This window comes from Nomascus leucogenys, chromosome 11, assembly GCF_006542625.1.
Source record: "Nomascus leucogenys isolate Asia chromosome 11, Asia_NLE_v1, whole genome shotgun sequence".
Lineage (NCBI taxonomy): Eukaryota > Metazoa > Chordata > Mammalia > Primates > Hylobatidae > Nomascus > Nomascus leucogenys.
In genome coordinates, this window is record NC_044391.1 from 57,718,278 (window position 1) to 57,856,791 (window position 138,514).

Consider the following 138,514-nt stretch of genomic DNA (forward strand, 5'->3'; position numbering starts at 1 on the left):
GAGGCGGAGGTTGCAGTGAGCTGAGATTGCACCACTGCACTCCAGCCTGGGCGACAAGAGTGAGACTCTGTCTCAAAAATAAATAAATAAATAAATAAATAAATAAATAAATAAATAAATAAAAGAATGTTCTGCTTCTTGGCCGGGCGTGGTGGCTCACGCCTATAATCCCAGCACTTTGGGAGGCCGAGGCAGTTACGGTTAAATCACCTGAGGTCAGGAGTTCGAGACTAGCCTGGCCAACATGGTGAAACCCCCGTCTCTACTAAAAATACAAAAATTAGCTGGGTGTGGTGGCAGGCACCTGTAATCCCAGCTACTCAGGAGGCTGAGGCCGAATCACTTGAACCCGGGAGGCAGAGCTTGCAGTGAGCTGAGATGGCACCATTGCACTCCAGCCTGGGCGACAAGAGCAAGACTCTGTCTCACAAAAAAGAAAAAGAAAAAAGTCCGGGCACGGTGGCTCATGCCTGTAATCCCAGCACTTTGGGAGGCCAAGCTGGGCGAATCACGAGGTCAGGAGTTCGAGACCAGCCTGGCCAACATGGTGAAACCCTGTCTCTACTAAAAATACAAAAAATTAACTGGGCGTAGTGGCGGGCACCTGTAATCCCAGCTGCTTGGGAGGCTGAGGCAGTAGAATCGCTTGAACCCAGGAGGCGGAGGTTGCAGTGAGCCGAGATCACACCACTGCACTCCAGCCCTGGCGACAGAGTAAGACTCTCTCTAAAAGGAAAAAAAAAAAAAGAGAGAGAAAAGGAAAAAAATGTTCTGCTTCTTATATAATTGATACAGCCACTTTGGAAATCTATTTGGTGCTGTCTGATAAAATTGAACCTGTATATACAGTTTGACTCTTAGTTCTATATCCTAGAAAAACTCCTGCATCTGTGTACTGGGAAACGTGTATAAGAATGTTCATGGCTACATTGTTTATAACAGTCCAAACTAAAAACAACTCAAACATTCACCAACAGGAGAATGAAAAAATTAACTTGTGTTCTATCCATGCAATGAATACTATGCAATAATAGGAAGAGAGCTATATGTAACAACTTGGATATATCTCACATGTTGAACAAAATAAGTAGGAAGCAAAAAGTAATAGAGTATCATTCCATTTATAGAAACTTCAAAAACAGGCAAAGTTGAGCAGTATTGTTTATGAAGGCATACACAGGTGCTAAAACTATAAAGAAAAACAAGTAATTTCTGTGTTTACGATTATTACAAACGTCAGGATGGTAGTTCCTTTTTAGGAGACTGAGGGAATTGTGAAAGGGATGCATGGGGAACTTCTGAAGTATAGGAAATACTCCGTTTTTTGACCTGGATGGCAATGAAGTAGGTATTGACTTTATTCCATTTATTCTGTATACTGTTCATAATATATTTATATACTCTGTACAGAAGGAGGAAATAAAAGTACCGCTTCTTTCTCAGCTCCATGCCACCTTGTTCAGATCATTATGCTGATGTTAGAGCACTTCCAAATGCTCGTCTTTCTCACCAGACCTCGAGGACAGTGATCTCTTTATTTCTGGTACCTGTCAGTACCTGGCACATAACAGATACTCAATGTTTGCTGAATTGGATTAAATTGAATTTCTCAAGTCTCTCATCCCATAGAGAGGTGGGCAGCTGCAAGAGAAGTGGAGGAACGCTGCTGTAGTGAAGAGAGCTCAGGACCACCAAGATCTGGGTTCCCATCTTAGCTCTGCCACTTCCTAGCTGTGTGATATTGAGCAAGTCACTTAACCTCTCCAGTTCTTACTCCCTGCTCTGTTAAGTGGGGATGAGATAATGTACACGTCTAGCACAATACGTGGCACATAGTAGATGCTCAATAAAAGATGGCTTCTCCACAGCCCCTCCCCCCAGCTCCACATCTTTTCTTCAAAGGAGTCCACCAGAAGGGGCAGCCAGACACCAAAGGGTGGGCTGGAGCAGAGATGTAGTTTGGTCAAAGGCTGGCAGACAGGGAGATCTAACTGAAGCTGAATAGAACCCAGGCAGTTGGTGGGAGTTGGCAGGGGAAGCAGGATGCCTGGGTTCTGGGAGTTTCCATCCAGGGGAAGTCCCAGGTGTGGGTGTGGGGGTGCCAGTCTGGCCTCACCCAACACTCTGGCCCCAGGGGATGTGGGCACAGGGAGGAAAGTGGGTCAGAGCAGGGCTGGGACTTAACTCCATTGGTTCCATGACCTCTTTCCTGGCTCTAGAGGAGGCACAGCCACAAAGAGACCTACTCCATCTTTCAAAGGGCCCCCAATTCCTTTTCAAAAGGAAGAAACTTGGAACTTTGGTATCTGGGTAGGAGGAACTGGAAGCTCTCCAGTGGACAGAGGAGCGAGAACCCCATATCCCCTCGATGGAGATTCTGTGCAAAACAGACAGCTACATCCACCCACACATTGGCTGGCAGACACCTGTAGCACTCACCTCATACACATTCCAGGCAACTGTGGAGGCAGACATGCTAGCTTCAGGGAGTGGGACAGGTCAGGGCTCGATCGGGAGTGGGGGCATGGTAGAGCAGGCTCAGAGGAGAAGGCTTTCTGTCTGGTGAGGCTCCAGCTGGGCAAATGCAGGAATCCCTCACCCTGGAGGATTTGCCAGCATGGGGCCTTGTTTTCCATAGTATAATCTCAAGTCTCAGCCTGTGAGTTGTCTTCCCTCCCTGTCTCTGTTTCCCTTTCTGGAGGAAATGAATGCATTCAGGTATCTCAGCGTCCTGCTATGACCACAAGGAGGTACTTACCATCCCTCCCTTTTGGCATATTGAAATCCAAGCATGTCACAGGAATGGAAGGCCCCTCTTTTTTTGGGGGCAGGGGGAGCAGACTGGCTGAGGGCCAGAACCTCAATTCCAGGGCCTTTGCACATACTCTTGAGCAGCACATATATTTCGCTGCCCTTCCTTCTCTCTAATCTCCTCTGGTTTTTTCTCCGAAGACTTACCTGATCTCCTTGGCAGGGGAAGAATACTCCTCTGCTCCATTCTCATGGTATCTCATGCCTCTCCACACTGATTATTCTAGTTGCAGTTTTGTGGATTATTTGGTTAACATCTGACTCCATCCAACTGTGAACCTGCCAGAGACCATACCTGGGTATTCCCAGAACCTAGCACAGTGCTTATCACATAGTGGATGCCTAATAAAGATTTGTTGAATTAATGCATGGTGCCTGTTCAGGGAAGAAATTCCCAGAGCTGTTTAGGCTAATCCTAAAATCCTGAGCTTCAAAATTAAGTCCTTATTCTATGTGGGGATCTGGGCAGCACTGGGGCTGGTAAGGACCTTCCACACAAAAACTCACTCACCAGGAGAGTCAACGAGCTGGCAAGCAGCAGCATAGGCCTGGTACAAGGGATGGAGTGGAGCAAGCACCAGAGGCAGGGCTGGCACCAGCACTGGCACAGAGCCTGCCTAGGGGGAGGAGGTGGGAGAGGAGGAAGGGAAAAAGAGGACACGTGTTGTACAAAACATGTTTTCATCACGCTCTCCCTGGGTGCCCTGGTCTCCAAGCCCTGAGAGCACTTCCATGCCTTAATGATGTCCTTGGGGGCTGCAACACAGCTCCCCCACCACCTCCCATAGTCATCTGCCAGATACCTCTGAGCATGGCATAGGACATCCCCCATACCACCAGATTTGGGCATGGGGAAATGACCTATTCAGTGTCCTGATGCCGGAGGGTTGGGAGGGGGTGAGGGTGAAAATTAGGGTGGGGCAATTTTCATCCTCACCACTGTGCGCCCCCCCCAGCATCAGGACACTGAATAAGTCATTTCCCCATGACTTTCAGGACAGGTGGGACAGATATCTGCATTCTTTTCCTCTCCTCATAATCTCTCCTTTTGGTCTTTGCTCTGGGATGAGGGGAGCAAACAAAGCCTGGTCCTAGGGCCCCCAAGATATCATTTCTCCAAGTTGCCAGGGTGACAAAGTGGAGCAGCCACAAACAGAGCAAAGCCTAGAAATAGGGATGACCCAAGGGAAAGAGGAATGAGGGGAGCCCCCTCCACCAGTTTCCAGAGTGGGAAGCCCTCTTCCCAAGCCTCCTCCTGGAATCTCTGGACAGAAAGCTGGCTCTGTTGCAAGCTGGGGAGTGGAGAGTGGGGAGAAGAATCTGAAGCCCTCACAATGCCCCTCTTCCCTGTCCCCCAATCTGCTGCTGCTGTTTGGTTTGACTTCCAAACTGCTGCAGTGAACAGACCCCAGTCACTGGGTCCTGGGGAGGGGCGGTAGAGGGGGCGGGGGTGGAAGCAGTGGCAATCCCAAGGGGAGGAGCCGGCATAGGGCGGGTCTTCCTGGGCATCGCTGCTTGGCTGCTGTCCTCGGCTGGGGACGAGGAGGCTGCCAGAAGGGAGGAGCTATAGTTACCAAGACGGATGGATAGACAAACGCCCACCAGAGACAAAGACCTGGGCAGACAGACAGACAAACCAAAACAAAGGGAGGGTAGAGACAGTTGGAATTCTGACTCCCTCTGTCTTCAGAGGCTACCCCAAGTGTTTTGTCCCCCGATTTAGGCTTCCCTGGCCCCATTTGCTACCTAGATGCACTGTCTCAGAGCTCCAGCTGTTGATCTTTGGGACCAACCCTAAGCCCCTCTACAGAAGGAGAAGGGAAGAGTTCAGAGAGACGATACTCAGCAGGGAGAGGAGAGTGTCATGGGTGGTGCCTGGTTCTGTGTCAGAATGCCCGGCCAGGGAGGGAGTGGTGCCCTTGCCTGGTTCATGAGGACAGGAGGCTCATTCACTGTAAACCAAGTACAGATGTGCTGGAAGGGGGAGGGGGAAATTAGGGCCACATTCCCAAACCACAACTGGGCCCGCCCTCCTCCCACCAGCCACCACTAGGGCAGGACAGGAGGGGTTAACTTTGCAGCCTCTTGGCAGGATCCCTGCCACACAGGCGGGGCGCCATCCCACCCCAGCCTGGACGCCTGGGTCCAACTCCCTGACACCCGCCCCTCCCACACTGCTGAGAGCTGCTCCCAGGGTAACCAAGCAAAGTCAACAGCAGCTAGGCCACCTGGGGACGGGACCCTGGAGTACCTATTCCTAGCTCTTCCTATCCCTGGAGTGAAAGGGAGGGCTTGTCTGCACCCCCATTGCAGTCTCCTGTTATCCTGAGATAACCACGGCATGCCTCTTCATTCCCCCCTCTCCTTCACCTGACTTTGGCTACCAAAAGCAGCCTTTCCCAGGAAGGAGGACACCTGGCCCCCAGGGGGGAGCAAGGACAAAGCCAAGTAATTCCAGTATGGAAAATGTGATGTGACCCAGGAGTCTGCGTCCCAGGTCCTGGCCACCCTGTGAGCATTGCTGGGGAAGGTACTTTGGGTATGTCTGTCCAGCCTACCAGCCTAGCTCAGACTCTCCCCTTCTCCTCTTTCTCCCTCCCAACTCCAGTCCCCATGGGAGTGTTTGGGATCCATGCACAGAGCTTGGACTGCAGACCCATTCTTTTCTCTCCCTCTGTCGTCAGTAGAATGGAGAGTGAAACCACTGGGTTCTCACTCTAGGGTTGAGAGTCTGTCCATGTAGAAGCAGAGAATGCCCCCATCAGACACAGACACTGACTCTCGGCACTGGCATGTGCATGCGCGTGCACAGACACACACACACACACCCATGCACGTGCACACACACACACACCCGGAGTCAACAGCATTCATGGCACATCTACCAGGCAGGCAGGCAGGCAGGCAGGCAGGCTGGTGCTGGCTAGGGCAGACACACACCAGCTCTGCCTGGGCTTTCTCTCTCACACCCAGCCCAAGGCTCCTCCCACTCCCAGCCACAGTTCCTCCTGCCCTCCTCTCCAGCCTCTCCCCTTCCAAATCCAGGCCTAAAGGTGGGGACAACTGGCAGCCAGGGACCCAGGCGCCCTAACTCCTGGAGCTTACTCCAGGCAAGATGTCAGGGAAGATGTCTGTGAGCTCTGGCCTCAGCACCCCCAGCAACAGCCACTAGTCAACCAGTTTGCTCCTGGGACCAAAGGACTGAGGTGGGCTAGGGGGAAAGGCTACTTGGATCTGCAGGTGAAGGCTGAGCAAAGAGTAAGGGCAGGAGCATCTATTCTAGATCTGGCATACTCCTGCCCGGCCCCTCCAGCACTGGGAGGGAGTGGGTACCGCCCCATTGCCTACCCTGGGGAGGCGCCAGAGACTGGCCTCGGAAAAGTCACAGCCTGGCCACAGACAACTCAACTAGTCCCCCCAAAAGGCAGAAAGGAGAAAAGTGCCAGAGAGGGTTGGCATCACGGGGCCAGGACACTGACCTCCTCTGCCAGCCGTGCCCGGCCTCCCAGAGGATGGAGTCACGGAAGCCTAGCAAATGGGAGGGGCAGAGACCCAGGCGTCCCGGGCCGCCCCGCCCAGTCGCCCTCCCGCCCACCCATCCCTCCGCCCCCCAGCCCCAGGGCACAGAGGAGGGAGCCGGGCAGGGGCAGGCAGGGGAGGGAGGAGCGAGGGCGGGAGGGGGAGGAGGGAGTTGGGCAGGGAGGGAGGTGGGGGGGGGGTGGGGAGGGAGAAAAAGAAAGAAAATATTTTCCGTGTCCCCGCCTGCAGAGTCAGTGTGCGGTTTGGGAGAAAATGTGTCGGATATTTTGGGGCGGTCACGTGGGCGGGCGGGCTCCGAGAGGCCCCGGGACAGTCCCAGCCTAGAGCCGTGCCCCCCCAGGAGCCCCCCAGTACGGCGAGCCCTGGACATTGCGACGCTCCATCCAAGAGACCGCCCGACGCCGGGACCTCGGGGCTCCGCCGCCTCCCTCCCCCCTCCCACTCCAGGTGAGTCAGGCGGGGAAGCAGGCTCGCCCGCCCCGTCGCCTGGGTCCTCCGGCGAGGCGGCTGGGGGAGGGGGCGCGGAGGAGCCGCACGGGCGAATGCCCTCCCGAGGCTGGCCAGGCTGGCCGCCGGGCTTGAGGGGGGCTTCTTGCCCCGACCTGGACCAGTCCTGCTGTGGGAAGGGAATGGGGAAGATTTTAACAGGCTGAGGATGGGCTGGGTCATCTGCCCTTCATTTTGGTGCATAGCAGAGGACAGCATTTGGGGAAGTCTTCAGCCAGGGGGCATTCCGCCTTATATTTTTGTGCTGGGAATGTGAGAGAAGACAGGGTTTCCTCTCGCGGGGAAAGACTACCACCCCCTTACCCCCGGGCTCTGAGGGGTAGATTTGATGTTCCATGCTGGTCCAAGTTCCTCCCTCCCCAGTGGAATGGCACAGCTTGGACATCAGAAGGCAAGGAAAACGTCCAGAGGCAAGTGAGCCTGGCCCTCCGCGTCCAGGAGTTCCGAAGGACTAGTGCATAGGATAGGGATCTGTGAACTTTCCTTAAAGTGCTGGATTCCCTCCCACACGTTCCCAGCCCAGGTGCGAGCCTTGGCTCCCTCCAGCCAAGGTGGGGGGCACCTCTGGAGTATTCTTGAGGGAAGCCCAAATGGAACAAAGAAAGAGCAGGAAGACCGGGACAGGGACCCAAGAGTGCTGGTCCCAGAGTTCCACTGACGCTGCCTCTCTGTCTTTAGCAGCTACGGCCCAGTTCCCTCAACCTGACCCAGTATGTAGGAGCCAGACTCTGCAGGCGGCCAGCCGGTAAGAAGATGCTTGGTTATTAGTGGTGGTGGGGGCAGGGGCGCCTGAGTAGGAGGTCTTCAGGGCAGAAGACTGAGATGACTGTCCCGCTTTAGGGCCCTGGTCCTGGGCAGTGGGAATCCCAGTCCTCAAGTCTGAGGCTTCTGCCCTTAGGGTCAGATGCTGAGTTGGGGTCAAGGACCACAGCCAGCGTCTCATATCCTTGAGGCAAGTAGAGAGAAGACAGGGGAGTGCGGGTAGTGTGTGCAGGGTGCCTGGAGCTTGGGTATCCCATATAGACAGACAGACAGACAGACAGACAGACACACACACACACACACACACACACACACACACACACACACATGCACTGTGGCCTACAGCCTAGTAGGCAGCATGGGGCACGCCCCCCCACACCCCAGCACACTCCCACCCTGGCTCAGAAAGCCACCTAACTGGCACCTCCAGTTCCCCCCTCTGCCCCACCCTGCCCATGCCCTCTGATGCCCACACACATTCCACTGGCATTGCCTGCCTGCCTCCTGGGCACTGCCCCTCCCTGGGGCTAGTAGGGTGGAGGGAGGGCACCTGGGGATGAGAGGTGGAGACTCAAGGGTCTGGACTCCCCCAGGGATGGCACAATGCCAAGGAAGCCTGGCCCACTGCTGCCTCCTGGGGAGCAGGCTGGGGGCCCAGGCTAGAGCAGAGGATGCCTGGGTTCTCTGCCCAGGCTGGAGATGGGGTCATGGAAAAAGGTGGTCGTGTTTATACAGAGGGGAGGGGGGCAGCGGGTGGAGAGTGGCCGACAAGAGCAGCTTTGTTCCAGGCTCTGGAGCGGGCAGGGCGGCAGGGAAACGCACCCCCCTCCATCCGGCAGCCCCCTTCATCCATGCCCTCCCCTCAACTCCACCTCAGCTCTAAGAGAAGCAGCTTTGTAAGAGCCCCTCTCCCCAGTCCGTCATCCCCCCCGCCCCACCATCTGAGATGGCATCTTAGTAGAGGAAGAATGTTCTCTACTTTCCACGAGTCCCCGAAAGAATCAAGGCATCTGGGGCCTCAGTTTAGGACTTCCTTTTACTCTGCACTGCCTTCAATTCCTTAGTCCATTCCTCTACCCTGGGTTTAAGACCCTCCCCTTCTCTTCCCAGCCAAGACAGAACCAAGGCTCAGAAATGGGAGGAATCTCTACCCCCTTACTCTCTTCACTTAACTCCCAAGTCCCTTCTCTGAGGCAAAATAAGAGGAAGGCCAAGGACAACTCTCCTTGGCTCACATGCAGCATCATTCCTTGGTGAGGATCAGGAGCTGAGCATCCCTCTGTGGGGACCCCCCACTGCCCTACCTGCCTGTGTTTCCCATTGGTAGGTGAGAAGCAAAGAAAGACAAGGAGGGCTAAGGCAGAGAGCCCTGTACCCAGTCTAAGCCAAGTCTGGGGAACATAGGGATGGGGGAATCCTCTAGTAGCTTCTCACCCTTGTCATTGGAGGGGTTAATCCACCTGGAATGTGGCCTGGCCAGTTGAGCTGTGGCCCAGGGGCCTCAGGGGCCCCCGAACTCCTGGCTCCATCTGGGCTTAACTAGGGATGGGAACTTCGGAGGGGAATAGGAGAAGGAAAAGGAGAGGGACCCTGGAGGCTTGGAGCTCAGACTTTTAGGGCCTGCGAAGACACTGGGCTAAAGAGTTTGAGGGTGCTGGGTGTATGGGTGGTGCCATGGTGAGGGGCAGGGGCTGCTTCATTCATAAGGGCTGAGTGAAATGTGATGGCTTTGGGGTCTGGGTTCTTGTAACCTCCATGACAGTTTACCCTCAAGGGCTTGAAGGCCAAGGTAGAGGAGAGAAAGAAAAACAAGTAAAAACAAAAATAAAAACCAGAGGTATAAAGACTGAGAGCTACACATCCTAGAAGCAAATACTGATGGAAAGAAAGGCAGATATACCCATCCTCTACCTCTGGGCCTGCCCACCCCGTGGTCTGTCTGCATTTTAGTTTCTTGGCCCTTCTCTGCCCTTCATAGCAGTCTGTTATGGCTCTGGCTGGTGGAGATACCCCCAGGCTGGGGTGACTCTTCCTCCCTAGCCCACTAACTGCCTAGAGAGGTGAGAAGTTCTGGGGCTCCTAGGAAAGCCAAACTTTTCCTTTGTCAGAGGATCAAGATAGGAACCACCTACTTAGCACTAGGATTCCCATCTCCTCTCTCTACCTTCGTCTCTTCCCCTTCCTCTTAGAGGGAAGCTTACTTTTAGGGGAGGAGAGGATGCAGGGAGAACTTCCTAGAAACAGGGAGCCCAGGGATAAGAAAGAAAAGGAGGCAGAATGCCCTGGCGTGTGGCTCACGCCTGTAATCCCAGCACTTTGAGAGGCCAAGGCAGGCAGATCACCTGAGGTTGGGAGTTCGAGACCAGCCTGACCAACCTGGAGAAACCCCATCTCTACTAAAAATATAAACATTAGCCGTCTCAACAAAACAAAACAAAAAGAGAGAGAGAAAAGGAAGCAGAGAAGTAAAGTCAGCTGACCACGAAGCAGCTCCTTGGCATCATACACTTGGCACAAGTGGGGGCTCCATCAACATCCTTAGATTTGAACCAGTGGGTACAAGAGGGCTTAGAGGGCGAGGAAAAATTGGAGACAGGAAGAATTGGGAGGGGAAACTGGAAGAGGGAGTGTTGAGGAAAACAGAGAGGGAAGTGCTTACTGAAGCAGAGTATGGAGGAAAATAAGGTACAAAAAAAACTAATATGAGACATTTACATCACATTTCCTATGTGCCCTACATTATGCCAGACACTTGACATTGGTTAATTTATTTAGTCCTCACAATAACCATATGAGGTAGGCCCTATTATTAGTCCCAAGTGATGCATGAAGAAACTGAGGCACAGAGAGATTAAGTAACATGCCCGAAGTCCCACAGCTAGCAAGTGGTGGGGTACAGTCCAGGTAGTCTGGCTCTAGAGTCTGTCCCCCTAACCTTTGCCTTGTACTCCTCTCCAGAGAGCTGTAGGGCTCCCAGGTTATAAAAGAGTTATGTTTGCCTTCTCCAGGATGGTAAAGAGTTTGAATCTGGGCTCCCCCACTTGCAGCCATGTGACCTTAAGCCAGTCACTTCACCTCAGTTTCCTCATATGTGAAATGAGAATCATAACTCCCAGTTCACAGGACTGATGTGAGGGTTAGGTCAAATGCTTAGCCCAGTTGTGGTGATTCATGATCACTTCCCAATCTAGGAGTTCTCTCCACCAGAAGTCCTCCGACCATCATTCACCTTGGGACCTCAGTTTACCCTTTCCTGGAGCTCCTCTGGAGAGTTTCTCAGAGGCTGCATAACCCCCTGCCCTGCCCTCTCTACCACACTGCAAGGGCCCCGAGCCAGGGCAGGATAAACTGTAGCAGCACAGAGGGAGAAGACTGTAACTGAGAGACAGTCGTAGGGCTTGGAACCTCAGAGTGGTCATTCTCTCATCTCTCCTTTCTCTTTCTCCCTAGGACTTTTGGAGGCCCAGTGGGCAGGCCAGGCAGGGTGGGCACGGAGCCTCCCAGGCTGGGGCAGTGGGCATGGGCGGGGGCTGTGGCTGAAGACCTCCCCCGCCCACTGCAGACCCCAGGGGACTCCCACACCGCAGCTGCCATGGCCACCAATAAGGAGCGACTCTTTGCGGCTGGTGCCCTGGGGCCTGGATCTGGCTACCCAGGGGCAGGCTTCCCCTTCGCCTTCCCAGGGGCACTCAGGGGGTCTCCGCCTTTCGAGATGCTGAGCCCTAGCTTCCGGGGCCTGGGCCAGCCTGACCTCCCCAAGGAGATGGCCTCTCTGTGTGAGTCTCAGGGATCTTGGGGAATGAGGGCAAATGTTAACAAGAGGGCATCTGGAGGGTGGATGGTAAAAGAGTTGGCACCCCAGTTAGGAAGGCAGGCAGGGGACAGGGGTTTGGCGTAATGGAGTATTAGTGAATAATGGAGGGTGGCAGTGGTGTTGAGGAAGGAGTTTGGATGTGGACTCAATGGAAGTGTTTGCAAATGAGAGTTCTCCTGCTCAAATAGGATAGGGAGGTAGCAGGCCTAAAACTTGGGGGGTGGGTATCTAAAACTGCCTCCTGGGTCAGTCAACTAGTAGAGGGGAATACCTTTGTGTGGGCAGCTGGGTGTGGGTCTGGTGCAGCATGAAGCTGCTGCCTGCGTGCAGTGGGGAGTTGGAGGGAGCCAGACTGGGAAGCAGAGGAGTCTGGGAGGCCAGTCACCTGGCTCTGTGATCAAGAGGTGAAACTGGACCGGGCGCAGTGGCTTATGTCCGTAATCCCAGCACTTTGGGAGGCCAAGGTGGGTGGGTCACTTGAGGCCAGGAGTTCGAGACCAGCCTGGCCAACATGGTGAAACCCCCCCTTCCGTAAAAATGCAAAAATTAGCTGGGCGTGGTGGCGCACACTTGTAGTCCCAGCTACTTGGGAGGCTGAGGCACAAGAATTGCTTGAACGCAGGAAGCAGAGATCTTGCCACTGCACCCCAGTCTGGGCGATAGAGTGAGAATCTGTCTAAAAAAAAAAAAAAAAGAAAGAAAAAGGCTCACGCCTGTAATCCCAGCACTTTGGGAGACCAAGGAGGGCAGATCACCTGAGGTCAGGAGTTCGAGACCAGCCTGACCAACATAGTGAAACCCTGTCTCTAAAAATACAAAAGTTAGCCAGGTGTGGTGGCGTGTGCCTGTAATCCCAGCTACTTGGGAGGCTGAGGCAGGAGAATCACTTGAACCTGGGAGGCAGAGGTTGCGGTGAGCTGAGATCATGCCACTGCACTCCAGCTTGGGTGACAGAGCGAGATTCCATCTCAAAAAAATAAAAAATAAAAAATAAAAACCCCATCATTACTAAAAATACAAAAATTAGTGGGCGTGGTGGCGCACGCATGTAATCTCAGCTACTCAGGAGGCTGAGGGAGGAGAATCGCTTGAAACCAGAGGCGAAGGTTGCAGTGAGCCAAGATCGCGCCACTGTACTCTAGCCTGGGCGACAGAGCAAGATTCTGTCTCAAAGAGAGAGAGAGAAAAAAAGGTGAAATTGCTTTGAATTACGTGGAGGCTGCAAAAAGGGGAAAGAAATCCTGTGCCAGGTCCCCAAAGATGTGTGGGGTCAGGAGACTGTGCTTCTTGGTTTTGGGAAGGATGGAAATGACTGCAAAGAAGGTAGCTTTTGTACCATGAGTAATCCAGAGAGGCAGAGGGGGTGTTCCAGAAGCATCCTCTCCTCCAGCGATGTGGGTCTGGGCTCCTCCCCTCCCTGCAGGTCTGGCATAGAGCCTGCATGCTGTGCAGATCCCTACTTGTTCCCCAGGCCTGCCCTCTTTGGGTTAAGCCTTTGAGTGCTGACAGCAGGCAAGGCTTGGGCCTCTCCTCTCCTCCTCCCTCTGGGACCCCTCTCCTCCTGGTAGTCATTCCTCCTGGCCAGGCCATTACAGGTGGGGGTTCCAAGCTGGTTAAGAGAAGGCTTCAACTGGGGACAACAGAAGGTGATTGAAGGGCGGGGGAAAGAGCAATTTCAGAGAAAGAGTTGGAGAGAAAAAGACAAAAAGATAAACGCACATCCTTCATGGCTCCACAAGTGCAGAGACAGAGGTAGAAGAAAAGGCGCCCTGCTTCCAGGAGGGGGCACGCAGAGGGTTGTGTGTCTGTATGTGAAAGGGGTGACTAGGCTGGGCTGGCAGCTCCACTGGAAAGAGTGTGTTCATCGGAGAAGGGGTGAGTGTGTGGTGCCTCAAGACTTGATGCTGTTGTGTGTGTGCAGCATCTCCCTGGGCCTCTGCTCATGTACAGAATTCCAGCGTGTGCAACAAAGAGTCAGTGTGAGGAGTGAGGAGGGATTTTGTAGTGCTGCTGATGCTGTGGCTGGCGTTTGCTGAAGCCTGCTGGTGGCATGTCTGTAGTCCAACAGGGGTTATTTGAGTGGCATGTAGGTGAACAAGAGAGCACAAAGTACCCTTTTTGGAAACTTCAGCTGGGCTTCCCCAGACTTCATTTTCACCCCATGAATCTGTCCTAGGGACCCGGGGAAGTGGGAAGGAACCACCCTCCTCACATGAATGTACTTCTGGCAGAGAACCCTACAACTCAGCCTCTTGGGACTTGATTTTCCCAGGTTCTGGGAGAGGCAAGTAAAGGAGATGGAGTGGAGAGGGACAGGAGAGAGAATGGTAGTGGGGACAATGCTAGAGCTAGTAGCCAGTGTCCAGTGATGTCCCCTTTGCACCCCTGTGCCGTGGACACACTGAGATCAAGGTCAGGGTTCAAAGTGAGGTCAAGGTAGGGAAGTGGTCAGGCTGGGCTCCATCTTCGAAGGCCACGCTGAAGGAGGGGGCTGAAAGGAGAAATCCAAGGGAGGAGCCAGAGCCGGGGCAGGTAGCTGGGGAGGGTGCGGCTAGCATGGAAGGACAGGCCTGGGCAGGGAGGTGGCAGGAGGAGGGAGGAGGGGAAGGCTTGGGGGTGGGTCGCTACGTGGCTTAAATGGGGGTGGGGCATGCAGCACCTAGTGATAGTGGAGAGGAAGACATAGGGGAGAGGAAGAGATCCAGGAGTCTGGGAAACCTTCCAGAGTGGGAGAGTAGCAGAAGGGTGAGAGAGTGTCCTCTCTCATTTCTCCCACCTGCTGTCCCTTTTTGGCTGGGAGCATCTAGTGGAGAGGGTTTAGAGGCCTAAATCTGATGCCAAAGGCACACTCATCTTGAGTTTGTGCATCTCATCACCCTCTCCCTTATTCTATGGATGACACACACACATTCTCTCTCACACATAGACTAAGAGAGGTGGCCCTTGAAGAGGTCTGGCACTTCTCCCTGGGGCTGGCTCTTGGATCTTATTGCTGGGTCCCTGGCACCTTGGGGACATCCTTGTTGAGAACTGAAGTCTTGCTCTACTTCCTGGGGCTGTCTCGGGGTCTGAAGGGGGTGAGACAGGCATCTCGGAACTGCGTGGTGGTGGAGGGGAGGCTCAGGGAGCACGTGCTGCTGAGGCAAGCACAGGCCTGTGCTCATGGAAAGCAGAGGGGTGTGTGTACGTGTGTGTGCATGCGTGTGTGTTCATGCATGTGCATGAAACCCCAGGTGTCTGTGTCCCTACGAATCTCTATCTTTGTGAATCCTAGTGTGTTCTAGATTTGCTTTCTATAGGGAACAGAGTGTGATGAAAGAGAAGGGAAGCCTTGCCCTCCTCCCACCCCTGGGCAGATAGCTGTGGTCCTGATGACCTAGCCCAGTTTGTCCTCTGAACCTAGTGATGCTGCCCTGGCCATGGGGCCACTGTCCCTGGGGCAAGGAGCCCAGACTTCATCACACTAAGTCACCACACATGGAGAAACCGAGGACAGGCTGGCACAGAGAGAGAGTCTTGCTTAAAAGAAACTGAAAAAGAGAGACTCACAGACAAGACAAGGGACAGCTACCCAGGCCCAAAGGTGCAGACACAGAGAAGCCAGGCACTGGGAGAAGCAAGGAGAACAAGCAGGCGGGTAAGGGCAGTGAGCAGGCAGCAGTGAGGCCTCCTCCAGGAAAAAACCCCAGTCGACTGCCTCCTTTCCCCTCCCCTCCCCGGTCTCTCCTCCTCCGGCACAGGCTCCAGCTCCAGGCCTCCAGGCCGACACAAACGGGGCTTTGATTGCAACAGGAAACCTCTTTGGCGGCGGGGGTGGGGTGGGGGGGTGGGGGGGGTGGGGGGGAGCTGGGCAAGCCGCCGCCGCCAGGGCCCAGGCCTGCACCCCCTTCTCCTGGCCCCCTACCCGGTCCCAGCCCCCATCCTGCCCAACGCGCCTCACATCCCTGCTTTGGGCCCCACTCTCATTCACACCTCCCTATTCTTCTGCTCTTCTGCTGCCCCCTCCTCCAGAGACCCCCTCCCATTGCCCTTCAGGTGGGACTCCTACCTCAGGACTTACCCTTCTGACAGGGTCTGCTTTACTTTGAAATGCCCCCTTTTCAACTTTTCGAGGGAGGGTTTTAGAAAAAAGGGAGAATTTAGCGTGAGGAATTCAAAGCCAGTTATCCTCAAGCCCCATCCAGAAGGTGGCAAGGAGGGAAAGGCAGGGTGCATAAGGAGTTAGCTGTCTCTGCCCTGTCTCGCCCTGGCCAAACTCATCCTTGCCAGGGTGGCAGGGACTCTAAGGGGTGACCCCGAAAGAATCTGAGTGCTAATGGCTTTATTAGTTGGGAAGGGGTACTCTCCTCTTTGCCTCTAGGGCTATGCCTTTGTGGGGGCTCTAGCTGGGAGTCGGGTATGCCCTGGGGGTGGGGATCATAGGGAAGGGGGTGAGTCAGGCAGCAGCCCCCTTCATACTCCCACCAGGATGGTGGAGAACATCTGGTTCCCATGAAATGCTAGAAGGCTAATGGGTCTAATTGCTGCAATAAGGGCTGGGGAAACTTTGGGGAAAAGAGGCGGCACTAGATCCCCCATCCTCTTACCTTCTCCCCAAGGCTGTACTAAGTTTGTCTAGAATGGGGGGGTCAGGGTGGATGGGGAGGGCGGGCCTGACACCCTAATGCCTGGTCCTAAGGACCCCCTCCATGCAGTGCCTGGGATGCACACACAGATGGGGTGATGAGGAGTGGGGTGCATCTGGTGAAGAGAAACGGGGGCTATTGAGGACTCATGGCTTCCTGGAGCCCTCCCCCAGCTCCTCCTGTGCCCTCCTCCCAACCCCCTCCCTGTGGCCTGGCCACTTCTGGTTCTAATTACCAACCAGGCAGGCCTGACTTAATTGGGACCTTTCAGATTTCTGAGGGGGAAGGGGGGTACTGACAGCTTGAAGTTGACTAATCAAGGCTCTTTCCCTCTTGTTTTCGGGGGTACTCCCTATTTTGCACTTAACTGATTGTTTTTGTTGTTGTTTGCCGCTGGTCAGATTCTGATTCAGAAAGTTTCTTTCTTTCTTTCTTTCTTCCTTTCTTTCTTTCTTTCTTTCTTTCTTTCTTTCTTTCTTCTTTCTTTCTTTCTTTCTTTCTTTCTTTCTTTCTTTCTTTCTTTCTTCTTTCTTTCCTTTCTCTTTCTTTCTCCTCCTTTCTTTCTCTTTCTTTCTTTTCCTTGCTGTCTTCCTTTCTTTCCCTCTTTCTCTCTTTCTTTCTTTTCTTCTTTTTGTGGGGTTGGGGTGACTGGATTCAGAAATGGGTATTTGGGGTTGGGGGAGGAGGAGGGAGTTTACACTGGGTTGGAAAGAGCAGTGCATTCCCTTCCCATCCCTGCTTCAAGCCCCCCAGTCAGCCTTGCCACCCCGAGGTTCCTCGCCATCCACAAGTCAGGCCTATTCCCAGCCCCGGCAGCCCCTCGCCCCTCCCCCGCGCCCGCCATCCCTCGCCTACTCTGGCACCCCTTCCTGCCCTTTATTCTTCCCACAGGCGCCCCACTCCTGCAGCACCCTAGTGCGCCCCCCACCCGGTACAACAGATTCTTAGAAAAGCGCGCCCCGCCCTGGCCCAGCCACAGCCGCCTGGCGGGGGAAGGGCCCGTCCGGGCGCCGCTCCCGCTCCGCGGCGCTGCCCGTGTGAGCGGTGCTGACAGAGCCGGCTGGGCAGGCAGGCCGGGCGGCCCGGCGGCTGAGGGCGGGGCGCGGGGGAGGGGCGGTTTCCGGGAGTCGCCGCCGCTGGCGCTGTCCGGGGCCAGGGTCCCCCATTCGGCCCTGCCGGGCCAGGGCAAACTTCTGACGTGGCCAACCCCCCGCCCACCTACCCCCTTCTCCGCCGGGCGAGGGCGCTCAGTGCCGGAAGGGGCAACCCAGGGAACAGTGTTGCGGCCTTGGAGAGCTGAGGGGCACTAACCGAAGGGAGGGCAGTTATGGCTAGGCTAGGGGGTATTTAAAGACCCTGAGAACAGTCAGTGACCAGAAGCGCCCCTATTGCCGAGGGAGCCCTTGGCAGTGAGAAACTGGAGGAGGGGAGTTGGCCATCAGGGGCAGATTCATCGAGGCGCAATTGGCACGGCAGGCACAGTTTAGGGGGTAGTTTTGTGCTCTAAAAGTGAAGTTATGTTCGAGGAAGGAGCATCGAGAGAGACGGTCGAGGCGCTTAGGGGGCGTCAGTTGCGGGATAAGGCTTCGGGGACTGGGAGGGTGGCGGCCCGGGCCGCGGCGGAGGGCGGACCGCTCGGGCTAGGAGGGGTAGACTCTGGCTGCGCTGGAGGGGGCGGGGGACTCCGCGGCAGCGCTGGAGACGGCCTGGGCGGGGTGGGGCGGGGCCGGGTCAGGAGGAGGTGAGCGCGCTCGGCCACCCGCCCCAAGGGGGGTTCCCGGAGAGTTCACGGCGGGAGCGCGCTCCGGCCCTAGTACCGGGGGTGGGGAGACGGGAAGGAAGGAGGAGGCAGCGCGCGCCGAGCCGCAGGAATGCACTTTTCGGCCCTGAAGCGGGCGCGCGGAGGGCGAGGGCGGAGCCAGGCCTGGGAATGAGTTGGGTGGAGGTAGTGCAGGTCCCGAGCCTCAGGAGAGCAGCTGCGCGCGGGGACCTCGACGTTCCCCTCTCCCCAGTCATCCTTAACACCCCTGTATTGACTAGTGTGAAAAAGGGAGAGTTTGGGGAGAGGGAAAACTCTGAAAGGAAATGCTTATGCTTGGTTCCTCCACTCCTTCCTCCAACCCCGACCTGGGCACGCGCCTCGTGCAAATGCGTGCAAAGCCTTTGAGCTGTGGAGTATGCTTGCAAGCATTCTCCCGAGCAAGGTGTGTTTGCACAAATGTGTGTGCACCTATTTTATATGCGTGCTCACATGTATGTGCTCTCTTGCATATTTGCAAATTCTTGGTGTCTGATAAGATAAATGCATGCACGGATGTGTGTCTAAGCAAGCGCGCGCGCCGCGGAGCGAGTGTACGTATGTGTATGTGTGCGCTCCACTCTCAGCTCTGCTCATCTCGGTGCCCGGCCCCCTTCGCTCTCCAAGCCCCACCCCTCACCCCTCCGGGCTTCGCTTTTAAAAAAGGTCTCCCCAGTGCTAGCTGCCGAAGCACCCAGATAGAGCTGGACGGAGGCTAAAGCGGCAGCCCCAGCTTCGCGCCCCGCCCAGTCCCTTTCTCCTGCTGGGGATCCCCCCTCTTCCCCGCCCACCCCTTACCCGCATGCAGCCCAGCGCCCTATGCTAGCCCTCCCCCTCCCCCCCTGCTGTAGCGGGGCGCCGCCGGGGGAGGAGGGGGAATCGGCTGCGGGTCTTGGTGTTTCTAGCACCCAGCTTCCCTTCAAGCCGGGTCGCGATGTACGACTGTATGGAAACGTTTGCCCCGGGTCCGCGACGGCTGTACGGGGCGGCCGGGCCCGGGGCCGGCTTGCTGCGCAGAGCCACCGGCAGCTCCTGTTTCGCCGGACTTGAATCTTTTGCCTGGCTGCAACCCGCCAGCCTGCAATGTAGGTACCCGAGACCGGGGCTGGGGTGTAGGGTGCAGGAGAGGCTGGGATTTACTCTTTCCGTGTGTAAAGAGTGGAACTGAGGTGCAAGGACGAGCTTCTGGCCCTTTCTATGTAAGGTACTGGCCCTTTAAACGTGGGGGCCTCAGCGTCTCCTTTGCGTGTGTGCAGTAGTGTTTGGAGTGTGTGTGGTTTTTATGGTGGGTGTTTAGCTCGAACTTGTGGTTGATGCCACTCCAGAGTTCCTGGGGATAGGGAGAGACAGAGGTGTGTGGGTAGTTTGCGCCTTTAGGTCCGTGGCCCTGGAAGGATATGACACTCAGGACCGTGGGTGGCGTTTGTAAAGCCCATGTGGGAAGCTGGCAGTGTTAAAAATATTGTTTGCAGAGCGTGTGAATCCCTGGAGTGTGCAGCACCTTGCCTAGGTGGTGTGGGTGTGGGAGCAAGGGTCTCTCCACCAGTGTCGCCAGCGACAGCTGCCAGGTCCACATGGCCTGTGAGGGGATGTTTGTGGCGTGAGGCCGGGAGGGCGTGTGCCCCTGCGTGGCTGCGGGGGCGGTTTTGGAAAGTGCTGTGTTCGAGAGTGCATCCTGTGTGTTCTCATGCCGGGTGGAAAAGGTTGTGCACACAAGAGGGAGAAGGCTGAGTTCTGTACGCCACCCCCATATAAAAAAAGAAATGTTTGGAAACGTGTATGCGGTTACATGCAGAGATGACTTTTTCCTATGGCTCCAACACACACAACTTCAGCAGGAAGCGAAAAGTTTAAAGCAAAGTCTGTGTGTGTGGTGGGGGGTGGCCTGAAGTTGACAGCGGCAGGGCGAGGACCATTACTGGGTCCCCAAATATCTATCTTCCCCCTCCGTGAAATGGGAGATGCCAGGCCTGGGGCCTTGGAACCCCTTTCCAGAGCAGTAATAAAAAGCTGGGGACTGAGAGGCAGTAAAAATGAAGTCCAGATGAGAGGCGGCTTTGAAGCTTGGGCCGCAGTGCCTGGCGGGGGTGGGGTGTGGGGAGGGGCCAGGAGCGGAGCCTGGAACACCCCCCAAATTTACCCTGGGCTGGGATGTGCTCGCTGCCTGGGTGCGGACGGCCCGGGGATGAGGGGCTTGGGGGCACGCTGGGAAGGGTGGGAAGGGGCGGGCAGCGGGCGGGGCGGCGGGCGCTAGGGGAGTGCGCACGCCAGGTCACCAAGCCCCCGCCAACGCGCCTCGCTCCTTGGCACCAGGCAGCGCTGTTTACAAGTTCAGATTTTTTTTTTTTTTTTTTGGTTCCAGAGCAGAGCTGCTCAAATTTAACAACTGGGAAGCTGGAAGAGGGAGATGGCAAACCTGGAGACCGGACTTGACTTTACTTTTGGGTGGGGTGGGGGAAGAATTAAAAGTGTGTCATTTAAAGAACCGAGAAAGCATGGAACTATTGCTTTGCACCAAATCCCTGTGAATTCTTAACTTTCCTCTCATTGCCCAATAGGATGGGGAGTTGGGGTATGTTGTATGTTGTGGGGGTGCTGAGATGGAAAGAATCTTTCAGGAAGGGCTTCTGGGGGCTGGGCAGAGACCCTGTCTTTTTTCAGGCCTATGGAAGAAGCCCTTTGGGCTTGACTGGCGGTAGGTTTTTGAGTTTTAATTTGGACTAATAATTTTGACCTCTGGGATCCTGGTGGACACACAAAGCCAGCTTCAGGCCTGCCCCCGCACACTTTCAGAAGGAAGGCTGCTTGGCGGGTGGAGGTGGGCTGGATGTGTGTGTGTGTGTGTGTGTGTGTCCGTTTGGAAGCTTTGGTGTCCTGGTGCTGCGTTGGCAGGCTGGGGTGTTTGTCTGGTGGTAGAGCTGTTCCCTTGTGTGGCCAAGTGCTGGGTGTTGTGTGTCAGCCTTGTGACTGGTACATCTACCTCCACGGTGTAGCTGGAGTGAGTGTGTCTCTATTCTGGCTGTGTGTCTGTGCCAGAATCTAGTGAGGGTTCTAGGATCCCATTGTAATATGCCTGCTTTGGTGCCCTGTGTGTTGTTAACCTGTGTGTGTGTGTCTCCAAGGAGGTGTGTGCTAGATTGTGAGTCCAGGCTGCTCAGCTCTGAGCCTTGCAGCTGGGAGCGTTTACAGCCGGTTATAAAGAGTTTGTTTGAAGCTCCGAGCAGCCTGGTCAGGAATTTCCTCAATTTCAGCAATTTGGGCTTTAAAAGGAGAAAACCCCAGAGCCCACCCTCATCCTTCCCAGCAGGGGCCCCTGCCTAACCCAGGAGCTGCATCCCAGTGGTGGGGTCTAAGCCCAAGGCTGGGGAGGGGATCTGATTGGAGTAGACCCAGTTAGCTTTCTGGGGCCTTGACCTCGCAGATTGACCTCGGAGCCACTAGGCTGCACTTTAGGGTTCAGGAGGTGGGGATGTGACACTATCACTTAGACGGGAAAAGTTGCCCCCGGGCCTGTCTCCCTAAGGCCCCCAGTCTTATAATTGGCTGGCACTGCCCCATGCCAGTCTGACCGCACCCAGGCCCTTGCGCAACAGAGGAAATGAGGCAGCGCTCTGCGGGCAGGGAGGGCGTCAGCGCCAGAGTGAGCACCACCCCACGCACAGGCCTTGGGCAGAACACGTGCCCTTGGAGGACACAGTGATGGGCCTGAGGAGTGAGGAGAGGTTGGGAAAGGCATTCCTGCCCTCCTCACATCTCTCAGCACCAGCCCCTCCTGGAGCCCCCGTCCCTAGTCTTGAATAGACTCCAGGCACCCTTCTTTCCCCCCTCTCCTCTCTCCTTTTTCTTTGGGGGAATCTCACCCTGGCAGGATTCTTATGCTAATTGATTGTATGTGTGTTGGGGGTGGGTAGGGCTTCCCGCCTGTGGGGTGGGTGGAGCTAGCTTGGAACCCTGGCATCCTGGGCATTCCTTCCGCCCTTCTGGCTGCATTGGAGCGGACTTCTGACCAGGGGGGCTGCAGAGGGTTAGAAGGGAGAAGGTGTTCATGAGGTGGGTGCGTGGGACACACCTTAGGGAGGGTCTTAGGAATTTTTTTGCATTAACTTGGGCCCTCCAGGTTTGGGCAACAGGTCCTGCAGGTTGAATAATTTACAAATTTTCTGAGCCTCTGAAGACCAACCACACACGCGCACACACACACACACACACACACACTTACCCAGCAGCCTTTTGAACAGAGCAGAGCATGTCCTCCCCATACTGTGGGGCTGAGACCCCTTTTGAGCTGCAATTGGGTATTTTCAGAGTGAAGACATAACCTCAGAGAGGGTCCAGAAACAGGACCCCTCCCCCATCAGTCCTGTTTACCTACTGTCACCTGACTTCTCCAGTTTGCTACACCTCCAATGGCTTCCAGACCTGAGAAACTGAGCAAACACCTCAGTCTCCGCTTCCCCAGCTTCTCTGACTCACGGCCACTTGGATCTGCTGGTGGTGTGGCACTGAGCTGGTCACTTCCCCTCTCGTGGCCTCAGTTTCTTCAGGCGTGAACCAAGGCTGTGGTGCATCCTCTCACTCCCCTTTGCCCCGTTTGCTCCACTGTCTCTGATGGTTATTCGGGGTGGTGTGAGAGAGAAGCCTGAGGAGTTATCCCCCCTGTACTACTGGAAAGGAAATGAGGTCCTGGTTTACCTGCTAAGCATCCCAGCAGGTCATTTGGCCAGTACCAGCTACAGGAAGCCTGTCATTGCCTACCCGCCCCCAGAGTTATTGCCCCACAGGGAGGACAGTGGGAGGTAGACTATCTGATAAAGATACACCAAAAAGACAGAGAGTGACTAGAGAGCTCAGAGCTGCAGGGCTTTAAGCCTTCTACCCACCTCCTGTATAGTTAGGGAAACAGGCCCAGAGAAGTCAATTTCCAGAATGGCCTTGGTCTGGAATTTGGAGGATTAAACATGTCATACAGGGTGAGGGCTGGCATTCTTGTGAACAAGTTGGTTAGACTGTGGAGGGTGGACTAGGGTCACAACAAGCTGTGGTAATAGTGGTCATTAAGAGGATTCTGACAGCGCTTACTGCTGGGACTAGTGCACTGTGGTAGTGATGGCTGTCACCGGTGGGCCAAGGAACAAATGCACATGGGGTGTGTGTGATGAGGAAGCCTGGAGGTCTGTGGGGTCCTTCTCCCCTGACCCTCACATCACTGCTTCCCTCCCAGCGGTGGAGACACAGAGCACCAGCTCAGAGGAGATGGTGCCCAGCTCACCCTCGCCCCCTCCGCCTCCTCGGGTCTACAAGCCATGCTTCGTGTGCAATGACAAGTCCTCTGGCTACCACTATGGGGTCAGCTCTTGTGAAGGCTGCAAGGTGTGTACGTGGTGGGGGTGGGCAGACGGGGGATCCAGTTACCCTAGTAAGATGAGAGACCAGGCACACAGATGCTATGTGTGAGCAGCACTGCTTTGCACATAGGTGGTTAATAGATTAGGTCAAGCCTGGGGCAACTTGCAAGGCCAGTGAGAGGCTGGTACTCCCAGCATTGTGCTTCAGTGGCCCTCTCTCTTTCCCTCAACTCCAGGGCTTCTTTCGCCGAAGCATCCAGAAGAACATGGTGTACACGTGTCACCGCGACAAAAACTGTATCATCAACAAGGTGACCAGGAATCGCTGCCAGTACTGCCGGCTACAGAAGTGCTTCGAAGTGGGCATGTCCAAGGAAGGTAGGCTGCCGTCCTTGGCTTGGGCAGGAGCACTTTGGTCCTACCCTATGGCTGTGGCCCTCTTTCCTCTGGCAACTCCCACTTCCCTGACCTCTGAGACTTGGCCTGCCCTAGGGTGCTGCCTTCTCCCAGGCCAGTCTTATTTGATGAGCTCCATTCACCCAGGAGGCCCCACCATTTCCCATTCTCCCTCTCAGGGAGCTTGACTCTTCCTCTGAATGGGTGAATAAGTAGGGTCTCACATTCCCCCTGTTTCATGGGGGAAATGAAGCCAGTGGGCTTGCCAGTCCCTTCCCCTCCCCTGGACTGAGCCAGAGATGGATATGGGGTGGCTCCTCCTCTCCACCCCCTCCCTCGCCCCCATTGTGCTGCCAAGGCTATAAGTGGATATCCTGCCGCCTGCATATCCTGCCCCCCCTCCCCCAGCTCCTGCAGGGTGACAGGAAGGGCAGGATGGAGCCGAATGGCCTGGGGAGGGAGTAGGGGCTGCAGGCCCTGGGTGGGGCTGGGGAGAACCAGCCTGGGAATAGGAGCTAATATAGGCGATAGGGAAACTGAGGCACTAATTACAGTGCCAGAGAATAGATATTAATGATAAGGACTGAGCACATTAAATAAGGGTGAGAGAGGACACCCAAGAGGAGGCTCTGAGGGTCCTGACCCTCTCCTTGCGCCTCCACCCACAAGCTGTGCGAAATGACCGGAACAAGAAGAAGAAAGAGGTGAAGGAAGAAGGGTCACCTGACAGCTATGAGCTGAGCCCTCAGTTAGAAGAGCTCATCACCAAGGTCAGCAAAGCCCATCAGGAGACTTTCCCCTCGCTCTGCCAGCTGGGCAAGTATACCACGGTGAGGAATGGGCAGAGCCCAGTGAGGGCAGGGCACTCTTCACTTTGGGGAATGGGGCTGGGTTGTGTTGGAGGCTATCATCGACTGTTGCTGAGGACAAGGAAGGCATCAGAATGCAGAGGAGAGAGCTTGGGAGAAGACAGCCCCCAGAGGTGGGCCTCAGCTTGCCTTCCAACCTCCTACTCCTTCCATCTGCAGAACTCCAGTGCAGACCACCGCGTGCAGCTAGATCTGGGGCTGTGGGACAAGTTCAGTGAGCTGGCTACCAAGTGCATCATCAAGATCGTGGAGTTTGCCAAGCGGTTGCCTGGCTTTACAGGTCTCAGCATTGCTGACCAGATCACTCTGCTCAAGGCTGCCTGCCTAGATATCCTGGTAAGTTAGGCCCTGTGGGTCCTGCCACAGCCCGACCCGCATATGGGACCCTCAACAATTCCTTGATCCATGCAAAGATTTCCTTACTCTGCACCCCCTGCCACACATGTGGGACTCCTCAGCTCTCTTTTTGTCTTAGCCTCTGCCCCTATGACCTGATCCTAGACTTTTGGATGCCCTGTCTCCTCCTGACTTCCCAGGACTACCCCTGCCAAGCCTCAGATCCTCCACCTCTGCCTTCTCCACGCCTGCTTCAGGTTGCTCTCACTGGGGACCTAACCTCCTCACTTTCCACTCATTTCCTCTTTTCCCCATCCCCCAGAAACAGCACTAACCCTCCTCCACCCCCCACCTCCAGATGCTGCGGATCTGCACAAGGTACACGCCAGAGCAGGACACCATGACCTTCTCCGACGGGCTGACCCTGAACCGGACCCAGATGCACAATGCCGGCTTCGGGCCCCTCACAGACCTTGTCTTTGCCTTTGCTGGGCAGCTCCTGCCCCTGGAGATGGATGACACCGAGACAGGGCTGCTCAGCGCCATCTGCCTCATCTGCGGAGGTGCGGGGGCGCCCCCTGGCGTCTGCTCAGTGCTCAGTCTCCTTTCCCACCACTCCATGCGGGATCTGTCTGGGAGGGGGCGTGGAGGACCCAGTGGTCTCTTCTGCTGGTAATTCTTGCACCCGGCCCCATCCACAGAGTTCTGAAACCCTGTACAGGCTTCCCAAAAGGCCGGTTGGGGATCAGCCATCTGTCACTGTGTCTTCCCCATCTTTTCCTTCCCCTCTCACTCCAGTATACTTGTCCCCATAGACCGCATGGACCTGGAGGAGCCCGAAAAAGTAGACAAGCTGCAGGAGCCACTGCTGGAAGCCCTGAGGCTGTACGCCCGGCGCCGGCGGCCCAGCCAGCCCTACATGTTCCCAAGGATGCTAATGAAAATCACCGACCTCCGGGGCATCAGCACTAAGGGTGAGTCATGAGTGGATGTCCCCTCTCTGTCTTCCCAGGGCTGTTGATCTCCCAGGTCGGACAGGAGGACATGCAGAGACAAGAACAGAGTAGTTGAGAACCAGGCAATCTACACTGGAATCCTAGCTCTGCCACATAGTAGTGGGAGACTTTGGGCAAATTGCTTCTAAACCAGTACTGTCCAATAGAACTTTCTGCAATGATGGGAATACAATAGTCATTAGCCACATGTGGCTATTAAGCATCTGAAATGTGACTACTGCAACTGCAGAATTGAATTTTTAATTCAGCACAATTCTAAGTATATATATATATATATATATTTAGAGACAAAGTCTTGGGCAAATTGCTTTACTTTTTTAATCTCGTTTGTAAATTGGACTATTATTCACGTACCTTGTAAGACTGTCTTGAGGACTAAATTAGTTAATATACAATGTAAAGCCAGGCACCATGGTGCACATCTGTAGTTCCAGCTACTCAGGAGGCTGAGGCAGAAAGATCAGTTGAGGCCAGAAGTTGGAAGCTGCAGTGAACTATGATTGCACCTGTGAATAGCCACTGCAGTCCAGCCTGGGTAAGACCCTGCCTCTAAAGCAACAACAACAGCAACACAACAAAAAAAACCCATAACATATACAGTGTACTTAGAATTGTGCTGAATTAAAAATTCCATTTTGCAGTTGCAGTAGTCACATTTCAGATTGCCACATGTGGCCAATGACTACTGTATTCCTATCATTGCAAAGTTCTGTTGGACAGTCCAGGCTTAGAAGGATGTCTGGAACATAGTGTTTGATAAATATTAGCTGTTGTAATAAATGTTGTTAAGAGGACAGGACTAGGAACAAGGGACAAGCTCTGGACATTCGAGAGTGGGGTACTTGGGGAGTGGGGTTGGAAGTTGTGTGCATTGCGCTCGCTGAAGAGGCAGCCTGAAAGAATGGGATGAATGGGCAGCAAGCCTGGTAGAGAAGGCCAGATAGAGGTTCCAGGCAGAGGAGTGGCACCCGGGAAGCCTAGTGAGAAGAGGATGAACTGGGGACAGAGAGGTGGTGGGCCTGTGCTGGGCGCCCCCTAGGGGAGTCAGGGGCAGTTGAGAAAGGTTAGGCAGATGGCCTTAAGGGCCATGTGCCTCTGTCCTCCTGAGCCTCTCTCTCTCTCCATTGTAGGAGCTGAAAGGGCCATTACTCTGAAGATGGAGATTCCAGGCCCGATGCCTCCCCTAATCCGAGAGATGCTGGAGAACCCTGAAATGTTTGAGGATGACTCCTCGCAGCCTGGTCCCCACCCCAATGCCTCTAGCGAGGATGAGGTTCCCGGGGGCCAGGGCAAAGGGGGCCTGAAGTCCCCAGCCTGACCAGGGCCCCTGACCTCCCCGCTGTGGGGGTTGGGGCTCCAGGCAGCAGACTGACCATCTCCCAGACCACCAGTGACTGGGGGAGGACCTGCTCTGCCCTCTCCCCGCCCCTTCCAATGAGCTCCTTGTTTTTGCCAAAGTTTCCAGGGGTGCCTCTGTGTTCATCCCCTTCCTGATTTAACCGGCTCCCTCGCCAGTCCCGGGGGCCTGTCCTGCTCCCAGAGAGAGAGCAGAGGGATGAGCCTGGGTTTGGACTCTAAAATCTCAGCACTGCCCCCCGGGTGCCAGGGTCCTAGACTTCCCAGGGCAAGAGGAAGACCCTGCCATTCCACAGCCCCTTCCTCTGCCAGGTGCTTGGCTCTCTGGGAGCAAACAGGAACACTAGAGACCAAAAAGGGGGCAAAGGAGAAGGGCTGAGCCCACCTTCTTGCCCCTACCCTTGGTGCCTAATGCTGTGTGATGCACCTGCAGGGTGTGTGCTAGCCTCTGTGCCCCGTCCTTGTGCCAGGTCAAGGTGGGGGCAGGCTGGGCCCTGCATTTCTGGGGCAGGAACAGAGGGTGAAAGGGACAGATAGATGCAGGTCCGTTCTGCACCTCTTGGCTTGGGTGCAGAGTTCACCCTGTGCCCTCCGTTACGAGTCCCTCCCCCAGCCCTGTCATGTGCCTTGGGCTCCTCCTGCCCTCCATCTCAGCCATCAGGGCAGAGACCCTCCTACACTACAGAGGGCCAGGGGATCCCTCTCTCCCTAGTGACTTCCACCCTTTACTCCCCAGAGCAGCTTGGCCCAGGGAGGGGGGATGCTGCTTAGCTGATCCTGCCCAGACCCAGAGGAAGCCTCTATTTATTTATTAGCTTTTGTTTACACCCTGGAATTGACCCCTTCCTCCAGGGGTCTTGGGTGGGGGAGCCCAGGGCCCCTGTGACCCCTCCTTTCTTCCTCCAATCCCCAGTTTGTATTTAGCTGCCAAATAAGATTCCCATTGGCTCCCTGTGTTCTCTTGGGGGGTCAGGGTGCTGTCCCCTCCCCTCTGTTTACATCTCCCCTCTACCCCGCTGTATCGCATATTGCTGAGTTTTCTATTTTTGCAAAATAAAGTGATGGAAACTCACGGGATGTGGCTCCCTTTAGGAGGTGGTAGGGAAATGACCAGCTGACCTGGTGAGGGAGCTGAGTGAGGAGGGAAAGCTTGTAATTGATTGGACTTTGCAGCTTTCTTGGTAGAAGAAAACAGGATGAAATGTGCCTGGCTTGTGGTGGGGACAGGATGGGGGAAAGGGAGCCCATGGGGACTCACCCTGAGTGACTGGGTTTCCCACAGCCACCAAGTGTGGGTTCAGAATCTCTGTCACCCATGCTGGAGTGCGTGGTTGGCTCACTGTAACCTCCACTTCCCAGGTTCAAGCAATTCTCTTGCCTCAGCCTCCCGAGTAGCTGGAATTACAGGGGTGCACCACCACGCCCAGCTAATTTTTTTTTATTTTTAGTAGAGATGGGGTTTCGCCATGTTGGCCAGGCTGGTCTCGAACTCCTGACCTCAGGTGATCCACCTGCCTTGGCCTCCCAAAGTGCTGGGATTATAGGCGTGAGCCACTGCGTCTGGCCTGGTGTGGGTTCTTATGTTGGATCCTGTGGATCTCTGGGAGGGCATGAATGGACTTCAGAGGTCTGTAAGCCTGTCCCCACCTCCAGTTATGCATATGTGCATATCTGCTCTTCTCTGGGGAAGAAGTCCATTGAAGTTTTATTTATCTTTTTTTTTTTTAATTTTTTTTCTTGAGACGGAATTTCACTCTTGTTGCCCAGTCTGGAGTGCAGTGGCATGATCTTGGCTCACTGCAACCTCTGCCTCCCGGGTTCAAGCGATTCTTCTGCCTCAGCCTCCCAAGTAGCTGGGATTACAGGGGCGCACCACCATGCTCAGCTAACTTTTGTATTTTTAGTAGAGATGGGGTTTCACCATGTTGGCTAGGCTGGTCTCAAACTCCTGACCTCAAGTGATCCACCTACCTCAGCCTCCCAAAGTGTTGGGATTACAGGCATGAGCCACCATGCCTGGCCTGAAGTTTCATTTAGTTCTCATGAAGGTTCCTGGCCCCAGAAGAGAAGAAGCCTGCATCTAAGCTACAGTGTTACTGTTTTACACCAGCCCCTCACCCAGGGAGCCCTCTGGCCTTCTGTCCCCACCCATCCTGCTATCACCTTATAGCTTACTCCCCCCACCCTCTCTGTTCCCACTCTTCACCCCATGACCTCCACTCACCGCCGCCTGCACTGTTACCTTCTCTCTGAATATCTGTCCTTGCTCCCACACGTCTTCTCTCTGCAACATGCCTTTGCAGTGCTTTTGGCCTCTACTGCTGCACCCTGTACTCTTCCCTTTGCCCTCTGTGACTCCCCTCAAGCCCCGCCTCCGTGTCCTACCTTCCCTGGGACTGTGCCTTGCCTATCTTGTTCCTGGCTGTCTTCACTGGTGACCTGTGGATATGACAAAAAAGTTGAGGATGTGGGAGTAGGGGAGAGAAGAGCGGAGGACGGAAAGCAGAAGAAGAAAGTGAAAGAAGCTCTAGAGGAAACCACAGGGCCTGTGGGGAAGGGGGGTTATTGCCGTGGTAACCCCTGGTTGTGGGGGAAGGGTATAGGTCCTGGCTATCCCATAGCCTGAGGCCAGCCAAGCCCACCCAGAGAAAGAGTCCCTCCTCTCCAATTGTCCCCTCCTAGCAGCTATACCTCTGCAATCCATCTGACATTTATTGAGCGCCTACTATAAGATGGACACTTGGCTAGGTGCAGTGGCTCCAGCAGGGAAGCCTGGTAGAGCCAGTTCCTGCCCACAAGGAGTGCTCCTTCTGGTAGGGGAGATCGACCTGCAAACACAGACCTCATGTCTAGTTCCCTCTCAAAGCTCTTAGTGATCTGTATGGGCCAGGAGCAAATCTCATTAATATTTTCCTGCTCTCCCTATGGGCTTCATCCTTGCCTTGGCTTCAGCTGTTGTTCCTACACTCTCTGCTTCTCCCAGTTCACCTCCTCCACCCCTTTCCCAGGCTCCACTACTGTGTTGGCTCCTGGCCCCCCGATCACATGCTCTGAGCCTGGCCCTATGCCTCTCTTCCAAGTTGCCAGTTGTCTGGACCTTGAATTTCTCAAAGCCTCTTCACTTCTCACCTCTGTTACTTCTCATCCCTACTAATTCTCTTATCAAGCCCTTACTTAGTATGTGCCAGGTAGTCTTGTAGGCAATTGATATGAATTACCTCTTTTAATTCTCACGACAATCCTGTGAGTCTTGCTGGACAGATGAGAAAACAGCTGCAGGCAGGGTTAAGTAATTCAGCTAAGCTCCTTACTACTAGTAAGTAGTAGAGCCAGGATTTGAACTCTAGCAACTTGGCTCCAGAGCCTATGTAGTCAAGCACACTAATACAATGTATCCTGGGTTTTCAAAATGAACAAGTCTCTAACTTCCAGCCTCTCTACAGTACTTACTGACTCTATTCCCTCCTGTCATGTTCTTTCCTATATAAGTAAATGGAGAGATCATGAATTTTGGAGGCAGGCAGACCCGGATTTAAATCCCAGACCAGCCGAGTGTTCCTGTAATCCCAGCTACTCAGGAGGCTAAAGTGGGAGGATTGCTTGAGTCCAGGAGTTACAGACCAGCCTGGGCAACACAGCAAGACCCTGTCTCAAAAATAAAAAAACAGGCTGGGCATGGTGGCCCACACCTGTAATCCCAGCACTTCGGGAGGCCGAGGTGGGCAGATCAATTGAGGTCAGGAGTTTGAGACCAGCCTGGCCAACATGGTGAAACCCCGTCTCTACTAAGAATATAAAACATTGCCGGGCATGGTGGTGCACCCCTGTAGTCTCAGCTACTCGGGAGGCTGAGGCAGGAGAATCACTTGAACCTGGGAGGCGGAGTTTGCAGTGAGCTGAGATTGTGCTGTGGGACTCCAGCCTGGGAAACAGAGCAAGACCCTGTCTCAAAAATTAAATTAAATTAAATTAAAATTAAAATAATAAAATAATAAAAATTTAAAATAAAAATCTTTTTTCTTTTTTTTCTTTTTTAAATCCTAGACTAGGTACTTACTAGCTGTGGGACCTTGGGCAAAATTCTTTATTTCCTGCTTCCAAGCCTCAATCTCTGCATCTATAAAATTGGGGCTTGGGGGAATATTAACCCCTACCTGATGAGATTGTTGTGAGGGTTAATTGTAATATGTTACGTTCAACACATGACAGGGGTTCAATAAATGAGCTTCTTTCTTCCAGATCTCTGTATTGTCCACTCCCTTGGCTGAGCCCCACCCCTATCTGCTCCACCTTCTAGATCAGTCACCCCCACCAACCCCAAATCTTCCCCACCCTGGGGAGTGTCACTTCCTCCTCTGCAGTCTCCCAGATCAGTACACAAAGGCTGCTGCTGCCGCCAGAGGAAGGGCTGCTCTGCACGCACCTGTGAGTACCAGGGCACCAGCCCTTCTGCCTCCTCTCCTTACAAGCCCAGGCCCACCTGGTCCCAACCTCTTGGGACGAGGGCTGTGAACTGGATACCGAGGGTCCTCTCCAGACTTGAGAAAGGCTCTGAACTCCTTTCTGCATTCCTAAGATCCCCTGACCTGGTTCCCTCCTCCAGTTTCACAGTACCCCCACCCCTACCTCTCCAAAAGTCCAATCTCTCTTGCATCAGTTTCCCATGAGTGGGTCTGGAGGCGGGGATGTATACGAGTGCTGTCATTTGAGTACCTGCCATGTGCCAGGGATTATACCGAAGTAGGGCAGGTATACCGATTATACTGAGGTAGGGTTCTTCCAACATTACCCCCAGTTGCTATCCCTAATGCTCTGCCTTCAGTTCAGACTTCTTCCTAATCGGCACCTTGGGCACAGACTCCACTCTCCTGGGACACTGAGGCCCAGCAGCTCAGTTCCGTCCCCTCCTTGTGACTCCCAGTGGGCAGCAGAGGGTTCTGCTTGATTTGGGAGGTAGGGATGGGTTGGGAAGAGGCTCTGTTTCTCAGCTGCTGAGGGGGGCCACAGGGTGTGTATTGGAGTCAGAATGGAGTTCAGAAAAATGGAAATAACCACGTGGTCCCAGGGAGAGAAGGGATGACTTCAGGATACCCCTAAGGAAAGAGAAATGGGATTAGGCAGAGCCCATCAGGGCTAGTGGGGAGAGAACACAGCTTTTGATGGAGATGGTGCCTGGGTTGGAGGGAGGAAAGGAGAAAGCACGGCAGAGGCCTGGCCCTGCCCTGTCCTGCCCTGCCCTGCCCCTAGTTCACTGGGTGACCGTGGCCTCATGGAATTTAGGTTTCCACTTGTAAAAAGAATGGGATGGAGTAGAAGATTCAGCCATTCTATAGTTAGGAACAGAAGGGAAAAGGAAGTAAAATAGCCCTATGAAGAAGTGGAGCGGAGAAAAGCAGCAGAGAGATGCAATAGAAGTTTTGAGATGAAAGGAGCCAGAGAGAGACAGAGAAGCAGACAGAGAAATAGGTGGCAGAACATGTATTCCCAAGGAGGGGAGAAGAGAGGATAATTGGAAAGAAAGGTAGGAAAGGGCTGTCCAGGGAGTCCCAGGGCCCCCTTTAAGGGGAGATGAGTGGGCTTGAGGTCTCTGAAAAATCTATGTGGCAGCCGGGGCTCTACTTGTGAGAGATGAGTCAAAACCTGGCTTTGGGTTGCAGCATCTCCAGCCTCCCTGACCACAGGCACTCAGAGCAAGTAGGGCTGAGGTTACACTGAGGCTGAGCTGGGGCTGGCCTCTCCCCAAGGGGTGGAGGCTCCGTTATATATGGCGCCTGAGGTCACAGGTGGTGGGAGCAGGACCAGGACATTCAAGGACGCAACACCCCACCCCTTTCCCACACTCTGTGCAGAGTATCTGGACCTGACTCTGGGCCCAGGCTGAAGAAGATGCAAATGGTTTATGACAAAGAGTTAGTTGGCCTTTCTCATACACTGCTGATGGGAATGTGGACCAGTACAAGCCCTGAGGAATTTATGTTGGCAATACCCACCAATATATATATATTTTTCTTAGCATGAGAATGTAGATGAAATACACACCAATATTACAAATGATACCTATCTAGTTATCCTGCACGTCCTCTGCTAGGGATTTATCCTACAGATTCAGTTGCACACGTGTGAAATGAGAAATACATGACATTTGGCTGTGGGAGATGGTTCACGCCTGTAATCATGGCAATTTGGGAGGCCGAGGCAGGTGGGTCGCTTGAGCTCAGCAGTTCTAGACCAGCCTGGGCAACATGGGGAAACCCCATCTCTGCAAAATAACGCAAAAATAATTAACCAGACATGGTAGCATGTGCCTGTAGTACCAGCTACTCGGGAGGCTGAGGTGGAAGGATCAGTTGAGCCAGCAAGGTCAAGGCAGCAGTGAGCCATGATTTCGCCAGTACACTAAAGCCTGGGAGACAGAGCAAGACCCTATCTCTCAAATGAATAAAATAAATAAATAAATAAATAAATAAATAAATAAAGTACTTTTCATTTCAGTATTATTTGTCATAGTGAACTAGAAACAATTTAAAGCCAGGCACAGTGGCTCATGCCTGTAATCCCAGCACTTTGGGAAGCTGAGGCAGGAGGATCACTTGAGCCTACGAGTTTGAGACCAGCTTGGGCAACATAGCAACACCCTGTCTCTACAAAAAAATAAAAAAATAGCTGTGCTTGACGATGTACACCTGTGGTCCCAGCTACGCCAGAGGCTGAGGTGGGGAGAACTGCTTGAGCCCAGGAGGTGGAGGCTGCAGTGAGCCATCATGGCACCACTGTACTCCAGCCTGGGCAACAGAGTGAGATCCTGTCTCAAAAGAAAAAAAAAAGAAGAAACAATTTAAATGCACATCCTTAAGGGACTGATTAACTGTGTGATATGAGGTATCCATGCAATGGAAAGCTTTATGACTGTAAAATTGAACAAGGATGTTCTTAATTTTCTCGTATAGAAAGATCTTCAAGAAAAGTAGTTAAAGAAAAAAAAGTGAAAAATTGTGTTTTCTACCATTTAAAGAATTATGCCATTTGAGTCTACCATTTAAAAAGCATATGCATGTTAATTCGTATATGCATAAAACAATCTCTAGAAAGATTATAAGAAACAAAGATAAGCTGGGTGAGGTGGCTCACGCCTGTAATCCCACCACTTTGGGAGGCCGAGGTGGGCGAATCACTTGAGGTCAGGGGTTTAAGATCAGCCTGGCTAACATGGCGAAACTCTGTCTCTACTAAAAACTCTGTCTCTACACAAAAATTAGCTGGGTGTGGTGGCTCACACCTGTAATCCCAGCTACTCAGGAGGCTGAGGCACACGACTCGCTTGAACCCAGGAGGCAGAGGTTGTAGATCATGCCACTGCATTCCAACCTGGTTGACAGAGTGCGACTCTGCCAAAAAAAAAAAAAAAAAGGTAAAGAAAAAAGAAACAAAGATAATAGTAAATGATATTTATTCAGGGTAGGTGTGGAAACTGAGTATGGCATATGGGGTAGGAGATTTCTCACCATCTTATTTAATTTTTTGATTTTTAAAATGGTAAGATACACAAACATTTATCATTTTTACCACTTTTAAGTATACAATTCAGTGGCATTAAGTACATTCACTAATTCCAGAACTTATTCATCACCCTAAAACGAAACTGCCCATTAAGCAGTCATTCCCCATTTCCCCTTCCCTCAAGCTCTGGTAACCACTAATCTACCTTCTGTCTCTGTGGATTTTTCTAGTTTGGATGTGTTTCCGTATGTGGAATCATACAATATGTGATCTTTCATGAACGGTTTTGTTCACTGAGGATGTTTTCAAGATTCATCCATGTTGTAGCATGTATGTATCAGTACTTCACTTTTTTTTTTTTTTTTTTTTTGAGACTGAGTTTTGCTCTTGTTGCCCAGGCTGGAATGAAATGGTGCAATCTCGGCTCACTGCATCCTCCTCCTTCTGGGTTCAAGCGATTCTCCTGCCTCAGCCTCCCAAGTAGCTAGGGTTACAGGAGACCACCACCATGCCTGGCTAATTTTTGTATTTTTAGTAAAGATGGGGTTTCACCATGTTGGTCAGGCTGGTTTCGATCTCCTGATCTCAAGTGATCCACCCGCCTTGGCCTCCCAAAGTGCTGGGATTACAGATGTGAGCCACCGTGCCCAGCCCCATTTCATTGCTTTTTATGGCCAAATAACTTTCTGCTGTATGGATATACCACCTTTTCTTTATCCATTCATCAGTTGATGGACATTTGGGTTCTTTCCACCTTTTAGCTATTGTGAGTAGTGCTGCTGTGAACATTTCTGTACCAGTTTTTGTTTGAACACCTGTTTTCAATTCTTCTGGGTATATATCTAAGAGTGAAATTGCCAGGTTATAGGATAATCCTATGCTCAATTTATTGAGGAACCAAACTGTTTTCCACAGAGATTGTACCATTTTATATTCCTTACACGGTAATATATAAGGATCCCAATTTCTCCATGTTCCCATCAACACTCATTGTTTTTCATTTTTTGATGGTAGTCATTCTAGTAGAAGTGAAGTGGTATCTCATTGTGGTTTTCTTTTTTTTCTTTTTCTGTTCTTTTCTTTCTTTCTTTTTTTTTTTTTTTTTTTGAGACAGGGTCTCGCTCTGTCACCTAGGCTGGAATTCAGTGGCCTGATCTTGGCTCACTGAAGCCTCTGCCTCCCGGGTTCAAGCGATTCTTGTGCCTCAGCTTCCCAAGTAGCTGGAGCTACAGGCATGCACCACCATTCCCGGTTAAATTTTGTATTTTTAGTAAAGATAGGGTTTTACCATGTTGCCCAGGCTGGTCTTGAACTCCTGACCTCAAGTGATCCGTCCACCTCAGCCTCCCAAAGTGCTGGGATTACAGGCGTGAGCCACCACACCCAGATCATTGTGGGTTTCATTTGCATTTTCCTAATGATTAATAATGTTGAGCATTTTTCATATGCTGGGTGGCTATTTGTCTACCTTCTTTGAAGAAATGTCTTTTTAAGTCTTTTGCTCATTTTAAAAGTTGGGTTGTCTTTTCGTTGTTGAATTGTAAAAGTTTGTTATATATTAAGGATACTCATCCAATATATAATCTGCAAATATTTTCTCCCATTCTGTGGGGTGTCTTCACTCTCTTGACATTGTCTTTGATGCACAAAAGTTTAAATTTTTGATGAAGTCCAATGTATCTGTTTTTCCTTTTGTTGTTTGTGCTTTTGGTATTACAGCTAAGAATCCATTACCAAGTCCAAGATTATGAAGATTTACCCATATACTTTCTTCTAAGAGTTTATAGCTTTAGTAGTTATATTTAGGCCTTTGATCCCTTTTCAGTTAACCTTTGTATATGGTGTGAGGTTGGGGGGGGGTCCAACTTCATTCTTTTGCATGTTGAAAGCACCTTTTTTTTTTTTTTTTTTTTTTGAGAAAAAGTGGTGGCGTGTGCCACTACACCCAGCTAATTTTTGTATTTTTAGTAGAGACGCGGTTTCACTATGTTAGCCAGGCTGGTCTTGAACTCCTGACCTTGTGATCTGCCCATCTCAGCCTCCCAAAGTGTTGGAATTACAGGCATGAGCCACCATATCTGGCCTTTTTTTTAAGATGGAGTTTCAGCTGGGCATGTAATCCCAGCTCATGCCTGTAATCCCAGCACTTTGGGAGCCTGAGGCGGGTGGATCACTTGAGGTCAGGAGTTTGAGACCAGCCCGGCCAATGTGGTAAAACCGTCTCTACTAAAAATACAAAAACTAGCCGGGTGTGGTGGCGCATGCCTGTAGTCCCAGATACTTGGGCGCCTGAGGCCAGAGAATCGCTCGAACCTGGGAGGCAGAGGTTGCAGTGAGCTGAGATGGCGTCACTGCACTCCAGCCTGAGCAAGACTCCACCTCAAAGAAACAAAACAAAACAAAAAAGACAGAGTTTCACTCTGTTGTCCAGGCTGCAGTGCAGTGGCACAATTGCAGCTCACTGCAACCTCTGCCTCCTGGGATCATGTGATTCTCCTGCCTCAGCCTCCTGAGTAGCTGGGATTACAGGCACACACCACCACACCTGGCTAGTTTTTGTATTTTTAGTAGAGACGGGGTTTCACCATGTTGTCCAGGCTGGTCTCGAACTCCTGACCTCAAGTGATCCACCTGCCTCGGCCTCCCAAAAGTGTTGGGATTACAAGCATGAGCCACTGTGCCCAGCCCCACTTTTTGAAGACAGTTTTTCTCATTGAATGGTTTGGCACCCTTGTTTGAAATCAATTGGTCACAGAAGCATAGTTTATTTCTGGACTCTTTCAATTCTATTCCATTGATGTATAATATATGTGTATCCTTATGCCAGTACCACACTGTCTTATTTTTTTCAAGAGACAGGGTTTCACTCTGTTGCTCAGGGCAAAGTACAGTGACACGATCATACCTCACTGCAGCCTCAAACTACTGGGTTCAAGCTGTCTTTCACCAGCATTGGGATTACACACATGAGCCACTGTGACCAGCCAACGCTGTCTTGATCACTGTAGCTTTGCAGTACCTTTTTTACAAGATTATTTTGGCTATTTGGGGTTCCGTGCAATTCCATATAAATTTTAGGATCAGCTTTTCCATTTCTGCAAAAAAAAAAGGGCCAATGGGATTTAACTTTTTGACTTATGAAGCGTGGTAAATGAATTACCTGCTCGTTTTAAAAAATTAATATGTTTTTTAAAATCAGGAGTTTGCTTGGCTTTCCTAAAGGTCACTCGAGGAATTACCCTGTCTCCAGGCTCTTTCTTCAATCTAGATTATCTCTGTGTAAAGTACAGAAAATAGAAAATTTTTTTGCCAACACTGGCCTTCTTTCTCCCCTTATCCCAGACCTGCAGAGAGTTCTTGTGGCCTAATCTTCATTCCTCTTGCTACCATGTCAACCAAGTAAAACTATTCTTCCTTGACTCTTTCACACACTCCCTCATCTGCTCCAGCTTTCTTTTCTTTAATTCCCACTCACTGACCCTCTTCTCTTATTTAGAATCCAAGATTGTAAAAGCCGCCAAGTATGTCAGATTATTTATCCAACTCCTCCACTTTGCAGATGTGGAAACTAAAGCCCAGAGAGAAAGTCTGACTTGCCCCACAGCCAGTGAGTGACTGCAGCAGCACCAGAATCTGGTCTGTTTCCTGTTTGGCTCTTCTACCACGACTGCTTGGGATCTCGGTAAATAGAACTGGGTGTAGACTTTAGTGCTTCCAGGCCCAGTCCCCAAATCCTATAGTAGGCCATTTTGCCCACCCTGGCCACATGAAGTCTGCACACAGGAAGGACAGATCTTCTCTGAGGCCCCTATTTTTTTTTTTTTTTTTTTAAGACAGATTCTTGCTCTGTCACCCAGGCTGGTGTGCAGTGGCGTGATCTCGGCTCACTGCAACCTCCCCCTCCCCGGTTCAAGCAATTCTCTTGCCTCAGCTTCCTGAGTAACTGGGATTACAGGTGCACGCCACCACGCCTGACTAATTTTGGTATTTTTAGTAGAGGTGGGGTTTCGCCATGTTGACCAGGGCTGGTCTCAAATTCCTGAGCTCAGGTGATCCACCCACCTCGGCCTCCTAAAGTGCTGAGATAACAGGCAAGAGCCACCACGTCCGGAGGCCCCTACCTTTGCCTGATACCTGCTCCTTCCCATCATTTTGAAGAAACTGCTGAATCCACAGGGGAAGTGAAACTATGAGGGGAGATAAAGTGTTGGGGTACAGTTTTGAGAGTGATAACCACAAGCTAAGTTTAGAGGACTGAGAGCTTGAGGGTCCTCCCTGAGGACCCACATGTCCCCCTTTATATACTATTACAGGGCATGGTGGCTTTGCCAGTGGTTCTTGTTTTGCTGCTGGTCCTGAGCAGAGGTGAGAGTGAATTGGATGCCAAGATCCCATCTACAGGGGATGCCACAGAATGGCGGAATCCTCACCTGTCCCCGCTGGGGTCCTGCCAGCCAGCCGCCTCCTGCCAGAAGTGCATCCTCTCACACCCCAGCTGTGCATGGTGCAAGCAACTGGTAAAGATGGGCCTATGGCCTTTGAACCATGTGTATGTGTATGTGTATGTGTAGCCTGGATATATGTGTGTGATTATGTGGGCACATGTATGATTTTCTAGGAACATTCCACAGTCTCATGTGTGACTGAGTTTGTGCACATAGGACTCCTGTGTGTGGATATACGTGTGTGCATACACATGCATGCAAGTTTCCTGTGCACTTAGGATTATGTCTGTATCCATTTGCTTGTGTATATATGGAGAGAATTTGTGACCATGAATTGGGAGAAAGTATGTGCTTGTGGGAATTCACGCTTGTGTATATGTAGAGGGAGCTGTTGTGTATGTAAACATGTGGAAAGGTACTACCCAGTGCGGGCTGCCATAACAAAATACCATAAGCTGGGTGGTTTAAGCAACGGGAATTCATTTCTCCTAATGTTGGAGGCTGGGAAGTCCAAGATCAAAGTGCTGGCTGATTTGGTTCCTCAGTTAGGGCCCACTTCCTGGCTTGCAGACTGGCTACCTTCTCGCTGTGTCCTCACATAGTGGGGAGGGGGTTGGGGGATGGGGGTGGGAACCGCGTCTCTTCTTGTAAGCGCACTAATTCCATCATGAGGGTTCCACCCTTAGGCCCTCATCTAAGCCTAGGTACCTCCCAAAGGCTCTATCTCCAAATGCCATCACATGGAGGGTTAGGGCTTCAACACAGGATGGGGTGGGGGTGGGGTGGGGTAGGGGTGCAGAGTTCAGTCCATAGCAGAAAGTGTGTGGTTAGATTTCTAAGTCTGTGTTTTGGGTGGAGGCATTCTGTTCCTGGGTGCGTAGTAGCCTATGATTGGACAAGTAGAAAGGGGAGGGGTGGAAGTATATGGGCTTGAGGGGGACTGGAAAGGCTTGAGCTACCTAAGTGGCCAAGAAGGATGCTAGGGAGCAGGTGTCTCCCTGGCTCTTCAAACAAAGCTGTTTGTTTATGCTTTAAAGAGACAGAGCTCATGGAGCAGCAGAGCAGGAGGGGTGCCCAAGCTGGGATGGGGGCAGGTCTGCCTCTCTCAGGGGAAGATGGAGGGTTAGATCAGTGTGGTGTGGGAGCCCAGATAAGAGATGGGGGCAAATTCACATGGAAGCAGAGCTACAGATGCTTAGAGGACCCAGGAGAAAGGCACACAGGGACCCAGGAGAAAGGCACACAGTGAATCTGACTAGACAAGAAGGGTAGATACTGAGTCTGCACAAGGCAGAGAGGCAGAGGTGCCAGGCTGGAGCTGGGGAGCTGGAGCTCTTGAGATGGTCAGGTCTGTGTCTGGCTTCTCCAGTCCCCTGACACCCAGGGCCAGCTGAGAAGCCGCTCTAACCATTTCCTTCCCCTGTGGCTTCCCAACCAGTCCCAGGGGTACCAGACATATTGGTGGGGAGGACGCCTCCTCTTCTGTTCTTACCCTTTCCCTTCCAAGGAGCTGTGGGTCTTAGTCTGACCACCTTCCCATTTTGGTGTGAGCTTGCTGGGGAGGTTGGCCTAGGAGGCAAGGCCCCTGTTTTTTTTTGTGGTAGTGAAGTCTCTAAGATCTCAACAGGAAGTCTGTGGCCTCTATTGGGGAGGAGAGGGGTAGGTGGCTGGGGCAAGGGGGAGTTGAGATAGGGGAGGGGTGGGGGACTGCTATAGGAAGTGGGGCTCTGACAAGGGAGAAAGGACCAGAGTTCCACCGGTGGCGGTTCATGCCTGTAATCCCAGCACTTTGGGAAGCTGGGGCAGGAGGATTTCTTGAGGCCAGGAGTTCGAAACCAGCCTGGGCAAAAAAGCAAGACCCTGTCTTTATAGTAGGAAAAAAAAAAAAAAAGGCGTGGTGGTTCACGCCTGTAATCCCAGCACTTTGGGAGGCTGAGGTGGGTGGATCACTTGAGGTCAAGAGTTTGAGACCAGCCTGGCGAATATGGGGAAACCCCGTCTCTACTAAAAATACAAAAAACGTGGGCATGGTGGCACACGCCTGTAGTCCCAGCTACTGGGAGGCCGAGGTACGAGAATCACTTGAACCCGGGAGGTGGAGGTTGCAGTGAGTGGAGATAGCACCGCTGCACTCCAGCCTGGATGACAGAGTGAGACTGTCTCAAAAACAAAACAACAAAAAAGACCGGAGTTCAAGGGTAGCTGTGGCGAGGGGGAGGGGAGGGAATCAGGGACTCAGGGAGTGGACTGGAGGTGGGGGCATTAGAGGTGGCCGGGTTTGCAGGGTGTTTTTGGGAGCGTGGCCCAGGGCCTATGCAGGACCGGGTCCCGACGCGCCTTTTGTTGCTGAGCAGAACTTCACCGCGTCGGGGGAGGCGGAGGCGCGGCGCTGCGCCCGACGAGAGGAGCTGCTGGCTCGAGGCTGCCCGCTGGAGGAGCTGGAGGAGCCCCGCGGCCAGCAGGAGGTGCTGCAGGACCAGCCGCTCAGCCAGGGCGCCCGCGGAGAGGGTGCCATCCAGCTGGCGCCGCAGCGGGTCCGGGTCACGCTGCGGCCTGGTGAGTTAGGGGCGGCGGGGCCAGGCCAGAGGTCTAGGCTGGCGTTCCAATGCGCTCTGCTGACCCGCCCGCCACCCACCCCCCAGGGGAGCCCCAGCAGCTCCAGGTCCGCTTCCTTCGTGCTGAGGGATACCCGGTGGACCTGTACTACCTTATGGACCTGAGCTACTCCATGAAGGATGACCTGGAACGTGTGCGCCAGCTCGGGCACGCTCTGCTGGTCCGGCTGCAGGAAGTCACCCATTCTGTGCGCATTGGTGAGCCGAGCGCTGCCTCCCGCCCTGTTAGCCCTTGCCTATTCAACCACTGCCCTAGCCTCTGCCAACATCCTGGACTCACAAGGGCCCCAACTTGCCCTCCCAGTTGTTGACAGGCCTAGCCAGGCCACAGGTTCGTTCCTGCATCTCTCCCTAAAGACACTCATCTTCTAGGTCAGAGCTGGAGAGGACTCAAGAGACTGTCCGTTTTACAGGTCTAGCTGAGACCCAGCGTCTGGAGACACTGTGCTCGGGCACTCTCTGGGCCTGGACAGCTGCCCTGGGCCTACCAACCTGGAACCTGCCCTGATGCAAGTCTCCCTGGACAAGGCCTAGATGCCACTGTCCCTGGCTCCACATTCTGTGCCAACTCTCCTCTATTCAAATTTTCTTCCTTTGCCTCATGCTGCAACCATATCCTATACCTGGGCCTTCTTCCGCCTTCTGGAAGTTCCCATTTGTCCTGGAAGTTCCCATTTGCCCAGGAAGTTGTGTCCTCCTCTTAATGTCCTCTACTTGCCACTTCCCTGAGCCAGTGGTCTCACTGCTTTGCTTGCCAGTTACCAGGTCCCTGCCCCCTAGGTGCACCCTCTCCCATCACCATCTTCCCCACCCCACTTCCCATAGAGCACTCTCATGGGTCCTCTGTTGCTGCCCTGCGACTTCTGGCACAACCTTCATTCCTCTCCTCTCCCAGGTTTTGGTTCCTTTGTGGACAAAACAGTGCTGCCCTTTGTGAGCACAGTACCCTCCAAGCTGCGCCACCCCTGCCCCACCCGGCTGGAGCGCTGCCAGTCACCCTTCAGCTTTCACCATGTGCTGTCCCTGACGGGGGACGCGCAAGCCTTCGAGCGGGAGGTGGGGCGCCAGAGTGTGTCCGGCAATCTGGATTCGCCTGAAGGTGGCTTCGATGCCATTCTGCAGGCTGCACTCTGCCAGGTGAGGAGGTGGGGTGGGGACCTGAGCCTGGAGGTCTGTTTGGCAACAGGACTGCCCCTTATGGTTGTGTAGTGCACAGTTCTAGGGGGTGCCATTCATAACATAGTTGCTGTAGTTTGTATACTTAACAATTACCTGGTGGGCTGGAGTAAAATATCTTGAGGAGGAGGCATGTTTTTCTAATTCACAAGTAAGCCTCCGCTAGCAGCAGCCTTTTTTTTTTTTTTTTTTTTTGAGATGGAGTCTTGCTCTGTGGGCCCAGGCTGGAGTGCAGTGGCACAATCTCGGCTCACTGCAAACTCTGCCTCCCGGGCTCACGCCATTCTCCTGCCTCAGCCTACCGAGTAGCTGGGACTACAGGCGCCTGCCACCACGCTCGGCTAATTTTTTTGGTATTTTTAGTAGAAATGGGGTTTCACCGAGTTATCCAGGATGGTCTCGATATCCTGACCTCGTGATCCGCCCGCCTCGGCCTCCCAAAGTGCTGGGACTACAGGCGTGAGCCACCGCGCCCGGCAACAGCAGCCTTCTTTAGGGGGCTGGGGAGAGCAGGGAGAAGCAAGGTACTGGAGGCAAGGGGATGGACAAGCTGACTCAGAGTGAGGCTGGCCACATTCTTGGATCACAGAGCTGGCTGGGGTGGCTCAAGGGCCATGCCCAGGTGCATAGCCTACCACCCCCACTGTACCTCAGGAGCAGATTGGCTGGAGAAATGTGTCCCGGCTGCTGGTGTTCACTTCAGATGACACATTCCATACAGCTGGGGACGGGAAGTTGGGCGGCATTTTTATGCCCAGTGATGGGCACTGCCACTTGGACAGCAATGGCCTCTACAGTCGCAGCACAGAGTTTGTGAGTCCCTATTGTCACCCCGCCTCTCCCCATTTGAGCCACACCTCTTTCCTTCCAGGACTCCCACTCCCAGCCTTACAGTCCTCACCAGTAACCACCCTGTAGACACCCTGCCATCTTCTCCAGTAGTTCCTCCTTTCAGCTGCCGAGACAGGACACCTTTGTCACCCCATTCCCTACCTCCTTCCTATTCCATAGCAAGCCTCCAGGGCTCCTCCAGCTGGTGAAACATTGGTTCCTGGATTCCCTGGGCTGAGGGTACCTTGCATGTTGTGGGGGAAACCTGTGGGGCTCACCTTGTCCCTGCTCCCTGCCCCAGGACTACCCTTCTGTGGGTCAGGTAGCCCAGGCCCTCTCTGCAGCAAACATCCAGCCCATCTTTGCTGTCACCAGTGCCGCACTGCCTGTCTACCAGGTAAGAGCTGTCTACATGTCAGATCCCCAGCCCCATCCCAACCTTTCTCAATTCCCTCAAAGATACATTCTCCGTCCCCCATATGCCCTCCTTCCAGACCTCCGGGAGCCCATTTTCCTAGAGCTGTGACCCACCATTTCCCTTAACTCCCCAAAACTCAGGAGCTGAGTAAGCTGATTCCTAAGTCTGCAGTTGGGGAGCTGAGTGAGGACTCCAGCAATGTGGTACAGCTCATCATGGATGCTTATAATGTGAGGGGCCAGGGGAAGAGGAGATGGTGAGGGTGGGCACTAGGGAAAGGGGCCCTTGGGTAGGGTGGCAGAACTAAGAGGAAATGGTCACTTTTTGGTCTAACATTCCACAGCTCCTACCTATAGTGTGCATGTGGCTGTCATTAATGTTCAATCTTACATTCATCAATCTTAAAATATCTGACATGCAGACAGCATGGAGCTCTGCTCTGGGCAAGAAAGGAAAGTTTCAATCACTGAGCTTTTATTTCATGCGCCCACCATCCTAGGTGGACATACTGTTTGCTACTTCATTTAACCCTGCCAAAAGCCTTGCTTTATAGTGTTATCATCCCTATTTTACAGATGAGGAAACCCACACAAGGAGACTAAGTGACTTGTCCAAGGTCACAAAGATAACAAACAGAAGGGCTGGCATTTGTCCCCAGTTAGTCTGTACATAAACAATGTGAGATCTGGAGCCTGCTTTCACTAAGTTTATAAATAATTCAGAATTATTCTTCACAAGAACCATAGAATTTTACAGGTAGAAGGAACCATAACAATTCTTAGTGGTTTAGGTCTTATCTCTGCAACTAGGCTGTAGGCTTCTTGATAACAGGGAGCATCTCCTAAACCTATGGCAAGAAAATCTGAGACAGTATCAAAATTCCGAAGATAAACTCTGTAATGAATCTGCCCTTCAGACCTGGCATGCACCCAGGTTATGTGTCCTGATGTGGGGCTTCACAAACATGGTCTCTGCACATTTACAGCACCTGGCCAGCCTGTGACCCTCAGTGGCCCTTACTGGCAGCTGCACTGAAATGCTAGATTAGAGGCCTCTGGATCCTGTATATTCTATGCAAGGTTCTCAAGGGTCCTCCCTCCAGAAATGCCTCTTGACTGGGCAGAATGGAAGGAGCCCCAGGTGGCAGAGGGCAGGGTGCTGGCAGAATTGGGAACACCTGGAGAGGATATAAGGTGGGGGTGGAGTCCTTTCCTGCCATCACGTGGTTATCCACTCGCTCTCTTCCCATAGAGCCTGTCTTCCACCGTGACCCTTGAACACTCTTCACTCCCTCCTGGGGTCCGCATTTCTTACGAATCCCAGTGTGAGGGTCCTGAGAAGAGGGAGGGTAAGGCTGAGGATCGAGGACGGTGCAACCACGTCCGAATCAACCAGACGGTGAGAGCCAGCAAGCACAGGCAGAAGGCAGGCAGGGGGAGGTGGGAGTGGGAAATTAAGCAGGCAGGAAAAGATGGGGGGCAGGAACGGGGAGTGACATGAGAGCCTGAGGTAGTCCTCCATCCATCCTTCCTGGAGCAGTCTGAGTGGCTTCCTCAAGCATGTTTCCAGGAGTTGGGTGTTACCATGACCCCATCCCTTCATTTACTAAGGGGTGAGGTTCTGGATGATCGGTGAGTTTGGCGGGGGTGTGCGTGTGTGTGTGTATAACCGTGGCCTGATTCCTGCCTGTTCTCAGGTGACTTTCTGGGTTTCTCTCCAAGCCACGCACTGCCTCCCAGAGCCCCATCTCCTGAGGCTCCGGGCCCTTGGCTTCTCAGAGGAGCTGATCGTGGAGTTGCACACGCTCTGTGACTGTAACTGCAGTGACACCCAGCCCCAGGCTCCCCACTGCAGTGATGGCCAGGGACACCTACAATGTGGGGTATGCAGGTGAGGGCTTCCTCTTCCCTTCACCCAGCTGGCTCCCAACAACCAACCAACCCTGGTCTGTATTCCTCCGCTGCTTTCCATCCCCCCCACAGGAGTCTCCTCGACATCCCTAGACTCCCCATTCAATTTCATCCCTTGAAGCTTCCCACATATGTCCAGGCCCTCCCTTTGACTGGGGCTCCCTCCACTCTCTCACCACTCAGTGTTTCACTATACTCAACATCCTTTCAGCTGTTTGTCTCTCTCCAACTCTTTTGAAAACTTGGGTTTAGAGGTTCCTGGGAGAGACAAGTCAGGGATGATCAAACCCTCTGACCTACTTCTCTCCTTTGCCTTTCCCTTCCAGCTGTGCCCCTGGCCGCCTAGGTCGGCTCTGTGAGTGCTCTGAGGCTGAGCTGTCCTCCCCAGATCTGGAATCTGGGTGCCGGGCTCCCAATGGCACAGGGCCCCTGTGCAGTGGAAAGGGTCACTGCCAATGTGGACGCTGCAGCTGCAGTGGACAGAGCTCTGGGCATCTGTGCGAGTGCGACGATGCCAGCTGTGAGCGACATGAGGGCATCCTCTGTGGAGGTACCTGGAGCCTTGGGGAGAGGGCGGGGTCTGAGAGGCCTTCCCAAGGCACTTAGGCTCTGGGAATCTCCTGGCATGGAAGGCAAATATCAAAAGATTCTGGTGTATGGGTTAGAGGGTGTGTCTGGCATACTTCAAAAAGATTGGATGCGCGGGCTTGTGGTGCCACGTGATGGCCAACTGTGTGTGTGGAGTATGGTTGTCACCCTCTGCATGGCTCTACCCCAGGCTTTGGTCGCTGCCAATGTGGAGTATGTCACTGTCATGCCAACCGCACGGGAAGAGCATGCGAATGCAGTGGGGACATGGACAGTTGCATCAGTCCCGAGGGAGGGCTCTGCAGCGGGCATGGACGCTGCAAGTGCAACCGCTGCCAGTGCTCGGATGGCTACTATGGTGCTCTATGCGACCAATGCCCAGGCTGCAAGACACCATGCGAGAGACACCGGTGAGGCCTCAGGTCTTGCATCTTGGGAGCAGGGGCACAGTGGGGCTTGTTGAACTACTCCCATCTGCCTACTCCCCTTCCTGCTTGTAGTTAGGCAAGGGGCATTGGGTGACAACTGCCCAGCTGGTAACCTACTGGCATCTACTACACAGGGACTGTGCAGAGTGTGGGGCCTTTGGGACTGGCCCACTGGCCACCAACTGCAGTACAGCTTGTGCCCATACCAATGTGACCCTGGCCTTGGGCCCTATCTTGGATGATGGCTGGTGCAAAGAGAGGACCCTAGACAACCAGCTGTTCTTCTTCTTGGTGGAGGATGACACCAGAGGCAGGGTCGTGCTCAGAGTGAGACCCCAAGAAAGTAAGTGGGCAGGGATGCCACAAACCCTGGAAGCTTGATGGGCAGGGTCTCAACTCCGGGGATGCAGAGTGAAGATAGTGGGAAACAGTCTGGGGGCTGAAGCAGAACTTGTGAATCCAGAACGAAGGCAGAGGCAATTGAGCAAGCGGACGAGGCTAAGGCCCTGGGCAGTGAGGATAACCTTAGACCTTGCTGGGTTCCCTTTGCTTTCAGTGACAAGACAGGGTTGGACAGGCTGGACACACTGTGGACAACTGTTGATCTGTCCCTATGCTCCAGCTCCCACAAGTGTGTCTGGTTTCTTGTTCACAGAGGGAGCAGACCACACCCAGGCCATTGTGCTGGGCTGCGTAGGGGGCATCGTGGCAGTGGGGCTGGGGCTGGTCCTGGCTTACCGGCTCTCGGTGGAAATCTATGACCGCCGGGAATACAGTCGCTTTGAGAAGGAGCAGCAACAACTCAACTGGAAGCAGGTGAGGAGACTTCCTGGTTAGGCCCCCTTTTAGCTGTTTCCCCACCACAAGCCCAGCCCTGATTCCTCCCACTGGGTTCCCCCAGCCCCTGGAACATGTAACCAATCCCTCTGCTAACTTCCATCAGCTCCTAGGATTTGGCTCAAGGCTGGCCTCTTAGGTCTAGAAAGGGGATGAGGAATCGTGGGATTTTTGCTTATAATCTGCAACATCTTTCTCCAGGACAGTAATCCTCTCTACAAAAGTGCCATCACGACCACCATCAATCCTCGCTTTCAAGAGGCAGACAGTCCCACTCTCTGAAGGAGGGAGGGACACTCACCCAAGGCTCCTCTCCTTGGAGGACAGTGGGAACTGGAGGGTGAGAGGAAGGGTGGGTCTGTAAGACCTTGGTAGGGGACTAATTCACTGGTGAGGTGTGGTCACCACCCTACTTCATTTTCAGAGTCACACCCAAGAGGGCTGCTTCCCATGCCTGCAACCTTGCATCCACCTGGGCTACCCCACCCAAGTATACAATAAAGTCTTACCTCAGACCACAGCTGTCACTTTGCTTTACCTCATCAAGGCCAAAGCAGGCTGTTTATAGCCTGGGCCTCGGGAAAGCTCTTGTCCATCCTCCTCTTGCCACCTGAGGGCAGGGAGAGGTGCCCAAGCGTGAATGTGCAGGAGACTCCCGGGGTGCACCCTGGGACCCACGAAGCCAGGTCTGGAAAGGGCCTGTGAATTCTCAAGTGCTGTGGATGCAGGGGGGTCCCAGGTCAGAGACAGTGCATCTGTTGGTGTCTAGCCTCCTTCCGTCCTGCTGCGTGTGCTTTTTCCTCTTGCTCAGAACTGATGCCCTGTTTTTGCTCCTACTTGTTTGTTCCTCTGTGGAGAAGGGGTTTTAAAATGGCTTACAGGGTGCTGGAAGTTGTGGGGTGATTATGTAGGGAGAAAAAAGGAAAACAACTAAAACCAGTATGAAAAAGCTTCCCCAAAGAGGAGATAGTATGTAGAAAAGCCCCATTTTCCTTTTATTTAAATATCCTAAATATATCACGAAGGAACATACACTGCACTTTAATGGTAAAAAGATACAAGTTTATAACATCTTATAAAAACTACCATTTAAAAGTGATCTTGTCCATTTGATATTCCCCTCCCCCATAGCAAAATAAGTATATTATTAAAAAAAAAAAAAAAAAAAGAGGGTGGAGAGGATAGGAAGGGGACAGTTGATAAAACCCCAGGGCCACAGCAGAGGCAAAGGGCATCTGGGGAGAGGGTTCGAAGCTGTGGCGGACTCCACTAATGTAACCCTCCAATGTCAAGCCATGGGCGCAATCAGTAGCTAAGTGATGACGAGGCTGTTGGGGGTGGACGGAAAAGACTTGGGGCAAAGCAGACTGTTTATAGCCTGAGCTGGTAGGGTCTGGTGCAGCAGGCTACCCGGAACTGGCACTACTCTTTCCCAGGTTCCCCGACTCTCTGTCCTGGTCTCTGAGAGCGTACCCTATTTCCGTTTCCCTGACTCCAAACACACCTGAGGCATCTTCCAGTGCTAGGCCCCATGCTGGCCAGCAGGGGTGGGGCATTGGGCCCAGGAGCCTCTGCAGCGGTGTGAGTCAGTGGCTTCCCTGGGGTATCTGTGGGGCTCCCGGGCCCTCTGGATGCTGAATCACTCCTTTCACTGCTTTGCTCCTCTCTTCTCACACATCCATTGCCCCAGACATCGGCGCGGGAACTGAACCAACCATCTGCTCCTGAGTTTCCCTCACTGGGTCCTTGGCAGGGGTGGCTCTGCTATGGCTGTTTGCACATACTCTCTGAAGTTCCCTCCCTCCCACCCACCCAGGCAGGAAACCAAGGTCTGTGGGAACCCAGGGCACCTTCTAACCCAGTACACACATTAGTACACATAGGGGCATAGGTCACTCATGTGAGACTTACGTGCATCTCTCCACATACACCCCTATCCCAAACAGATTAGCTGTAAGTGACGGGGGAGAGGCCTCTCATTTTCAAAAGCATTTTTGGGAGGATAGTTTTCTAAACATTTTAAAATGCTTTACAGGGTGCTGGAAGATGTGAGGTGAATCATCCTAGAAATGAAGGACAGGAAAACCCCAGCTCCAGCAGAACCCTTGAACAGGAAGGGGGCTGGCTCACATGCAGAAAGATGCCCCTGCTTGCAGGGACCACAGGGCTGATCCAAGGACTGAGGTCTAAGTTCTGGACCACATCAAATGGGAGTGTCAGCATAAAGCTATAAGAGTACATGGCAGCAAACACTCCTCAGCGTCTCCCCAAAAGGATCTCAGATGCTGTCAGGGAAAATTGAATGGGTGCCATGCCTGCTTTCTTTTTCCCTGAAACTCATACCACAGCGTTATGGACAACCCCCTCCCCAACCCCACCCCTCCAGAATAGGTAACAGCCAGGAATCATTGCTGCTATCCATTCTTTGCATTTTCTGGGAAATGAAATCATACTTCCAGGAGTTTCCCATCTCATACCCTACTGACAGCTTGGCACTCAGGTTCACCCAGTCTCCATGATTACTAAGACAGTTCCCTTACCCGCCACAGGTCAGGTCAGGTTACAGTGGGGGGTCAACCAAACCCCAAAACTTCCCATAAGGATTCTTTCTTTAGCAGAAAGAAAAGGTTTATTTCACCTTAGAAAATTCATGTTCACAAGCCCTGGCTTGGGTTAGAAACACCCTAACCGCCAGGCTGTTGAATTCATCTAAAAAAAAAAAAAACCCCTCCAAAACAAAAGCCCTTCTGTTCCCTAAATTGTGTTCTTCAGCTCCTGCTGAGACCTCAAGCACCCTTCATGTTTGGGCAAGAGGAGGCTATTTTCCACTCATCCTCCCCAAAGGTGAGGGCCAGAGAAGGGTTTGGCTCAATAATATGCCATCTCCTGCAAGCATACAAATACATGCACTCATATCTCACACACACTCTCACACACACACACACCCCCCTGATTACTTTTTTGGGAGTGGACAAGGTGGTGGTATTGGAGCAGAGAGGAGCAAAGAATACGGTTAAGAATGGAATCTACATTAGGTTTCTTCTTTAGTCTTTTCTCTGCAGCACCCCCACCCCAATCCCCCACACTCTGTTGGGTAGGGATGGCCATCAGGAAGGAAGCCGAGATCTTGTTTTTTGGGACCAAAGGACAGACCCCTCCCTACCTCTACCTGAATACAGTGATAGGACTTGGGGAGGGAGAACAGCTCCTACTGCTCAACAGGCATGTCAGAAGACCCCAGATTCCTTTGCTTCTTGAGCAGCTGTTAGCCAACTTGGGACCAGTCTTGGGTTGTTCCTAAGAGGGCACAAGGAGAGAGAACCCACTTTGACTGCCATGACTCCTTGCTCCACACATCTGTCTCACTTTAGGAATCAATGGCAGCGAGGTAGCCACAAAACATCTCCAAGACCGACTCCCCAAAAAAAGAAGAAAAGGGCTTCACGGGCCACTCTCACCCAAGTTTCCTCCTAAAGGCACTTGAGCTGATGCCATCAGGTGCCAATGTGACATGGGCCATGACAACACCCACAGGCACAACTCTTCCTTTTCCCTTGAGGAAGGAAGAGGTGCCATCCACTTTTTGGATCCAGCCCTTGTCTGCTCCACCCCGTTTTTCCTTTTGTCCCTACAGTGTATAAGGAAGCCAAAGTAAGCTCAGCTGCCATTCCTGTTCTTATTCTTCCTCAAAAAGGAGGTGAAGTGCAGGACTGTGAAACACTGAGGAGCTACTGCAAATAAAAACCCAATTTTTGGGGAGAGCTGGACCAGCTATAGTCCCTACTTTGGACCAGGACTCTTACGCCTCTGGATTACCTGTACCCACACTTTACCTGCTGAAGTTGCTTTTGGATAAACAAAAACAAGAACAGAACAAACAAATCCCCTTCCCCAATCTTTTCCATTTCAGCTGCCAGCTGGAGTCCAAGGTTGTGGGAGCCACACTTCAATCTTGGTCCTGTACCTTGAGTCCCCACCTATGACCTCAGCCAAGGGTCCAGGGACTAGCTTCCCTACCCAGGAATGCTGTAAGAACTTCCCCGAGATACTCATAGTCTCAGATTATTTACAGAGCTGAGGTTCTGGGGCCACTGTCCCCTGATGCACTCTTCTGGTCTCCTGGGTCCACTCCTCCAGGAGTGGGACAGGTTCACATGGGGTGGTGGTGGGACCATCAGACCAGAGGGGGTGTGCTCTTCGGCAGGTTCTTCTGATCACTCCCACCACCCGGGGCCCTTGCGCCTATAGAGAAAACTGCCCGTCGGAAGTCTTGGACTGGCACCCTTGGCACATCCGTTTGTGTCTGAGTAATCGATCTGTCCGAGAAAAACACTGAGAAGAAAGGGAGGGTTAAGTGCCTGAGCGGAGAAACTCAGCTACCTGTTGGCTAACTCACTCCTCTCACAGGAGGCAGATACCACATTCTCCATCCCCTCAGCGCGTGCACAGACAGCAGGAGCACACGGTGGTGGAGAATGCAAGCTCTCGGGCCAGAGCACCTGGGGCTGAATCTTGGCATTCTATCACTCAGCAGCTGTGTGACCTTGGGCAAGTTACCTAACAGCCCAGAATCTGCACACTCATCTGCAAAACTGTAAAGCGAGGCTAAAAGTACCTACTCACAGCACAGCTGCTTTATTCATCAAAGATTTATTGAGTATCTATCTCAAGGCAGATACAGAGTAGAGAACCAGAGGAACGATGTCTCTGCCCTCATGGAGCTGTTATTCTAGCATCTGAAGATTCAGTGTAAGAGTGCGGAGCAAAGCTTGGGACCTAGCAATGCATCCAGGAAGCGTTAGCTATTATCATTTCTCATCTCTTGTTCTTGTCTTGTTTTGGCCCCAGCTCTTACATTCTCATCAGATCAGATACTGACCCCCAGGGCAAAGATTGTATCTCTTCCTCTAAAGTGCACTAGCTCTGAAGTTGGACTGAATCCCAGCTCTGTTCGTGATCTGCTGTGTCCTTGGGAAACTTAACTTCTCTGAATCTCAATTTTCCCATATGTGAAATAAGGACAATACAGCTACCTTAGGGAGTCAATGTGAGGATTAAATAAAATCATCTATGTAAAGTATGCTCTCACAGTGCCCGGCATAGAGTAAGTGATCATGAAATGCTATTATTATTATTATTACAATGTTCTAATTGCTCCTCCCCATGATCAGCTGCATAAGGCCAGACAGATGCACTTCACCCCGATGTGTTAACTATTATAGCGAGGAATGCTGGTGGCTCTTGTCAGGCAGGAGTGGAGAATGGCCCTGATTCTTGGGGAAGGAAAAGTGTGTGTGGGGGATTGTAGCAGGGATGAGCCTTACCTGATGACACCGTTCACACTGGTAAGGCTTTTCACCACTGTGCACACGCTTGTGGCGTTCCAGGTGGTACTTCTGGATGAAACGCATATCACATATATCACACTCAAATGGCTTCTCACCTGGCCCAGGTGGACAGAGAAGTGAATGTGGGGAGGTATGTACGGTAGGGACTTCATTCCAGTTTTCTCAGAAACTTTAACTCTTAGTAATGTGTAGACACCTAAGTGATCATAAATGGGGAGAGGTCCCCAAAGGTGCTGGTCTCAGTGACACCAGATACAAAGCCATGCAATCTCTCTGCTTCATTGATTTATCTTCTTCCTTCATTTCTAATACTTACCCAAAAATAAACCCAACTAGAGCCACAAACAGACATGGAATACAAGCTATAGACTATTCTCCCCCTTTTGAATATAAGCAAGAGACTTACCAGTGTGAATAAGGATGTGCCTCTTTAGGTGGTAACTGCTCCGAAAGGCTCCAAAGCAGTGTTCACAAACAAAATTTTTGGGAATCTTTACTTGAAAAGAACCATTTTGTTCCACTACCACCACCTGGGGGCAATAATCAGGCATGTCATGAGGCCACCACTGCCCTCTTCCTGGAGAGACTGTTCTACTCTGGGTCCACTTCCAGCTGTTGGAGAAAGGAACCTCTCTGATGCTGTCTAAAGGTGCTGCCATCTCCTGTACTCCATGGAGGTAAGAGACCCTTTGGGAAAGGAGGTGGAGTGGGAAAGCTGTCTATCCTGTCAAACCCAGCAGTCTGAGTATGACTTGAGCTGGAGCCCGCCTGCCCCCATGCCTCGGGATCTGGGATCTCATGCTCCCCAACCTGTACCATTACTGTTCCAGCAAGGGAGGAGATCAACTACCAAGGTAGTCTCTGGATGAAATGTGGGGGGACTCACTCACTGGCTATCAGAGATCAAAGCATCTAGGGAAAGCTCCAGGTTACATGGTAGAGGGAAGAAGGAGGAATATTACCCCATTACCAAACTGTATGAGTTTGGGGGATCACCCCATTACCTGCCTTTTTAACAGTCTTTTTTGAATGAGAGGCCTCAGACAGGCTGTCATCATCTTTGCGGCTCCGGGACTTATCACTGTCTTTTCGGTGACCCTTTGAAGACAAATCAAATCTAAACTCACAGCCCATCTCAGAACATGAGATGAAACCCAATGCAGCTCTCAGACAAAATTCATAAATGAGAGTAAACCACCTGCCCCAAAAGCTTAGAGGAATTATACAACTATTTCCTCTCCAAGCACCTGGTCTTAAAGAGTTGAAGGTACATAAAAGACCTTCCTTAGCTTTCTGAAATACCAATGTTCATCCATTCCCCAGCTGGATCCCCTTGCCCCACTTCCCTATGCGGAAGCATCAAGGAATCAGAGCTTGGTATCTCCTGGCAGAGAGCTTGGGCCGCCCGATCCCCAGGTGCCACAATGGACTCAAGCGCTGTACCTGACTCGAGCACCTCAGCACATCAGGGCTACCTGCCCGCTCGCCATTCTCGGCCTGCTTGCTGGCAATCTGGCTCAGCATCATCTTCTTGCTGGCTGCAGTGGGAACCAAACTCACACCTGCTAGGCCTTCACAAGCCAGGAGACTTGCCTAAGTTGAAAGGAGATGAGGTGTCAGGTCACCTGGCAGGGCAGGGAAAAAACAGACTGCCATCCTCTATAGAACTACCTTTTACACCCTGCTACAACTGCTTCTCTCCAGGGAGTGTCCCTCCTCACTGCCAAAGCCTTGCTTCCTTCAAGAGTCCTCCCTAACTCATCTCACCAGGAACGACTTGTCATCCTTCAGCATTTAAATATAGATCAAGTAAATAATCAAGTATTACCGACACCTTTGTCATCAGCACTAGGCAGTGTGTGGCTACATATTTCTTTGAAGGTATTTCTAGGCCTTAACTGTGGGTGGGTATGAGGTTCCATCTTGCTAACCCACTGACATGGGAGATTCCTTCAGGACCTTCCTCCTTCCTCTTTCAACAGCCCTCAGCTGGGCCGGATGCAGTGGCTCACACCTATAATCCCAGCACTTTGGGAGAACGAGGCGGGCGGATCACGAAGTCAGGAGTTCGAGACAAGCCTGGACAATAGGTGAAACCCCATCTCCACTAAAAATACAAGGATTAGCCAGGTGTGGTGGCACGCACCTGCAGTCCCAGCTACTCGGGAGGGGGAGGCAGGAGAATCACTTGAACCTGGGAGGTGGAGGCTGCAGTGAGCCGAAATCGTGCCACTGCACTCCAGCCTGGGCAACAGAGCGAGACTCCCTCCGTCTCACACACACACACAGCCCTTAGCTTCAGAGCCCACTTTTGATTGGCAGATCTTGCTGGTGTCAACTGTATTTTCTATTGGTTTGTTTCATTTTTTGCTTGTTGGTTGAGACAGGGTGTCACTCTGTTGCCCAGGCTGGAGTGCAGTGGCACGATCTCGGCTCACTGCAGTCTTGACCTCCCTGGCTTAAGTGATCCTTCTACCTCTACCTCCTGAGTAACTGGGACTTCAGGAGAATGCCACCACACCTGGCTATTTTTTTTTTTTTTGTATTTATAGAGACAGGGTTTCACCATGTTGCCTAGGCTGGTGTGGAACTCCTGAGCTTAAGCAATCCCCCAGCCTCAGCCTCCTAAAGTCCTGGGACTACAGGCTATTTCTCCCTTTAGATTTTAAACTCCCTAAGTATTTACCAATTGCAACTGATACGATTTTTGGAGTTGAGTATTTCTCTTGACCTCTTAGGCCATTTATATGTGTGCATGTATGATCACATTTTTTCACATTCCTTGCTCCACATATAATTTAAACAATTACTTAAGTAAAGTATGTTTAAGTAAATTTCCAGAAAACTGCTACATTCTTCAAACTGACTTCGGTTAGCCAGCATTAAAGAAAATACTTTTCTTACTAAAAAAAAAATTTTTAAGAAATCGTTGGTCAGCAAACTCACAAATTTATGAAGAAATTCCTTTTAGATGATCAGTACATTCTGGGACCCCTCCTTCCACCTTCTGGGACTTTGGAGTGAAAGATCCAGAGTTAAAATCTTAGCTCAGCTGTTTGCACTGTATAATCTTGGGCAAGTTATTCCACCTTTGCAAGCCTTAGTTTACTTACATGAAAAATGCCTGCCATAATGCTTATCCTTACAGGGCTGATGAAAAGTAAACTAAGATGTAAAACGCTTAACAGTGTCCAGCACAAAGTTGAGTCCTTAGTGGAAGGCAGCCTTCTCAGAAGACTGAATACAATGCTGAGAAGTGGGTTGCAAAAGACAAAGGAAGAAGAAACTGACGGGCTCCTATTCTATATGGAAAGGAGGAAGCTGTGCATTCAGAAGCAGCTGGAGGAAAGCCAATTATACTACAATCAGACTGCCATCCTGGTGAGACTGATAGGGGAGGTTCCCTAGAAGCAAGCTGGGAGAAGCTCTGGAGATGTGTGCACATAGCTATTCTACTCAGATGACTACAACAGCCTATTTGCTCATTCTGTCTCTCCAGTCCATCCTCTACCTCCACAATAATGACCTTCTACATACACTGATCTGATGCTACTCTGCTGCTTAACTTAGCAAGGCATAAAAGGCCTTTGGGTTACACTCTGCTTACTGCAGGGAACAACTTCCTCACCTATCACTGTGAATACCACCTCCATAACTATCCCCATTTAAATACCTTACTCCGTAACTACCAAACAACCTGCAGTACTCGGAACCTCATCACATTTTCCCATGACTCTAAGCTCCTGCCCATGCCGTTCCTTTTGTCCAAACACCCTTCTCTGCTTGTTTAGCAAAATCCTATGCATCTTTCAACCTTCATCTTCTTTTTCTATCCAAGCAGAAGTACTGTTCTCTCCTATGTACATACCCCTGTTACTGCACATTCCTCAATCAACAGATTCAGAGTCTCTACTACTAGCCGGCCACTATACAAGGCATTGTGAATATAAAAATAAATGGCTTTCCATCCCTCTCCCGACCCCAACTAGCCTGGAAGCTTACTGGGGACAAGGACAATCGTATTCATTTTTGTATTCCCAACACAATGCATTGCATGCAACAGGAACTCAATAAATTCCTGTTGAAAAAAAACAACTGAAGCATTCACCATACTATTCACTCCCTTACACCTCTCAGCACTTAATGTACCAAATGTAAACCGAGTACACGTTGCTTTGCAAATGTCCCATCAGTGCCTGTGATGCAGTATAGCCTACCTCCTTCATTTGACTGGAAGCTCCCTGAAGGCAGGGGCTGTGGCCTGTCTCCTTTCCTTCCTCTAGATCTCCCCCTGGTGCTTAATACAGAGCTTGGATCACTGGGGTTGGTCAATATGTTGACTAAGGCAGCATTCAAGAGTGAAACTGCAAACAGGCTCCCAGTGATCTTGGAGGAGGACTCTAGAGCTTTTTACCTGAGCCATGCTGATTTCTCACTTAAGGCAACCCAAAAGTTCAGGAGTTCCTAGATCCACCTTTCCTTGAGACACTGTCGTTTTTGAAGAACTGTCACCAAATCATGGTAACGACTCCTTCGTGTCCCATCAGTCCTGTTGCCATACTGAACTTTGTCTTCAAATAGAACTTAGTGTCCTCCAAAGAAAAAATAGGTGTTCCAAGAATCCCTGGACTCTGCCTGGCTCCTGCCTATTGTCTGAAGAAAAAGAGAGTCTACCAGTCTTGGTTTTCCAGTTGAATTCTCTTGATGAAGCTCACGATCTGTTTCAGAAACCTGAAACCAGAAAGGAAGAGGGGGGCTGCTAAATACAACATCTTCAGGCCATTACAACGTGCGATGTGAACTTTTTTTTGCTGGGCGCTCTCTGTGAAGCTCAGAACGAGGACATGAGTCAAGAAGAGTTTTCTTTCTAGGTCAATAGGAGGAACTGGTCTCCTGGGCAAGGAGGGGAAGCCAACAGGAGCAAAAGTAATTGGGGCCTCCTATGGAGGAACTCTGCCAAAAGGGCAGTTGCTTGGATTTGCCATCTCAGGAATGGAAGAAGGGGGCGGAGACCCTTTGGGGCTTTTGTGCCCAGTGGGCCGGCCCGAAAAGCTCGCACTTTACAGAGGCGGCCAGACTAGGGTGGAGGAAAGCTCAAGGGCCATCGCTGGGTGCTTCAGTGGCGGGCAGAAACGGGACTGGCAGTGCCCACACGTGCGCGTTCTCCGCGTCCGCCCGAAGGTAGGGAAACTCGCTGCGGAGATGGAGGGCAGGCAGGCGAAGCCCGGCGCGGCGTGTCGCCCGCCTCGCTCCGGCCAGCCAGCCTCTGCACCCGCTGCACCAACCGGGAGCAGAGCCGGAAAGTGCAGAGAAGCGCGCGAGGTGCGTGCTCGCGCCCGCGTCCCCTCCGAAAGCCCTCTCCCGGGCCGGGGACGCGACGGGACGCGCGGGCAGGGGGCGGTGTGCGTGCACGGCCTTTCCCCTCCCTCCCCCGGAGATCCCCCTCCCTTCGCACGCGCCCCTCCTCCCCTCCCCTCCCCCTTCTCGCGCGGCACCCCACGGCTTGCGAGCTACTGAAGCGCTGCCGTCTGTACGGACGACGCTGCGCTCTCTGGGGCGTGCTCCTACCTGCCAGGCGCGGCCTCCCGCTGGCTCCCCGGCCGCGCGGCGCCTCCTCCAGGCCCCAGCACACCCTGCCAACCCCACGGCCGCGGCTGCCCCCACCGGGACCGAGGCAAGTTTACAAACACCAACCCCGGCCCGTTTCCCCGGAAGCACTTCCCCCTCCCCCTCGTCCTCTCCGCCGAGCGGCCGCATCCACTTCCGGGCTCGGCAGCTAGACGAGCCGGGGCAGCCTCAGAGCGGGTGAGGTTGGGGACGCACGGAGAGGTGCAGCTGGGTGAGTGGGCGGCGCCGTGCGCTGAAGGCCTGGAGGAGGGAGCGCCGAGGCCCGCGCGTGCGCCGTGGCCGGGGCGCGCCCCGGCCGCCATCGAGACTGAGGGCAGGAGCCTCGGCCCTGCGATTATTGTACCCTAGGTGCTCGATGGGAGGAGGGTTTGCTGGGTGAGCTGGTTCAGACTCCTTGAAAAGTCGTCACTCTTTCTTCCTCGCGGACGTCCTGCCCATCGCTCTGAGCCGGCGCCCCAAGTAGAGCCAGAGTAGTTCGTACCCAGCCTTTCCACGTAACTTGGCCGAGGTGGTTCTTCTCCGAACTTTTTGCATCAGGCCCAGATTAGCAGATTTTGGGGTCAGCTGGCAGAGGCGTTAACTTTTCTTTGCACACTCTTGCCTTGTGCGCTCAACCGCAGTCTGAAAAGGAGTGTTCTCGCAGAGGCGTTCCTTGAGTAGCCCGAGGCCACACTGCTCACCTCCCTGCAGAAGTCAAAGCCCCAGCGAATCCCGAGGCCAGTCTGGTTACCTTTTCCCCTTCCCCCTTTATTCCAGGCCGTCCAGCATCAAACGCTAGCCTCCACACGTGGAAAAGACCCTGACTCCCACAGTAGACTAGTCTTATGGGAGACCTGGCTCTTGGGCCAGGCTGCATTAGGAAAATGGAAACCAGACTATCTTCAAATTCTTCTGCCTAGCCTTAGCCATTAGAGAGAGGTTCTGCTAAAGATGGACTGCAAATGCGCTTGATGGAAGATGTCAACTCCACTTAAGTCCTCATTTCTGCTGTAGGTGATATTACGTCGTGACCTTAGGAGAAGTAATGGTGATACCAAAAGAAAAAAAAAACTCTTTATGATGAAGAAAAAACAAGGATTCTCAACTTTTTTTTTTTTTTTGTAGACAGATTTCATTTCCCTGAGCCACTCCATGATTTGGGCCATTGAAAGTACGTTTTTTGTGTTTTAGGATCATTCTAAAATAGAGACAAAATGGAGAAAGAGAGAGAGATAAAGAAACATCACCAGGAATAAGTCTTTTAAATCTTTTTTGAAAATTAGCTCCTACTTATTTTACAAATCGACACAACGCAAAAGTATAAAAGACACAAAATGGTTATTCTCCCCCTCTATTTATCCTATGCTCCTGAAGGGAATCATTCTTACCAGTTTGGTATATATGCTTTTAGGCTTTTTTCTGTGTTCATACAAAAATCTTTTCATCCAGTATTTATTGAGCACCTGTAATGCACCATACAGTGTATTTTAGACATCTAAGTCAGCTAACATTTAAAAAATTGTTGCACAGTATTCCAGTTTATGTGTGTGTCTTGTCCCATCTTGATGAACATTGAGGTTTCAGATTTTTTCAGATTTTTTTGCTTTATAAACAATACAGTAATGAGTATCCTTAGTTATCTTTTTGCTCCTGGCAGGGTGGCTCACACTTGTAATCCCAGCGCTTTGGGAGGCCGAGGCGGGCGGATCATCTGAGGTCGGGAGTTCGAGACCAGCCTGACCAACATGGAGAAACCGCATCTCTTCTAAAAATACAAAATTAGCCGGGCGTGGTGGCACATGCCTGTAATCCCAGCTACTCGAGAGGCTGAGTCAGGAGAATCGCTTGAACCCAGGAGGCGAGAGTTGTGGTGAGGCGAGGGTCGTGCCTTTGCACTCTAGCTTGGGCAACAAGAGTGAAACTCTGTCTCAAAAAAGAAAAAAAAAGTTATCTTTTGCATTTATAAGGATTTATAGATAGGATATGTGCTTTTATTTACATTTATTTTTATTTTTATTTATTTTTTTTTGAGATGGAGTCTCACTCTGTCGCCCAGGCTAGAGTGCAATGGCACACAATCTTGGCTCACTGCAACCTCCGCCTCCCAGGTTCAAGCGATTCTCCTGACTTAGCCTCCCGAGTAGCTGGGATTACAGGTGCCCGCCGCCAGCCCGGCTAATTTTTTTTATTTTTTAGTAGAGATGGAGTTTCACCATGTTGGTCAGGCTGGTCTTGAACTCCTGACCTCAGGTGATCTACCCACTTTGGCCTCCCAAAGTGCTGAGATTACAGGTGTGAGCCACCACACCCGGCCCTATTTTCATTCTGTTTAAAGATAGGGTCTTGGTCTGTCGCCCAGGCTGGAGTGCAGTGGTGTAATCAGGGCACACTGCAGCCTCAACCTCCTGGACTCAAGGAATCCTCCCATCTTAGCCCCCCAAGTAGTTGGGACTACAGACGTGGGTAACTATGCCTGGCTAATTTTGTAGTTTTTTTTTTTTTTTTTTTTGTAGAGACAGGGTTTTGCCATGTTGCTCAGGCTGGTCTCGAATTCCTAGGCTCAAGCTATCCATTGGCCTCGGCCTCCTAGAGTGCTAGGATTACAGGATTGAGCCACCATGCCTGGCCGGATATGTAAATTTTAATAGATTCTGTGAAAATGAATTGTAAAAGTTTGTAACCTCCCATGCTTACTCAGAACCATGTGTTAATGTTCCCTATTCCTACAATTTTGGCAATGTTTAGTGTATGCTATGAATTTTTTATACAGTTACTAGTTTAATAGGTGAAAAATAGTATTTAATTGTTTTAATTTTCATTTCATTAATAGTGAAGTTAATATTCTCTTATGCCTTTTTTTTTTTTTTTTTTTTTTTTTTTAAAGAGATGGGTCTCTGGACAGGCACGGTGGCTCACGCCTGTAATCCCAGCACTTTGGGAGGCCGAGGTGGGCGGATCACCTGAGGCCAGGAGTTTGAGACCAGCCTGGCCAACATGGAGAAACCCCATCTCTACTAAAAATACAAAATAATTAGCCGGGCATGGTGGCGCATGCCTGTAATCCCAGCTACCAGGAGGCTGAGGCAGGAGAATCACTTGAACCCGGGAGGCGGAGGTTGTGGTGAGCCGATATTGTGCCGTTGCAGTCCAGCCTGGGCAACAAGAGCGAAACTCTGTCTCAAAAAATAAATAAATAAATAAATAAATAGATGGGTCTCCATGCTTTGTTGCCTTAGGCTGGTTTCAAACTCGTGAGCTCAAGTGATCCTCCCACTTCAGCCTTCCAAATAGGTGGGACTATTTTATTGCTCTTTGACCATTTTAATTGTTTTCGTAAACTGTCTGTTCATATCCTTTGCCCATTAAAAAAAGGTAGATCATTTGTATAGTTCTTATTGATGGTAGAAATCCTGTCTGTGTTATGGATAATAACTATTCTTTGTCATCTGCATTTAAAATATTTTCTCTTTGTTTTTCACTTTTCTTTCAGCTTTTGAGACAAAAGTCATGCTTTATGGGAAAATATTTGAAACATTTCTGTCTTTGATAGGGACAAGCCAGGGATGTTTACTATTAAAACTAATATTTTAGGAGAGCTCTTGGCCACCCTAAAGCCTCCTTGATTTCTTTTCTTTTTTTTTTTTTTTTTGAGACGGAGTCTTTCTCTGTCCCCCAGGCTGGAGTGCGGTGGCGCGATCTCGGCTCACCGCAACCTCCACCTCCTGGGTTCACGCCATTCTCCTGCCTCAGCCTCCCGAGTAGCTGGGACCACAGGCGCCCACCAACACGCCCGGCTAATTTTTTTGTATTTTTTAGTAGAGACGGGGTTTCACCGTGTTAGCCAGGATGGTCTCGATCTCCCGACCTCGTGATCCACCCGCCTCGGCCTCCCAAAGTGCTGGGATTACAGGCTTGAGCCACCGCACCCGGCCTAAGCCTCCTTGATTTCATATATATTCATCTCACACAGAGAAACGATTGACAATGTATCAAAACTATGGAATTCAGCAACATGACCAGATGTCAGATTAACAAAAATTATATAAATAAAATATAAGAATATAACCAACACTAAAATACCATAGAATAAATAATCCAATTTACAATAAAAACATTATATTTTGGCCAGGCGAGGTGGCTCACACCTGTAATCCCAGTGCTTTGGGAGGCTGAGGTGGGAGGATTGCTTGAAGCCAGGAGTTGAAGACCAGCCTGGGCAACATAGTGAGACCCTGTTTACAAAAATTTAAAAAATTAACCCAGCGTGCTGGCATGTGCCTGTAGTTCTAGCTACTCAGGAGGCTGAGGTGGGAGGATTGTTTGAGCCCAAGAGTTCGAAGCTGCAGTAAGACATGATTGTGCTACTGCACTTCAGCCTGGGTGATATAGCAAAACCTATTCTTTAAAAGAATAAATAATTTTTTTTTTTTTTTTTTTTTTGAGTTGGAGTCCCGCTCTGTCGCCCAGGCTGGAGTGCAGTGGCGTGATCTCGGCTCACTGCAAGCTCTGCCTCCCGGGTTCTCGCCGTTGTCCTGCCTCAGCCTCCCAAGTAGCTGGGACTACAGGTGCCCACCACCATGCCCGGCTAATTTTTAGTATTTTTAGTAGAGATGGGGTTTCACCATGTTAGCCAGGATGGTCTCGATCTCCTGACCTTGTGATCTGCCCGCCTTGGCCTCCCAAAGTGCTGGGATTACAGGCATGAGCCACCGCGCCTGGCCATTAATAAATAATTTTTTTTTAATTTAAAGGGGTTGATTAAATGGAGAGTTTTACCATGCACATGAATAGGAAGACTTAATATTGTAGAGACATCAGGTTTTGCTACAGATTAAGTTAAAGCAACTGTAATTAAAACAAGATTTTAAATGGAACATGGGCTGGGCGCGGTGGCTCACGCCTGTAATCCCAGCACTTTGGGAGGCTGAGGCGGGCGGATCACGAGGTCAGGAGATCGAGACCGTCCTGGCTAACACGGTGAAACCCTGTCTCTACTAAAAAAAAAAAAAAAAAATTAGCCGGGCACGGTGGCAGGCGCCTGTAGTCCCAGCTACTCGGGAGGCTGAGGCAGGAGAATGGCGTGAACCCGGGAGGCGGAGCTTGCAGTGAGCCGAGATCGCGCCACTGCACTCTGGCCTGGGAGAAAGAGCAAGACTCCGTCTCAAAAATAAATAAATAAATAAATAAATAAATAAATAAATAAATGGAACTTGAGCTGATTTAAAAATTTACATGGAAAAGAATAATTGCAAGGACAGCAAAAAACATTCTGAAAAACATTGATTGGATAAAATAATGAGTGGGAAATATAAAGCCAGGCATTATCGTTAACCACTTTAATGGTGTCATTATGCAGAATTTAAAAAGTTTTACATTGTCAAATCTACCTGTGGCTCTTGGGTTTTTGTGACATGATACCTCAAGATTATTAACTATTTCCGTGTACTTCCTTCTGGTATTATTTTCTTTTTCTTTTCTTTTCTTTTTTTTTTTTTTTTTTCCTGAGACAGAGTCTCGCTCTATCACCAGGCTGGAGTGCAGTAGCATGATCTCAGCTCACTGCAGCCTCCGACTCCTTGGTTCAAGTGATTTTCCTGACTTAGCCTCCAGAGTAGCTGGGATTATAGGCACCCACCACCACGCCCAGCTAATTTTTGTATTTTTAGTAGAGATGGAGTTTCACCATGTTGGCCAGGATGGTCTTATCTCCTGACCTGGTGATCTGCCCGCCTTGGCCTCCCAAAGTGCTGGGATTACAGGCGTGAGCCACTGCTCCCAGCCCCTTCTGGTATTCTTTTTTATGAGATGGAATTTCACTCTTGCTGCCCAGGCTGGAATGCAATGGTGCCATCTTGGCTCACTGCAACCTCTGCCTCCCGGGTTCAAGCAATTCTCCTACCTTAGCCTCCCAAGTAGCTGGGATTGCAGGCATGCGCCACTACACCTGGCTAATTTTTGTATTTTTAGTAGAGACGGGGTTTCACCATGTTGGTCAGGCTGGTCTCGAACTCCTGACCTCAGGTGACCTCAGGTGATTCACCCACCTCGGCCTCCCAAGTGCTGGGATTACAGGCGTGAGCCACTGTGCCCGCCCCCCCTTCTGGTATACTTACGGTTGTATATTTTCAGTTTTTGTGTTTATCTTAGCTGCAGTTAATTTTTGTCAATGGTGAGAAATAGTGAGAAATGCCACACGGACCAGTGATGCAGCGGAAGAGGTGGCCTAAAGTCAGAAAGTCAGCGATCTAGGCTTGTTCCCATGTCACCTTTGAAATTTTGGACAATTAGTTCACCTTCTTTCAGCTAAGAATCCTCATCTTGAAAACAAGAATGAATAAATACCTATTTAGGCTAATTTCTAGTACTATTGTGAAGGTCAAATGAGATAATAAATGAGAAGGAAAAACACCCTTTGCAAATCTATTATTATTACTACAGATTCTTGGTTGATGCAAATCAAATGTAAATAGAATGCAGCATTTTTTCCAGTACCTGTAAATCATTGATTGATTCAACAAATGTTTATGTAATGCCTCTGTGCAAGTCCCTGGGGGAGGGGAGAGGAAAATCAAGAAGATGGAAACTAACATTTGAGGGGTCCCTGTTTTCTATTAGTTTACTTAATGAAGGAAAAGACTTAGTTCTCTCCACCCAGGAAAGTACAGTCTAGAAGCAGAGAAAAGATTGTATACATAGGAGAGTTTGTACCTTTATTAATGTGGGTGTGGAGCCAGTGGGGTTTGTTGATTGGGAGATAGCACAGAGTACTTTAGCTTGCTAACCATAAACCTGGCTGAGAGTGCTTCAGGAGACAATTGCCTAGATCCCTTTGTCCCCAGGCAGGCCTCCTCCTGTGTGACCTTCCCTAACTCCCTCGTCCCTCAGGCCCACTCCATCCCTTATTCAAATAGCATTGCAATGACTCCTGCTGAGTCTTTTCCTGCACCAGCTCTCTATTGCCTTAAGGACAGCCTTAGTGTTTTGTCCTTGAAGCCTGTCCTGGGCCAGTTGAACTTTCCTGCCTTTCCATGGTGACCTCTCAACTCCCTCTTGTGGCAATTTCCCTTTATTTTACATGCTGGTCTGTCTTGCCAGCCTGTTAGTTGGAGTCCACAGGGCAGAGGCAGCACCTAGGGTAATGCCAGCCAGGCGCTCAGAAGTAGACAACACTCAGTCAATGTTTGCTGAACAAACTGAACCCATTCCCTTCCCTGAGAGCCAGCAGGGGTTAAGGGGTTGTGTAATAGAGATGAGCAGTGTGTGGCTCCCTTTGCCTTCCTTTAGACCTTTGATAACAGTGGATTGAGGAGTTGGGAAACCACATGATGTGCAAGGGACATTCCTTGAGCCTGATGATTTGTATATTTTAGAATTCTTGTACCCCCTTAATTCCTCCATATATATATATATATATATATATTTTTTTTTTTTTTTTTTTTTGAAATGGAGTCCCACTCTGTCGCCCAGGCTGGAGTGCAGTGGTACCATCTTGGCTCACTGCAACCTCTGCCTCACAGGTTCAGGTGGATCCTGCCTCAGCCTCCTGAGTAGCTGAGATTACAGGCACCCGCCACCACGCCTGGCTAATTTTGTATTTTTAGTAGAAATGGGGTTTTGCCATGTTGGCCAGGCTGGTCTCAAACCCCTGACCTCAGGTTATCCATCCACCTCAGCCTCCCAAAGTGCTGGGATTACAGGCGTGAGCCACCGCACGTGGACAATTTTTATATTGTTTAAAAATAACCTTTATTTTAATTCCATAAGCAATGTGAAATGATTGTATAAAGTTATAAAAATATAGATGTGTATAAATAAGAAACTTAAAAATCATCCATAATAACAACACCCAGAAATAGCCACAAATGAATATTTTGAAGTCTTTTTCCTTCTTTTTCAGTATTTTCTTTTTTTTTTTTTTCTTTTCTTTCTTTTTTTTTTTTTTTTTTTGAGACGGAGTCTCACTGTGTCGCCTAGGCTGGGGTGCAGTGGTGCGATCTCTGCTCACTGCAAGCCCTGCCTCCCAGGTTCACGCCATTCTCCTGCCTCAGTCTCCCGAGTAGCTGGGACTACAGGCGCCCGCCACCACGCCTGGCTAATTTTTTGTATTTTTAGTAGAGATGGGGTTTCACTGTGTTAGCCAGGGTGGTTTCGATCTCCTGACCTCATGATCCGCCCGCCTCGGCCTCCCAAAGTGCTGGGATTACAGGCGTGAGCCACCGCGCCCGGCCTGTATGACCCCTTTTACATGAAATGGCCAGACTAGACAAATCTATAGAAACAAAGTAGATTAATAGTTGCCAGGGGTCGGGGAAGGGGAGAATGGGAAATGACTGCTACTGAGATTTTTTTTTGGGTGATGAAAATGTTCTGGCGTTAGATAGTGATGATGGTTGCAACAACTTTGTGAATTTATGAAAAAACCACTTAATTGTACACTTTATTTTTTAATATTTATTTATTTTTTGAGACAGAGTCTCACTGTCACCCAGGCTGGAGTGCAGTGGTGTGATCTCCGCTCACTGCAACCTTGTTGACTGAAACGTCATTACATGGTGCATGACTGTGGTGTGAGGTCTAGTGACTGTTGGCAGTGGATTATATTAGACCATCCCATTTTGAGGATGGTTGCTCCCTTTCCAGATTTTCTTGATCTTCTTGCGCTGTCATTTGGGGGGTCCCCCAGGCCTTGGTGTTTGCTCCCTCTTCCCATCCATCTCTCCGAATGCTCTCTCCTTTAGGGAATGGAGCCCATCACAAGGCTTCAGCTATACCCTGACTCTCAAACCTGCTTTCCATTCTAGCATCTCATCAGAGCTGTGGGCCTTACCCCCTCCCATAGGAGTATCTGTAGTCCCAGAAGACCTCCACTCAGATGAGTATTTCCAAGCAATAACCACTTTATTTCTATCCAGTTTCCCCTTTCTGCATCCGTGTTTCTTTGAGGGGTGCCATTATTTTTCTAGTCTCCCAGGCTGGAAATCTCAGGGTCATCTTTGAGTCTTTCTTCTCCTGCAATGTAGCTCCCCTAAGTGTTGAATTCAGCACAGTCCAGGGAATGACCATGCCTGCAGATTGTTCTCTCTGTCTTTTCCTACCAACATCACTCTTATTCAAGTGTGGATCGCCTCTTGCCTTATTTACTGCAAGAGCCTGTTAATTCTTCTGCATCCTACTGCTATAAATTGGTCTTCTGAGAGCATCCATTGCACTACATTATTCTTTGCTACACAATCTTTCAGTGACTTTCCATTTTCTGCAGGATAAAATGTCGATTCCTTGGCCTGGCTGGCACTCATGACTCCTCATGTGCTCACAAAGCTCTGCCCACCCTGCCTTCACTCCCATGCTCCCGCCAGCCCGGTGTTGCCACTGACCTCAGGACAGGCCCTGTTCATTCCTGCTGTAAGCTCACGGCTTTCCTCTTCTTACCGCTGAATGCCTCTCTTCCTCCCAGTCACCCATCCCATTTCTCCTGCCCTCTTTTAGGATTCAGCTGCAGTCCCACTGCAGGTCTTTCTCAGCCTTCAGCCTCCATCCATCTCCTTCTTTCCTGAATTCTGAGGAGACCTAGGATTGGCATCCAGCCATGCCCTGGTCTATAACTGTTGCACATGTGTCTGTGTCCTCCCAGTGGCGTGAGGGGGCGTTCTCAGTCCTCAGCTCCATGTGGCGAACACAGTTGGTGCTTCCTACAAACAAGACTCCCAGCCCGGAAGGCACAGGATCACACTTGTTTAGCAAATGCTTCCTCAATATAACCCCTTTCCTTCCTGCTCTAGGAGAGGGCTTTAGAAAGCAGGTCAGTTCTGAAAAGACTGGGGGTTGGGATGCAAAAGAGGTTGGCCTCTGAGGCTTGCCTAAAGGATTTTATGTCAGCCGGCGTGGTGGCTCACACCTGTAATCCCAGCACTTTGGGAGGCTGAGGCGGGTGGATCACCTGAGGTCAGGAGTTCGAGACCAGCCTGACCAACATGGCTAAACCCTGTCTCTACTAAAAATACAAAAATTAGTCGGGTGTGGTGGCGCACGCCTGTAGTCCCAGCTACTCGGGAGGCTGAGGCAGGAGAATCACTTGAACCTAGGAGGCAGAAGTTGCAGTGAGCCGAGATTGTGCCACTGTACTCCAGCCTGGGTAACAGAGCGAGACTCCATCTAAAAGTGAGACTCCCTCCCCCTTGGTCTCCAGGGTCACCTGTGTCAGTTTCTCAGGCCCTTGTCTGCCCTCCAGACACCCCCATGCTGGGCCCTGGGATGCACAGTGCGGGTCCTCTCTTCTGCGCTGGCCCTCTGGTTCTCACCACCCTGGAGTTAATGCAGCACGAGTTTTGCCTTTCATCTCATTTCCCATCTTCTGTCAGCTAATGATTATTCAGGGAGCTTCGCCTCACCCTGCTGTCCCTATCTCAAATCTGTCAAAGTTCTCTTTAGGGCAAAGGTCATGAGAATTATGTCATGGCCATGTGACTGCTGTTTTTACCCCACTTCCTCTGCCATCTTGGTCCTACTGTTCTGAGGAGCTACCTGTGCACCCTGCCTCCGGCTCTCCTGAGCAGAGAGGTAAGCTTGTCTCTGCCTTAGGTGGAAATGGCCACTAGAGTCCACCTGCTCAGCACTGACTGCCTTTTCTCTCCCACCTGTTCCCACTGGCTTTCTCCCTGGGCACTCTCACTTGCCCTTGTCTGTGCACTGGAGGCCGAGACTGAGCTGCAGGACTTGGGCCTCAGGCCCGTTTGGGAGAGGAGTCTTCTGCTGGGTAGGTCCGGGAAGGGTTGACAGGCTGAGTAGGGAATGACTCTGCTCTGCCACAGATCCTGATGGCTGACTCAGAAGCACTCCCTTCCCTTGCTGGGGACCCAGTGGCTGTGGAAGCCTTGCTCCGGGCTGTGTTTGGAGTTGTTGTGGATGAGGCCATTCAGAAAGGAACCAGTGTCTCCCAGAAGGTGAGTCCTTTCCCCCTCCTCCTTCCCATCAAGCTTGCTTTCTTTTCTTTTCTTTTTTCTTTTTCTTTTCTCTTTTCTTTTTTCCTTTTTCTTTTCTTTTCTTTTTTCCTTTTTCTTTTCTTTTCTTTTCTTTTCTTTTCTTTTCTTTTCTTTTCTTTCTTCCCTCCCTCCCTCCTTCCTTCCTTCCTTTCTTCCTTTCTTTTTTGACAGTCTCGCTCTGTCAGCCAGGCTGGAGTGCAGTGGCACAATCTTGGTACACTGCAACCTCCGTCTCGCGGGCTCAAACAGTTCTCCTGCCTCAGCCTCCCGAGTAGCTGGGATTACAGGCATGTGCCACCATGCCCGGCTACTTTTTGTATTTTTAGTAGAGACGGGGTTTCACCATGTTAGCCAGGCTGGTCTTGAACTCCTGACCTCAGGTAATCTGCCTGCCTCGGCCTCCCAAAGTGCTGAGGTCACAGGCATGAGCCACCACGCCTGGCCCAAGCCTTCTCTTTCTCTTTCCAAATCTGGCTCAGAACTTTCCTCCTTTGATAAGGTTTCTCCCCAGAATTCATCCCTGTCCCCCTGGGTACCTCAGGGATTTACATTTTGGGTCTTCCTGTGTTCACTACTCTTGTTCATTTTCAGAGTTTTGCTTTGGAAATATCCCGAAGTTGTTTTTAGTGCAGGTTGGCCGTGTCTCGTGTTTGTGGAGGTGTGGTTTGACAGCCAGTCCACAGGCATCCCAGGCCCCCAGCATCCCTGGCTGTCTTCCTAGGTCTGTGAGTGGAAGGAGCCTGAGGAGCTGAAGCAGCTGCTGGATTTGGAGCTGCGGAGCCAGGGCGAGTCGCAGGAACAGATCCTGGAGCGGTGTCGGGCTGTGATTCGCTACAGTGTCAAGACTGGTGGGCCCTGGCTTCTGTGAGGAGGAGACTTGGGAGTTTGCCCTGAGCTCTACTCTGAGCTCCCTGGCTTACTCTCCTTCTCCAGGTCACCCTCGGTTCTTCAACCAGCTGTTCTCAGGGTTGGATCCCCATGCTCTGGCCGGGCGCATTATCACTGAGAGCCTCAACACCAGTCAGTGAGCATCCCAAGGCCCCTCTACCATCCCACAAAGGATTTAGGTTTGCTAGAGAGGTGCCTGAGGGGTAGGGGAGGAGAATGGTTCTGCCCTTTCTCTACTGCTTCTGGGAATCCCTGTCGGCAGAGAGTTTTTCCTCATATCCTTTGGACCCACTTTCTCCAAACTTTCTCAGGCCTCCTGACCCCTGTTTTCTCTTTCTTGCTTCCCTGGTTCTGTCACCAACCCGTTCTTCTCCTTGGACTGTTGCTTCGCTCACTCTTCATCGCCTCCTTTTTCTTACTCCTGTGCAGTTTAAGGGCCTGTCTGGGCAGTCCCTCCCCATCTCTCCTTTCTTGTCGTTCTCTCTCCTGGCAGGTACACATATGAAATCGCCCCCGTGTTTGTGCTCATGGAAGAGGAGGTGCTGAGGAAACTGCGGGCCCTGGTGGGCTGGAGCTCTGGGGACGGAATCTTCTGCCCTGGTTTGTGAGAAGGAGGGGGACCTTTCTTTTTATGAGTTCCTCCTCCCCCACCGTTCTCTTGCTCTAAGTATCTGGCAGGGAGGGATGATTCCTCTTTGATTCCTCTCCAGCTGGACCCAGGCCAGGCCAGGGAGGCGGCTGCCTGGTCCCTTCATGCTCATGTTTGTCACCATTCCCTGGAGTCAGTGGTCTAGTTCCTGCTGTCTCCGGACGGGGGCTGTCTCTTGGGGGCAGCCCCAGGTATGGAGGGGTGTGGTCAAGAGGATCTGCTGATCCTGGATCCATTCTGGGATGGCATGATCCTGAGAATTGTGGCCTGGGAGCCAGTCATACCTGCTTCTTTGATGAGCTCTTCTGGTAGAAAGGGAAGGGAGGCAAGCTCCAGTCTTGACCCACTGCTCCTTCCTCTTGCCACCGCCCCCTCCCTGTGACAGGTGGCTCCATCTCCAACATGTATGCTGTAAATCTGGCCCGCTATCAGCGCTACCCGGATTGCAAGCAGAGGGGCCTCCGCACACTGCCGCCCCTGGCCCTATTCACATCGAAGGAGGTGGGGAAGAGGCACAGGCCCAACCCTGGGCTCCTGATTCTAATCTCCAGCCAGCTAAGTAGAGACCTTCCAGGTCTTCTCCCTGCCCTCCCCACATCCTCCAAGGCCAGCCTGCCCCCAGGCGGATGTGCTTGCTTCCAATCAAGGAGGCCAAGTAACTGCTCCTGTTCACATTGCCTTCTGTTTGGGGGCAGAGGAGGGGCCGTGAGTGCAGTGGACACAGTCCATACTCTTCCTACTCAAGAGTGTGGTCTGTGGACCAGCAGCATTGGTATGACCTGGGGCTTGTTAGAAATGCAGAATCTGGCCTTGCGCGGTGACTCATGCCTGTAATCCCAGCACTTTGAGAGGCTGAGGTGGGTGGATTGCCTGAGCTCAGGAGTTTGATACCACCCTGGGAAACATGGTGAAACCCCTTCTTTACTAAAATACAAAAAATTAGCCAGGCATGGTGGTGGGCACCTGTAGTCCCAGCTGGTTAGGAGGCTGAGGCACAAGAATTGCTTAAGCCTGGGAGGCGGAAGTTGCAGTGAGCCGAGATGACACCACTGCACTCCAGCCTGGGTGACAGAGGGAGACTGTCTCCAAAAAAAAAAAAAAGAAAAAAAAAGAAATGCAGAATTTCGGGCCCCACCCCAGACCCCAGACCTAGTGGACCTGAACCTGCATTTTAACCAGACACCCAGGCGATTCGTATGCATGCTAACATTTGAGAAGCCCTGGTCTACAAGATCCCATTTGTTGGAGCTTGCACTTGACTTTTACCTTCTCTCCCCTCCCCCATCAAGTTGCGCTAACTTGCCCTCTGCCTTCCCCCGCAGTGTCACTACTCCATCCAGAAGGGAGCTGCGTTTCTGGGACTTGGCACTGACAGCGTCCGAGTGGTCAAGGCTGATGAGAGGTGAAGGTCCTTCTGCCCACATGGTTGTGACCCAGCTTTGCACAGCATACCTTCCTGCCACCAGAAAGCTCTGGCGTCAGGCCCTTACCGCTGGTGGACCTCTCTCCCCTCACTATTCAGTAGAATTGCTGTTCCTGTCTACCAGAGCCTGCCAGCGTCTCCCACCTCTGCCCTGAGATCTGTTTCACCCCCTGAGGGAAAAACTAGCACTGTCGTCTCTGCATTGCTAACCCCACCTTACCCTGCGTTCAACAGAGAACCTGTCCCTGCTCTACCCTCTGCATTTTCTTTTTCAGAGGGAAAATGGTCCCTGAGGATCTGGAGAGGCAGATTGGTATGGCCGAGGCTGAGGTGAGTGAGTGAGGCTCGCTGGGGTGATGGAGCCTCCAACCGTCTTGGAGGGTTATTTGAGCTCTCCTTGCTCAAGGCACCCTTCATCCCTCTCATCTCCATGCCCATCTCCCCTGTGGGCTGAAGTGACCGTGGAGAGCCTGGGGGTGAGGACACTATGTTGCTTTCTGGGGCTCTGCCCAGACACCTACGCCGGGTTGGATTCTGAGAGGCAGGACTGAGTGAGGGAGCGAGTCCCAGGCAGCACCACAGGGAGGGTGCTGGGGGCCTGCGCTGTAGTGTGGAAGGTTCCTGTGGGCTGTGAGGGTCTGTGCAGGGAGAGGCTGAGGAGGGGAGAGGCACTGGTGAAGGCTGTGAGTAGTGGGGATGAGGGGACATTAGTACTCTCCTCCACTTCGAGGGGTATGTAACTGCTACAGCCACCTTGGAGGGCATTTTGGCACCATCTACACAATTTTATTTATTTATTTATTTATTTTTATTTTTATTTTTTTTTTGAGACGGAGTCTCGCTCTGTTGCCCAGGCTGGAGTGCAGTGGCGCAACCTCGGCTCACTGCAAGCTCCGCCTCCCGGGTTCACGCCATTCTCCTGCCTCAGCCTCTCCGAGTAGCTGGGACTACAGGCGCCCGCCACCACGCCCGGCTAATTTTTTGTATTTTTAGTAGAGACGGGGTTTCACCGTGGTCTCGATCTCCTGACCTCGTGATCCGCCCACCTTGGCCTCCCAAAGTGCTGGGATTACAAGCGTGAGCCACTGCGCCCGGCCCCTATTTATTTTTATTTTTAAATAGTTTTTGAGACAGAGTCTCATTCAGTCACCCAGGCTAGAGTGCAGTGGTGTGATCTCAAAAGTAATAATAAATAAATAAATAAAATATGTACTTTTTTTTTTTTTTGAGACGGAGTTTCACTCCTGTTGCCCAGGCAGGAGTGCAATGGCGAGATCTCGACTCACCACAACCTCCGCCTCCCAGGTTCAAGTGATTCCTCTGCCTCAGCCTCCCAAGTAGCTGGGATTATAGGCGTGTGCCACCAGGCCCTGGCTAATTTTGTATTTTTAGTATAGACGGGGTTTCTGCATGTTGGTCAGGCTGGTCTCAAACTCCTGATCTCAGGCGATCCGCCTGCGTCAGCCTCGCAAAGTGCTGGGATTACAGGCGTGAGCCACTGCACCTGGCCATTTTTTTTTCTTTTTTGAGACAGAGTCTTGTTGTGTCGCCCAGGCTGGAGTGCAATGGCATGATCTCGGCTCACTGCAACTTCCACCTCCTGGGTTCGAGCGATTCTCATGCCTCAGCCTCCTGAGTAGCTGGGATTACAGGCATGCGTCAACGTGCCCGGCTAATTTTTGTATTTTTAGTAGAGATGGGGTTTCACCATGTCGGCCAGGCTGGTTTTGAACTCCTGACCTCAAACAATCCACCTGCCTTAGCCTCCCAAAGTGCTGGGATTACAGGCGTGAGCCACCATGCCTGGCCATAAATGTTTAAAAAAAATTTAAATGTCCATTAGTAGACAAAATAAATTATGGTATATCTATGTGTCTTAGCTCCTTCCTCTGTAAAATGGACAGAATATAGAATTTGCCACATAGGGTTATTGTAAGGATTGAATGAATTAGTATATATAAAGCACTTAGAATAGTTCCTGGCACATAGATGCACTGTATAAATACAAGCTACTGGTATTGTTGTTATTATTATTTATTACTATTATTAGAGTACTGGGCAGCCACTTAAGAGATAGGTGAGAATATATATACTAACATGAAAGTATCTCCACTGTATATATTAAATATTTATTGCAAATTGCAGTATAGAATGGACATTATAAGCCCATTTTTGTTATTTAGAACAGTATATATTATTGATATATGGATGTTACCTCTGAGTAGCAGTAAGGGCAGCAATTAGAATAGTGATGTTTCTCTTTTTATTATAGAAACTTTTTTGGTGATAGTTTTATTGATATATAATTCACATAACATATAATTCACCTAACATGTAATTCGCCCACTTAAAGGGTACTATTTAGTGGTTTAGCATATTTGCAGAGTTGTGCAGACATCATCACAATCCGTATTAGAACATTTTTATCACCCCCTGAAGAAACCCCATACCCTTTAGCCATCCCTCTGTAATTCTCCCAAGGCTCCCAGTTCTAGGCAACCAGTAATCTACTTAGTGTCTGTATAGATTTGCCTGTTCTGAATTCTGGAATCATATTATGCATGCTTTCTGTGATGAGCTTCTTTTACATAGCATAATGTCTTCAAGGTTCATCCAACCTGTAGCGTGTATCAGCACTTCACTTCTTTTATGGCCAAATAATATTCCATTAAATGGATATACCACATTTATTTATCCATTCATCAGCTGATGGACATTTGGGTTGTTTCCACTTTGGGGCTCTTATGAATAATGCTGCTATGAACATTTGTGTACAGATTTTTATGTGAAAATACGTTTTCATTTATCTTGGTTATATACCTAGGAGTGGAATTGCTGGGTCATATGGTAACTCTGTATCTAACCTTTTGAGAAACTGCCAGACTGTTTTCCAAAGTGGCTGCACCAGTTTACAATCCCACCAGCAGTGTATGAGGGTTCCAATTGCTCTACATACTCACAAGCACTTGTCATATCTTTTTTTGATTATACCACTTAGTGGGTGTGAAGTGGGATCTCATTGTGTTTTGATTTGATTTTCCCTGATGACTAATGATATTGAGCATCTTGTCATGTACTTATTGGCTATTTGTATATCTTCTTTGGAAAAATGTCTATTCAGATCCTTCACCCATTTTGTTTTTCATAGAACTTTTATTCCAGTAAGGAAGACTGACATTCATAAATATATGTAAAAATACTGCATATGTGCTATGGAGGTGAGGTACATTGTGCTCTTTGAGCATAGAATACAGAATAATTGACCTAATCAGGAGGTGAAGGAGTCAGGGAAGGCTTCCCTCAGAAGGGATGGTTCAGCTGAGACTGGAAGAGAGAAAAGAAATGAACTAGGTGGTGCCCCTTTGGGTAGACAAGAAGATTCTGTGTGTGTGCAGAGGCCATGGGATATTTCTGGAATTGAAGATATGGAGCTGGAGCAGCTTCCCCCCTTTGCCTTGATTGTTTCCACCCCACCTGTAGCTTTCCTCATCCATGGGTACTTGCTTGGGGCTGGTGCTGCCATCCATCCCCACTCTCCTAGTCATCAAGTGGGCATTTGAAGTGTGTGGAACTGTTTTATTTTGCTTTGTTTTGTGACACTAGCCAGAGGGCATTACTGTTTATTGAGAGGGAAACAGGGATCTTAAACATTTTTGTAATGAGCAGGGATAGCTCTATATGAATAAGAACTGACTCACCCAACATGCCAGTAGGGTCTCTGTTGAGAATCTGCTGCCAGCTCTACTTGTATTTTTGTGTGTGTAACATAAAATTTACCATTTTTACATGTACAGTTCAGTAGTGTTAAATACATTCACATTGTTTTGCAACCAGTCTCTAGAACTCTTTTCATCTTGTTTTTTTTTTTTGTTTTGTTTTTTTGAGACAGAGTATCACTCTGTCCCCTAGGCTAGAGGGCAGTGGCACAGTCTCAGCTCACTGCAGCCTCTGCCTCCTGGGTTCAAGCGATTCTCGTGCCTCAGCCTCCTGAGTAGCTGGGATTATAGGCCCCCCACCACCAAAACTGGCTAGTTTTTGTATTTTTAGTAGAGACGGGGTTTTGCCATGTTGGCCAGGCTGGTCTCGAACTCCTGGCCTCAAGTGATCCACCCACCTTGGTCTCTCAGAGTGCTGGGATTACAGTCGTGAACCACTGCACTCAGTAGAACTCTTTTCATTTTGTAAAACTGAAACTCCATACTCATCAAACAACAACTCATTACCCCCTCTTCCAGCCCCTGGCAGCCACCATTCTACTTTCTGTCTCCATGACTTTGACTACTCTAAGTACCTATATAAGTGGAATCACACGGTATTTGTCTTTGTCATTTCTTTTCTTTTTTTTTTTCTCGAGATGGAGTTTCGCTCTTGTAGCCCAGGCTGGAGTGCAATGGCGCTATCTCGGCTCACTGCAACCTCCACCTCCTGGGTTCAAGCAATTCTCCTGCCTCAGCCTCCCGAGTAGCTGGGGTTACAGGTGCGCACCACCATGCCCAGCTAATTTTTTGTATTTTTAGCAGAGACGGGGTTTCACCATGTTGGCCAGGCTGGTATCAAACTCCTGACCTTGTGATCTGCCTGCTTCAGCCTCCCAAAGTGCTAGGATTACAGGCATGAGCCACTGCACCCGGTGGTATTTGTCTTTTTCGATTGGCTTATTTCACTTAGCAGAATGTCTTCAAAGTTCATCCACGTTGTAGCATGTGAGAATGTTCTTCCTTTTTAAGGCTGAATAATATTTCGTTGTACATATATGCCATATTTTGCTTATCCATTTATCTGTTTGGGTTGCTGTTTGGAATCTCTTTGAGACCCTGCTTTCAGTATTTTGGGTGTATACTCAGAAGTGGAATTGCTGGAGCATATGGTAATTCTATTGAATTTTTTTGAGGAACTGCCATACTGTTTTCTATAGTGGCTGTGCCAGTTTACATTCCCGCAGTGCACAAGGGTTCTCATTTATTCACATCCTTGTCAACGCTTGTTATTTTCTTCTTCTTCTTTTTTTTTTTGAGATGGAGTCTTGCTCTGCACTCCAGGCTGGAGTGCAGTGGCATGATCTCGGCTCACTGCAAGCTCTGCCTCCCAGGTTCACGCCATTCTTCTCCTGCCTCAGCCTCCCGAGTAGCTGGGACTACAGGCTCCCGCTGCCACGCCCGGCTAATTTTTTTTGTATTTTTAGTAGAGACGGGGTTTCACCGTGTTAGCCAGGATTGTCTCGATCTCTCGACCTCATGATCCGCCTGCCTTGGCCTCCCAAAGTGCTGGAATTACAGGCATGAACCACCGCGCCCGGCCAACGCTTGTTATTTTCTGTTTTGTTTTGTTTTTTTTGAGACAGGGTCTTTCTCTGTCACCCAGGCTGGACTGCAGTGGTGTGATCATGGTTCACTGCAGCCTCGACCTCCTGGGCTCAAATGATTCTCCCACCTCAGCCTCCCAAGGAGCTAGGACCACAGGTGCACGCTGCCACATTTGGCCAATTTTAAAAATTATTTTTGGTAGAGACACATCTCTACCAAAATTCCATTTTGCTGTGTTGCCCAGGCTGGTCTCAAACTTCTAGGCTCAAGCCATCCTCCCACCTCAGCCTCTTAACAGTACTGGGATTACAGGCATGAGTCACCACATCCCCTCATTTTCTGTTACTTTGATAGTAGTTATCCTAATGGGTGTAAGGTGGTAACTCATTGTAGTTTTGATTTGCATTTCCCTAATGATTAGTGATGGTTGAGCATCTTTTCATTTGCTTATTAGCAATTTATATATCTTTATTGAAAAAATGTCTAGTCAGATCCTTTGCCCATTAAAAAAATTACATTGTCTTTTTATTTGAGTTGTAAGAGTTCTTCATATATTCTAGATGCAAGTCCGTTATCAGATATATGATTTTCAGATATGTTCTTCCCATTCTCTAGGTTGACTTTTCACTTCTTTGAAACTTCTATTTTAGATTCAGTAAGTACATGTGCAGGTTTGTTATAAGGGTATATTTTGTGATTCTGAGGTTTGGGGCACGATTGAACCCATCACCCAGGTAGTGAGCATAGTACCCAATAGGTATGTTTTCAACCTTTTCTCCCCTCCCTCCCGCTTCTTATAGTCTCCACGGTCTTTTGTTCCCATCTCTCTGTCTGTGTGGACTCAGTATTTAGCTCCCACTTACGAGAACATGTGGTATTTGGTTTTCTGTTTCTGTGTTAACTCACTTAGGATACTGGCCTCCAGCTGCATCCATGTTGCTGCAAAGGAGATGATTTCAGTCTTTTTTATGGCTGCATAATACTTCACGGTTTGTATATGCCACACTTAAAGAAATCGAATCCACTGTTGGTGGGTACCTAGGTTGATTCCATGTCTTTGCTATTGGACTTTTCACTTTTTTGATAGTGTCCTTTGAAGTACAAAGGTTTTAAATTTTGAAGTCCGATTATGTATTTTTTCTTTGGTTGCTTCTGCTTTTGGTGTTGTATTTAACCTGACCCAAGCTCACAAAGATTTACTCCTATATTTTCTTCTAAGAGTTTTATAGTTTTAGCCCTGGGATTTAGGCCTGTGAGCCAATATGAATTAATTTGAGGGTGTGATGTGAGAAAGGCATTCAAACTGCATTGTTTGCATGTGGATATCCAGTTGTTCCAGCACCATTTGTTGAAAAGACAATTCTTTCTTCAATAAATTGTCTTGGCATCCGTGTTGTAAATCAGTTGACCGTAAATGTGAGGGTTATTTCTGGGTTCTCAGTTCTGTTCCACTGATCTACATGTCTATCCTGTAGACTACATTGTCTTGATTCAACTGTAGCTTTGTAGTATGTTTTGAAATCAGGAAGTGTGAGTCCTCCAACTTTGTTCTTTTCTTCACGATTGTTTTTGGCTAGTCTGGGTTTCTTGAATTTCCATATGAATTTAAGATCAGCTTGTCCATTTCTGCAAAGAGGGCAACTGAGATTTTGATAGGAATTGTGTTCATTCATCAACATGAAACATCTTTCCATTTATTTAGGTCTTTAATTTCCACAGTGTTTTGTAGTTTTCAGAGTATATGCTTTATACTTCTTTTGTTAAATAGATTCTTAAGTATTTTATTCTTTTTGGTGTTTTTGTAAATGAAATTGTTTTCTTAATTTCATTTTTAGATTGTTCATTGCTAATGTGTATAGAGATACAATTGATTTTTGTATGTTCTGTCTTTTGGAAGAGTTTGTGATCTGTTACCAATTTTTCATTAAATGTTTGATGGAATTCATCAGCAAAGCCATCTCCGCCTGGGCTTTTCTTTTCTTTTTAACTTAAAAAAAATTGAGACAGGGTCTTGCTCTGTTGCTGAGGCTGGAGTGCAGTGGCACGATCAGGGTTCACTGCAGCCTTGACCACCTGGGCTCAAGTGATCCTCCTGCTTCAGACTCCCACTGTGGTAGATTTTTTTTTTTCTTTTTGTTTTTGGAGACAGGGCCTCACTCTGTTGATCAGGCTGTAGAGCAGTGGTGCAATCATGGTTCACTGCAGCCTTGATCTCCCAGGCTCAAGTGATCCTCCCACCTCAGCCTCCCAGGTAGCTGGGACTATAGGAGTGCACCACTATACTCCTGTCTATTTTTTTTTCTTTTTTTTTTTTTTTTTTTTTTTTTTTGAGATGGAGTTTTGCTCTTGTTGCCCAGGCTGAAGTGCAATGGCATGATCTCGGCTCACAGCAACCTCCGCCTCCCGGGTTCAAGCCATTCTCCTGCCTCAGCCTCCAGAGTAGCTGGGATTACAGGCATGTGCCACCACGCCTGGCTAATTTTGTATTTTTAGTAGAGATGGGGTTTCTCCATGTCAGTCAGGCTGGTCTTGAACTCCGGACCTCAGGTGATCCACCCGCCTCGGCCTCCCAAAGTGCTGAGATTCCAGGCGTAAGCCACCACACCCAGCCTTTTTTTTTTTTTTTTCTTTTGTAGAGGCGAGGTCTCACTAGGTTGCCCAGGCTGGTCTTGAACTCCTAGGCTCAAGCAATTCTCCTGCCTTGGCCTCCCAAAGTGCTGGGATTACAGGCATGAGCTACCACATCCAGCTGTAGTAGTTTTAAAAATTACTAATTCAATTTCTGCATAAACTTTTGTACTATTCTAATTAATTAATTAATTTATTTATTTAGAGACAGAGTCTCACTTTGTCACCCAGGCTGGAGTGCAGTGGCACAGTCTCGGCTCACTGCACCCTTTGCTGCCCAGGTTCAAGTGATTCTCCTGCCTCAGCCTCCTGAGTAGCTGGGATTACAGGCGCCTGCCACTGTGCCCGGCTAATTTTTGTAGTTTTAATAGAGATGGGTTTTCACCATCTTGGCCAGGCTGGTCTTGGAACTCCTGATCTCGTGATCCACCCGCCTTGGCCTCTCAAAGTGCTGGGATTACAGGTGTGAGCCACCGTGCCCAGCCTATTTATTTATTTTTGAGACAGAATCTTGCTCTTTTGCCCAGGCTGGAGTACAATGGTGTGATCTTGGCTCAGTGCAACCTCTGCCTCCCGAGTTCAAGCGATTCTTATGCCTCTGCCTCGGCTTCCGCCTCCCAAGTAGCTGGGATTACAGGCATGCACCACCATACCCAGCTAATTTTTGTATTTTTTAGTAGAGACGGGGTTTTGCCATGTTGGCAAGGCTGGTCTTGAACTCCTGGCCTCAAGTGATCCACCTGCCTTGGCTTCCCAACGTGCTGGGATTACAGGCATGAGCCACCATGCCTGGCCTATTTGTTTATATTTTTTGAGGCAGGCTTTCATTCTGTTGCCCAGGCTGGAGTGCAGTGGCAAAATCATAGCTCATTGTAACCTCAAACTCCTGGGCTCAAGTGATCCTCCCATCTCAGCCTCCTGAGTAGCTGGGACTATAGGCATGCCCACTACACTTGGCTAATTAAAAAAAAAATTTTTTTAGAGATGGGGTCTTGCTATTTTGCCCAGGCTGGTCTTGAACTCCTGGCCTCAGGCAATCCTGCCTTGGCCTCCTGAAGTGCCGAGATTATAGGTGTGAGCCACTATGCCTGACTCAAATTTGTTTCAGTAGCATTGGATCTTCCAGTAAAACATTCAAGTTTTTTGAGAATATGAGCTTGGAAATAAAAGCCTAGGTTCAAAGTCCATCTCTGCAGCTTCTGCTTGGATCTTTGAATCTCAGTGTCCCTGGCTGCACATTAAAAAGGACAGTAACACATTGTTGTGAGGTTGAAATGGGCCATTTTAGGCATGCAAAGAGCTTAGAGCTGGGCCCAGCACCAGGCTCTGAGTAGCCTTTGAGATGACTTTACATCTTTCTCCCTCTACATTTTGGCAACAGGGTGCTGTGCCATTCCTGGTCAGTGCCACCTCTGGCACCACTGTGCTAGGGGCCTTTGACCCCCTGGAGGCAATTGCTGATGTGTGCCAGCGTCATGGGCTATGGCTGCATGTGGATGTGAGTGGGACTTCGGCTTGGGGGTGCAGTGGGGTGGGCTGAGCCAAGGCAAAGGCCCATGTTGTTCCTCCTGCTCCACAGGCTGCCTGGGGTGGGAGCGTCCTGCTGTCACAGACACACAGGCATCTCCTGGATGGAATCCAGAGGTGCATACAGTCCCCTTCTTCCCAAATCCCGCCCTTCAAACCATTAGTCCAGAGAATCATCATGGACTAGGGAGTTTAACATGGCTGGGGTAGGAGGCTGAGGGGAGGGGGACTGGAGAGAGGATTGATTGGAGCTGGGAGGTCAGACATGGCAATTCTTCCTGATGCTGGGGTGAGGGTGAGACCACAGCCTCTTTACTGGGGACCTGGAAAAGGAGGAAGGGCTGTGGTTGGGCAGCTGGAGGAGGAGCCGCTGACCTGCCTTTGCTCCACCCCATCCAGGGCTGACTCTGTGGCCTGGAATCCTCACAAGCTCCTCGCAGCAGGCCTGCAATGCTCTGCACTTCTTCTCCAGGATACCTCGGTGGGTCTGCCCCTGCCCCTGCACCGGCCCCACCTCTCTCTGGAGCTCTGCCTTCTCTATCCCACCTTAGATAAAGTTCAGGCCTTTCTCTATTCTCCTTACCATCCCTTCTGAAGCTGCATCTCTGCTACCACCCTAACCTGTATTAGGCTCCTTCACTCCCCCGGGGTCCTCTCTTAAAAGGAAAAAGTTTCCAGCTTGAAGTTGGAGTCAAAGTATCCTGGAGTTTCTAGCTTGAGGTTGCCATCAGAGTTTGGGAAGAACCTGGGTATTGGGAGGAAACCCAAAGAAAGGGGTTGGAGCCAGCAGGCAGCCGTCCCAGCAGTGCCGCCTGGCTCCAGGGAAAGAAAAGGGTATCCTGAGCTAAGACCCCCACAGTGCAGCCCTGGAGGAAAGCCTCAGTGGAGAGGGTAGGGTCTGACAATCTCCTCACCCCCACACAGAACCTGCTCAAACGCTGCCATGGGTCCCAGGCCAGCTACCTTTTCCAGCAGGACAAGTTCTACGATGTGGCTCTGGACACGGGAGACAAGGTGGTGCAGTGTGGCCGCCGTGTGGACTGTCTGAAGCTGTGGCTAATGTGGAAGGCACAGGGCGATCAAGGGCTGGAGCGGCGCATCGACCAGGCCTTTGTCCTTGCCCGGTAGGCGGGTGGAGGTGGGGGGTCGTCCCTGTTCCCCTCTCCTGGGTCCATGCTCCTCCCTCTTTCCTGCTCCCGGGATTACTTTTCTCTCGGTTTCTCTGTGGCTCATTCTACGTGGGCCTCTTCTGTCTGGATCTCAGCTTTTCCTCCCCGCCTATGGTTTCTCACTCTCTGTTCACAGGTACCTGGTGGAGGAAATGAAGAAGCGGGAAGGGTTTGAGCTAGTCATGGAGGTTGGACCCCCTTCTCTTTTGTGGCCCCTGCCCCAGCCTAGCTCTTTTGCAGCCCCCAAGCCCCAGCTAAAGCCCTAGTGGAGGGAAAAGGTCAGGGAGAGGGAAAACGGTCCCCCTTCCTCAGCTCACACCTTCCTCTTTCTCATTCCTCTCAGCCTGAGTTTGTCAATGTGTGTTTCTGGTTCGTACCCCTCACCCTGCGAGGGAAGCAGGAGAGTCCAGATTACCACGAAAGGCTGTCGAAGGTAGGCGTGCTGCGCTGCTCTCCTTACCCGTTAGGGAGCTGATGCAGCTGATGCGCTTCTGCCCCCTGTTGGCTGGGAGTGGCATGGCAGGTCCCCTTGCTGGTCTCTCGCTCTGAGGCGTGGACGCTCTCTTTTCGGTAGGGGTGGGAATGGAGAGGAAGGTATGTTTCTGGGAAGTAAGAAGCAGCGAGGGGTGTTACAGGAGAAGTCAGAGAAGTTACGAGTATGCAGTACACAGAGCCTTGTGCTGGCAATTGGGCTGGGAACTCAGGCCCAGGACAGATTTGAGGCAGAAAGATCATGGAGGAGCCTTATTACCCGTGCTGGGGACAGAGCAACCCGAGAAGGCCAGTCTAGAAGTGCCATCTGGAGGCGAGGAGCTGTGTTATATCCTGGTCCCTAAAGATAGAGTGGTACTAGGTGCTGCAGATGATCTGAAAGGACAAATGTTCTTGCCCTTATGGAGTTGTTATTGTAAGACAACAGTTACCTACTTGGAAGCAATGTGTTCAAGGCAGTGTTGTAAATTACTTGCTAGATCACAGGGCACAGATTAATATTATCAAAAATATTACAGGAATTAAGAGAGGGGAGAAGAAGGTGTTGACTAAGGCTTAGATGACCAAGGCTTGAAGTTAGACTAAAGCAGTGTTAGGAATCAAGAGAAAGTCAAGATTTGGCAGAAAATGTCCCACAGGACAGATTTCTTGGAGATAGGAGAAATGGGGAGAAAAGCAGAAGATAGAGAAGGCCAAGCAGGTTAGATATGACAGAAAAGGTAAACTGAGGCCAAGGTCAGTGTCTGAGCCCCCAGAAGGTGGCTGGGTGGGAAGGAAAAGCACCTCTGCAAGCCTGGCAAGACAAGAAGCCAGCCTACCTGTCAGCCTACCCAGGCTGCAGCTGGAATCTCTCTCCACCCTCCCACAGGTGGCCCCCGTGCTCAAGGAGCGCATGGTGAAGGAGGGCTCCATGATGATTGGCTACCAGCCCCACGGGACCCGGGGCAACTTCTTCCGTGTGGTTGTGGCCAACTCTGCACTGACCCGTGCTGATATGGACTTCCTCCTCGATGAGCTGGAGCGGCTAGGCCAGGACCTGTGAGCCTTCTCTGTCTTGCTGCCGGCTTTGATGCCACCCCTCACCCGCAGAGTCACTGCATTCCCTCCCAGCCTTTGAGGTGGGGTGCAGTGGCTCACACCTGTAATCCCAGCACTCTGGGAGGCCGAGGCGGGTGGATCACTTGAGGTCAGGAGTTCGAGACCAGCCTGGCCAATAAGGTGAAACCCTGTCTCTACTAAAAATACAAAAATTAGCCGAGCATGGTGGCCCACGCCTGTAATCCCAGCTACTCGGGAGGTTGGGGCAGAATTGCTTGAACCCAGGGGGCAGAGGTTCCAGTGAGCCGAGATTGCACCCCTGCACTCCAGGCTGGCTGACAGCACGAGACTCTGTTCCAAAAAAAAAAAAAAAAAAAAAAAAAAGAACAGCCTTTCTAGGCCACAGTGACCTGCACAATGTTTATATGCTTTGACCTACTAACTCTTTCTCCTAACTAAATATTTGATTTTAGGAGAGTGTTTAAATAAATTACAGTATGTCTATATGATGGAATGTTATTTTGCCATTAAAATTATGTTTACAAAGATAATTTTTATTGACATAAAAATAACTTTAATGTAATTTATGTTGAAAAAGCTGAATACAAGTCTTTATATACAGTAATATTTGAGCTATGTTAAAAAATACATAGGAAAAGACTGATAAAATGAAATATGGCAAAATGTTAATAGTTTTCCCTGGAATAGGATAAGAGGCAATTTTAAAGCAGACTCCTTTAAAAAAACAAAAAAAGAAAAAAACATAGACTCCTTTATATCTGTTGAGCTCCCTCCCTTTTATTATGTAATGAATATGCATTGCTTTTGTAATAGGAAAATAATAAAGTTAAAATTTCAACTGCATTCTTTTGGTATGTTTTTAAAATTTATTAACATTCAACCGGCTGAGCACGGTGGCTCACGCCTGTAATCCCAGCAACTTTGGGAGGCCGAGGCAGGTGGATCAACTGAGGTCAGGAGTTCGAGATCAGCCTGGCCAACATGGTGAAACTCCATCTCTACTAAAAACACAAAAATTAGCCAGGCATGATGGCGGGCGCCTGTAATCCCAGCTACTCGGAAGGCTAAGGTGGGAGAATCACTTGAACCCAGGAAGCGGAGCTTGCAGTGAGCTGAGATCACGCCATTGCACCTTAGCCTGGGTGACAGAGCGAGACTCTGTCTCAAAAAATGAAGCAAAACAAAACATTTAATCAAATAATGAGGAACTTTATTTATTTTTTTAAACAAGATGTGGCTAGGTGTGGTGGCTCATGCCTATAATCCTAGCACTTTGTGAGGCTGAGGTGGGAGAATCGTTTGAGCCCGGGAGTTCAAGACCAGCCTGGGCAACATAGCAAGACCCCATCTCTAAAAAAAGAAAAAAATTTTAAAATTAGCCAGACATGATGGTGCACACCTGTGGTCTCAGCTGTCTCAGAGGAGGTGGTAAGATTGCTTGGGCCCAGGAGGTTGAGGCTGCAGTGAGCTGTGATTGCGTCAGCACTCCAGCCTGAGTAACAGCGTGAGAATTTGTCTCAAAAAGGTAAAATAAAAAAACGTGTAAGAGAGGAACAATGTTTTTTTTTTTTTCCCAAAAACCTTTAACAGGAGGAAAAAAAAGCAGAGTTGATATACCTAATGTAAATGACAAGTTAATGGGTGCAGCACACCAACATGGCACATGTATACATATGCAACAAACCTGCACGTTGTACACATGTACCCTAGAACTTAAAGTATAATAAAATATATATATATATATATACACATATATATAAAAAGAAAAAAGCAGAGTCACCCTATAATCAATTTTACTTTGGTGACATTGAAACAAAATGGGCACTGATTGGATCTTGAGACCAGAGCCTTATGTAATTATCAATCTTGAAAAATGTTAACATGCACACAAAGATTTTTCTTCTGAAATTTAAACAATAGAAAAGTTAACGATAAAGACAATAACCAGCAACCAAACCACTGTATGTCCTGTGGTTTTCTTACTGTCCTACATAAAAACATTATTTAACTTTTTTTTTTTTTTGAGATGGCGTTTCGCTCTTGTTGCCCAAGCTGGAGTGCAATGGCGTGATCTCTGCTCACTGCAACCTCTGCCTCCTGGGTTCAAGTGATTCTCCTGCCTCAGCCTCCCGAGTAGCTGGGATTACAGGTGTGTGCTACCACACCCGACTAATTTTTTGTATGTTTAGTAGAAATGGGGTTTCACCATGTTGGCCAGGCTGGTCTCGAACTCCTGACCTCAAGTGATCCACCCGCCTCGGCCTCCCAAAGTACTCGTATTACTGGCGTGAGCCACTGCGCCCAGCCCATCCATTTATCATTTAAAATCCTAGCTGGTATTGCTTCTCAGTCACTTTTTGGGAAAGAGACATTTAGCTACACAAGTTATTAAGGACAAGTGGCAAGTCTACCAGAACTTTTTGTTATTTCCAGTTCCTAAAAATATCATTTATGGAAACAGTAATGTAGCCATGTAAAAGTCATCCAAAGTTATTTGAAGAGGCAAATACAGACTGTACGAACCATAGCAAAAGAACATCCAAATCTCCGACGCAATTCTTTTGACCATTTGGAGAAAAAAAAGCCTTTCATAAATACTAGTAATTCCCCTATAAAATTGTGATTCTCATTATGAATGGTATTTTAATTTCCTCTAATAATAGAATTTTTGAGACCTTCATGTAAACTCCAAACTCTACTCTTAAAGGATTCTGTGTATTTGCAAAATGTCTCAAATATAGAAAAAAAAAAGTCTTCTTTTCAACTCAAAGCAAAGCCAGAAAGCAAAAACAAAAATAAAATCTTCAAATTCCTTGAATCATCTGCATTTGAGAAATATTTTAAAGAGAAGGCCAGAAGAACAGAACATAAAATCAGTTAATCACCTGTTTTTTTTTTCCTTTCAACTTTATAAAACTGATGTTTCTTTTCCTCCTTTCCCAAAATTCAGCCTCAGAATCTCTGGATTCAGTAATAGTATACTCTATATTTTAATTATTTATTTTTAAAGTTTGTGTCTCATCTAACTGGAATGTAAGTTCTGAGAGCAGAAAGCTTACATTTTGCTACCTCCCAAAATAGTGTCTGGTGCTTACGAGGTGGTTACTTTGTTGAGTGAATGGTTCATGAGCTCTGGGAACTAGTTGCCTTCTCTCAGTTATACAACATTTTTTTTTTTTTGAGTCAGAGTCTCACTGTGTTGCCCAGGCTGGAGTGCAGTGGCGTGATCTCGGCTCACTGCAAGCTCCGCCTCCTGGGTTCACACCATTCTCCTGCCTCAGCCTCCCGAGTAGCTGGGACTACAGATGCCTGCCACCACGCCCGGCTAATTTTTTTGTATTTTTAGTAGAGACAGGGTTTCACCATGTTAGCCAGGATGGTCTCCATCTCCTGACCTCATGATCCGCCCGCCTCGGCCTCCTACATAAAATAGAGACAGGGTCTGGCTATGTTGCCCAGGCTGGTCTCAAACGCCTGGGCTCAAAGCAACCCTCCAGCCTCAACCTTCCAAAGGGCCGGGATTCTAGGCAGAGCCGCCACATCCAGCCAGTCACACAACTTCTAAGTGGTGGAGTCAGAAACTAAACTCAGACCATCTTACTCTGGTTCCTAATCATGGATCTGACCGGCTTCTGTTGACAGGTGTATCTAATTCATAGGTGTGTCTGTTAGGACTGTACACCTTAATAGCCTTAGTAGCCTAACCTTAATAGCATAAATTATTAACCATGTGCTGTGGATCTACTACTTGCAGGAAGGTTGAGGCCATTCCCAGGTTTAGTCAGCCATCTTGCCCTTGGCCTGGGGAAATGATATTTCCCTCAAATAGGAAAATAAAGGCATTGGAAACGCCTGAGTGGGTTGCAGTGTTAGAGTGGTTTTTTTTTTTTTTTTTGCCTCAAAAAGTGACATTTATTCAAAGAAAAAAATGACAAGATGTCCATCCCTTGGCTCCCTTTTCTCCCCCCTCCTGCTGCTCCTCAGCCCCCCGAGATAGAGCCCTGGCTGGGGCTGGGTGGCAGGACAGCCCCTCAGATGAGGTCAGCAACATTGAGGGGCATTTCCTCAATGGAGGTGTTGTAGAAGGTCTCGATGTCTCGAAGAGTCCTCTTTTCTTCTGTTACCACGTTAATAGCCACACCTTTACGGCCAAACCATCCACCTCGACCGATTCTGTGGATATAGTTTTCCCTGTTGGTGGAAAGGTCATAGTTGATGACTAAAGAAACCTGCTGCACATCAATGCCTCTGGCCAGCAGGTCAGTGATAATCAAAACTCTGCTGGAGCCAGAGCGAAACTCCCTCATGATCACGTCTCGTTCCTTTTGGTCCATATCTCCATGCATGGTGGAGACAGTGAAATCTCGAGCATGCATCTTCTCGGTGAGCCAGTCCACCTTCCTCCGGGTGTTGATGAAGATGACTGCCTGGGGTGATGGTCAGGGTTTCATACAAGTCACAATGTGTGTCCAGCTTCCACTCCTCTCATTCCACGTTGATGTAGAATTGGCAGATACCCTCCAGGGTCAACTCTTCCTTCGTGACAAGAATCCGAATGAGGTCCCTCATGAACTTCTTGGTCACCTCAAGCACATCAGAAGGCATTGTAATGGACAGCAAAACTAGCTGGGTGTTGCTGTTGAGCTTTTGGAATATGTCATAGATCTGGTCCTTGAATCCACGGCTTAACATTTTGTCAGCTTCGTCCAGTACAAACATCTTGATGTATTTGGGAGACAGGTATCTCCGGTTAAGCATATCAAACACACGGCCAGGGGTACCCACAATGATGTGAGGAGCTTCGTCTGCAGTTTCTACACCTCAGCACAGACGTTGGTGCCCCTGATACACGAATGACAGGAGGCACCCATGTAGTCTCCTAGTGCCATGACCACCTTCTGTATCTGCTGAGCCAATTCTCGAGTGGTGCTAGGACCAAGGCCTGGGTGGCTTTTAGATCTAATTCAATCTGCTGCAGAATCGATATGGCAAATGGGGCCATTTTCCCAGCCCCAGATTGGGCTTGAGCAATCACATCATAACCCTTGATACAAGATAGAATGGCTCGCTGCTGGATGGCAGACGGCTTCTCAAAACCATAGGCCACGGAGAAGGGACTCCGAGAGGTTCATGTCATCAAAGCTGTCAACAATCTCATTCCAGTTACTCTTGATGACGCCTTCGGCCTCCATCCCATCGGGGCCATTGTCTCTGGATCAGGAATCCTGGCTTGCAGACATGAGCCTTAGAAACTCTAGGATAGTTTTTTGTTGTCATTTGGTTTTGGTTTTGGTTAAGAGCAAAGGGATCAAAGTATCCTAGTCTCTAGGACCTAGGGACCAGCCTCCCCTTGACTGGGGAAGGAAGATGTTGCCCTTCACAGGGAGGAAGGCCAGGACCTGGGAGGGTCAGAAGCTGGATGGGGTACCTATGATGTCATAGCAGCTCTCTGAGGTTGAGAGTAAGAGCCCTTTTAAGAAAGTAGATAAATCCCAGCTACTCGGGAGGCTGAGGTAGGAGAATCGCTTGAACCTGGGAGGTGGAGGTGGTGGTGAGCCGAGATCGCGCCATTGCACCTCAGTCTGGGCAACAAGTGCGAAACTCTGTCTAAAAAAAAAAAAAAAAAAAAAAAGGAGATAAAAGAGAACAAGCTAAAGTCAGAATTCGACTGGACACTTGGAACTGTCCTTATACACCCTAGTCCTCATTTGACTGTTTCTCTTCTGTTTATGTGCCTTTTAAAAACCTTTTGTATAGCATCCTTCAATAGCTCAGCTGGTACAGCAGAGGACTATAGTCAAAACCTTTTTATTCTGAAATAATTTCAAACTTATAGAAAAGTTGCATTCTTGTCATTATTCTTAGTGACAGAGACCTCCCATATACTCTTTACCAAGATTTATCCATTTCTCACATTTTGACAAATTTGCTTTGTCATTCTCTCTCTAAATGCATTATACTCATTTTTTTTTCTGAATCATGTGAGAGTCAGTGCATATATTATGACCCTTTATCTCTTAATACTATAATGCATATTTCTCAACAACAAGAATATTCTCTTAAATAATCATGGTACAGGTTTAGCCGGGTGTGGTGGTGCATGCCTGTAATCCCAGCTACTTGGGAGGCTGAGGCAGGAGAATCACTTGAACCCTGGAGGTGGAGGTTGCAGTGAGCCGAGATCATGCCACTGCGCTCCAGCCTGAGTGACAGAGTGAGACTCCGTCTCAAAAAAAAAAAAAAAAAAAATCATGGTACAGGCTAGGTAAAGTGGCTCACACTTGCAACCCCAAAGCTTTGAGAGGCTGACGTGGGTCAAGGTATCCCTTGACTCCAGGAGTTCAAAATCAGCCTGGACAACACAGCAAGATCCTGTTTCTATAAAAAAAAAAAAATAAGTTAGCCCAGCATGGTGGCATGCTCCTATAGTCCCAGCTGCTCGGGAGGCGGAGGTGGGAGGATTGCTTGAGCCTAGGAGTTTGAAGCTGCAGTGAGCTATGATTGAGCCACTGCACTCCATCCTGGGCAATAGAGCAAGACCCTGTCTCTATAATTAACAAAATGTATATTATGGTACAATGATCAAATACAGGAAATTTAACATTGACACTATAAAATTCATATTCCACCATTGTCAACTGTCCCAATAACACCTTGATAGCACTTCCTCCCTCCAGTACAAGGCCCAGTTCAGGAGCATGGATTGCATTTTGTTGTCATGCTCTTTGTCTCCTTTGATCTGAAATAGTTCCTCAGCCTTTCTTTGTCATTAATGACACAGACATTAAAAAAAAAAATACAGGCCAGCTATTTTATAGAATGTTCATCAATTTGTGTTTTCCTGGTGTTTCCTCATGACCGGGTTTAAGGTATGCATCTGACCCGAAATACGACATAAATTGTGTTGTGTTCTTTTAAGGGGAAGCCCGACCCAAGCCCTACAGTGTCTACCTGCTCCTTACTGGTGATGTTAATTTAATCAATATCAAACTTGCTCATGATGTTGTCTGATTTCTCCATGATATATAGTTACTATTTTGTAACTTGCGAACTTGTAATGATTTGTACATAATCTGTGGGGAGACATTTTGAGATCATGCAAATAACCCTGCCCAGCTTCATACTTTCCCCACCTAGATTTAGTATTGAGGTAGGAAGCAGGACTTGATTCCAGAGGCAGGGCTTGGACACTGGACCAAATTGAAGACTAGCTAAAACAGGAATGGGGCGGAAGCAGCTTTCCATAAGACACACACCCACAAGTGTGCCATGTCAGTTTACCATCGCCATGGCAACACCTAGGGGTTACCACCCTTTTCCATGGTGATGACCCAAAAGTTACTACCAATTCCCTAGAAATTTCTGCATAAACCACCCTTAATCTACTTGTAATTAAAAGGAGGTGTAAATATGACTGCCAAACTGCCCCAAGCTGCTACTGTCAGCACACTGCCGATGGGGTAGCCCTGCTCTGCAGAGCAGTCACAGAGCTGTAACACTGCCACTTCAATAAGGCTGTTTTCTTCTACCCTACCACCAGCTTGCCCTCTTTCCCGGGTGAAGACACAGACCCTCATGGGCTAAGCCCTACTATGGGGCTTGCCTGCCCAGCATCAGTATCCATTCATGATTTTACCCTAGCCAATTGTTTGTTTGTTTGTTTACTGAGACAGAGTCTTGCTCTGTCACCAAGGCTGGAGTGCAGTGGTGCAGTCTCGGCTCACTGTAACCTCTGCCTCCTGGGCTCAAGTGATTCTCCTGCTTCAGCCTCCCGAGTAGCTGGGACTACAGGCATATGACACCACACCTGGCTAATTTTTTTTTTTTTAAATTTTTAGTAGACATGGGGTTTCACCATATTGGCCAGGCTGGTCTCGAACTCTTGATCTCAAGTCATCCACCCACCTTAGCCTCCCAAAGTGCTGGGATTACAGGTGTGAGCCACTGCACCTGGCCCCTAGCCAATTTTTATCATATTGGTTGCACAATGGCGATTTTCTAACTCCAGCATTCCCTCCATTTTTGTCATTTGGCATTAGACTATTAAAAAGAGCCCTCCCTACTCCTTTTTCATTCATGTGTATTATCAATATGGACTTTGGTTTTATTCAATAGATTATAATTAATTTTGGTTCTTACTTATTTTAATGCTCAAATTATTCCAGTTTTGACCAGAGGGAGCCTCTTTAATCTGGCTTCTATGTCCTTTAAAATATTTGTGTGTGTGTGTGTGTGTGTGTGTGTGTGTGAAGACAGGATCTCACTATGTTGCCCAGGCCAGTCTCCCACTCCTGGCCTTAAGTGATCCTCCCACCTTGGCCTCCTGAAGTGCTGCGACTACAGGCATGAGTCACCCGGCACTTCCATGTCTTTTGACATTACTTTTTTTCTTTTTTCTTTTTCTTTTTTTTTTTTTTTTTGAGACAGAGTCTCGCTCTGTAGCCCAGGCTGGAGTGCAGTGGCACGATCTCAGCTCACTGCAACCTCCACCATCCAGGTTCATGCCATTCTCCTGCCTCAGCCTCCCGAGTAGCTGGGACTACAGGCGCCCACCACCACACCCAGCTAATTTATTGCATTTTTAGTAGAGACGGGGTTTCACCGTGTTAGCCCAGTCTAACCAATTGGGACCAACTGATGGTCCCAATCTCCTGACCTCATGATCCACCCGCCTCGGCCTCCCAAAGTGCTGGGATTACAGGCACGAGCCACTGTGCCCAGCCGACCCACCCTCCTTTCTAGAGTTTTTAAATGTTAAGTGGAGGAACTTGGAGGTTGGGTTTTTGTTTGTTTGTTAGTTTGTTTGTTTTTTGAGACCGAGTTTCGCTCTTGTTGCCCAGGCTGGAGTGCAGTGGCCTAGGCTCACAGCAACCTCCACCTCCTGGGTTCAAGTGATTCTCCTGCCTCAGCCTTCTGGAGAAGCTGGGATTACAGGCATGTGCCACCATGCCTGGCTAATTTTGTATTTTTAGTAGAGACAGGGTTTCTCCATGTTGGTCAGGGTGGTCTCGAACTCCCGACCTCAGATGATCCACCCACCTCGGCCTCCCAAAGTGCTGAGATTTCAGGTGTGAGCCACCGCACCTGGCTGGAGGTTGGGTTTTGTATAAAGATGGCAGTGTTTTCACAACCGTTTATTTAGCATTAGCATTACAAGTTTCATAGAATTATGGCCCGTGGAGGCTGAGGCAGGAGAATTGCTTGAACCCAGGAGACGGAGGTTGCGGTGAGGTGAGATAGTGCCATTGCACTCCAGCCTGGGCAACAAGAGCGAAACTCCGTGTCAAAAAGGTTTTTTTTTTTTTTTTTGAGAGAAAGGATCTTGCTTTGTTACCCTGGCTGGAGTGCAGTGACACAATCATAGCCCACTGCTGCCTCCAACTCCTGGGCTCAAGCTATCCTCCCACCTCAGCCTCCCAAGTAGCTAGGACTATAGCTCAATGCTACCAGGTCCAGCTAACATTTCTTTTTTTTTTTTTTTTTTGAGACGGAGTCTTGCTCTTTTGCCCAGGCTGGAGAGTGCAGTGGCGCTATCTCGGCTCACTGCAAGCTCCGCCTCCTGGGTTCACGCCATTCTCCTGCCTCAGCCTCCTGAGTAGCTGGGACTACAGGCGCCCGCCACCGCACCCGGCTAATTTTTTGTAATTTTAGTAGAGACAGGGTTTCACCGTGTTAGCCAGGATTGTCTTGATCTCCTGACCTCGTGATCCGCCCACCTCGGCCTCCCAAAGTGCCGGGATTACAGGCGTGAGCCACCACGCCTGGCCTGCTAACATTTCTTTATTTAATCCCAACAAATACAATCATTCTGTACTTTCTTTTCTAGGCAATTTTGTCAGCTCCTTAGATCCAGTTTCCACATGTTACAGGGTCCAGTCTGATGACCCACTTTTGAAAATATTCCTGGAGTTCATTTTTAGCAAATTCTCTGGTGCCAACATAATTAGCTCGCACACTTTCTTAATTTGTAGCATGTTATTTTTAGCTTTTCTTATAACAACAGACATTTTAAAGTTAGCTCAGGAGTTGAAGTGTTTTTTTAGTGTCAAATGGAGGTGGTTTGGGTGCTGTCCCCATCTACCAGTGTGAATAGACTTGAGGATTATGTACAGCAGGTATTGACACTGAGATTTTCTCTGGGGGAAGATTTAAACTACAAATTCAATTTCTTTAATAGATAATGTCTATTCAGGGCCGGGCGTGGTGGCTCACACCTGTAATCCAGTACTTTGGGAAGCCGAGGTGGGCAGATCACGAGGTCAGGAGATCGAGACCATCCTGGCTAACATGGTGAAACCCCGTCTCTACTAAAAAATACAAAAAATTAGCCGGGCGTGGTGGCGGGCGCCTGTAGTCCCAGTTACCAGGGAGGCTGAGGCAGGAGAATGGCATGAACCCGGGAGGCAGAGCTTGCAGTGAGCTGAGATCGCGCCATTGCACTCCAGCCTGGGCGAAAGGCAAGACTCCATCTCAAAGAAAAATAAAAAATAAAAAAATAAAGATAATGGCTATTCAGGACTATTTCTTCTTAAGTAAACTTTGGTAGTTTTTGTCTGTTAAGAAATTTGTTTTGGCAGCCGGGCATGGTGGCTCATGCCTGTAATCCCAGAACTTTGGGAAGCTGAGGTGGGTGGATTGCTTTGAGCTCAGAAGTTTGAGACCAGCCTGGGCAACATGGTAAAACGTCATCTTTACCAAAAAAAAAAAAAATATATATATATATATATACACACACACACACACACATACATATATATACATGTATATATATACACATATATACGTATATATATACATATACACATGTATATATATACATATGTACACACACATATATATATACACACGTATATATGTGTATAATTAGCCAGGCTTTGGTGGCTTATGCCTGTAATCCCAGCAATGTGGGAGGCTGAGGCTGGAGAATCACTTGAGCCCAGGAAACAGAGGTTGCAGTGAGCCGAGATCATGCCACTGCACTCCAGCCTAGGTGACAGATGAGATCCTGTTTCAAAAAAAAAAAGAAAGAAAGAAATTTATCTTGGGGACACTGCCTATGAGGTAGCCCTGTTCTACAAGAAGCAGTTAAAAAAAAAAGTCTGTTTCTTTTCTTTCCTTTCTTTTTGAGATGGGGTCTCACTCAGTCTCCCAGGCTGGTCTCAAACTCCTGGGATCAGGCGATTCTTCCATCTCAGCTTCCTGAGTACCTGAGACTACAGGAGCATGCTTCAAGCCTGGCTATTTTTTTTTTTTTTTTTTTTGTAGAAATGGGGTCTTACTTTGTTTCCCAGGCTGGTCTCGAACTTCTGGCCTTAAGCGATCCTCCCGCTTCACTCTCCCAAGAGCTGAGATTACAGGCATGAGCCACCAAACCTGTCCAGAAATTTGTCTACTTCATCTAAGTTTCAGGATTTATTGACATAAACTTGTTTCCTTATTATCCTTTCAGTTCTATAGAACCTATATTGTCACTTTTCTCATTTCTGATATTAATTATTTGTGTTTTCTCCCTTTTTTTTCCTGTTCATTTTAGTGAGAGGTTTATTGCTGTGATGGTTGATTTTCTTTTTTGTAGGGATGATGTGTTTTTTGTTGTTGTTGTTGTTTTTTGAGATGGAGTCTTGCTCTGTTGCCCAGGCTGGAGTGCAGTGGCGTGATCTCGGCTCACTGCAACCTCCGCCTCCTGGGTTCAAGCAATTCCCCAGCCTCTGCCTCCAAAGTAGCTGGGACTACAGGTGCATGCCACCATGCCTGGCTAATTTTTGTATTTTGTTTTAGTAGAGACGGGGTTTCACTGTGTTTGCCAGGTTGGTCTAGAACTTCTGATCTCAAGTGATCTGCCCACCTCAGTCTCCCAAAGTGCTGGGATTATGGGCATGAGCCACTGCGCCTGGCCTGGGATGGTGTTTTGCTATGTTGGCCAGGCTGGGCTCAAATGAACCTCCTGCCTCAGCTTCCCAAAGTGCTGGGATTAGGGACATGAGCCCTCATGTCTGGCCTGTGATGGTTGTTGTTGTATGTCAACTGGCCTAGGTTAGAGAGCTGGTAGACATTATTTCTGGGTGTGTCTGTGAGGCTGTCTCTAGAAGACCTTGCATTTGAATTGGTGTACTGAGGAAAGAAGATCTATCCTTATCAATGTGCAGGCATCATCCAATCACTGAGGGCTCAATAGAACAAAAAGGTGAAGAAAGGGCACATTCTCTCTCTTCTTGAGCAGGGACATCAATCTTATGCCCTTGACACTCACCTGAGGACCCTGGAGGTCCTGGTTCTCAGGCCTTTGGACTCTGGGATGACACCATTTCCTGCCCTGGTTCTCAGGCCTTTGGCCTCAGACTGGGAGCTTTGCCACTGGCTGCCCTAGTTCTCATGCCCTTGGACTCTGATTGAATAACACCCCTAGCTTTCCTGATTCTCCAGCTTGCAGATGGCATATCATGGGAATTCTTGACCTCCATAATTGTGCAAGCCAATTCCCATGATAAATCTCTTACATATTTACATATATCCTAATGGTTCTGTTTCTCTGGAGAATCCTGACTAATATAATTGCAACTGATCTTCTCAAAGAACCAGCCTTGGTTTCACTGGGTGTCTTTATTGTTATCTACTTAATTGATTTCTGCTTTAATCTATTATTTCCTTTATTCTGCTTATTTTGAGTATAATCTCCTTTTCTAGTTTGTTAAGGTGGAAGCTGAGGACATTGGTTTTAGATTTTTCTTCTTTTCTACTATAGGCATTCAGTGCTATAAATTTCTAAGTACTGCTTCAGGTTTTTTTCTTCTTCTTTAAAAATAGTTTTGTTTTTTTTTACATTTTTAGTAGAAACGGGGTTTTACCATGTTGGCCAGGCTGGTCTCGAACCCCTGGGTTCAAGTGATCCACCTGCCTAGGCCTCCCAAAGTGGTGGGATTACAGGTGTGAGCCACCACTCCTGGCCCAACTTCAGTTTTATCCCATAAATTTTATCTCATAAATTTTGATATGTTGTCTTTATTTTCATTTGGTTCAAAATGCTTTTTATTTTCCCTTCCAATTTCTTTGATTTATGGGGTTATTTAGAAGTGTGTTCTTCAGATTCCAAATATTTGGAAACTGTCCAGATATATTTCTGTTATTGTTTGTTTGTTTGTTTTGAGACAGGGTCTCACTCTGTCACTGAGGCTGGAGTGCAGCGGTGTGATTTTGGCTCACTGCAATCTCAACCTCCAGGGCTCAAGCGATTCTCCCACCTCAGCCTCCAGAGTAATTGAGACTACAGGTGTGCACTACCATTCCCAGCTAATTTTAAAAACTCAGCCCTACCTCTACAAAAAATACAAAAATTAGCCAACCATGGTGGTGCATACCTATAGTCAAATTCCTGGGCTCAAGCAATCTGCCTGCCTTGGCCTCCCTAAGTGCCGGGATTACAGGTGTGAGCCACCATGCCCAGCTTCTGTTGTTGAATTCTAATTTAAGCCATTTTGGTCAGAAAACATACTTTGTATAATTTGCATCCTTTTACATTTATTGAGACATGTCTTATTGCCCAGAATGTGCTACAAAATAGGAATATGATATGAAAATCAGATAATGACATTACAAGAAAACTACAAACCAATATCCACCATGATACGGATATAAAAATCCTTAAAACAGTTGTAGCAAATTGGATCTAACAGTATAGAAAAGCATACATCACGACTAAGTGGAGTTTACCCTAGGAATTCAATGTTGGTTTATTTTTTGTTGTTGTTGTTGTTGAGACAGAGTCTCGCTGTCGCCCAGGCTGGAATGCAGTGGCGAGATCTTGGCTCACTGCAAGCTCCGCCTCCCAGGTTCTTGCCATTCTCCTGCCTCAGCCTCCCAAGTAGCTGGGACTACAGGCAGCCGCCACCACGCCCGGCTAATTTTTTGTATTTTTAGTAGAGACAGTTTCACCGTGTTAGCCAGGATGGTCTTGATCTCCTGACCTCGTGATCTGCCCACCTCAGCCTCCCAAAGTGCTGGGATTACAGGCATGAGCCACCGTGCCCAGCCAAATGTTGGTTTAATTTTTAAAAATTAATCAATGTAATTCAATATATTGTAACTCAAAGAAAATGACCAAGGTGAGTCTCAATCATTTTAAGAGGTTTATTTGTCAAGGTTAAGGACACACACAAATACAGAAACACAGGAAAAATCTGTGGTCTGTGCGCTTTTCTGAAGACAGTCTGGGGATCTCAATATTTGAGGGGGAAAGTGTGGATATTGGGGGAAAGAGGAAGAAAGAAAAAAGGGAGGGTAGATAAAAGAGGCAAGCGGTTGTTTTGAGTCTTTGATGAGCGTTTACTGAATACACATTTTACATGCGGGAGGGGTGGAGGGATAGTCAGTTGGATGTTTGTCTCATGCTCAGTGGATCCGCATTTTTACATGAGATAAACATAGGGCAGAGGAAGCAGTCAGGTATGCATTTGTCTCAGATGAGCAGAGGGATGACTTTTTAATTCTGTCCTTTGTCTCATACCTGTGAAGATAAGATAAGCTATCAATGTACATTGTTAGGGTACATTTCAACAGAGCTGTTTTAGGGTAAAGATCTTGGGACCTACAAAGAATTTCCTTGTAGGTAATTGTGAGCAAGGTACGTAGCTTTTTTTTTTTTGAGATGGAGTCTCACTGTTGCCCAGGCTGGAGTGCAGTGGCGCAATCTCGGCTCACTGCAAACTCCGTCTCCCGGGTTCACGCCATTCTCCTGCCTCAGCCTCCCGAGTAGCTGGGACTACAGGTGCCCGCCACCACGCCCGGCTAAATTTTTTTTTTTTTTTTTTTTTGAGATGGAGTCTTGCTCTGTCGCCCAGGCTGGAGTGCAGTGGCGTGATCTCGGCTCACTGCAAGCTCCGCCTCCCGGGTTCATGCCATTCTCCTGCCTCAGCCTCCCGAGTAGCTGGGACTACAGGCGCCCGCTGCTACGCCCGGCTAATTTTTTGTATTTCTAGTAGAGACGGGGTTTCACCATGTTAGCCAGGATGGTCTCGATCTCCTGACCTCGTGATCCGCCCGCCTCGGCCTCCCAGAGTGCTGGGATTACAGGCGTGAGCCACCGCGCCCGGCAATTTTTTGTATTTTTTTTAGTAGAGACGGGATTTCACTGTGTTAGCCAGAATGGTCTCGATCTCCTGACCTCATGATCCGCCCGCCTCAGCCTCCCAAAGTGTTGAGATTACAGGCATGAGCCACTGCGCCCAGCCTTGGCATATTCTTAAAAATTAATTAATTAATTTTGTTTTTGGAGACAAGGTCTCACTCTGTCACCCAGGCTGGAGTGCAGTGGTGCTATCATAGCTCACTGCAGCCTCAGAATCCTGGTCTCAAGCAGTTCTCCTGCCTCAGCCTTCTAAGTGGCTGGGACTACAGATGTGGCCACCACACCTGGCTAATTTTTTTATTTTTGGTAGAGATGAGCTCTTGCTATGTTGGCCAGGCTTATGTATTTTTAAAGAAGTCATGGCTGGGCGCGGTGGCTCATGCCTGTAATCCCAGCACTTTGGGAGGCCAAGGTGGGCGGATCATGAGGTCAGGAGATCGAGACCATCCTGGCTAACATGGTGAAACCCCGTCTCCACTAAAAATACAAAAAATTTGCCGGGCGTGGTGGCGGGTGCCTGTAGTCCCAGCTACTCGGGAGGCTGAGGCGGGAGAATGGCGTGAACCCGGAAGGTGGAGCTTGCGGTGAGCCGAGATCACGCCACTGCACTCCAGCCTGGACGACAGAGTGAGACTCCATCTCAAAAACAAAAACAAAAAAACAAAACAAAACAAAAAACCAACAACAAAAAGAGAAGTCATGAACAGCATTATTACATTGGTATATCATACTGGTCTTGTTGCTGTCACTTACATTTAAGTGGCTTTCCACCTTTCCTCCCTTCTCCCACAGTCTGGCTACACAGTGCATCCTTGAACCGTTAGCCCACCGGAGCAACATGCTTATTCCATCCACATCCCTAATACCATGCATTCCCAAGGTCAAAGTTCTGGTCCACAACCCTTCCCTATTGCAAGTCCCCTGCTTGCAAAAGACCACACAGTAAACCAAGCCTCCCAGGATGGCTAGCTCCAGTGGGATGATGGAAAGCAGAAGCTTGTTGGTTGTCACTTTTCTGGACTTAGAAGGGAGAATCTTTCGACTTTTGCACAAGTTTTCACTTGTGTTTCCCAGTGTACTCTTGGTACGTTCTCATTGGTCCCGTTGGTTCCCCAGCTCTTCTGAGATTCCTGAGCCAATCTGGTCAGTCTCTTGGGTGGCCCGGCCCAGGCTTTTGGTGCCTTGGAGAAGCATTGCCCTTTGAGACTGTAGCCTATTCATATGCTCATTCTCTACAGCATATGTGCCATATTTCATGTGTCCTCGGTCCCCAGGCGTGGCTGCAAAGGTGTACTTCTTGCCTCCAGATGGAGTTGGGCAAGGTCCTTCTGATAGTCTCGAAGCTTAGACATCATGGGGTTATGGAAAGATAGGGGTGCATAATGTAGTTCCTCCTCCATCTGTGCTAGCATTTTGTTTGCTTCCTGTTGCTTTTCATCAGAATCTCTGATCAACTTCTCCTGGGTCCCTGCCACACCCAGCAGCCACTAGTGCACCCCTTGGAGGCACATCTCGTGCAGCTGCTCAAAATGCTCCAAGGAGGTGGCAGAGAGAGGCATGGTGTAGGCGGTGCTTCAGCAGCGCCCACCAAGATTCTGGGCGCTGGGCCCTCTCCTAGCTTGACAGTCAGCAGCCACAGCCTGTAGCCATCCCCACCACTGATGCCTAATTTCGTTTGTGTGAAATATCCAGAATAGGCCACGCATGGTGGCTCATGCCTGTAATCCCAGCACTTTGGGAGGCTGAGGTGGGCAGATCACTTGAGCCCAGGAGTTTGAGACCAGCTTGGCAACATGGCAAAACCCCATCTCTACAAAAATAAATTTTAAGCACAAAATCTAGCTGGGTGTGGTGGTGTGCACCTGTGGTCTCAGCTACTCAGGAGACTGAGGTAGGAGGATCTCTTGTGCGAGGAGTTCAATGTTGCAGTGAGCTATGATGGCACCACTGCACCCAGAAACCACTGTCTGGGTGACAGAATGAGACCCTGTCTGAAAAAAACAGAAAAAAGAAAAAGAAAAGAAATATCCAGAAAGTAAATCAGTGGTTGCCCAAGGCTGGGAGGTTTTCGGGACATGGAAAGTGACTACTAGTAGGTATGAGATTTTGGGGGCCAGTGATGAAAATGTGCTAACTGTGGTGATGGTTGCACAAATCTGAATATACTAACATTATTGATTTGCATACTTTAAGTGGGCAAATTGTATGATATGTTGAATTATATTTGAATAAAGCTGACTAAACCCTTTATATAAATTTGAAAGGTACAATAAAGCACTATATTTTCAAGAATCCATACAGATTTGTCATGTGTTAGAGTGGGTCCATCTGATGAGAGGGGAAATAACAGGAAGGCTTGGGTACTGGAGTAAATAACCCATATTAAAATATGAGAGGCCCCTTTGCAGACCTATGATCAACATTTGAGTGAATGTGAGGTGAAGAACCTCAACAGTGGGGACAGGCAACTCTTTGGAGAAGTGTGGCTGTGACAGGGAGCTGAGAAGTGGGACAGCAGCCTGATGCAGCTGTGAGTGAGGAGAGGCACAGTTAGACACGGGGAGAGCAGACTAGGAGCATAGCTGGCTGCTGTTGGGAGCAATCTAGTAGAAGGGAGAATGGAGGGATGGTGCCGGAGCTGCTGATATCATTGAGTGAGATGGTAGGAGGAGAGGGAAGAGGGCCAATTCCTTCAGTTAACAGGAAGGAATTGGGGCAGAGGAGAGCTGCTGGGGAGTTCTGTGGGCTTGGAGAGGGACGATGGGAGAAGAGAGAATGAATGAAGTAGTTCCTTTGAAGAATGGAAAGGAAATCCTGGCCAGGCATGGTGGCTCATGCCTATAATTCCAACACTTTGGGAGGCTGAGGTGGGTGGATCACCTGAGGTCAGGAGTTCAAGACCAGCCTGGCCAATGTGGTGAAAACCTGTCTCTACTAAAAATACAAAAATTAGCCGGACGTGGTGACATGCAACTGTAGTCCCAGCTATTCGGCAGGCTGAGGCATGAGAATCGCTTGAATCCAGAAGGCGGAGGTTGCAGTGAGCCAAGATTGCACCACTGCACTCTAGCCTGGGAGACAGAGCAAGACTCTGTCAAAAAAAAAAAAAAAAAGAAAGAAAGAAAGAAAGAAAGAAAGAAAGAAACAAAGAAAAAAAAGGAAATCCTGCATGCAGATTAAGATTAGGGTCGTTGGACTTTGCTGAAATGCCCATTTGAAGCCTGTGTTGTAGAACGGTGGAGTGTGTGTTATGGAAGAGGGGCTCCGCATGGTAGAGTATGAGAGGAGCATGGATAGTGAGGTGTGGGGTGTTACAGAGGTCACAGACACCAGACAGCACAGATTCGGGAGGGGACCATAGGACAGCAGAGCGAGTGCTACAAGGGTCCCAGGACAGGCAAGGTGATTTAAAGAAGAGAAAACACTGGGCAAAATCAAAGGGATGAAGGGAAGGTGGCTGGAACAAGCAGTTGGGTGCAGTCTGGTGACACACAGGGGACAACACTCGCAGACTGTAGACAGGAAGAAAGGTGGCTCCCAGCAGGGGAGGAAAGTCCTGCTTGGCAGCAGCCTCGCCACCTACCGCCACCCTAGGTACTTCCTGAACCACAGCCCTCTGACGCCTGAGGATCCTGAAGGGAGGGCTGTGTGGGCACAAAGCTAATAATAAAAGGGTGTCCAAAGACGAAGGAGTCCTGAGGCCACGCACAGATGGCAATTTCTGGTCTGACCCACCTTTACTAATCTTCAGGTGAGCCCAGTGGTACTGTCCTGCCTGGAGTGCCTTCGGGTCCCCGCCGGTGCCTCCTCCTTAGACACGGCCGGGTTCATTAGGGATGCACCCATGGGCGTTTCGGTGGAGGAGGTGCCTGGATGGAGCTCAGTCGTGTACAAGTCTCAGTACCGTGAACTAGTAGGAAGACTAAACATAAAACTAGGAGATAATTCCCTGACATTGGGTTAATTTCCTTACCATAAAAAGAATGTATAATTTTGGGCTGGGCGCGGTGACTCATGCATGTAATCCCAGAATTTTGAGAGGCTGAGGCAGGCAGATCACTTGAGTCCAGGAGTTCAAGACCAGCCTGGCCAACACAGTGAAATCCCATTTCTATTAAAAATAGAAAAAATTAGCCAGGTGCAGTGGGGCACACCTGTAACGCCAGCTACTCGGGAGGCAGAGGCATGAGAATCTCTTGAGTGGGAGGTTGCAGTGAGCTGAGATCGCACTCCTATACTCCAGCCTGGATGACAGAGCAAGATTTTGTCTCAAAAAAAAAAAAAGAAAAAAAAAATAAGAAAGAAAAGAAAGTATAATTTTGAAGAAGAAAAAGGAAAAAAAGGAGGAGGAGAAAGAGAGCTTGGTTTGGCGTATGCTAAAGCAGTGATCCCTAGATCAGCAGCAAGGGCTTGCCCTGCAAACTTGTTAGAAATGCACATTCTCAGGCTTGACCCCAGACTTAATGAATCAGAAACTCTGTATTAACAAACCCCGAAGGTAGTTCTAATGCATGATGGAGTTTGAGAACTACAGTTCTAAGGCAATTTCCACTCTTTTCCACCCTCATCTCCAAACACTTAGCCATGTTGCTGCTGGAGCCAGGCTGCAGGGTGCCAAGTAAAGGCTTAACTTAGGGTTAGAGGGGGAAAGTCCTGGTATGGAGACCTGGTGAGGAGCTTCCTCACTCTCACTGCATATAGACCAGCTTTGAAGCACCCAGAGCAGAGAGATCAGGACCATAGGAACACTGGAAGAATGTGACTCAGACAGCCTTGGCCCCGCAGGGATGCAGGTATGATAGCTGGTTTCCCTGCCCACCAGAAAGCACAGTAGCCAGTGAAAGAGACACATGATAACTTAAACTATTAGGAGCACTTATGGAGATTCAAGTAGTATGGAAAAAAAAAAGAGGAAGAAGAAAAGAAAGAAAAAAAGGAAAAAGAAAGAAACAACTTTCTGGAACTAAAAAAAACAACATTTTCAACAACAAAAAAATTAGTATATGTATTGAAAGACAGAATAGTCACTGCTGAGACTCAAATTAGTGGCTTGGAAGAACAAGTGGAAATAATATTTCAAAGCATGAAGCAAATACTATGAAGAGATGGAAATAATGAGGAAAATATGATTCTTGGAGAATAGATCCAGTAGTCCTAAAATTCAACTATATTAGTTCCAAAAGGGGGAAAAGGAATAGACGGAGGAGAGGCAGTAAAGAATAGAAGAAAATTTTGCTGATGTGAAGAAATATCTGAGCTTGAAGACTGAAAGGAAACAGGAAGATACAACAAGAAAAGACATACACACAGGCATGAAACTCCCAAACTTCAAGGTTAAAGAAAAACATTTTCAAGTTTTTAGACAGAAAGAGCAAGTTATCTACAAAAGGAAACAAATCACATTGGTATGGGACTTTTCATCTGCAACACTGGAAGCTCAAAGTGGGAAAACTGAGAGAAATAAATGCCTACACCGGAATCTATCTATCTATCTTTCTTTCTTTCTTTCTTTCTTTCTTTCTTTCTTTCTTTCTTTCTTTCTTTCTTCTTTCTTTCTTTCTTCTTTTTTTTCTTCTTCTTTTTTTTTTTGAGATGGAGTCTCAATCTGTTGCCCAGGTTGGAGTGTGGTGGCGCAATCTTGGCTCACTGCAACCTTCGCCTCCTGGGTTCAAGTGATTCTCCTGCCTCAGCTTTCTGAGTAGCCGAGATTACAGGCACGCGCCACCACTCCCGGCTAATTTTTGTATTTTTAGTAGAGACGGGGTTTCACCATGTTGGTCAGGCTGGTCTCAAACTCCTGACCTTGTGATCCACCTGCCTCAACCTCCCAAAGTGCTGGGATTACAGGCGTGAGCCACTGCGCCCGGCCAGGAGTCTTTTATTTATTTTTATTTTTATTTTTTTGAGACTGAGTCTTCTTCTGTCACCCAGGCTGGAGTGCAGTGGCGCAATCTCAACTCACTGCAACCTCCACCTCCCAGGTTTAAGCGATTCTCCTGCCTCAGCCTCACGAGTAGCTGGGACTACAGGCACCTGCCATGACGCCTGGCTAATTTTTGTATTTTTAGTAGAGATGGGGTTTCACCATGTTGGCCAGGTTGGTCTCGAACTCCTGACCTCAAGTGATCCACCCACCTTGGCCTCCCAAAGTGCTGGGATTACAGGTGTGAGTCACTGCACCCAGCCTTACGCAGGAATCTCATACCCAGCTGAGAAAACTTTCACCTGTCAAGGCAAAAGTTATATATTTGGAGATCCAAAGGATTCAGAGAGTATATCAATCTCATACCTCACCTGAAAGAATGGTTTGGTAACAGAACAGAGAAATCAAGATAGAAGAAGGTGGAGAGAATAAAGAACAAGTAGTGAGCAGCAAACTTCTTAGAAAGAAAAATATTATACAGCTAAATGTTCATGGAGCTTGATAGCCATCTAATCGTATCTACAACCAAAAGTACCATCCTATCTCAGAAAAACCTAGGAGTTGGAAGCAGAGTGAGAGAGGTAAGAAAAAGTATTCTAAATGTCTCTTATTGGTAGAAGTGCAGGACATGAAACATCTTAATGGAATACATAATTGGCATATTTTCAAATAATCATAATGTGTGTTTTATTATTATTGCTGGAAGGGAAGGTAACTAACAAGAGAATGGAAAAATATAGTAGAACATCCAAAATAACAATGGGATAGGGGAAATGAAATGAATAGCAACATGAGCTAAAAAGCTAAATCATGGGATGAGTAAAGAACATACAATAAGATAACAGAAATGAAATAAAAATGTACCATTCATTCCACTTGTGGAATCATAATTTATTCAAAAGAAGGCATAAAAAGAGGGAGAAAAGAGTCTGGGCGCGATGGCTCACGCCTATAATCCCAGCACTTTGGGAGGCCGAGGCAGGTGGATCATGAGGTCAGGAGTTCGAGACCAGCCTGACCAACATGGTGAAACCCCGTCTCTACTAAAAATACAAAAATTAGCTGGGCGTGGTAGTGGGCACCTGTAGTCCCAGCTACTCTGGAGTCTGAGGGAGGAGAATTGCTTGAACCCAGGAGGTGGAGGTTGCAGTGAGCCGAGATCACACCACTGCATTCCAGCCTGGGTGACAGAGTGAGACTCCGTCTCAAAAAAATAAATAAATAAAAACAAATAAATAAAAGTGACAAAATAGACCTATATTTATTGACATAAAAAGATGTCTTATGCCGGGCACAGTGGCTCACACCTGTAATCCCAGCACTTTGGGAGGCTGAGATGGGCGGATCACGAGGTCAGGAGATTGAGACCATCCTGGCTAACACAGTGAAACCCCGTCTTACTGAAAATACAAAAAAAAAAAATTAGCCCGGTGTGGTGGCGGGCGCCTGTGGTCCCAGCTACTCGGGAGGCTGAGGCAGAAGAATGGTGTGAACCTGGGAGGCGGAGCTTGTAGTGAGTCGAGATCGCACCACTGCACTCCAGCCTGGGTGACAGAGCGAGACTCCATCTCAAAAAAAAAAAAAAAAAAAAAAAAAAAAAAAAAAGATGTCTTATACATACTGTTGAAATGTTAAAAAAAAAAAAAAAAGAAATACCCCATCTCTCTCTCTTAGGGACCCTGGATTTTTTGGTCCTCAGCACCCCTGAGACTAATGTTCCCCACTTTTCTTACACAGATGTCTCCCCAGAACCATATCAGGCAGGGAATCAGTGTTGGGAGGGCAGACCACACAGTCTGGTTTCTGAAACAGTTTTGAACAGAAGTATTTTGACCTTCTGTCTCCTTCAGTCAGGACACTCCTAATTTTAATGGCCTTTTTATAGTTGTAGAAACTGGGGTTCACGAAATTAAAAGCTTCGCTTCAGGTCTATACAAGGCATTCGTCTCCTGGGTCTGCTAAAGGAAAGGAGGCTTGCTACGTGTCCTCTCAAAATGTGCTAGGGCATGCCAGGAGCAGAAGGATTAAAGGGGCTAGAAAATTCAATATGAGCTGGAGAAGAGGTGGAAGAAGGGTCAGGTTTCTGGGAGATGGGGGTGGCATAGAGAAGGTAAGGCAGGCGGCATCCAAGATTCTCACCCATCCTACCACAAAGTCTTGCCTCTGCAGACACAACTCTACAAAAATCCAAGTGAGCCTTCAACAAATGATGAATGAATGAATGAATAAATGAATGAATAAAAAGGGAGACAAAGTTTATTGCTGTATTGGAAGGAATACAAAGTCAAGAACCAAACCCTTTTCAAACCTTGGTGGCCCCAGTTCCTCTGAGTTCCCCCACATTCATCAAATCCATAAGGTACCCCAAGTCTCCCTAAGACAGTCATGGAGTAGGGGGGTATCCTGTACCCAGCCCATGGGGATAGGGACTGAAGAGTCACCCTGGTCACCCCCATGCTGAGGTCTGTGCTCAGTTACCCACAAGTCTGCAGATCTCAGTCCTTGCACATTCCTTGGTGGGGTCTTGTGTGCAGGTTGCCTTGACTCAGAGCCAAATTTGGATGCAGACAGGAGTCCCGGTCACAGGTTTTGCAGGCAGAGAACTTGATGGTGTCATCTGGGCAGGTAGCGTCATCTGTCCTGACCTCTAGGTATGGCAGGACCAAGATCGAGGCGTCACCAGCCCCCAGAAGGTTGTCTGAGCCAGAGAAGAATAAGTTGTGAATGAGATCATTCCTGGTGACTCAACCCATGCATCCAAGACGTGACAGTCCATCACCCCCAAGCCAGGCCCTGGTGCCTGACTGTGGCTGGTGAGTTGGGGAACAAGGAGGGACTGGCTGTTGGTCTGTGTGTCCTCATGGATGGGGAGCTGGATGAGGGACGTGGTCTCTTACCTGGGGTAAGGGGCAGTGCCGCCGTGCATACCACTCCTGGCAGTACAGGCTGACCTGGATTCCCTGGCCTAGAAACAGCATGGTCCACATCAGCACGTTCCATGCTGGGCCGGTGCGCTGGTCATGCATCATGAAGTTCAACATTCCTGGTGCAGGAGGAAAGGTTGTCATTCCAGCTCCAGGAGTGCCTTGTCTCCCTGGCTTCCCTCCCATTCCAGGGTATTGGGAAGAGATGGAACAAGAAGGCCCCATTGGAGAAGATCTTGAACTCAGGTGCAGAAATTCGTAGAGGTCTAAAGTGGCCCATGTAAAACTAGGATTCTTTAGTTTGCACTTCAGTATCCTGAATCTCATACTGAGCCTCTCAACCTCATCCCAGTTTCCTCCTCTTTGTCTTCCTCCATGAGTGATCTATTCAAATGTTCTTCTCCAACCAGAAACCTCCTCCCACTTGTCCCAGGATACAGCTCGGCTGCCTCCCAGTGCTGCCTCCCTCCCTGCTTTCCAAGTCCCCCACCGACTCCACCTCTCAGTCTCAGCAGCCTCGCCTTCAGTCCTGGGGGCGAGGCCTCCCACCATCAGTCTGGGATCTCCAAGAGCAGGACCCAGGCCTCCCTCTGGATGGCTCCCCTCCAGTGGCACAGAGGCCAGCTCACCTCCAATGACAAGGAAGAGTATCAGCATGACGGGATAGAAGAACCCCAGGACGAAGCAGAAGATATACTCATGGGCCACTGCGGAGACCAGGAACACACCCAGCACGGCTGCCCCTCGGGCCCGGGCACCAAGGAGCTGGCGGGGTGAGGAAGGGGGTGAAGAGCGAGTTTCCCTGAGCTACTCCACAAAGAGCCCCCACCTTAGGAAGCCAGGGGGAGTGTGGTGCAGTGGAAAGAATATGGGATCTGAGGTCAGAAGGGGTGACATCAATCTTATTTAAGAGCATGCTGGCTGGGCACGGTCACTTACGTCTGTAATCCCAGCACTTTGGGAGGCCGAGGCAGGCAGATCACGAGGTCAGGAGTTCAAGACCAGCCTGGCCAATATGGTGAAACCTCGTCTCTACTAAAAATACAAAAATTAGCTGAGCATGGTGGCATTCGCCTGTAGTCCCAGCTACTCAAAAGGCTGAGGCAGGAGAATCGCTTGAACCCAGGAGGCAGAGGTTGCAGGTGAACCAAGATTGTGCCACTGCACTCCAGCCTGGGCAACAGGGCGAGACTCTATCTCAAAAAAAAAAAAAAAAAAAAAAAAAAAAAAAGAGCATGCTGCTATCCCATTGGGACTTAGGTGCCATTTTAAAATGCAGATATAATAATACTTATTTCTCAGGGTTACTGTGCTGATTAAATGTACGTAAAAACCCTTGGTAGCTGAAAATTGCTATGTGCATGTTCCTTAGAAGGCTAAGGTGGGAAACAATGCCCTGAGGACAGGGTGGAATTAAGGATAAAGATGGAAGAAAGTTAAGACTGCAAGGACTTTTTACCCATTGGGTTGGGTAAAATGAGAAAATGAGGACAGATGAAATCAAAAGGGCCCTTAGGCCTGGAAAAGGTGAGTGGTGTAGTTGCCACACTGTAGCAGGAGGGAAGGAGAGGGAAGGAAGGAGAGCCTCCATTAACTGTGGGAGCTGAAGGGGTCTGCAGGGCCCATACCCGCAGCCCATCCTGATACACGTAGCTGTACAGCCAGTCATGGACCACCACGTTCCAAGTGCGGTAGTAGTTGGAGAAGGACGTTGAGTTCCACCAGTCCTGGAGAAGGTGGGGTCAGAGTGGGGGAAAGGAGGTAAGCAAGCATCTGGGTTCCAGCTCCTCCCCACTGCTCCCTCTGCCTGCACCCTATCCCAGTGTTCCAGAAAGGCTGGCTCCTGGCAGAACAGGGACAGCAGACACCCTCCCAGCTCCCTCCTCAGGTCACGGAGGCCCTGTCCTCCCTCCTACTCCCTCTCTCAGGAGAAGATTCTGTAGTACCATGCACACAAAACAGTTAGCCCTGGCTTGTCAGGAGGTGGAGGGGTGGCATTATAACCACATCTAGAGGACTGCATTTCTTATTATGGGAGGTGAACAGTATGGCTGAAGTGACACCCAACCTGGCCACCATCTTCCCCAGATCCCTCCCTAACCCTCTCTGCCTCCAGCTTCCAACTGGCCTAGGTCCAGGCCCCACCCGGTAGAACATCCTGTCTCCAAATCGTAGCATCTCGGCAAAGGCGTTGAGCCAGCAATGGAGGAAGGCAAAGAAGATGAGTAGCAGCATGAAGATGCCTGGTGGATAGGGACAAGAGGCTGCAGGTCAGGCTGGCCCACATGGACCCACAGGCAGCCCTGATATGGATTCTGAGGAGCCCCTGCCCAGAAACCAGGGCCCCAACTCTTACCATTTATTTATTGGTAATTCACAAATTTATGCATTCCTTTTTTTTTTTTTTTTTTTTTGAGACAGGCTGGACTGCAGTGGTGTGATCATAGCTCACTGCAGCCTCAAACTCCTGGACTCAAGCGATCCTCCCACCTCAGCCTCCCAAGTAGCTGGAACTACAGACGTGAGCCACCACTCCCAGCTAATTTATTATTATTATTATTATTATTATTATTATTATTATTTTGAGACGGAGTCTCACTCTCTCTCCCAGTCTGGAGTGCAGTGGCGTGATCTCAGCTCACTGCAAGCTCCGCCTCCTGGGTTCATGCCATTCTCCTGCCTCAGGCGCCTGCCACCACGCCTGGCTAATTTTTTGTATTTTTAGTAGAGACGGGGTTTCACTGTGTTAGCCAGGATGGTCTTGATCTCCTGACCTCGTGATCCACCCGCCTTGGCCTCCCAAAGTTCTGGGATTACAGGCGTGAGCCACCACGCCCGGCTATTTTTAAATTTTTTGTAGAGATGAGATCTCACTATATTGTCCAGTCTAGTCTCGAGCTCTTGGCCTCAAGCAGTCCTCCTCCTTTGGCCTCCCAAAGTGTTGGGATTACAGGTGTGAGCCACTGTGCCCGGCCTTATGCATTCATTTATTCATCCATTTGTTCATGTACATTTACTTGGCATCACTTTGTGCCAGATGCTGGGGATAGAGATGAATCTCAAAGGGCCATTGGGAGTTCACAGAGTAATTGAAATGAGACACACACAGAGACAGAGACAGAAAGATGTCCAACCATATGTCCAGGGCAAATGTAATGGGAGCTAAGTATGGTGGCATTGATATGCCTGGGAGTACAGATAAACAGGTGGGTCATGGTAATTGATGGCTACAAAAGGAAGGCTTCCCACAGGAGGGGGCATCTCAGCCATGGGCCTCCAAGAAGCAACTAGATTCCATGGCTGAAAATTACGAAAGGGTATTTCAAGCTGAGGGGCCAGTATGGGCAAAGGCCTGGAGGCATGGAAGTACATATCTTTCAGGGCTTGTGGTAGGATGAGAAGATAGGCTGGGGCTGCATGAGAAGGAGCCTTGGATGACACATCAAGGGTTCAAATCTGATCCGAAAGTGCCAGCATTGACTTATCACTAGAGTTTTTGAAGGAGGGTAGGGAATGATTAGTTGTAGTAGGAAAGTTTGCCTGGGCAGCAGTGGTAGGGGTAGATGGGAGAGGAAAGATCTGGGTGCCAGGGAGATGAGTTAGGAGGCTGATGTGGAAGGGGAGCAGATGGTCTGAACTGAGACCATGTCAATGGCCCTACAGGAGGAGACAGACGTGAGGGGAGACTCAGAAGGAGAACGTGTTGAAACCGAGGGAAGGTAACTAGCAAGGCCTTCCCTGATTAGCCTTCCCCAGGGCACAGCTGCTCTAGCCCTACCTTAGTTGGCTCACCTGGCAACGTGGCATGCAGGATAGAGAGCACCAAGGCACGGGTGCTGAAGGGCTCTCGGCTCATGTTGGCAAAGACAGGAACACAGAGGCGGCCCAGGATGAAGCAGGCATAGAGCACACATCCAAGGGCCTAGAGGGGGCATGGGGACACATAACTGGAGAGGGACGCTGGCAGCTGCTGGTGGCATTGGACCTCTGGCCCAGCACTGGCCTTCTTTTCCCTTGGCATCACCCTCCCACTGCCTTCCCAGGCCTCCCAGAAATGTCCCCTCTCCACCACCATGAGTCACAGGTCCACCCTTCTACCCTATCTTCTCACCTGGGCAAAGTTCTTGGCCACATAATTCCACCTGACATAGGGCGTCCTGCAGCGGCAATGGGGACAATATGTTTCTCATTCTTTCATGTTGTTCTCTGTTCAGCCTGGGCATGGGTTCTGGGGCCCTCTCTCCGCAGTTCCCTTAATTGCTCAGGCCTGGGAGGATTATCTAGGGTGGTGGGGTCTAGGATACTTTGAACTTTCCATAACAGAGATGACAAGTGAGTTTTAAGCATGGATGTCGACAAGGGTGTGTAGGATGGGTAGGATTTTCAGTACTAAAATCAGGACAGTCCTGGGTAGACCAGGAAAGTGGGTTGCCCTAGTGTCATCATAGGCCGGGCAAGAAGACAGCGTAGTCTACCAGTCACCTATTTGTCGTCTTTATTATGAGATGCTTCCTGAGAAAGTGGCCAGTGCCTGAGGTGAGCCTGAGGACCTCAGGGAGGGGAGAGTAGAAGGGCAAGTTTCCTGATGGGCCTGGACATTTGGTGAAGGAGTACAGGGTCTTACCTGGGGTAAGTCTCCCTGTAGATGAGTGTTGGGCAGAAGAGGAAGTAGAGGTAGCTGGAGAAACTGGGGGCCTGGATCCCCTCACCTGGGGAGGAATGAGAGGGGTGGATTAGTAAGGGGAAGGGCAGAGGACAGACGTGAGGGGGCTGCTGGGGAAGGGTGGTGGGATTGGTGAGTGGAGAAATGGATAGGATGGGGGTGGGGGATAAGCAAGGAGCTGGATGTAGGACCTGGATGGGGGCTAGGGGAGCTAAGCTGGGCAGGAGCGGAACTGGCTCTTTAACACCATCTCTTCTGCTTTCATTTCAGGCACCCTATCTTCCAGTGCAGGGCCTGCTGTGGCCAGAGCTTCATTTGGTACCCACACGTTCGACAACCCATTCTCCTTCCCCTTCTGTCTGGACTTCCTAATACAGGCACATCTTATTTTACTGCACTTCCCAGATATTGCCTCTTTTACAAATTGAAAGTTTGTGGCAACCCTGCAAGAGATAAGGCTATCAGTGCCACTTTTTCCAATGGCAAGTGCTCACTTCATGCCACTGTGTCACGTTTTGGCAATTCCTGAAATATTTCTAACTTTCTTCTTATTATTATATGTGGTATGGTGCACAGGCATAGAGCACACAGCCCAGGACCTGGAGGGGGTGTGGGGACACATAACTGGAGAGGGACACTGGCAGCTGCTAGTGGCATTGGACCTCTGGCCCAGCACTGGCCTCCTCTTCCCTTGGCACCACCCTCCCACTGCCTCCTCAGGCCTCCCAGAAATGTCCCCTCTCCACCACCACGAGTCACAGGTCCACCCTTCTACCTCTTCTTCTCACCTCGGCAAAAATCACTGTGACCAGTGATTTTTAATGTTACTATTGTAATTGTCTTAGGGCATCATGAAACACACCCAAATAAGACAGCAAACTTAACTGACAAATTCTGTGTGTGTTCTGACTACTCCACTGACCGGCCATTCTCCCATCTCTTCTGTTCTCCTCGAGCCTTCTTATTCTCTGAGATACAACGATATTGAAATTAGGGAACAGGCTCAGTGGCTCACTCCTGTAATCCCAACACTTTGGGAGGCCAAGGCAGGAGGATTGCTTAAGCCCAGGAGTTCAAGACCAGCCTGGGCAAGATAGCAAGACCTTGTCTCTAAAAAAAAAAAAAAAAAAAAAAAAAAAAAAAATTGGCTGGGCGTGGTGGCTCATGCCTGTAATCCCAGCACTTTCGGAGGCCGAGGTGGGTGGATCACTGGAGGTCAGGAGTTCGAGACCACCCTGGCCAACATGGTGAAACCCTGTCTCTACTAAAAGTACAAAAAAGTTAGCTGGGTGTGGTGATGCACACCTGTAATCCCAGCTACTCAGGAGGCTGAGGCATGAGAATCGCTTGAACCCAGAAGGTGGAGGCTGCAGTGAGCCAAGATTGTGCCATTGCACTCCAGCCTGGGAAACAGGGCAATACTCCATCTCAAAAAAAAAAAAAAAAAAATTGAAATTAGGCCAATTAATAACCTTGAAATGGTCTTTAAGTGTTCAAGTGAGTGAAAGAAAGAGTCGCATGTCTCTCACTTTTTTTTTTTTTTGAGATGGGATCTCAGTCTGTTGCCCAGGCTGGAGTGCAGTGACACAGTCATGGCTCACTGCAGCCTCCACCTCCCAGACTCAAGTAATCTTCCCACCTCAGCCTTCCACACAGCTGGGACCACAGGCATTAGCCACCACACCTGGCTAATTTAAAAGAGTTTTTTGAAGTGAGACCCCATCTCACTAGGTTGCTCAGGCTGGTCTTGAACTCCTGGGCTCAAATGATCCTCCCGTCTCAGTGTCCCAGAGTGCTGGGATTACCTGTGTGAGCCACTGTGCTCATCCTGCAGCTGGTGACTTTAAGGGCTTTTGTTAAGGGCTAATGCAGCTGGTGACTTTAAGTTGGAGCCAGTGCCAACTTGTCATTCCAAAAATTCTAGGGCCCTTAAGAATAATGCTAAGTATACTCTGCCTGTGCTCTATAAATGGAACAACAAAGCCTGGGTGACAAGCTGGGCCTGGAAATAGGAAATAGGAAAGTGCCAGAAGTCCTGGGTAACAGAGGTGCCATCTGTCAGAGGCAGAGGCTGAGAATGCCTAACGATGAAGGCCTACAGAGCCCAGCTGGACGCCAGGGCTGTGCCTAGTGGGCAACCCGGGCTTAGGAAGGCAGGGCTTTTATCGGGATCCTGCACCTACTGGCTTCATTCAGTCAGCCAAGAGGACTGAATTCACAACCGGGCAAGATTAAGGCCTCACCTCGTCTGGCACGAAGGGTCCCAGGCGCAGCCTCTCTCAGGAAGGAGTAGCTTTTCATCAGGAACCTAACCTGTGGCAGAGTGGAAGGGAGGCCAAGTTGCTGTGTGGTATTAAGCAAATCGCTTAACCTCTCTGTGCTCTGGGTTACCTCTGAGAGGCAGGCAGAGTGTAAGATCTGTCTGGTCAGAGCCCATACGTTTTTTGTTGGATGGCTGTATAGCCTAACATATGCTGGGGTGAATGAAGGCTGCTGGGATAAGAGGCCAGAGCGGAGTCTTCCAGTCAACCTCCTGTGATGGCGGTGTCACAGTGTTTGCCTTCCAGCCTGCAGGTTCCCCAAATCCGTGGTAATGGACTCCGCCTGGTAACTAGCTCCGCCCCTGCCAATGCCGTCTCCAGCGCCCTCCCTCTCCTGGGCCCCGCCCCCTCTTTGAGGGACTCCCCTCTCTGCTGAGATGGCCCCACCCGCCCGTTCCTTTCTGTCCCTCGGCAGGGCTCGGCCCTCACCTGCTCGAAGACCAGAACGCAACGGGAGGCCGGTGGGAGCTGATGCTCCACGGCCACGTGGACCGGCAGCGCGCAGAGCACCACGGCATGGGCGGCTAGCAAAGCGCAGCCCAGGCCTGTCGCCAGCGTCCAGGTGCCCCTGGCCCCCTGCCTGGCCCACAGCCGCAGGGCCTGGTACGGCGCCAACAGGGTGGACAGAAACATGGGCACCCAGGTCACCAGTGCCAACGGCAGCTGTCCGAAGCTGAAGATCAGTAGGTCAAACTCCAGCAGCAGCCTTAGAGTGGGGAAGGAGAGACAAAGTAGACAAGTGAAGCCCATTCTTGTCCCCTTCCTCTTCAGTTCGAGCTCCTGGAAGATGAACTGAGGTATCTTGATCAGGTTGTGAGCTCCCCATCTCTGGAGGTGTTCAAGACGGCACCTCTGTGGCACAGGGCGTTGCTCCAGGAGACTCAGTCATGGCACGAGTTTGATTCTAAATGACCTTGAGAGCCGTCTCTGGTTTCATGGTGTTGCTAAGGGCTCAGTACTCTATATACAACACATGTTAGGATATGAGGTAACTAGACTGACTTTCCTTAGTTTTGTTCCTTTGGAGCGTCTGTCGTAGATTGGAGCTAATAGGATGCCAGTTGTTTAGTGTTTTGTTAGCCTAGGTTAATAGTATATGGTTTGTTAAGGGGAAAAACTGAAAATAACCTAAGTGTCCATTAGTAAAGGACTAAGTGAACAAATCTGGCACCTCCATACTCTGCAGTCCTTCAAACCAATGGACTAACATGAAAAGATCCTTAAAATAAATTGTTAGGGAGTAAAACGAAATTACAAAATAATAGGTACAGTTTCTTATTTATGTGAAACCTCCACAATGTACCTATCTTTGGTACTGAATGTCAATGCATGGAAAATGCTCTGGAGGGAAACTCAGAAACTGTTTTTTTTTTAGAGACAGAATCTCGCTCTGTCACCTAGGCTGGAGTGCAGTGGTGCAATCTCTGCTCATTGCAACCTCCGCCTCCCGGGTTTAAGCAATTATCCTGCCTCAGCCTCCTGAATAGCTGGGACTACAGGTTTGCACCACCACGACTGGCTAATTTTTTTTTTTTTTTTTTTTTTCAGTAGAGACAGGGTTTCACCATATTGGCCAGGCTGGTCTTGAATTCCTGACCTCAAGTGATCTGCCTGCCTCGGCCTCCCAAAGTGCTGGGATTACAGGCATGAGCCACTGCGCCCAGCCAGAAACTGTTTAAAATCCTCTGAGAGCAGTGTGGGATTGAAGGAGGTGGTCAAGAAGGACTTCCTTTCCAGGAAAAAATGTATTTGAGCTTTTTACTGAGATTTTACCATTTTTAGTTTTTTAATTTTTTTCTTATGCAAACCTAGCAGTAGATTTTGTCCTTTTAATATTTGTATAACTAACAACAAAAATTTTACCAAAAGGCAGTGCTGTTGCTGAACCTGTGGATCCTTGGTCCTGTTTTTTTTATTGCTTCCCAAGCCCGACATAGGGAGAGGGGATGTGGCAGGCCAGGTTTCACTAATACAGGCCTCCATAACAACCGTTTCAGTACTTAATGAGTGGTTAAGTTAAATATTAAAAGCCAGTGCCCTTATACAAAGGCCAGAATGTAACAAAAGCCCACCAAGAGTTTTGCCTAGGCCTTTCCTGAACCTCAAAGTATGATCAAACAAGTTTTATTGGGGGTCTGAAGAAACTCCCCAGGCCTCCACAAATGAGTTTATTGGGATTCTGAAGGAACTCCCCAAACCTCTGTGATTTAGCAAGAGATAAGACAAGGGTAATCACCCCAGCGCCTGGACCCATTTAGATTAAGTAAACTTACTGAGGCTCCAGAAGAAGGTCTTCAAGACTCAGACCTTAGTTATAGATTAAAAGAAGTTAATCACTTATATCTTTAGATGAATGCACACCTACACATAGACATAGAGCTTAGAAGGTATAGATGCTCTGGAAAACTTTATAATTTTTAGTTGGCCTGGTGATAATTTCCAGGCCTCTCCCTATAACCGGTTACAGAAATAAAAACTCTCTTCCTCCCCAGTTCATCTGCATCTCGTTACTGGGCCGCAAGAAATAGCAGCCCAACCCTCAGTTTGATCTGGGAACAAAATTTGGCAAGCCAGCCAGGAGAGACCAGGATGGTGCTGTGTTCAGCCGCCAGCGGCTTGCGATGAGACAGTCTTCAGGAGGGTCCAAGCAAGCTGCCTGTGAGATTTTTCTTGGGGACCCTCCTGAGGGCTATCCTGTGTGCAAAATTGCACATCCCTTTCACTACTGGGGAAGAACAGAGATCAGAAGCAGACACGCTCAAAGGGTGAGTTAAACAGATCATATGCCGGGAGCCTATTGTTTTCCTATGGGGGCTTGTTAAGCCATTTGTCCGGTACCACCAAGGGAAGCAATAGGGCTCACTCATATGCCTGCTTTGCATTTTGGTTGAGATCAGGTTTTGAGTTGGTTCTGAGTCTGTTTTGCCTGAGTGCACTCCCCCTTGTGTTGTCCAAAATTTGTCTCCACTTATTTGTGTATCTGTCTTATTCCCTTTGATAGCATGTCAACTTGAGAATAGGAGGTATTGGCCGGGTGCAGTGGCTCACATCTGTAATCCCAGCACTTTGGGAGGCCGAGGCGGCTGGATCATGAGTTCAGGAGTTTGAGACCAGCCTGGCCAAGATGGTGAAACCCCATCTCTACTAAAAAAATTAGACAGGTGTGGTGGCGGATGTCTGTAATCCCAGCTACTTGGGAGGCTGAGGCAGAGCATTGCTTGAACCCAGGAAGCAGAGGTTGCAGTGAGCTGAGATTGCACCACTGCACTCCAGCCTGGGTGACAGAGCAAGACTCTGTCTTAAAAAAAAAAAAAAGAAAAAGAAAATGGGAGGTATTGGGTCCATTCCTGCTGAGAGGCCACTGGGAAGGAAAAATATTTTCTAGACGCTCAATGGTTGCGAGTCAGCTTAATTAAAAGCTAACATCCAAGATGTATATACGTATGTGTGCATGTGTGCACGTTTGTATTTAAAAGGCTTTCATGTTTTTGGTTTTGTTTTTATTTCTCTCCTAGGACCTTGTCTTTTTTTTTTTTTTTTTTTCTGAGACAGAGTTTTGCTCTGTCACCCAGGCTGGAGTGCAATGGCGCAATCTTGGCTCACCACAACCTCCACCTCCCGGGTTCAAGCAATTCTCCTGCTTCAGCCTCTCGAGTAGCTAGGATTACAGGTATGTGCTACCACGCCTGGCTAGTTTTTTATTTTTAGTAGAGACAGGATTTCCCCATATTGGTCAGGCTGGTCTCAAACTCCCGACCTCAGGTGATCTGCCAGCCTTGGCCTCCTAAAGTGCTGGGATTACAGGTGTGAGCCACCACATCCGGCCAGGACCTTGTCTTTTTGAGTAAAAGTTTTTTTCCTTCTCAGTTGACTGAATTCTGTTTTCTTGATTAATAGCTATTACAACAGAAGCTACTCTGGGGTTTTTAAGAAAAAGTGTAATTGAGAGACATAGAAATGTCTTTGGGGAAAAAAAATGTAAGTGCACTGTAAAAGCCTCACATGATCTAGCTTCATAATAATTCTCCCTTTTTGAAAACCCAGGATTCAGTGTAAGATCTGCCCAGAGCACAAAGATCCAGTTAAAAGAGAGGAAAAAGGAGGTCTTAGGAATCTATAAAATGTACTTCTATTGGCATGCCTAATACGTCTGTGTATTTATGTCTTGTGTATACCATGTTTTACTACTGAAAATATATAAAAGAGTTCTAATTAGTTGGCTCAAAGAAAAATAAAAGCACTTAAATACTTTAACAGAAAAAAGGAAAGACTAGTCAAATGCTTTTTCAAGTTTATGCGACTTAAATAAAATCTTTAATAAATAAGCTAGCTTTAAAAATTATTGGTAAAGTGATACTAGAAATGTCTTCAGAGTCGCCAGCATACATTTTTGTTTGCATTTATTGATCAAGCAATTTCATACTTATCTCGCCAAATACTATAAGGTGTCAAAATTTGGCATAGAGGCTACAAAACTATAACTCAGCCCAAAACAGAATGATCTTTGCTCGTGTCATTTTTAATAAAGGAAACATTAATATTGTTTAATGAAGATAGCTACATCTTGAATTATTTAGTAAAATACCCTAACTTCTACTCTTGTGGCCTTAGACAGTCTAGTCCACAGACATGAAGGAAGTTTGTTCTGGGAAAGGACTGTTATCATTCTCTGTTTTAAAGCTACACTATAGGCTGGGCAAGGTGGCTCACACCTATAATCCCAGCACTTTGGGAGGCCGAGGCAGGCAGATCATGAGGTCAGGAAATCGAGACCATCCTTGCTAACATGGTGAAAACCCGTCTTTACTAAAAATACAAAAAATTAGCTGGACGTGGTGGCAGGCGCCTATAGTCCCAGCTACTCGGGAGGCTGAGACAGGAGAATGGTGTGAACCCGGGAGGTGGAGCCTGCAGTGAGCCGAGATTGTGCCACTGCACTCCAGTCTGGGTGACAGAGTGAGACTCCATCTCAAAAATAAATAAATAAATAAAATAAAGCTACACTATAAACTAAGTTAATGAACAAGAATGGCTTGGAGGTTAGAAGCAAGATGGAGTCAGGTCACATCATTCTCACTGTCTCAGTTACAATTTTGCAGTGGCGGTTTCATAACTTTAAATTATGACTATTGCAGTTTTCATAATTTAGGCAAATGATTAAAATAAATAATTAGATAAATGTAATGGGATAAATACTCATAAACAAACTTGTCATAATTTAGAATCTAAAGTTAAACAACAGATATTTCATTATTTGGGTATTTTCCAATAAAAATATATTGTAGGAAAACATTCTTTCTAAAAATTGTATCCTTTTTAAAGGGTAACTAATTTTTGTCTAATTCAAACCTTATCTAAAGGTTATATATAAAACAAGGTAAAAAAACAGGAAATAAGAGACATATAAAGAAAGTTATAAAAATAAAGACAACTTTAAAGATTATTGGTAAACTAAAAATATCTTCAAAAATGTAAACATTTGGTTTAAATTATGGTTGTCAGATATTAGGTTTGCTAAATGCTTTAGGTCATAAACTGCTTCTTTAACTTAAAAATTGTTAAATTGATTTTGGAGCGTTAGATTCTAGATAAGGCTAGGGACATGTGAAATTAGCCATCCCCCCTAGATATGCAAAAATATATTAAAGAAAAGAGAATTTATATAAGAAAGGATCTTGTATGGTAAATTCTTGTCCTAAAGTAAAATAACTGGTTATTTAAAGAGAAACATGTTTAGGACAAATCAGGAAGTCAAGGCATGTCAAAGATTGTCTGTGGAAGTCCTGAAAGAATTTATTAAAGGAAATTTGTACAAGAAATGTTATACAATTTAAAGGTGATTAGGCCTCCTAAATGCTTTATGACTCAGAAATTGTCTGTGGAAGTCCTGAAAGAATTTATAAAAGGAAATTTATACAAGAAATGTTACACAATTTAAAGGTGATTAGGCCTCCTAAATGCTTTATGACTCTTAGCTATACAACTTGCCTGCCTTACAGCTAGGTAAGTCCTAGGACACATGGAGTTAGACGCTGGAATAAGTCAGACCTTATCTGTACTTCTGTCTAGGTCATAGGCTCCACACCTAGTACATAATTAAAATCCCAAACTTACCAAGGTTTTCACCAAAAGTAAAGGTTGCTAAGAGTTAATGGTGTAATATATATTTAACACTGTTGAAGAAACAATTTATGTGCAAGGTGTATAAGAAAAGTAAAATATACTTTTGGTAAAAAGATTATAAGAAGGCATGAGAATATGGATTTTTCCCTAGATTAAAAGGTAAAAGGGCCGGGCGCGGTGGCTCACGCTTGTAATCCCAGCACTTTGGGAGGCCGAGGCGGGCGGATCACGAGGTCAAGAGATCGAGACCACGGTGAAACCCCGTCTCTACTAAAAATACAAAAAATTGGCCGGGCGTGGTGGCGGGCGCCTGTAGTCCCAGCTAATCGGAGAGGCTGAGGCAGGAGAATGGCGTGAACCCGGGAGGTGGAGCTTGCAGTGAGCCGAGATCGCGCCACTGCACTCCAGCCTGGGTGAAAGAGCAAGACTCCGTCTCAAAAAAAAAAAAAAAAAAAAAAGGTAAAAGGATTGTTTTAAGTTGGGTAAGATAAAGATGGAGGTTTAAGCAAGTTGTGGAAAGTTGATTGTAAAGGAAATTCTGTGTGTAAACATATTGGCTAAAGTTAAAGGGGTATCATCCAGTTTCTTCTGTAAATTGAGCATTAAAATAAAAGCACAATGGGTTTCTCTTAGAGCACTAACCTGCTCTTTAACAAAAATTGTAAAGGGTTCTAAAAAGTCTATAAAAATCTTACCTTATGGTCAAACATTAAAATTGGATAATCATGTGTATAAGGTTTTATTAAGACTTAGGTTTAAGGCCAGGTGCAGTGGCTCACACCTATAATCCCAGCGCTTTGGGAATGTCAAGGCAGGTGGATCGCTTGAGGTCAGGAGTTCAAGACCAGCCTGGCCAACATGATGAAACCCCATCTCTACTAAGAATACACACAAAAAAATTAGCTGGGTGTGGTGGCATATGCCTGTAATTCCAATTACTTGGGAGGCTGAGGCAGGAGAATCACTTGAATCCAGGATTCAGAGATTGTAGTGAGCCGAGATCATGCCACTACCCTCCAGCCTGGGTGTTGGAGTAAGACTCTGTCTCAAAAAAGAAAATAAATAAATAATCGGGTTTAACATTAATAGTACACTAATATAAAGGTGAAATTTGGCTTATTTGGTACCAAAAATCATACAGGAAGCATTGCCAAATATAAAATGGGGTTTGACTTTCTTTGGGCTATATTTGTATAAATATGTTATTGGTATGTATTCCAAAGTTATGGGAGACTCCTATAATTCTGATATATCTTAGTGTACATTGTCAATAATAATTATAATTGTTATTTATTTATTTATTTTTTTAGATGGAGTCTCGCTCTGTCGCCCAGGCTGGAGTGCAGTGGTGTGATCTTGGCTCACTGGAACCTCCGCTTCCCAGGTTCAAGTGATTCTTCTGCCTCAGTCTCTCAAGTAGCTGAGACTACAGGCACACACCACCACGCTCAGCTAATTTTTGTATTTTTAGTAGAGACGGGATTTCACCATATCGGCCACGTTGGTCTTGAACTCGTGACTTTGTGATCCGCCCTCCTCGGCCTCCCAAAATGCTGGGATTACAGGCATGAGCCACTGTGCCCAGCCATTGTTATGTTAAATTGTTGTGGGCTACAGAGGTAACAGATTTCCTTATCAATTGTGTCTTTAACTATAGCTACCCTAAAACTGTTTGTCATCCATAAACAATTGTTGTCTTGTTTTGGTCCTCTTTAGAAGGTGGTTTTATAATCAGCAATAAAGCTCTAACAGGTGCTTTTGAATGCAGGTTTCTGATAACTTTGTAGACTGTGACATCAAAATGGAGGAAAAACATTCAGGACTCTTGAAGAGTTAAAATATTCATTAATATGAAGCAGGACAGGAATTAACTGCGTGAACTGAACTAATAGGAGACTGAAATGATCTTTTTCACTTTTTGCTTAAAATGTTGCTAGTCCTTTGTTTTGCTTTGCAGAGTCAAGGAAACTTTTCTTTTGAGCTATTAATAGCTTTTAACAATTAAGTATACTCCTATGAATAAAATTTGGAGCATGTTTGTTTCTCTCTACCTGATTTCTCCAGAATTTGGAAACTATTTGTAATATAGTTATTTGCATAAGTACAATAAGAATCTGTTTTCTTTTGTAACAGGACATAATTAGAAAAACTGGTTATTTTGCCAAGGCTTTGACTGGAATGGTGTACTCTTTTTTAAGGAATCAAACTTGACTTATGAAGTCAATAAAGCCCTTGAAAACTGGCGTCATATTTTGTGTACACAGTCCCTGTCCAGGGTTTCTGATCTGTGGTAGGTAAAGAATGTCCTTTTCTGACAGGCCAGGAACCCCAAGTTATCTTGGAACCTCAAGAGGAGAGGAATTCACCCAACTCATAGGTATTTATTGGTACAAATCCATGGCTGGGATCGGCTTTAAAAGGACTTATCTCAGATTCCTTCTATGGAACAAAGTTCCATCAAAGCCAATTTAAAAGGCCTATGTGAAACTAATTATTCTGGCTGTACTGTATACAAATAATTAAGGCAAGTATAATAAAGCAAACCAGTCCTACTATGATCTGTCTTTTAATAAAAATGGGAAACTGGAGAGAGAAAAATTATGTTTCAAAAACTATGGCTGGGCTCAGTGGCTCACACCTGTAATCCCAGCACTTTGGGAGGCTGAGGTGGGCAGATCACCTGAGGTCAGGAATTCGAGACCAGCCTGGCCAACATGGTGAAACCCAGTCTCTACTAAAAATACAAAAATGAGCCGAACACAGTAACACGTGCCTGTAGTCCTAGCTACTCAGGAGGCTGAGGTTGGAGATTCGCTTGAAGCTGGGAGGTGAAGGTTGCAGTGAGCCAAGATCATGCCACTGCACTCCAGCCTGGGCAACGGACCGAGACCCTCTCTCAAAAAAAAAAAAAAAAAAAAGTACATCTGTTGTTAAATTCTAGGCTTGCCTGATGTTTTTTAGTTTTTATTATTTTCTGCAGTTTGGATTAAATTCTAACTTTTCTGGCTACAGGTCTCCAAAATAATGTTTTCAATTTTTTCCTCTTTCTTTTCCTTTTCCCCATTCTTCCTAATTGGTAATCACTGAAACCTAAGCTGTGCTTTCTTAAAGCCCTGCAAACTGAAGACTAGACAACTTAAACTTCAGAAGAAAAGAGCAGTAGCCTATTTATATGTGTTGTTGCATACTATTATGTTTCAGCAGGTGCTGCCTCTAAGGCCCCGAAACAGAGAGTGCTACTGGGAACAAATCAACCTCTTCCACTCCAGTGCTGCTTTTGGTGCCCCATAACAATAACCCCCTCTCAGCAGGAAGTAGCCAGAAAGATTACGACTCCCCATCTCCCTGCGATTCACATGATAAATAAATATACACGCATGATAAAAATCATGTGTAAATTGATAGTGGGGACTGTGACAAGCAGGTCTCACTAATACAGGCCTCCATAACAACTGTTTCAGTACTGACTGAGTGGTTAAGTTAAATGTTAAAAACCAGTGCCCTTATACAAAGGCTGGAATATAACAAAAGTCCACCAAGAGTTTTGCCTAGGCCTTTCCTGAACCTCAAAGCATGATTAAACAAGTTTTGCTGGGGGTCTGAAGAAACTCCCCAAACCTCCGTTATTTAGCAGGAGACAAGAGAAGGGTAATCACCCCAGCACCTGGACCCATTTAGATTAAGTAAACTTACTGAGGCTCCAGAAGAAGGTCTTCAAGACTCAGACCTTAGTTATAGATGAAAAGAAGTTAATCACTTATGTCTTTAGATGAATGCACACCTACACATAGACGTAGAGCTTAGAAGGTATAGATGCTCTGGAACTTGTAATTTTTAGTTGGCCTGGTGATAATTTCCAGGCCTTCTCCCTATAACTGGTTACAGAAATAAAAACTCTCTTCCTCCCCAGTTCATCTGCATCTCGTTATTGGGCCATGAGAAATAGCCCCAACCCTCAGTTTGGTCTGGGAATAGTGGGAGGCATGAAAATACAGACCCCCAGGGGTATACAGCTCTCTGAGGCTCATCCTCACAGTTGGGTGGGGTGCTCTGTGGGGGAAATGACCCACCCAGGCACTTGGGTACATGTCTGTCTTCTCCACAAGACTGGGAGTGCCTCACAGACAGGAGTGGGGTCTGCCCCCGTCATTTCTCTGGCCACTAGGACTGGTACTCGGGAGGTGCTCAATGGAGGTTACTTGGATAGAACTGACTTGGAAAGGAGTGTGTATGGGTGTGCATGTGTGCACACACACACATCTGCCTCAGGGCAAGGTGTCATTGAGAAGCATTTGATAGTGGCTGGCCCTGGGAGGACAGACAAAGGGCCAACCAAGTTTGGGGAAGGAAGGGATCCTAGAGAGTGTTTCAGGTGGGAAGGCTGTTGGGAGCAATGTTGGTACATGTTCAATAACCAAAGGGGGAACCTGTGTCCTCTTGCCTCAAGGGCAGGTGGGGCACTGAGGACCCAGAGGGTCTGATCAGATAGGTGTGCCTGTCCCAGGTGGGAAGGGGACCTACCTGCCCTCATCAATGAAGTCGATGGCCAGGGTGCTGATGATGAAGACACACAGGCCAGCGATGAACATGTGGTAGATGGTGCGGAAATGCTGCACCTCCATCAGCTCACTGGAGGAACAGGGGCCCGAAAGTCAGTGTGGGAGGGTCCTCAGGGTCATGTGAACTAGCTCAGACACTGTACACATGAGGCATGGGGCCTAGCGATTCAGAACTTCCAACTAGAGGCCTTTCTTCCACAACCATGCCCAGGGCAAATAGGGGGCCCGCACCTTAGAAACCCTTTCCAAGTCCTCCCCACGAACCACCTAGAGCCTGGGGATGAGAAATGAGGTACCTTGACCCCCTAGCCAAAGCCCTTTCTTTTCCTCCCATTACTTGTCATCACCCCGACTTACTCAAGCAGGGACTTGCGGATGATGAAAACTTTCTGTTTCCCCAGGGATGGCTCCTGAGTCCTGAATTGAGATGTTTGTTCAGGGTCAGGAAAAAGTCAGTGGGCAGAGGGCAGGGCCATGCAGAAGGTCAATGCTTGGGAGCCAAGGGGAGTGGTAGGGAAAAGTCAGGGCTAGGGCCAGAGGGCAGGACCAGGTGAAAGGTCAGGGCCAGGGCAGAGCGAGGCCCAGTAGATGGAGGCCAGTGTTAGGAAGACAAGGGGGGAAGAGGGAAGGCTGGAGTCACGGTCCTGCTAAGGCTGGCAAGGGCACACAACATGATGTTTATAGCTCATGATCCTTGCTACAGAGGAGCCCGCGCAGCTGTTCCCCAGACTCACCTGCTCAAGGAATCTGGGGGAGGAGGGGGCAGAGGTTTGTCTTGTGATGGGTAGGATTGTATAGCCTCCCGCATGGCCCGATCCAGCAGCTCCCTCAGTTGTCCCTGCACTTGCTCCAGCAATTGTGCCTTCACAGTCTACGGGACAAAGCCAGGGCAGAGCCCACTGTCCCTCCAGTCAGCCATCCTTTCATTCACCAGACATTCACTGAGTTTCTGTCTATGCCAGGCACAGTGCTTTAAAAAAAAAAAAAAAAAAAAAAACCTAGGGGGTCAGCAGGAATGGGGGATCAGCGCTGGCAGCCCTGTGGGAGGAAGGGCAGGCATTGGTGGGGTGGTGATGGGTCTGCTGGTGGAGCAGGACCCCACGATGCTAAGTGCTGTGGTAAAAAGATGAACAAACCATGATTCCTGCCCAGAGTTGATCTCCTTCTGGCTTACTGGGGCAGCAGTGAGAATCAGGGAGTGACAGCAGGAGCAAGGCTTCCCCTCCCTGGGTCTGAATTCCAGCCTGGTCACCTCTGATTGTCACACCTCACCCCTGGCCTCCAGCCGCACTAGCAGGAAGACTCTATCTACTGGCTGACTTTTGGTGACCTTTGGGACCTGCGCTTCAAACCCCTCCATCTCCATCCTTAATTCTAACCTGATCTTTGCACTCAGGAACAAGTCATCAGGCTGGGCACCGTGGCTCACACCTGTAATCCCAGCACTTTGGGAGGCCGAGGAGGGTGGATCACTTGAGGTCAGGAGTTCAAGACCAGCCTGGCCAATATGGTGAAACCCCGTCTCTACTAAAAATACAAAAAAAAAGTGCCACACCTGGTGGCACTCATCCATAGTCCCAGGTACTCGCTTGAACCTGGGAGGCAGAGGTTGCAGTGAGCCGAGATTGTGCCGATGCACTCCAGCCTGAGCGACAGAGTGAGACTTTGTTTCAAAAAAAAAAAAAAAAAAGTCATCTTTATCACCAAGCCTCACTCCTGCTTCCTGCTACCAAGGATCTGTCCACTTGACTTCTGACCTCTGACATCCCTCACCTCCATGTGTTGGGTCCATTGTACCAAGTCCAGGGCTCTGTGCGTCTCAGTGTTTCCTGGGAGGAGGGATCAAAGGCACAGTCAACAGGAGGAATTGGGGTCTGCAGACCCAGAGGCATCCTGTGTTCAGGAAATGCTTTGTGTGCTCAGCAGCTGCCCTCACCCCAACCAGCCAATATCTAGTATCGTGGTTGGGGCTACTAGAAGGGGAAGTTGCTGTTGCCAGTGGTGAGGAGGCCATAGGCAAGCAGGGGGCCTGGTGACATTACTGGGAACAGGGCACTCAGGGAACGGGAAGCTACTCCATTCACCATCTGGGGCTAAAGAGTCAGAAAGATAAGGCCAGGCCACAGCTCTGACATAGCTCTTTTCTGTTCCATCTCCCAGCTGGGTGGCTCGGGGCTGAGGCCAGGGTCTGCCTTCCTTGGCCTCTCTGGACAGCAGGAAGGATTGGCATCAGGCAGTTGGAGCCTTCTCTCCACAGAGCATCTCTCCCCCACTCCCTCTCCACCCGCCTGTGCCTTCTGCACCCCTGAGGGCACCTCACCATCTCGACAGCACTGGCGCTCCTGCTCCCCTCCCAGCCCTTCTGTCCTCTGCAGACGTAGACGGGCCCTGCCTGGCTCCATGGTGTGGTCTCCAGTGGGCAGCAGGCAGCCCTTGCCTGTGTTCCCTCCTTCCTTCACAGCGTGGCCTGCCCTGCAGAGCTCTTGTCCCACTCAGCTCAGGTGACAGCTCCAAAGACTAAAGTCCTTTCAGGAGGAGGGGGCCTCTGGGAGCGCGATAGGTTATCTGATCTGGAGGGCAGAGCTTCTCAGATTCAGGCCTCACTCTGCTGTCTGTCGCAGGGATGGCCACATCCCCCTAACACCCCAACCACCATCCAGATGTCCACTCCAAGGGTGCTATCCACCCTGCCACACACACACAGGAATAGTGGCTGGGTACATCGTGGGGAGGGGAACTTTGCCTCTCAGAAGCTTGTCACCTAGCATGGCTGGCCTTCCAGTCTCTCTCCCAGCAGGCTGAAGGTCAGGGAGGAGTCGGAAATGTCTTCATGTATCAGTGCGTTCAGCTCGCTTTCACCACAAGGTGTGTGATTGACGCATGTGGTAATATTCTGATGGGGTTGGCACCGTGCTACTCACGGAACTGGGGCCCCTCCAGGAAAGGCTGAGTGTCAGGGCCCCTGAACATCTGCGCTTCCTGACACCTGCTTGGGTGAGCACGTAGGCAGAAAGGAGGCTAAAGAAACACGTATTCAGCACCTGAGGAATACCAGGTATTGTCACATACGGAAGAACCAGATGCAAACCTCCCTCTGTCATTTACCAGCTATATAATTTCAGGCAAGTGACCCCAAATTTTAAGCCAGTTTCCTCCTCTGAAAAAGAGGGGCAAAAATCCCTATATCACAAGGTTATTGTAAGCTCAAAATGAGGTTGACCAGGTAAAATCACATGGTTCAGGGCCATGGGATGAGCTCATATATTAGTAATAATTTCCTTCTTTTTTTAATAGGAAGTAACAGAAGGGTACGTGCTTTGAGAGTTCCTCTTTGCTGGGTTCCTGCTGGGATTAACTATTAATCCTTCCCCTCCCTTTGTGTCCAAAGATCAGTGTTAGAAACAAGGTCACAACTTCAGATTAAGGCCATGATCTCAGTGTCTCCCCTTCCCACTCCCAACTCCTGGTGGGCAGCTCTGTGAGGCTTGATGGCTTGAAGATTCTGTCTGGCTGTCACAGGAAGGACTAAAGATATCCACAGGAAAGGAGAAATGCTGTGAGTGAGCTGTAGTGGGGTAAAGAGAGGGCCAGGGGCTCCAGAATTGTGAGAGGCAGACACAGAGACACAAGCCAGGGACTCTAAGCACAGCTTTATTGACACCCCAGCCAACACCAACACTTTTTCCAACCGCATGTGTAAAGGCCCAGGGGTGAGGGGCCCATGGGGCAGGGCCTGAAGGTGGATCGAGGGCCTCGGGTTTTTTGTTGAGTGATGACGGCTCCATGTTCCTTCCAGTGGCCCTGCAGTCCCTCTATCCCCCAGCTTTAGCCGCTACTCCCAGTGGGGCAGGAGGAGCTTCCATTGCCATCTGGAGACCCTGGCAGGGACTTGCCCATCCGATCCACACACCAGCAGGGACCTCGGCGCTGCCCCTGGGAGGAGCGGCACTGGAGAGAGAGGCACACAGGTCAGGGGTGAGGCCAGAGGCTTCCAGCAGGAGAATGAGAGGGGACATCTGAGTCTGAGGATGCAAAAACACCCGAGGGTCCCCTTGGGACAGCAAGGGCCACTGGGTTCCTTCTCTCTCTCTCTCTTTTTTTTTTTTTTTTTTGAGATGGAGTCTCACTCTGTCGCCCTGGCTGGAATGCAATGGCATGATCTCTGCTCACTGCAAGCTCCGCCTCCCGGGTTCAAGCAATTCTCCTGCCTCAGCCTCCTGAGTAGCTGGGATTACCGGTGCACGCCACCACATCCGGCTAATTTTTGTAATTTTTAATAGAGATGGGGTTTCACCAGGTTGTTCAGGCTGATCTTGAACTCCTGACCTCGTGATCCATCAGCCTTGGCCTCCCAAAGTGCTGGGATTACAGGCATGAGCCACCATGCCCGGCCCAGGTTTCCCTCTCTTTAGTTCCCCCTCTTCAACCAATAAATTGTGTGCATTCTGCTAGCCTGGAACAGTAGTTTTCAAAGTGGCGTTCCCAAATCCGGATCACCAAGGAACATGTTAGAAATGCATATTGTCAGGCTCCACCCCACACCTCCTGAATCAGGAAGGCTGCTGGTGGGGCTCAGCCATCTGTGTGGCATAAGCCCTCCGGAGGATTCTGATGCCTCAAGTTCGAGAGCCACTGAGTTAGGCCATTCCTTAAGTAGGTTTTCTCCCACAGTGTGTGGCTGATTATTCTCTAAGTTTGTATAATACAAACTTATGTTCTCCTAAAGTTGGAAGATCCTTAAAGATGGGGCAGTGTCTTATTTATGCAGCTTTGTAAGCCGTACCGCCCCCACTCCCTGGCAGGAGCCTTCTACTGGAGCAGGAGGAGAAGAAAAATAGTCTCACCTGCCGCTTCCGGTAGAAGCCTCGATGGTCACAATTGGGCACGTAGAGTGTTTGAGCCCCTCGGTAGACCTCAGTCTGGAGTTGCTGCAGCACTGAGTCCAGATGTCTACGGCATGGGCCCTGGGGGAGGGACAGTAGGCTGCTTAGAACCGCTCCAGCCCAGCTCCCCATTCCAACCTTCTGGCCCACCAGGCAAGCACCCAGGACAGACAATGGAGACGTCTCCAAGCCCAAGGGAGCAGTCTCGGATGGAAGTCTCCAGGGCTTCCCACCCCTCCTGCTCCCTACCAGCTCCAAACGCACCATCTCAGTGTCTTGGACACCAGCAGAATTGGGCTGGGAGGGCGTGGTAGAGGTGCCTGGGTTCCTCTGTTGGTCTCTGCGGTTCACATCCTGTGGGCGGGCAATGCCTGCTTGAGGTTTACTCTCCTTAGGATTCTCTTCTGCAACTGGAGGAGGAATAGGAGAAGGAGAGGTCAGAAATCAGGCAGAGCCATGTGGAGAAGGGCCTTGCCCACACCACCTGCTGAAGTAAGGAAGAGAGGGCCTTATGCCCCGCTGTTGCATGATGCTGGCCCTAGTTTCTTTCTCTGACAAATAGTTATATTACTTTTCCTGACATTATTCCCCAGTATTTCCCATACTGATTTTTAAGGCTTATAAAGGAGATGCATTTTGGAAAGCAAAAATGGAAAATGAGGATGGGTGCAATGGCTCACGCCTGTAATCCCAGCACTTTGAGACGCAGAGGTGGGAGGATTGCTCGAGCCCAGGAGTTTGAGACCAGCCTGGGCAGCATAATGAGAACCTCACCTCTACAAAAAATTTATTAAATTACCGAGGTGTGGTGGTGTGCACCTGCAGTCCCAGCTACTTGAGAGGCTGAGGCAGGAGGACTGCTTGAGCCCCAGAAGTCAAGACTGCAGTGAGCCATGATTGTGCTACTGCACTTCAGCCTGGACAACAGGGTGAGACCCTGTCTCAAAAATAAATAAATTATTGGCCAGGCGCAGTGGCTCATGCCTGTCATCCCAGCACTCTGGGAGGCCAAGGTGGGCAGATCACTTGAGGTCAGGCGTTCGAGGCCAGCCTGGCCAACATGGTGAAACCCTGTCTCTACTAAAAATACAAAAATTAGCCTGGCGTGGTGTCAGGCTCCTGTAGTCCCAGCTACTCCGGAGGCTGAGACAGGAGAATCGCTTGAACTCCGGGGGGGGGCGGGGGCAGAGTTTGCAGTAAGATGCTGGACCACTGCACTCCAGCCTGGGCAACAGAGTGAGACTTTGTCTCAAAATAAATAAATACTTTTTAAAAAAATTAATTAACTACTTAATTTTAAAAATTAATTAACTACTTAATTTTAAAAATTAATTAATTTAAAAATCAATCAATTAATTAATTACAATAAATAATAAAATAAATGAAAAATGGAGAACAAATGCAAAGGACTATTTGGGGCTTTGGGCTTTGGGTGAAAAGACCTGGCTGTTCCACCAGAGGCCAGAAGGGGGCGCACGAAGCCAGGGAGCTGGGGCAGAAGAGCAACGGATGTAGGAGGGGGGCCAACAGGGACCCAAAAGGAATGTGTGTCCCTGCTGTGACCTTGCTATGACTCAACCCACCCCTCCCAGGCTTGAGATGTGGTTACTTCTGGGGCACTGCAGTGGGAACCTCTCCCTTCTGGTACCCTGTGACCCAGGCCAGCTCAACCCCAGTGGTCCCAGGAGCACATGGATTCAACCCTTAACCAAGATAGGCTGAGGGCAGATTAAGAAGGTGCAAGGAATGAGGGGCTTCCAACCTGCAGGTTGCTCCTGGCTCTGGAGAAAGTTTCCGGAGGGTCCGGGGAGAGCTCAGGACTGGGAAGGGGTGAGGAAATAAGTCAGGGATAGGAAAAGGCAGAAAGGGGAGCATGTACTGACTGCTTGGAATTTGCCTAATATCTAATCGGGTATCAGAACCCCTGAAGGGATCCTCTCTCTCAGTGCCCAAAGACAAGCTCCCAGCTAACCACCACTCACAACCCAGGAGTCATTTCCCCTGCAATCCTGAGTCTGATCCTTCTTCCTCAGGATGCCCACCCCTCCCCAGACCTTGTCCTTCATTCCCTACATTTAGCATCCAACCATTTAGTTCCAAACTGCCTCTTCTCATCCACCCAGACCACCTTCTAGGAGGGACCCCAGAAGCCTGCACTCGGGCATCTGGGACTGAAAGAAACTCCAAGTGAATTCTCCATCTCCTCCCGTGGAAGGAACCCAGAGCCTCTGGGATGCGCAGTTTGCATTTCCTGCCCTCCCCATCTCCCTGCTGCCCCCCATGTTTTCAGGGCTGATTCACTTCTGTCCCACCCACCCAGTGACTCAGCTTCTGCTCTCCTCCCTGGAGCAGGGTGGGGTAGGATGGGTGAACGGTTCTGAGCAGGTTTAAATCATAACCCTGATTTGGCAGATTCCCTCTTTCCCCTACTCTTTCTTCCCTCTCCCCTACCCTACGCCCTAGCCTGCCCTCAGTCCCTACTCAAGTCTAATACAACTCTGGATTTGGGGCCTCTTCGGTTCTAGACCTCTCCTGTTTAGGTGCTTCGAACACCAGTATTAGGAGGAAAGGAGTCATTCCTCAGTGTGTGCAGAATTTCGGAGTCTGGGGTTCCCCTCCCTCTTTCTCCAAGTGGAAGCTGAGAACAACATTTAGGTCCTTTCCCCAGCTGGGCCGTCTAGGGTTGTAGGAGCTGGGCCTGCTGGAGCCCATGGGATGGCCCTAAAACCCTCCATTTCTCCCCCTGCCTCCCCCAAGTTCCCACCTGCACACACACTCCATCAAGGGAAAATAAATGGAGCAAAAAAGAAGGCCGAGAGCGCAGACACCTTCTGCTGTATCCCCAGGTCCCCTGGCCGCACCTCAGCTTCCTGCACTTGCCCCTTCTCCCCCACACAAATGTGCCCCCCAAAGTCGGAAGCGTCAAGGGCCAGGGCAGAAAGGCTTGCAGGGCCACCCACTCCCGTCTCCCCAGGACCCTGCCTGGAGGAAGCGGGTCTCACGTGGGCGGGGCAGGGGCGGGGCGCGGACTCACCAGCGGGCGCGCGGGCCGGAAGGCAGCGGCCTCTGCCGAGCAGCAGCGCCCGCAAAGGCGCCTCGTCGTCCTCGGGCGGATGGCACTGCAGTCCTGGGGCGCAGTTAGGGGTGTAGACCCCGCACTCCTGCCCCTCCCTCCTGAGACAGCCCTCAGCTTCCGCGCAGCCCTCGGCTGGCGACCCCCCATCCTCCTCCTCCACGCAGCCCCCTGGACAACCCGCCTGCACCCCTTGCCCGCAGCCTGGGCACCGCGCCAAGGCGCTTCCTGGGCTAGCAGCGAACAGCAGAGCTAGCAGCAGCAGCAGCAGCGGCGGCAGCAGCCTGTGGGGGGTCATGGTCAGGGTTTGTGCCCCGTCCTCTCCTTCCAGAGCAGTCGCAGCGCAGCTGCTGCCCGCCGCCGCCCCTCTGTCTTAAGTAGCCGCCGGCCAGGGGCCGGGCCCTTTAAGAGCCAGGTGAAGGGGGGTGGGGGAGAGGGCAGGGGCATTCCCTAAACTGGGTGGGACTGGAGAGGGCCCCCCCAACCTGGGTCCTCCCCACTCTTCTTTCCCCCTCCCTTTCCAGTTTCTGTTTACTTCCCAAATTGCTCTGATTTTTCTTGCTTTGTTCCCGGGAATCTCGGCCCGGAATTTGGGAGCTGTACAGCTGGCTGGAGGGACTGGAGGGTGGGGAGGAGCGGAAGAAGGGGAGGACGGGAGTGCAATCCACTCAGTGTGTATGTGTAGGAAGACCAGGGGCATGCAGGGACCCGGTGGGGAGTGAGAAGACGGGCGCTGAAAGGGAACTGAGAAGAGATGGTGTGTGTGGATCACTAGAGGAGTGGGCAAATGTGGAGGGACAGAGAAAAGATGGAGGGGGTGGATAACGGGGTCTTGGGAAATTCTACTGCTGATGAGAGAAGCAGACCAGGGCAGAGGAGAGGAAGGGCAAAATTGGGAAAGGAGTAAGAGAAAGCACCCCTGAGATGTGACTATGGAGAAAAGGGGCCCGAGGGGAACCAGACTGGGGTAAGCCAATAGGGGGAAGGGCTGGGAGGCAGGGAGGGATACACCTTGAATGAACCGTAGGAGACCTTAGCATTGTGGTGGGCGCAGGAGGAAACTGGAAGGATTGGAGAGGGCTGTATGCAGGGTGAGAACTGGCTGGGAGGCAGGGAAAGGGGGAAATTGGCAGGTTGAAACTAGAGAGGGACAGAATTAGAGGAACTCGTATTCGGGATGCTCTAGGGGACAGTGGCCAGAGAGCAGACCCCACCCCCCTTCCCATCCCTGTCTTTCAGGTAAGCTCGCTCCTCCATTCCTCTCCTCTCCCAGAATCCGTCTCCTTCTCTCCCAGTCATCCATGGGGTTTTCTAGATTCATCAGACTGTCTTGTGCCCAGGGGACTTTGGGGAGGGACTACTCTGAGCATCTTTGCCTGCCTACTTGTCCGCCTTCGCTCCAAGGATCAGGTTCCACCGCTCCCCACCCACCTTCCCCAGGCAGTGTCCCGCCCATCCCAGGCACTCCTAGCCAGGCCTCACAAGAGAGAGGAAGAGGGACTGTTTCCTTCGGCAACCCACACCCACCCAGCTCTGGGTTATGCAACAGGGACCATCTCATTCTTTCCTAAAACAAGGGCTCTGGGCAGTGACTAAGTTTAAATGCTGGGACCCAAGCAACAATGTCAGCAAGGGCTTCTTGAACTTTTAGGTAAATAGAAATAATACGAACCTCATTGTCAGCACCGCCCCCTTCCCCATGCAACCCTGGGACCCTAGGACCTGTGTTTGGAGAATGGTGTTTTCCTGTTGCCCTGAGATACTGATGCAGACTGGAGAGGCAGGGAGGAGAGGGTTGTGGGGCAGCTGATGGGAGAAGCTACTGCTGATGGGAGAAGTAGACCAGGGCAGAGGAGAGGAAGGGCAAAATTGGGAAAGGGGTAAGAGAAAGCACCCCTTCCACCAAGGCTCTTCAACCCCCTGCCATAAGCTCTGACCACGCTCCCTGGAACCAAGGCTGGTCAGAGATGGGTTCCAGGGTACTGGGGTCCTGCCGCACACCCTTTATCACTATTTATTTTGTCCTACACATGGTTCTGGCTAGGGTCTTAGAGTCTTTCTCATGGACTTTGGGTTGGTGCTCCTGAATAAGATGGAAAGCCTGTGGGAAGTTGGGAAGGGGAAAGAGATGGCTGTGCTCTTGCAGGATCCCAGTGTGGCTCTTTTTTAAGTTTAAATTTTATTTTATTTTATTTTAAGTTCTGGGATACATGTGAAGAATGTGCAGGTTTGTTACATAGGTAAACGTGTGCCATGCAGTTTGCCGCCCATCAATCCAACACCTAGGCATTAAGTCCCACATGCATTAGCTATTTGACCTGATGCTCTCCCTCCCCTCACCCCCGCCCATGGGCCCCAGTGTGTGTTGTTCCCCTCCCTGTGTCCATGTCTTCTCATTGTTTTCAGCCCCCACTTATGAGTGAGAACATGTAGTGTTTGGTTTTCTGTTCCTGTTAGTTTGCTGAGAATGATGGCTTCCAGCTTCATCCATGTCCCTGCAGAGGACATGATCTCATTCCTTTTTATGGCTGCATAGTGTTCCATGCATTTGGGTTGGTTCCATGTCTTTGCTATTGTGAATAGTGCTGCAATAAACATACATGTGCATATATTTTTATAATAGAATGATTTATATTCCTTTGGATATATACCCAGTAATGGGATCGCTGGGTCAAATGGTATTTCTGGTCTGGTTCTAGATTTTTTTTTTTTTTTTTTTTTGAGGCAGGGTCTCATTTTATTTCCCAGGCTGGAGTGCAGTGACTCCATCACGGCTCACTGTAACCTTGACCTCCCGGGCTCAGAAGATCCTCCCACCTTAGCCTCCCAGGTAGCTGGGACTACAGGCACACACCACCATGCCCGGGTAATTGTATTTTTAGTAGAGACGGGGTTTCGACATGTTGCCCAGGCTGGTCTGGAACTCCTGGGCTCAAGTGATCCTCCCGCCTTGGCCTCCCAGAGTGCTGGAATTATAGGCGTGAGCCACTGCACCCAGATTGATGTGGCTCTTTAAAGATGTTTGTCATAGTGGTTCATGCCTGTAATCCCAGCACTCTGGGAGGCCAAGGTGGGAGGATCACTTGAGCCCAGGAGTTCCAGACCAGCCTGGGCAACATGACCAAGCTCCATCTCTACTAAAAATACAAAATATCAGCCAGATGTGGTGGTGCATGCCTTTAGTCCCAGCTACCTAGGAGGCTAAGGTGGAAGGGGTGAGCCAAGATCACACCACTGCACTCCAGTCTGGAACAACCAGAGTGAGACACTGTCTCAAAAAAAAAAAAAAAAAAAAAAAAGTCTGTGCTACTCCTTTGTAGGTTATCGTTCAGAAAAAGCCCAACACTTTGCCAGCTTCTAACATCCACCACTCCCTCCTCAACCCTCCTCAATTTCCAGCCCCCTCTTCCCACACTGCTACCACCGCCTCCTCAGATTCTCCCTGCCTGCCGCTCCCACCTGCCCAGCTCTGTTACTTTCTAGATTCTAAGCCCGATTGCACAGTCCAGTTCCACCCACCACCCCAGGATTGGTTTCCCCCTCCCTCTAGCATGATCCCCCTCCCTCTAGCATGATCCCCAGTTGTATGGCCATCAGCGCTGAGGGTCTAACCAGTCTCTTTGCAGACTGAGACCCTTGAACTCTGCCTTCCTGCCATTGGGATGCCCTCTGCCTTAGTACCCAGGGCAGAAATCTGAAGCACACGTTCAGCACTCAGACCAAGAGTGTGGGCCAAGGTACAAAACCCTGGGATTCTGTCTGGCCTTTGTGTGAGAAGGGTTTGCTGAGAAGTTTCTTCGAGGCTGAGGAAAGGCTAAATAGCTTGGGCTATCACTTAAGCTTTTCCATAAATAAGCTCTGCTGGAACTTCCTCCTCTTCATCTACATTATACCCTGGTCTTCTGGTCCTTCATGCTGTGTCTCTCACACTC

General features: G+C 49.4%; 6 protein-coding genes and 2 pseudogenes across 24 annotated transcripts; 3 read left to right on the forward strand and 5 right to left on the reverse strand.

The window, feature by feature from the left end:
• The first annotated feature begins 6,525 nt into the window (after positions 1-6,525).
• RARG (retinoic acid receptor gamma) lies at positions 6,526-28,247 on the forward strand. 3 transcript variants are annotated; one of them, XM_030822575.1, is made up of 10 exons: positions 6,526-6,798; positions 7,537-7,603; positions 11,071-11,396; positions 23,079-23,227; positions 23,439-23,580; positions 24,268-24,428; positions 24,627-24,803; positions 25,162-25,366; positions 25,619-25,777; positions 26,950-28,247. In XM_030822575.1, the coding sequence occupies exons 3-10, from the start codon at positions 11,213-11,215 to the stop codon at positions 27,135-27,137; spliced, it is 1,365 nt and encodes a 454-aa protein (XP_030678435.1). In that variant the 5' UTR covers positions 6,526-6,798; positions 7,537-7,603; positions 11,071-11,212; the 3' UTR covers positions 27,138-28,247. The 3 variants fall into 3 exon arrangements, with proteins under 3 accessions (XP_030678435.1, XP_030678436.1, XP_030678437.1); XM_030822576.1 differs by having other exon boundaries at positions 7,540-7,603; XM_030822577.1 differs by lacking the exons at positions 6,526-6,798; positions 7,537-7,603; positions 11,071-11,396 and adding an exon at positions 18,205-18,942.
• Positions 28,248-31,550: 3,303 nt separating this feature from the next.
• ITGB7 (integrin subunit beta 7) lies at positions 31,551-48,437 on the forward strand. Of its 2 annotated transcripts, XM_030822578.1 has the most exons (16): positions 31,551-31,600; positions 38,232-38,354; positions 38,986-39,189; positions 41,472-41,673; positions 41,760-41,930; positions 42,628-42,869; positions 43,563-43,721; positions 44,041-44,136; positions 44,298-44,387; positions 45,409-45,555; positions 45,854-46,047; positions 46,394-46,617; positions 46,846-47,065; positions 47,218-47,426; positions 47,739-47,899; positions 48,122-48,437. In XM_030822578.1, exons 3-16 carry the CDS (start codon positions 38,989-38,991, stop codon positions 48,200-48,202), a joined length of 2,397 nt encoding a protein of 798 aa, XP_030678438.1. In that variant the 5' UTR covers positions 31,551-31,600; positions 38,232-38,354; positions 38,986-38,988; the 3' UTR covers positions 48,203-48,437. The 2 variants fall into 2 exon arrangements, with proteins under 2 accessions (XP_030678438.1, XP_030678439.1); XM_030822579.1 differs by lacking the exon at positions 31,551-31,600 and having other exon boundaries at positions 38,241-38,308.
• On the reverse strand, positions 44,851-59,067 carry ZNF740 (zinc finger protein 740). 9 transcript variants are annotated; one of them, XR_004032308.1, is made up of 8 exons: positions 58,837-59,067; positions 57,683-57,999; positions 54,712-54,861; positions 54,277-54,366; positions 53,675-53,798; positions 53,245-53,464; positions 51,991-52,252; positions 48,895-51,217 (listed from the first exon to the last, which is right to left on the reverse strand). XR_004032308.1 is itself a non-coding variant. In XM_003252072.3 (7 exons), the coding sequence occupies exons 2-7, from the start codon at positions 57,689-57,691 to the stop codon at positions 52,163-52,165; spliced, it is 582 nt and encodes a 193-aa protein (XP_003252120.1). In that variant the 5' UTR covers positions 57,692-57,999; positions 58,837-59,067; the 3' UTR covers positions 44,851-52,162. The 9 variants fall into 9 exon arrangements, 8 of the variants coding, with proteins under 8 accessions (XP_003252120.1, XP_030678454.1, XP_030678451.1 ...); XM_003252072.3 differs by having other exon boundaries at positions 44,851-52,252; positions 53,245-53,363; XM_030822594.1 differs by lacking the exon at positions 51,991-52,252 and having other exon boundaries at positions 53,245-53,363.
• Positions 58,278-85,835, forward strand: CSAD (cysteine sulfinic acid decarboxylase). 8 transcript variants are annotated; one of them, XM_030822583.1, is made up of 15 exons: positions 58,278-58,449; positions 69,684-69,815; positions 70,576-70,702; positions 70,788-70,878; positions 71,236-71,342; positions 71,777-71,892; positions 72,714-72,793; positions 73,090-73,144; positions 82,127-82,243; positions 82,325-82,389; positions 82,672-82,753; positions 83,197-83,396; positions 83,578-83,629; positions 83,785-83,874; positions 84,802-85,835. In XM_030822583.1, exons 2-15 carry the CDS (start codon positions 69,690-69,692, stop codon positions 84,973-84,975), a joined length of 1,482 nt encoding a protein of 493 aa, XP_030678443.1. In that variant the 5' UTR covers positions 58,278-58,449; positions 69,684-69,689; the 3' UTR covers positions 84,976-85,835. The 8 variants fall into 8 exon arrangements, with proteins under 8 accessions (XP_030678443.1, XP_030678442.1, XP_030678444.1 ...); XM_030822582.1 differs by lacking the exon at positions 58,278-58,449 and adding an exon at positions 59,019-59,107; XM_030822584.1 differs by lacking the exon at positions 58,278-58,449 and adding an exon at positions 59,141-59,885.
• Positions 85,836-89,003: 3,168 nt separating this feature from the next.
• LOC100590778 lies at positions 89,004-90,232 on the reverse strand (annotated as a pseudogene).
• A 10,723-nt stretch (positions 90,233-100,955) lies between these two features.
• Positions 100,956-101,672, reverse strand: LOC100598594 (annotated as a pseudogene).
• Positions 101,673-108,267: 6,595 nt separating this feature from the next.
• Positions 108,268-129,114, reverse strand: SOAT2 (sterol O-acyltransferase 2). Its single transcript, XM_003252073.2, has 15 exons — positions 128,947-129,114; positions 128,400-128,455; positions 127,361-127,497; positions 126,984-127,043; positions 126,589-126,696; positions 116,374-116,650; positions 115,867-115,936; positions 113,585-113,669; positions 113,072-113,117; positions 112,753-112,882; positions 111,106-111,203; positions 110,589-110,687; positions 109,590-109,725; positions 108,934-109,079; positions 108,268-108,734 (listed from the first exon to the last, which is right to left on the reverse strand). Exons 1-15 carry the CDS (start codon positions 129,026-129,028, stop codon positions 108,684-108,686), a joined length of 1,581 nt encoding a protein of 526 aa, XP_003252121.1. The 5' UTR covers positions 129,029-129,114; the 3' UTR covers positions 108,268-108,683.
• Positions 129,115-130,256: 1,142 nt separating this feature from the next.
• On the reverse strand, positions 130,257-135,163 carry IGFBP6 (insulin like growth factor binding protein 6). Its single transcript, XM_003252074.4, has 4 exons — positions 134,544-135,163; positions 131,774-131,919; positions 131,471-131,590; positions 130,257-130,574 (listed from the first exon to the last, which is right to left on the reverse strand). Exons 1-4 carry the CDS (start codon positions 134,878-134,880, stop codon positions 130,452-130,454), a joined length of 726 nt encoding a protein of 241 aa, XP_003252122.2. The 5' UTR covers positions 134,881-135,163; the 3' UTR covers positions 130,257-130,451.
• Positions 135,164-138,514: the final 3,351 nt, after the last annotated feature.

Bases quoted from the DNA above. Each gene is read 5' to 3' on its own strand.
- CSAD (XM_030822580.1), top strand. From the start codon at position 60,238: ATGCTCCTGAAGGGAATCATTCTTACCAGTTTG. The intron at 60,271-69,683 runs GTATATATGCTT...GCTCTGCCACAG, and splicing joins GAATCATTCTTACCAGTTTG to ATCCTGATGGCTGACTCAGA. The intron at 82,244-82,324 runs GTGAGTGGGACT...CCTGCTCCACAG, and splicing joins GGCTATGGCTGCATGTGGAT to GCTGCCTGGGGTGGGAGCGT.
- SOAT2 (XM_003252073.2), bottom strand. From the start codon at position 129,028: ATGGAGCCAGGCAGGGCCCGTCTACGTCTGCAGAGGACAGAAGGGCTG. The intron at 128,456-128,946 runs GTGAGGTGCCCT...CCCTCCTCCCAG, and splicing joins GCGCCAGTGCTGTCGAGATG to GAAACACTGAGACGCACAGA. The intron at 112,883-113,071 runs GTGAGAAGATAG...TGCCCCCTCTAG, and splicing joins TGGCCAAGAACTTTGCCCAG to GCCCTTGGATGTGTGCTCTA.
- ZNF740 (XM_030822588.1), bottom strand. The intron at 53,465-53,674 runs GTAAGTCTCTTG...ATGATCACTTAG, and splicing joins GCACATCCTTATTCACACTG to GTGTCTACACATTACTAAGA. The intron at 52,253-53,244 runs GTAAGGCTCATC...CTTTCTTCTCAG, and splicing joins AGTGTGAACGGTGTCATCAG to TGTTTTTCTCGGACAGATCG.
- IGFBP6 (XM_003252074.4), bottom strand. From the start codon at position 134,880: ATGACCCCCCACAGGCTGCTGCCGCCGCTGCTGCTGCTGCTGCTAGCT. The intron at 131,920-134,543 runs GTGAGTCCGCGC...TTCCTCCTCCAG, and splicing joins TCCGGCCCGCGCGCCCGCTG to TTGCAGAAGAGAATCCTAAG. The intron at 130,575-131,470 runs GTGAGACTATTT...CTCTCTCTCCAG, and splicing joins GCTTCTACCGGAAGCGGCAG to TGCCGCTCCTCCCAGGGGCA.
- ITGB7 (XM_030822578.1), top strand. From the start codon at position 38,989: ATGGTGGCTTTGCCAGTGGTTCTTGTTTTGCTGCTGGTCCTGAGCAGA. The intron at 41,931-42,627 runs GTGAGCCGAGCG...CTCCTCTCCCAG, and splicing joins CACCCATTCTGTGCGCATTG to GTTTTGGTTCCTTTGTGGAC. The intron at 46,618-46,845 runs GTACCTGGAGCC...GCTCTACCCCAG, and splicing joins TGAGGGCATCCTCTGTGGAG to GCTTTGGTCGCTGCCAATGT.
- RARG (XM_030822575.1), top strand. From the start codon at position 11,213: ATGGCCACCAATAAGGAGCGACTCTTTGCGGCTGGTGCCCTGGGGCCT. The intron at 23,228-23,438 runs GTGTGTACGTGG...CCTCAACTCCAG, and splicing joins GCTCTTGTGAAGGCTGCAAG to GGCTTCTTTCGCCGAAGCAT. The intron at 23,581-24,267 runs GTAGGCTGCCGT...TCCACCCACAAG, and splicing joins AGTGGGCATGTCCAAGGAAG to CTGTGCGAAATGACCGGAAC.